This window comes from Nomascus leucogenys, chromosome 16 (genome assembly GCF_006542625.1).
Source record: "Nomascus leucogenys isolate Asia chromosome 16, Asia_NLE_v1, whole genome shotgun sequence".
Classification (NCBI taxonomy): domain Eukaryota; kingdom Metazoa; phylum Chordata; class Mammalia; order Primates; family Hylobatidae; genus Nomascus; species Nomascus leucogenys.
Window position 1 is genome coordinate 10,235 of NC_044396.1, and position 144,179 is coordinate 154,413.

At 38.2% G+C, this 144,179-nt stretch overlaps 1 protein-coding gene across 1 annotated transcript; it reads left to right on the forward strand.

The window, feature by feature from the left end:
• Window positions 1-57,731: 57,731 nt before the first annotated feature.
• Window positions 57,732-113,009, forward strand: TRPA1 (transient receptor potential cation channel subfamily A member 1). Its single transcript, XM_003274774.4, has 27 exons — window positions 57,732-58,017; window positions 61,455-61,611; window positions 64,132-64,307; window positions 68,089-68,196; window positions 70,066-70,174; window positions 70,690-70,835; window positions 71,873-72,009; window positions 74,197-74,245; window positions 76,573-76,672; window positions 77,344-77,444; window positions 78,502-78,671; window positions 78,757-78,921; window positions 80,495-80,609; window positions 81,578-81,744; window positions 83,492-83,585; window positions 87,146-87,205; window positions 87,742-87,837; window positions 94,389-94,459; window positions 95,150-95,312; window positions 96,096-96,185; window positions 97,719-97,888; window positions 99,795-99,924; window positions 100,362-100,544; window positions 104,190-104,258; window positions 108,050-108,163; window positions 110,390-110,487; window positions 111,149-113,009. Exons 1-27 carry the CDS (start codon window positions 57,907-57,909, stop codon window positions 111,357-111,359), a joined length of 3,360 nt encoding a protein of 1,119 aa, XP_003274822.2. The 5' UTR covers window positions 57,732-57,906; the 3' UTR covers window positions 111,360-113,009.
• The last annotated feature ends 31,170 nt before the right edge of the window (window positions 113,010-144,179 follow it).

Genomic DNA, 144,179 nt, shown 5'->3' on the forward strand with positions numbered 1-144,179 from the left:
ACAGCAAGGTCACCAGACTTGCTCAGCAAAACCTGATTACAGCCCCTGGGGCAGCACAGGGGAGGTCATGACAATGTGGATAAACCTAAGTTACACCCTCTTGTAAATTCCTATTTTCACAGGATAATATATTGTAAGCCGGTCACAAGAGGATATGTGGTAAAGTCAACCAACAAACAACCCCAAGGTCTCTCTCCCCCATATCAACTCCTCATTTTATAAGCTCAGGGCTGCCTTCTCTGACTGTGGTGGTGCAGCCCAGCAGGTTAATAAACTTACTTGCCTGACCTTGGGTCTCTCTCTCTCATTCTTTCTCTCGGCCAAACTTACATTTTGGTGCTGAAACCCGGAAGGGGATAGGCTCTGGCTGGGCATCCTTAGAGGACTCACTCTCTCTCAATCTCTTTCTCTCTCTCCTCTATAACCCCTCACCTGGCCAACCTCCCCTTACTGAACCTGCCAAAGACCCAGAGCATATCCCAGACTCTCCCATTGTTTGCGACCTCATCCACCATCAGAACCTCTGCTAGGGGTAAGAGAGACTTTTGCCATTTACATGGAACTCTTGACCTTCTCTTCACTTCTAAAAGACCCAGAGCTGGGCCAAGGGCTTCCTCTGGCCTCCAGGCCTCCGGTTCCTCCATTTCAGGGATGGCTGACATGGCGGCTACCTCCTCAACTCCGGACTAGGCCCGCAGGAAAGGGGACGCCTTCTCCTGCGGTCCTTGTCATTGGTGGTCTCTTCTTCCTCTACCCCACCTCCTCCATTCACTATGGGAGCCTCTCAGTCTACCCCTTCCAAGGCCGACCCCTTGGGTGTCTCCTCCACAATCTCAATGTTCTCCGCCTCTGTTCAGAGGTCCATTCTAAGAGGCTTATCTTTTACTGCAATACTGCATGCCCTCAATACCAGTTGGACAACGGCTCCCAATGGCCTGAAAATGGCACTTCCGATTTCAATTTACTTAGAGACCTAGACAACTTTTGCCATTGCAATGGGAAATGGTCTGAGATTCCTTATGTTCAGACTTTCTTCATTCTTTGTAACCACCCTTCCCTCTGCCAGTCCTGCTCTACTTTCCAAATCCTCCTCGCCCGCTCCAAACCCAAATTGTCTCCTGCCACCCCCCCAAAAGCTCTAGCTGACGACTCCTCTTCCTTTGATCCCACCAATTTTTCCCCTCCTCGACAACAAAATGATCCTCCACTGGAGCATCATGGTCCCCCACTGTACAGCTCCACTCCAGCTCTACCCCCTTCCCCCCACTCTCTCCAACCACCCAACTTCTGACTCTGAGTCTTCCCCATCTCCACCCCTTGCCTGCTTTCGAGCCCAACCTACCCAGCAACCAGCTCCCTTACTCCCCGTCTGGGAAGTAGCCGGGGCCCAAAGGATTGTCTGTGTCCACGTCCCCTTTTCACTCTCTGATCTTTCCCAAATTGAAAAAAGTCTCGGGTCCTTCTCTTCTAATCCTGATACTTATATCAAAGAATTTAAATATCTCACCCAGTCTTATGAACTTACTTGGCATGATCTCTATATTATTCTCTCTCCTACCCTCCTCTTGGAAGAGAAGGAAAGAGTGTGGCTTGCAGCCCAGGCACATGCCTATGACCTTCATCAGCAGGATCCTACTAAGCCCGTAGGAGCCACTGCAAGTTCCCCAGGAAGAGCCTTCCTGGGAATACCAAGCCACAGACTCCGGCCGAGCATCCCGTAACCATATGGTTACTTGCCTCATTGCAGCCTTAACAAAACTGCTCATGAGGCTGTAAACTTTGAAAAACTCAAAGATATCTCCCAGAAAGCAGATGAGAACCCTGCCCAGTTTCTTTCTAGCCTTACAGAGGATCCTCCTCTACCCTGCCTCCTGAGAAGCAGCTATTGTTCTTAACACCCATTTTATTTACCAATCTAACCCCGACATCTGGCACAAACTTAAAAAGGCTGAAGATGCCCCTCAAATCCCACAACAAGACTTCCTTAACCTGGCTTTCAAAGTCTTCAATAACAGGGATGAGCAAAATAAATTAGATAAAACCCAAAGAGATCATGTTAAATACCAGCTTCTAGCAGCAGCTATCCATCAACCTTGCCATAGTACCCAAGGGCACAAAAGACCCAATAGCAGCAACCCTCCTGAGCCTTGTTTTAAGTGCAGCAAAGAAGGCCACTGGGCAGGGGCATGCCCCGACCCATGAGTGCCAAAGGGCCCTTGTCCAGTCTGCCAGCAGACGGGCCACTAGAAGTCTGACTGTCCTCTCAACAGACGGACAGAGAAGCCTGCTCCTCAGGGCCACAACCCCTTCAACAAGACAAAAAGTGAAGAGTCACTTGCACTCCCACAGCTCCTTGGCCTAGCTGCTAAAGACTGACGAGGCCCAGGGCCCCCGGCCCCAATTGCCACCACTGCATCAGAGGCCAGGGTAACTCTACCAGTAGAGGTAAGCCGATCTCTTTTTTAGTCAATAGTGGGGCCACCCACTTGGCTTTGCCCGAGTTCTCAGTACCAACTCATCCCTCTCAAGTCTCAGTTGTGGGGGTTGACGGACTCATCTCGCATCCACGCACCACCAGACCTCTTCCTTGTTCCCTGTTTGATACCTTTTTCTCATGCCCTTTCCTCATCATGCCTCATTGCCCCACCCCCATTCTAGGCCGAGACCTTTTAGCCAAATTCAAAGCTTCTATTATCTTTTCCTGCTCCCCTCAACCAGAGTCCCTCCTGCTCTTCTCTGCTAGTCTGGCCCCTGACGGCTCTCCCCAGCACCTGTTTCCCGCCTCTCTTGTTAACCCAATAGTGTGGGACACTGCCACCCTTTCCATAGCTGCTCACCATGACCCCATCAAAATCCAGTTAAAAGCCCCTCCAAATTTCCCAACATTCTCCAACAGTCCATCTCCCTGACCCACCAAAAGGGCCTCCAGCCCATCATAAACAAGCTCTGCTCATGTGGTCTTCTTAGACCAACATATTCTCCATATAAGACCCCCATCCTCCCTGTTAAAAAATCTGATGGCTCATACCAACTTGTTCAGGACCTCTGAGCCATCAATCAGGCTGTCCTCCCTATTCATCCTGTAATCCCTAACCCCTATACACTTATTTCTCTCATCTCCTCCAACACCACCCACTACACTGCAATTGACTTAAAAGATGCCTTCTTTATCATTCCCATACACCCTGATTCCCAAAACCTCTTTGCTTTCACCTGGACTGACCCTGACACCCTCCAGTCACAATAACTCACATGAACTGTCATCCCTCAGAGCTTCAGGGATAGCCCTCATTTCTTCCGAGACCTCACCTCCTTATTACCTGTCTCCCAGTTGTCTCCTTCAATACGTGGACGACCTTCTTCTTTGCAGCACCTCTCTAAAAGACTCTCAAACTCACACAGCCACTCTCTTAAACTTTTTCACTATCAAAGGATATGGGGTCTCCCTCCAAGGCCCAACTCCCCACCTCCATGGTGTTCTACTTAGGAATTCAACTTTCCCCTGGGGCCCAGGCTATGACCCCAGCCCCAGCAGCATTAATAGATAATCTACCCCTACCCTCCTCCGAAAACAAAATCCTTTCCTTCCTAGGGCTAGCAGGCTTCTTTAGAATATGGATTCCCAACTTTGCCCTCCTAGCTTGCCCCCTCTGTGAAGTGGCCAAAGGCCCCCTCAATGAACCCTAAATCCTTCACATAATATACTCCCCAGCTTCCACAAACTCCAAACTGCTCTTATCACTGTGCCAGCTCTGTCCTTACCTGATATCTCCCAAACTTTCACTCTCTATACTGCTGAAAGCCAAGGAATAGCCCTCAGTGTCTTAGGACAACAGAAAGGAAATCCTTCTTTTGCCCCTGTAGCTTCTCTCTCTAAACAACTAGATAATGCAGTCAAAGGGTGGCCAGCCTGCCTTAAAGCACTAGCAGCAGTGGCCATTTTAGCTCTAGAAAACAGGAAACTAACTTTCAGCCAGAATACCACCGTCCAGTCCTCATAATCTACAAGATCTCCTCTCCTCCTGAGGATGAGCCTAATGAGGAATTGATCTGAGTTGGGATTGGCTTGCAGTTTCAGTTAGTTTCAGTTTGTCACTCATATCAAATGTTGTGAGGGTGGTTTTGGGCTTCTTTGTTAGCAGGACTTTATAAACATTGTGGAAAAAAGAGATCTCTGCTTCCTGTTCAACCTTATGTCCAGGCACCACCTGGAAAGTGATGCAGGGAAAATGCCAAGAGAGAATTGTTCGATGGGAGGGTTAGCTTTGAGTCTGGGGTCCCTTTAGCTTCAATTTCACCACTCAACTCCTGCATGACCATTGAAAATGTGATTTGTTTCCGTTTGCCCTTTCTAAATCCTGTCTGGGACAGGCTTCTCTTTTGGCTGCCCCTCCACCAGCCTTGATAATTTCCCTCAGTGATGGAAGCAGCCACTCTCCTGTGCTGGCCTAGGAATGAGTTACCTCTCTCTGGAATTGTATTACCTCTGAAACTCTTAAATAGTTCAAAAAATAGATTTTTTCAAAAAGCTTGTCTAGTATGTTCTCATTGTTATGATAGGAGCAATAATTTTTTTCGAGCTTCTATATCCTAAATGGAAGAGTAACCAAGAAATTGTTAAGTATATTATTAGAATCAATAAACTTGCTAATAGATAGAAAAATAAAATATTCAACACGATAAGATTTCAGAACTTTTCTGCCTAATATTTAAGGTGAAAGAAGTTATAGTATGGCATTTTCCCCCCAAGCAAAAAGAGAGATGACTTACTGACTTTTACACTATGTTGTTTGGTATATTGTTCTCCAATACCTGAATTAATTTTTTATATTTTTTACTTTGACACATCAAACAGAAATATGAGCTCAAATATAACATTCTTAATATTATCTTAGACTTACTTTGATATGTGAAGAAAAAAATAAAGGAAGAAAGATAAATAGGGAAGGAAAGGGAAAAAAGGAGGAGAAACAAAATAAAATTTATCTGAATACAAAATACTTTTAAATTTCTTCACTTTAGGAACATAATTCTTCTTTAAGTGATGCAAATTGTCAGAATAAATTATCATATGAGATTATAAGAATTTTGGCAGAAATTGTGAAAGAAAATATGGCCAATTCATTGTGAAAATATTAACTAGATACCTGTTGTTGCAACTAATGGATGGCTAGACCTTCAAGTTTCCTTATTAAATATATTTGCAGGGAAAAAAATAGGTCACAGCAAAACAGCAAAGGGTCCTAAGCTGGCTGAAGAAAATTACTGTAAACCTAATCTAGAATGATGTATTAATCATCCCTTTTCCAGCCTGGGCAACATAGGGAGACCCCATCCCTACAAATAATAACAATTAAAAAAAAGATAACTGGGTGTGGTGATGTATATCTGTAGTCACAGCTACTTGGGAGGCTGAGGTGGGGGGATCACTTGAGCGCAGGAGTTTGAGGCTGCAGTGAGCTGTGATTGCTCTACTGCACTCTAGCCTGGACGACAGAGTGAGACTCTGTATCAACAAAAAGAAAGGAGAAGAAAAAGGAAGGAGGGAAGGAAGGAAGGAAGGAGGGAAGGAAGGAAGGAAGGAAGGAAGGAAGGAAGGAAGGAAGGAAGGAAGGAAGGAAGGAAGGAAGGAAGGAAGGAAAGAAAGAAAGAAAGAAAGAAAGAAAGAAAGAAAGAAAGAAAGAAAGAAAGAAAAGAGAAATCAAACCTTTTTATTTTCTCTATTTCTGGTGCTTTGTCACCTGGGGCCTTGCTAAACCTGGAGAGACTGACGCTCTTAGGGCGGCCACTTCCTAGAGATACTAAACTGCTCACCCTTGGAAGTGTGCCTTTCATATGTAAACCAACCAGTCCAGAACCTACACACCCTTTGCCTCCTCTGTGGGGCTCTTACACTCAGGACTAATATTCCCTGCCCCAATCACTGCAGGGCCAGGTACCCTGACAACTCAGGACAGCTCCTACAGCTCACAGCTCACTGAAATTGATCAAACCAAACAATTTCTAAACCTGCTTACCCTACCTCACCCATTCCTTCCCATGGAAACCATGATAGAGGCTGTTGTCCACATTCCCCACCCTCTCTTCCCTCTGTCTCCTCACCAAACCTGGTGCTTTCCTGCATGGCATAGCATGATCTACCTCTTGGGAACTGTGACTAACAAACTACTTTTCAATGACAATCATCTCTGATCTATTGGTCTCACCATATCTGAATAATAATGAAATTTACATTAAACATGGCTTCATTCTTTATTCCTTTTCTTCTCAAGAGACATAAGAAAGCCCAGAGCCATCAACAAATGATTATTACACTAAAAAAATCAGAAAAATGTGACTGCTTTTGGATACCTATCGTGTGTACTGTCTTAGCTGTCTTCTTAACAGATCCTCAAAGAATTTTTAAGACAGCACTCTGATTTAGGTATATTATTATCCCCATTTTACAGACAAGTAAACTGAGGTTCAGGGAGGTTTCTCACATGGTAAGTGGAGCAGTCAGAATTAGCAGGACCATATGACACCAAAGCCATTGTTCTTTAACTGAACCATACAGATCAACCAGAAAACATTGATCTGAAAGATCAGAAGCAGAGAGATTTTACAGAGCTGAACGCTAGGTGTCTGTGATAAATTTTAAAATGAATAATTACAGATATAGATAGAACTACCAAGTATAAAGCCCTGATGAAAGAATTCTAACACCCAAAGTAATGAGTTGACTCACCTGTACTGCTTCAATGAAAAACTAATTTTAAAATAAAATTTATTTTCTCTAGTCCTTTATACAGAGACACACTTTAGGATTATAGACCAATTTCATCCCACTAGCGTAGAAAGGTGCTTTATACTTCTGGAATATGTAAATGTCTTTTTATAAAGACACATAAATTAAGCAAGTGGACAGGGTGAATAATCTGGAATCAAAAAGAATGGATGTTAATGCAGACTTGACTTTAGGAACCACCTTGAAAAGGAATTTCTGGGGGACACAAACATTTGGGGGCACAGGCTCTTCCAAGCACAAACCATTCTGTAAAAAAATAATGTTCTTTGGCTACCAGACTCATTCTTAGAATAAAGCCTGTAAGCTTTAGATACAAAGCTTAGGTAATTGATAAAAGTTAATGACTGTAGAATATCACAAATTTTCAGCACCATTGTATGTTTAATATATATGTTGTGATTTATTTTACATATGCTGTTTTAAAGGATTTGTATTATTTTTGCATGGAGTGCTCCAGACCTTCATTGCCTGGGTTTTCCTCCCCTAGAACCTAGTCCTGCCCTTGGATGCCCAGCAGTGCAGGTAGATGGCAGGACCACAGCCTGGTGGCTCTGTAAGAAGATTACAGAGGCAGCTCAACAGGATGGTCTGAGGCAACAGGACATGCAGCCAACTTATGCTGCTGCCTCTACTGGGACCCTCTACTGAACTTTTGTCCTTTGATCAGCCAGATAAACATGACTGTATCCCGAGAACCTGTAGTTTTTGTGGAAATTCTGCTTCCCCATATCAATTGTGATCCCTTTCTACTCTAGTGGGATGAAATTGGTCTATAATCCTAAAGTGTGTCTCTGTATAAAGGACTAGAGAAAATAAATATGCTTTATTTTAAAATTAGTTTCTCATTGAAGCAGTACAGGTGAGCCAACTCATTACTTTGGGTGTTAGAATCCTTTCATGAGGGCTTTATACTTGGTAGTTTCTTGGGCTTCTTCTATTCTAAAGCCTCCACATTTGCATATTTCAATTCAGGATGCCATAACACTTATCACTGTCCACAGCTCAAGATTTAACCGTTGTTTCTTTTTTTCCTCCTTTCCCTTCCTATGTCTAGACACATCTGCCATGGAATTAAACAATATTAGGAGGGTTAATTGGATTTTCTCAAATTGTCAAGACATAATCTGTGATGTATGTTCTTGGGTGTTTACATTTTCCAGGAAATTTCAATTGGCACCATGTTAATATCATTGTTAATCACAGGTTATTATATTATTTCTATTTTAAATTACCCATGTTTACTATTCCTTGTCTTATGTAAAGAAAATTTGCTTTGAGGAGAGACAGAGGATTTAGAAGTTAGTTTGGTGGCAAACATCCAGTAGCTCCAGAAATTGGTGGAAACATTTGTTTTCCAAAATGAAAAGTAAGAATCAGTTTAATTTCTGTAAGAGAGCTATAATTTTGGTAAAGGTCAATAGTACTATAAATGCTCTAATATTTTAGATAACCATATTCTTATTTTTAACAAAGTTATACATGTACATATTTTAAACAATCCGATAGTTCTATAAGACTTTAAAAAAATATGTCTTGTTGATTAAAAACAATCTCTTAAAATATTTAAAGAGGTTTATTCTGAGCCAATATGAGTGACCACGGCTCTCAAGAGGTCCTGAGAAAGTGTGCCTGAGGCAATTGGGTTAGTTTGGTTTTATACCTCTTAGGGAGACAGGAATGTAGATAAAATCATAAATTAATACATGGAAGGTATGTATATATTGGTTCAGGATTAGAGGTGGGATATCTTCAAGGGGGATGGTTACAGGTTATAGATGGATTCAAAGATTTTCTGATTGGCAATTGGTTGAAAGAGTTAAGATTTGTCTAAAGATTGAAGTCAGTAGAAATGCTCGAGTGAAGATAAAGGAGGCTGTGGAGGCCAAGGTTCTTGTTATGCAGAGAAAGCCTCATTGGTTAACGGTCTTCAGAGAGGATAGATGGTAAATGTCTCTTTTCAGACATTAAAAGTGTCAGCCTCTCATTTAAACTCTCTTAGGTCTCAAGAGACATAAGAAAGCCTAGAGCCATCAACAAATGATTATTACACTAAAACAATAAGAAAAAAGTGACTTAAAAAAGTGCATATGAGAAAGGCCTAGAAATGGAAGGCCTGGTTGCATTAATTGAGATTCTCTACAGACGTAAATTTCCCCCACAAAAGACAGCTTTGCAGGAGTCATTTCAAAATATGTCAAAGAAATATATGTTGGGGTAAAATATTTTTGTCTTTGGGGTCGGTTATTGAAGCAGCCTTGTTGTCGGGAGGAACACCTGAGGTTTGTTGTCGCACGGCCATGGAGAACAAGGACGTGAACACACAAAGGGTGAGGTTGAAAGTTTAATAGGTGAAAGAAAGAGAATAGTTCCCTGCTGCAGAGAGGGGGTCCTGGAAAAATGAATTGCCGAATCTGCGGTGAAATGCAGAGGGTTTTATAGATGAGCTAGTGGTGATGTGGTGTCTGATTTACATAGGGCGTGAAAAACTGGTTAAACCAGGTGTGTCATTTGCATAGGGTACAAATCTCTGGTAGCCCCCACCCTAATCTTTTATTATGGAGGTGAGTTCTTTGCCTGAGCTGCACCATACTGCCTATTTCTTTATTACTGTACATGTGGTAACAAAAAAAAAGGGAAGATGGAGCCTCCATGTTGGACATCCCTGGCCCCCAGGTAGCCTTTTTCTGTTGGTGCAGCTGCTGGCATTTCCCTGTGCAAACTTACAGCTTGCTTATCTAAGTTTGCAGCTCAATTTTTCAGGGTGCTTTTTGTTAGAAAAGAAATGATATTGGGGGCTGCTTTTTGTTAGGAGAGAATTCTGCAGAGGACTCTTTCGCCCTCACTATCTGCCCAAATAATTGTTTTCTACCTCCTGTATCACTATCTTGTCATGTGATGCTATATCAGAGTCAGATTGGAATTTGGTATCTTATTGCCATGGAATCTGTTTAGTCAGTCTTAGGATCTCTGCTTTAATGTTAATGCTGGTCATTTGTGCCTAAACTCAAAAAGAGAGAGGCTGTAGTGAGGCCTATCCAATCTCCCTTCCTGTTTATGGCTGGGAATTCAGTTCTTCAGGTTTCTCTGTGACCCCCTTGGCTAAGAGGGGGGTTTGTTCAGTTGGTTGAGGGGCTTAGGATTTTATTTATGGTTTACAGTCTCTTATACATACTACTGCCCTTTTCCACCCTACAAAAGCCAAACATTTCCATTTTAATCTAATTATGTTATTACTTGTCTCAGTATTTCAAAATAATAGGCTTTTTGATTGTAAACTTCTTGATTTTTCAGTTTTATTACATTCCTCCATTGACTGCTGACAATAGATGAGGCATAAACTCTTTTAAATCTTCTCACTACCACATGCAAGCTCACATATCCTAAAACTTCAGTGTATTATATTTTTACACTAGTAGAAAGTAGAAAGCTCAAGCGTGTATTTCCTTTTAGAAAGACTTTCAACCAATCTTATTTATATGCAGTCTTCAGCCCATCTTTAAGTATATGTGAATGGTGCTACCTGACAACACAAGAAACAGCCTGAACATGAGGTTTATCAGGCGAAATTTTAGGAATACACTTTTACTGTATTAAATGTCTGCTTCACTAATTTTCTAAAATTACATATGCTTTGGGACTTGAACAGTTTTTCTCAACCTATTTTACCTATTTGCATGTATTGCCTATTGTTATGAGCTAAATTGTGTCCCATCCAAAATTCATATGTTGAAGTTCTAACCTCCAGTACCTCAGAATGCAACCCTATTTAGAAATAGTGTCCCTGCAGATGTAACTAGTTAAGTTTAAGCCATACTGAAATAGGGTAGGCCCTAAATTCGACATTACGGGTGCTCTTAGAGAAAGGAGAAACTGGACACAGACACACACACACAGGGAGAATGCCCTGTGAAGATGAAGGCAGAGGTCAGAAAGGCCAAGAAACAACTAGAAGCCCTCAGAAGGAACCAGGAGTAATGATAACCTGATCTTGGACGTCTAACCCCATGTATTTTGTGACAATAAATTTCTATTTTTTTAAGCCATTAATTTGTGATGCTTGGTTATGGCAGCCTTAGCAAACTAATCCACTTACCACTAGAGAAACTTAATTTATGAATCTTGTGCTCCAGCTAAGGGAGTTTTTATTTTTTATTTCAACTTTTATATTAGATTCAGAAGTTACATATGCAGGTGTGTTACATGAGTACATTACATGATGCTGAGGTTTGGGAATGATTGATTTCACCATCCAGGTAGTGTGCATAGTAGCCAGCATTAGCAGTGGAACATATTGAAGTCATGGCACTGAAGTATGTTAATGGTGACAAATCCATATGGGTCTGCAGCAACCTCAATTCTTGCCTGCTTGGAGGAAACGATTTGACCAAGGGGCATAAGGCAGAGTGAGAAACTGAAGCATGTTTTAGAGCAGGAGTGAACATTTATTAAAAAGCCTTAGAGCAGGAATGAAAGGAGGTAAAGTACACTTGAAAGAGGGTCAAGTGGGCAACTTGAGAGATCAAGTGCACAGTTTGACCTGTGGACTTAGGGTTTTATATGTTGGTATGCTTCTGGGGTGTTGCATCCCTTCTTCCCTGATTCTTCCCTTTGAGTGGGCTGCCTTGCATGTGCAGTGGCCTACCAGCACCTGGGAGGAGCCGCATGCGCAGTGTGTTTACTGAACTTGTACACATGCTCACTTGAGGGGTTCTTCCCTTACTAGTTGAATGTTCACAGAGAAGGGTCACATTTCAGACAAACTCCACCATTGTGCCTCTTAGTGCAAATGCATGAGCCCATTTGCCCAACCTGAGATCTCATCGGGAAGCTGCTGATAACCAACTTGAGGTGTTTTCTGTCTATTGGAAGACTGCCTTTCCCTGGTGCCGGCTGTGACCAGTTATTATTTTAGAGAGATAGTTTATAGTTTAATGACCGACTGACCATCACCTACCTGATGGTTGCCTGACATTCCTGGGTGAGTGGGGGAGACCTCCCCTGCCCTGCTCATGCCTGATTAGCTACCTACTGTAACACCAATAGGTAGTTTTTCAACCCTTTTACCCCTCCCTTGTCCATCAAGTAGTCCCCAAGGGGAACCTTAAATAATTGTCAGATGTCTCAAAGCATGTTGACCATCAAGATAAATGACCTACTTTCTTAGTGCTAGGATCTGCTTTTCTAGTTTTAAAAAATTTTAATGAGATACACGTACAATTTTATCAACTATTTTTAAGTGTACAGTAGCGTTAAGTAAATTCACATTTTCATGCAACCAATCTCCAGAACTCTTCATCTTGCAAAACTGAAATTCCATTCCCTTTAAACAGGAATTATCCAACCCCCTTTTCCTTTCTAAACTACCCCACTTTTACCCTCTGTCTCTATGAATTTGACTACTCTTCATACCTTATACAAGTGAAATCATACAGCATTACTTTTCATCATTGATTTATTTCACTTAGCGTAGTGTCTTCAAATTTCACCTGTGTTGTAGCATGTGTCAGAATCCTTTTGCTTTCTAATGTTGAGTAATAGTTCATTGTATGTATATACAGTACATTTTGCTTATGCATTCATCTGTTGATGAAAACTTGAGTTGCTTCCATCTTTTGACTATTTTGAACAATGCTGCTATGAACATGGGTGTATAATATAATTCTTTTAAATTAGTTCTACCTTTGCTCAGACCCTTTCTCAACAGTCTCCAAATTTCTTCCAGTAAGTGTTCTGTTGAAATTTTCTTTCTTCTTCCTTCTCTCTTCCCAGTTTCTTCAGAGCTCTTTGCTGCACTCATAATCTCACGGAGGAAAACCATACCCACGAAGGCTCAGTGGTCATCAGGGTTAGCTAAGCCTTCAAGGCACATATACTCACAGTAAACTAGGGCTCTCAAGATTAATGGATTTGGTGCATTAGGTAAACTACTATTGTTAGTGATGGCAAATTGGTACAGGCCTGCAGCAACCTGAATTCTTGCCTCCTCAGACAGAGGGGCGTAAAAGGCAGAGTGAGAGACTAAGGCAAGTTTTACAGTAGGAGTGAAAGTTTATTAAAAAGCTTTAGAGGAAGAATGAAAGGAAGTAAAGTACACTTGGAAGAGGGCAAAGTGAATGACTTGAGAAATTCAAGTGCATTGTTTGACCTTTGAACTGGGGTTTTAGACATTGTCATGCTTCTAGGGTCTTGCATTCCTTCTCCTCTAATTCTTCCCTTGGGGTGGGCTGGCTGCATGTGCAGTAGACTGTCAGCACTTGGGAGGACCCACATGCACAACTGAGTCCTTTTTCTCTTACCAGTCAAGTGCTTAAACTCCACCATTTTGCCTCTTAGTGTGAATGTTTGAGCCCATTGGCCCGACTCCTGAGATCTTACTGGGAAGCTTATGATCACCAGCTTCAGGTTTTATCTCTCTATTGAAAAACTGGCTTGTCCTGGCACCAGCTGCAACCAGTTATGATTTTAGAGAGACAGCTTAACAGCTGTCTGATCAGGTTACCTGATGGTAACCTGACATTCTTGGTTGGGCAGGGGGTGGCCCTCTCCTGCCCTGCTCATGTCTTACTAGCCACCTGCTGTAACAATATGATTTCAGCTATTTTATGGATGCTATAGTTTTCTGTGATGTAGTCTAGAAACTTAACCACAGTTTGTATCAAATTTTTGTGGAAATATACTGAATAAACTTTAAGGATGTAATGAGTATATTCACCTATATGTTAGGAATGTCACCTCTAGGTAATCTGTAAATCACAGATACTTGAAATAAAACTTCAGAAATACTTTTAGCTATATTGTAAAAAAAATAATATGGGCATAAAGTTGTGTGCTGCCTACAATATTCAAGTCCACAGACATATTTAAGCAACTACAATATTTTAGGTGCTGAATATAAGAGTGGCTGCCTATTAATACAAGCTTTAAATATTCTGCCATCTATCTGTATAATGAAACTGTGAGGTGAACATGATCACCCCAATTCCCCTTATGGGGAAGCTGAGGCTTACAGAGATAACATAACCTACCACATGGTCTGTATGAAAATAACCTATACAGATTGTTCACATGAGAATCAAATTTGTATAATTCTCATGTGGGTACTTTTACTACCATAATATAGAATCAGAATGTACCAGAAAGTCTAGAATATCCTAGCTGAACAGAGGAGAGAAGTCTCGGCATTACAGAATGGAGAGGAAGCCCCTCCATGAAATTTTGCATTTAACTTTTGACTTCATGTAACTAATACTCCAAAAATATGTATTTCAAAAGCAATCTTAAACTGTACATTTACAAATGTACACATGTTAAGGTCACCATCACATATGTAGCATATGTTCATTTTCCAAGGGCAGTAGAACACTTTCCTGGTCTGCTTAATATTATAACACACTGTCCCTCAGTCACTTATTATGACAATATGACCCTCCTACACAATTAATAGCATACTATATGAACATGAAAGACAACTGAACGTCACAACAAAATATTCCATTTAGATTTTGTAAAGATCATTTGTCATAATCTTTTCAAAGTAATTCTGTTTCTTTTATTATAATATTCTTAAACTCCATGTTCTAAAAATACAGTTGTAACTTCTTCAAAAGAAAGAGGAAAGTGCTTTTACTCTCAATGCTTTTGAATATAACCTAATTTATGAGACTGAATGTATAGACGAAGTGTTATCCAGATTTTGATAAAAATTGTATCTGAGAAAAGCTGAAATGGAGATTTCTGTAAATCGCTGGATATAAAATCAAGGTTTACTAAGAGAAGAATCTTTCTTATGAGCTTAATTTCAGGAACTCAGTTTAGAGCTGATTCCCTTGTTTCTGGTGCCACTCCCAGAAGAAAACAGTGTGAAAATGAACTGAATCTAAGGAAGAAAAGGGAATGCTCTTGAAAAGCTAATGGGTTTTAAAAGCCTCATCATATTCATCTAGTGAGAACCCTGACAAACAACATTAAGCATCAGAAAGCTGAAAAGTGCTCTCTGCGAGCTCAATTTTCCTATTATTAAGCTTCTCACAGTAAACTGAGGTTTCTTATTCAGAAAAGTGCTGAGGAAAACCTCAACCCTATTGAGTAGTAATAATGTAGAAATTCGGAGAAAACAACAAAATAGTAGCAACAGTAATTGGAAAAGGGTGCATCAGTGTAATAGAAAAGTGGTCATCCGACAAGAGTGCAACAACAATAATAATGGCTGGAGAAGATATTTTTCTAGTTGGTTGAGACTAGGATGAGCTCCTCCTAAATTATTTAACTAATCCCAATTAACAGTCCCAGTTGTGCAATTATGAGCTGCCACTGGTATAACATTTCATCATTTAAAGCAAATCAATTCTTCCAAGAAACCAGAAGAAAAAGTCCCTTCACCATATGTTAAATTATATTCAGATACTTGAGAAGAAATTTACTTTCATAAAAACCACTCTCAGTAAGTATTCCATCCTGACTTAAGGTAAGGACATTCCTCATCCAGGTAAATTCCAATAACTTGTAGTTTAAGCCAGCCAGAGCACATAAGTCTCTGGATGGAATGGGCAGTCTTAGTACAGACCCAGCTTCCTGCCCTGTGCTCTTTTATACCCATTCCAGGATTTTCTCATGATGACTCCCAGGGTGCCTTCTAGGCCTGGCTCCCCTAATTCGCTTGGGTTGGTGATTCCTTGAAATCACAAACCCAAAGACATCAACTTATTTTTCTTGTTTTCTCAAAGCCTTTTGAGGCAATTTAACTTCAGAGGCCTGGGTTTCTCTTTTATCCATAGACCTTTTACATGTGAGAATGGCTCCGAAGGGAACTCTAAAACTTAGTCTATTTGAAATGACTTACGGTAGGCCCTTTTTAACTGTAGACCTCCTGTTTGATGAGGACACACATAGAATGCTCATCCATATTATCAACTTAGGCCAGCACCAAAAGGCCCTTCAATCATATGGAAATAAAATATAGCTCCCTCCTACAAAGGAAAGAATTAACATCCGCCCCCAAATTCAACCAGGAGACATAATCTTACTGAAAACTTGGAAAGAAGAATCCCCTGATAATCAATTACAACTGACATGGAAGGGCCCATATCAGACATCGTTGCATATTCACACTGCTGTTAAACTTCAAGGGGTAACTAATTCAGTACACCCATCCAGGATAAAACCTGTTTCTTATGAGTTGCAGGAACAAAAAGGAGGGCATCATGACCTACATTGTGAACCTTTGAAGACCTCAGTTACCTGTTTAAAAGAATCAACACTCGGCCAGAAGTGATAACCATGATTCTGTGGGTGGGAATGGGAGCATTAATTTTTCGCTTTTTCCTGATTGTAATACTTTATTTTCTATTGTGTTAGTCAACTGCCTCCTCCAAGGAATCACCTCTTTTGCCTTTGTTGGGTATAGAGGCTACTCTAAGGCCCAACAAGACACCAAGCTGTCACTGTTAATCCTGCTTGCTCTGCCAATTACCCTGATCTAGTATGGATGGGAATGAACCCAATAGTAAATATTTCAAAACTTATAGCATCAGGGAGTCATCTTCGTGGTGTCAGATTTGTCATCAACATCCGTGGGATAGAAGGTTCCATCTTCAGGCCTATCCAGAGAATCTCACAGCCATCTCCCTAGACTTCCTAACTAACCACAATAATACCAAAGTACTCAGACTCCTATTGACTTGGGTCAGTATTGTATAAGGATTAGGAACTACTAGGTAGACTGTGACTACTGTTTCATGAACTGTTCCCAGATCCTTAACAAATCCATATTCTACATTTGGTTTCTTTACAGGTAAAATGGAGGTATTACATGGAGACTGACAGAATTGTGATAATTCATACTTAGGAACTTCATTATCAGCAGCTGGTTGTCCTCTGAGCCTCAGGTCTCAAAGGATACTATATGTTCCATGGGTAATTAACACTGGGTTTTACAATAACCTGGCCTGGGGATACATTAACAGCACTACCAGAGACTTCCATGTCTCAGACAGAGGGGTCCACTTAAGCAATTTTCCATGGAAGGGAGGTCTTCTTGTCTGTGTTAAGGCTAGTACTTACAGGTAGGAGTAGTGTCTAGTCCTGGCCTACTGCCTTTTCATGAGTCAAACCAAATTGAGCTATGGCCTGAAATGGGGAAAGTAAGTATCTCTGCAGTATAGGGACAGGGCACACAGGCATAAGCAAAAACTTGTGGAAAAATGTATGGTATCCCCAAAGGACAACCAAGGGGTTGGGTAAATCTCCTCATTTTTGGCTGGCCATCAATCCCTGGTACCATACAAGAGTGGAAAGACTGCAGGCCTTAGAAATGGGTAAAAACTGAGTAGGCTGCTCTCATGTCCAATAAGAACTCAGTATTTTTGTCTGCCATATAAAAACTTACCTGAGACTCCTCTGTGGAGACGGTAAGGTGTCCAGTAGTATCTGTGGAGGACGTTGGGCTCCATGGATCCTCTGCTTTCTTGGGTATTATGGGTCTGGATGGCTCAGATTTTTTTTTTTTTTTTTTTTTGGTCACCCAGGCTGGATTGTGGTGGTGCAATCTTGGCTCACTGCAACATTCAAATCCTGGGTTCAAGCAATTCTCGTGCCTAAGCCTCCTGCTTAGACTCCCTTTTAAACCTGGGGCAGTCCTTCCTCCAGTGGCCCTCTACCTTATAGAAGTACACTGAGTTTGGCCTAGAAGTCAGCAATTTGAGGGCTCTTGTCTGAGCATCCCAGATGCTGATCTCACCACATTTCCTCAGGGTAGGCAACGCCAAGGCAGCGGGGGGCCTAAAGCAGCCACTAACAATAGTGCTTTTTGGCTAATTCTTTTGGTTTTCACCTTTTCCTCTGCCCTGTCCTCAGGGCACTGTCTGAGATTTGGCTCATGGGGGTTTGGGGTCCCATTGGTACCTTTTGTAGCTTCCTCCAAATGTCACAGGAAGATTGAGTAATAAAATGCACACCCAGGAGAGCTCACCCTTCCAGGAAGTCTTGGTCTGTATTAGTATATTTCTTGAGTGCTTCAATCAAATGGCCCTGAAATAGAGTGGGATGTTTACCTTTCTTCTGAGTTATTTATCTCACATGTCATAATAAATGGACTTAACCGTACACATTTTCATACCTTCTGTTAAATAAGTCAGCATGTGATTTCTGCATTTGAGCTCTTGGGGACCCCTCTGATAATCCCTTTGGGGATCTAGATCTGGAACTGCATCTGCTTCCACACAGTAAATGTCATGGCCTGGGTTACAAGTGGCTACTCCATCTGCAAATTCATCGGTAGTACCTAGAATTATTTGTGTTTCCTCTATGGTACAACAAGCACATAATAATATTTGCAGGTCATGCCAAGTTAAATCAAAAGACATGGTCAACTTAATAATCTCCACAAACTTCCCTGGATCCTCTGAAAACTGACCAAATTTCTCCTTACATAAAGCCAAATTGGACATGGAAAAAGTTGCATATACTTTAATTGTTTCTCCCTCTCTTTCAGCTACCTGCTGCAAAGGACACAGGCTTGACTTTGGGGGTTGATATGGGGCCCCAGTCCTGGTGGTACTAGTTGGGCTTACTTCCTCTAGTAGTGGAAGATATTGGTCAGGGATTATAGGTTAAGGGGGAGGGGAATTTGATGATATTGGAGTATAATCTTGAGCTACAAAACTGATGGTCCCTCTCAGAATTAGGGAGACTGAGGAGGCTCTAAAGGGGGCACTGCAGACCTCCTAGGAAGAAGATCTAGGAGGGAGTAATCTAGGATATTTGGTGTGGCTTCTGAGATACCTGAGAGTATCACAAGCCAGACACATTCTACAGCTAGCCCTTAGGTTAGGTTGCTCATGTAGGGCCATAAAAGACTGCACATAAGGAATTTCTTTTCATTTTTCTTCCTTTGTACAGAACAAATCTAATTGTACCATATCATAATGTGAAGAACTATGCCTAGGCCAGATCTGTTGGTTCACCAACTTGTATTGAACCCATACATTGTTGCAATAAAAAAGATTTTTTTTTCTTATTCAATTTGTCTACTTTGAATTTACTCCAATTGCCTAAAAGGCACTCCAATAATAAGTCTCTCAGGATGCTTCCTGTTATCCCCAGGTCTACTAAGAAACTTTACAGGGGGTTTCACTTAGCCTGAGTTAAGTGAACGCCTAGTTACTTTTCTCTTCTAAATTTCTTTTTTTTCTTTTTTTTTTTAATTATACTTTAGGTTTTAGGGTACATGTGCACAATGTGCAGGCTTGTTACATATGTATACATGTGCCATGTTGATTTCCTGCACCCATTAACTCGTCATTTAGCATTAGGTATATCTCCTAATGCTGTTTCCCTTCTAAATTTCTACTTTCTACAAAGAAGGCGTAAATATGGACAGCAAAAATGTTACAAAAGTGGATCACAAGAAAAAAAAAGGCAGTAGAATGTTGAGCCTAAATTCCAGAGTGAAGAAAGCATCTTAGGTTGGGCAGAAAGGGGTTAAAGAAATGGTGACTGTGGAAAGGAGAAAGCAAAGGGTTGAAGGGCATTTCCCAAGGGGAGATGTCAGAAGCCCCTACTTGCTGGAGGACCTACCCAGCAGCAGAGACACCAAAAACAATGTTCGAGTGGCCACTTGTCTACTGCTGTGGGTGGTCAGCTATCAGTCCAGGGGCCCAGGAACTCTTGGTCCCTTTGACAAAGATGGGCTTGACCAAGGGTGGTTGTAAGAGAATACACAGGAAGGGGTCTGGAACTGGCTATTAGGAAAATAATGACCCCTAACTCCAGGTCAGAAAAGGAAAGGCCAAGAGGGAGGGGCTATAACCCACAATCCCAGAGGGAATGTTCATGCTGAAAATCCCAGAGCATCTAAGGCGTGGCCAATTGTACCAATGCCCAAACACCTGGAGTACCTGAGTGTCAGTCAATGAGGGTCTCCTCACCAAATGCCAGCAATCCTGGGGCACCCATGGGGTGGCCAACAGTGAACCCCAGTTCACGTTGGTGTCACAAAGCAACGTGACTCTGGCATCCCAGAGTCAACACAAGAGGAGACCTCTCACAAGCAAGTATCCTGCCTTAAACAATTTCCCAAATACAGTTAACAGGAAGTCAAAAGAAACAAACAAAAAAAAGACTGCAATTAAAACACATTCTATGACTTAAAATAGAATGACTGATAGAGCAATAAAATGGAATCAGAGAAAACAACAAGAAAAGGGGTGACAAAGACACGCTTTAGGGCACCCAAAGGACAGGAAACTTTTAACTGACTGCTTAGCTAAAGGCTTTTGTTTCCTATCTCACTCAATATTATTTGGGGGGTGGGGGAGATAGAGGGTATACTCACGCATCCACAGGAGCCAAAATGACACCAACTGATCATCCATGTGGGACACTGGTAAAGTTCTCTTCAGGTTCTCCAGTTTGGGTGGGCTCAGCTGTCGTGGTGGGAGAAGCTGGCACCAAACCGGTAACCCATCTGCCTGTGGGTTGCAACAGTGGGTCTCCTACAAGGCAGTGGCACTACGGCCACTTTCTCGTTCACTCAGCTCTGCTGCCTGCTGGGGAAAATGATAGCTCTAAAAAGAGCCTTTGGTTAATGTTACAGCTCTCGCAGTGTTAACAGCTCTTTGATATTACAGCCACAGTGTTATAGCTCTTGCAGCCTCGGTCACCGACTGCTTTACCATCCCTCTCTATCACCATCTTGCTCCATCTCTCTGCTCATCGCTTCTCCAGTCATCCTCTCACCGATCACTGTCTCTTCTCCTCTCTTGCATTTGCCTTTGCCTTGCCGACTACCGACTGCTGACTGCCAATTCTCTCACCATCCGTCACACCGTCGTCTTCTCAGCTCCACATTGGGCACTACCTGATGCAGAGAAGGCTTAGCCCAGGAAGCTTCTTGGCTTTGCTTAGGAAATAATTCAAGAGTGAGCCAGTAATAGAAGAAAACAGCTTTATTGAAGTGGCAGTGTTACAGCTCCATGACTGCTCCTGCAGGGCAGAGCTGCCCCACAGGCAGCATGAAGAGTAGCAGATCAGGAGAAGTCCTGCAGTCATATTTATGCTCAATTTTTATTACATGCAAATTAAGGGACGGGTTATTCAGAAATTTCTACAAAGAGGTTGTAACTTCCAGGTCATTGCCATAGCAAGGGGCAATAACTTCTGGGTGTTGCCATGGCAGTGGTAAACTGACATGGCACTGGTGGGCATGTCTTATGGAGAAGTGCTTTTGGTGCCTCTTCTCTGTTTCAGCCAATCTTCAATATGGTCCAGAAGGGAGTCCTGCCTCCTCTTCAATTTCACTGGTCCACAGATGGAGAGTAATTTAGCCCTGGGATGGACCATACCAAGACTCATGGATAACTTATTTAGATGATGATATTTAAAACTTTTGAATTGATAATATTTAGATAAAATTTTTAATTTAGAATTGATGCTGGGATGGATTTCAACTTTTCGGAATTTTGGAATGAGGTGAATGAATTTCCATATGTGACAGATACAACTTTTGGTTGATTAGAGAGTGAAATGTAGTAGTTTGAATAGTGTTTCTGCTAAATTTATGTCTATTCAAAATTTCAGAATGTGATCTCATTTGGGAATAGGGTCTTTGCAGATGTAATTAGTTAAGAATTTTGAGATGAAATCATGCTGGATTTAGGATAAGCCATGAATACAATGACTAGTGTCTTTAAGAAGAGGAAAGGATGCAGAGAGACACACAGAAGGCGGCAATGTGAAAAATGAGGGCAAGGATTGGAGTGATACATCTACAAGCTAAGGACAAACAAGGATTGCTGGAAACTACCAGAAAGTTGGAGAGAGAATGGGATAGCCTCTCCTTCAGAGCCTCTGCAGGAAACAACCATGTTGACATATTTATTTTGGCTTTATGGCCTACTGATTGGTGAAAGAATAAATTTCTATCGTTTTAAGCCACCGAGTTTGTGGCAATTTGTTACGGCAGCCCTAGGAAACTAATACAGAAAGGAAGAAAAGGAAAAAACAAAGAACAAGTGTCATAAATAGAAAACAGAAGTAGATATAAAACATTTATAGTAGATATCAATCAAAATTGACCAATAATCACTTTAAACATGAATGGTTTAACTATACCAACTAAGACGGTGTTTGTCAAAGTGGGTAAAAAAACAAACTATATGTTTTCTATTAGAAACCTACTTTAAAAGTAGAAAGGCTGAGATTGGTTTAAATAAAGGGATGATAGAGAAAGATATACCATGCTAACACTAAACAGAAGAAAGCAGGAGTAGTTATATTAATTTTAGGTAAAGTGGAATTCAAGACAAGGAAAATTATCAAGAGTAAAGAGGGGCAGGTAACATCACAATGGTGAGAAACTAGATGCTCTCCCATAAGATCAGGAACATGGCAAAGATTTATCTTGCCATCATCACTCCTGTTCAAGATCATACTGGAATCCTAGCTAGTATAATAAGACAGAAAAAGGAGAAAAGTTATATAGATTGGTAGAGAAATAAAATAAAACTGTTCACAGATAACATGACTATCTATATAGAAAATTCTGAGGAGCCAACAAGAACAATAAAATGTCTGGAACTAGTATGCAATTACAACACTTCGCATGATATAGGGTTAATATACTAAAGTCGATAGCTTATCTCAATACCAGCAATGTGTAACTGGAATTTGAAATTAAAAATCATTTATAATAGCACCAAAACTCAAACATTCAGGTATAAATCTAATAAAATATGTATTAGATTATATGTGCAAAAATACAAAACTCTGATAAGAAGAAATAAATAAAGATCGAAATCAATGGAGGTAAATTCCACATTTATGGCTTGGAAGACCCAATATAAGTGTCAATTTTCCCAGTTGAATTATAGATTAAATGCAGTCAAAATCCAGCATGCATGCAACTTTGTGGATACTGACAAACTGATTTTAAAGTTTATATGGAAAGACCAAAGGATTAGAATAGCCAAGACAATACTGAAAAGTAAAAAGAAAAAAACTGAAGGTTTTCTATATCAAAGTATCAAAACTTAAAATAGTGGGATGTCCAGTCATATAACTGGCTATGAATTGTAAATAAAGGGAATAAACACTGTAAATATTTTTGACACTTTTTTCAACAAAGAGAAGAATTATTCAAATGCTTTTTTTTTTTTTTTTTTTGATTTAAGCTTCTCTGACCAGGAAAATCATCTTTTTAACTGAAAAGGGCAAGAGAAAGAAAGGCTGATATTAGGTCAAGAAATTGAAAGCAGGTTTCTGACTATTTTTTAAAAACTGAACTGAACCTGCAAGTAAGCAGGTTTCTAGGTGTTCTAACATGAGTGTATGCCTCCTTTTCCAAAATAATTCTATCCCAGTGAGGGAAATCTTAATAGGAGAGAATGCCATATTACCACGGTAAGCTTAAGAAACTTTGGAAGACTGAAGAAAAACACATACTGAACTAATTTTGTTAAAAGAAACAAAGATGATTTCTACAGCTATTTTAAAACATTCTCAGATGGATAGCCTATGGAGAGAGGCATTTTTTTTGAGACGGAGTCTCACTCTGTCAGGTTGGAGTACAGTGGCACGATCTTGGCTCCCTGCAACCTCCACCTCCAGGGTTCAAGTGATTCTTCTACCTCAGGTGCCTGCCACTGCGCATGGCTAATTTTTGTATTTTTAGTAGAGACGGGGTTTCACCATGTTGACCAGGCTGGTCTCAAACTCCTGACCTCAGGTGATCTGCCTGCCTTGGCCTCCCAAAGTGCTAGGATTACAGGCATGAGCCACCAGCCTGGCATAATTTGTTTTCTTGATGGATCACTCAAATGGAAGGCCAGGAGAATACTGTTGAAAGTATATTTTTGATCCAAAGAAGCAAGCATTTGACCCAGTCTTTTGTAATACTGAAGAAATATGGTCTGGGTGCTAACATATTTTGTAGTACACATTTTTATTTCTTAAGTGCACTAAAAATTGATGTATTACATGTACTCAGTGAAGGCATATAAATTGATTGAGGCCAAACCAAATAGAGATCTTTATCAGAGTTGTACAGAATACTGCCCTTCCAAATTATATCTGTAAGGGTTCTCAGTTGCAGACAACAGAATTCACTCAACCTAAGTTAATCAGAAAGGAATGTATTAAATAGTATTAGATACCTATGTTACCTTTTGAACTGTTGGGCATTGGATGTTATACAGTGTAAAAGAAGCTGGGGATCATATCCCCAGTTAAAGAAGTTTTACTTTTAATCTTGTTCATCTATGTTTATGTTTGTTGAAGATAAAATGCATAAACATATAATTACTCTAAATCTATATGGGAACATAGTAGAATATGACTATAAATACAAAATTAATAATATTATCTGCACTAAAGGTATAGTTTTCAGAATGAGGGCGATAATGATATTACTGACTTCTGCACTGAGACATCCTGTCAAACTTAACCTGTGTTATATCAAAAACCTACACTCCACAAGTGGCTTCTATGAGCACTTCTTCTTCCCAGTATCTTGAATAATATCTTAGGCTTTACTAGTTAGCTTAAGGAAAGTCTGAAAGGAGTTTTTACTGGTGAAATTTGTGACTTGTGTATTATAAATGCCATCTCATTGTTGGAAATAAAGTATTTAAAATATATGAATTGCCTAAAATATTTTAGAAATATTTCCTACCCTTACATTAACAGGAGAAGAAAATCTGGCAAGGTCTTATCCTGCATTCTCAAGCATAACTCTTAAGAATTAATCCTTAAATGGTCTTGTGTCCAACCATTCATTACAAGGACACCTGTTTTCCTAGTACTGACAGAAAATATTCTGAAATGTTGTCATGTCTGCATCAGGAATGCTATTATGGATTGGTGGACAGGGAGGGATTTCATTGGGCTGAAATATAATTATATCTCCTTTTCAGATGAGTTGAATAGAATGAGTAAATTGCTAGAGGTCCACAGCCAGGAAGTGGCAGCTGTGGTTTATACCCAGGCATTCAGACTTGGAGCCCACACGTATAATCTCTAGGCAATCCTAACTCACTGTAATGAGATTCTTTATGCTATTGTGATTAAAAAAAAAGATGAGCCTAAAAACTAATTTTCTCAGAAATTATAAAGAATGAACTGCCTATAATCTCAGCACTTTGGGAGGCTAAGGCAGGTGGATCACTTGAGGTCAGGAGTTTGAAACCGGCCTGGGCAACATGGCAAGACCCCATCTCTATTAAAAAATACAAAGGAAAAGTATCGAGGAGTGTGGGTACATGCCTATAGTCCCAGCTCCTCAGGAGCTTAAGGTGGGAGTATGGCTTGAGGCCGGGAGGTTGAGCCTGCAGTGAGACATGATTGCGTCACTGCACTTCAGCCTGAGCAAAAGGGTGAGATCCCATCTCAAAAAAAAAAAAAAAAAAAGGAAAAGAAAAAGAAAAGAATGTGAACGAATGTCAAGATTTCTCTGCTGCCTCTCTCTCCTGGCTTCTCCTTTTTTAATGATGAAAATAATCACAGCAGGAGCGATGTGTTAATTGAATACCACTGTATACCTAACATTTACAAACGACCTATTGGCTCAAATGGAGCTGGTTGAATAAATAAATAACAATAATATATTAATTATAACAATATCACTTTATCTGTCACCTTCGATTAAATTTTTCATAATTTTTCATGTCATAGAGTGACAGATACAAGGATAAGACACCTTACCGTGGACAAACATTTGAATCGGTGACCAAGAAAATACAGATGAAATCTGTTCCAGTTCTGTAAAATATAGAAAAATCACTCAGATCACTAAAAGAATTCAGATAAATACAAGCAAATTGAAGTTTGTTTTAGAACATGCTTGACCTGGAAGTGAAGTAGGAACTAGGAAGATAGTGGGAGCTGGAGTCTACTGAGAGAACAGTCTCCAGCAATCTCCTGGACCACGCAATAGGTACTCAAACTGTGTCCTGCTTCTCTTGGCAGTACCTCCATTCCCTAGTACTCTCTCAACACTAACTAGTATCACACTTTGCTCTGTGTTTCTTTTCTCCACCTCAGTGTATGAAGTGTGTTCTTTGTAAAGTTGTACCTTTCCATTACAACCCTGGAGGGGCTGATGTGGTACATTGAAAGATGTTTGGAAAAGGGCTTTAGACCCGTGATACTCGCTTCAACCAGAGTAATTTTATGTTTGCCCTTTGTGCATATATACTGAGATTCTGAGTGAACTTTATATGAAAGATGATTGGTACCGCCAGAAAAAAAAAAATGTTTGAAAACCTTTGAGCACTCTCTGCTTTTCAAAGTTTCTGTTTTCTTTTGTTTTTCGATAGCCTGACATGGCTAAATCAAATCCCTCACCCATTGATACGGCCTCTCAGATTTCATTTCAGGATTTGACTCTGAATATATTTTGCTTCCACATCAATTGCTCAATATTTTATGCTCTTGGTAATTTTATAATTTCACATTTTTGTAAGAAGTAATATGATGGACACAGTCAATTTTTTTCACCTTTCAGCATATGATTTCATTGCCCTTAAATTCTTTTCTCCACACTAAAAAGCTGTAATTGCAGAGGTCACATACAGGGCAAACCTTGGCTGTGCTGAAAGTACCCAAGATGTGGCAGATGTTCTGACCTGTGTGTTGAGTGCAATTGTGGTTTCTTTTTTCTTTTCTTTCTTTTTTTTCTGTTGCCCAGACTGGAGTGCAATGGTGCAATCATGGCTCATGGCAACACCCGCCTCCTGGGTATAAGCAATTATCCTGCCTCAGCCTCCCAAGTAGCTGGGATTACAGGCATGTGCCACCATGCCCAGCTAATTTTTTGTATTTTAATAGAGACGGGGTTCCACCACGTTGGCCAGGCTGGTCTCAAACTCCTGACCTCAGGTGATTCACCTGCCTTGTCCTCCCCAAGTGCGCTCAGCTGCAATTTTGCTTTCTAAAGCTGAGTCATAACTTTAATAAATGACTCAATGTATTTGACAACTATTTTGTCCTGCTGTATTACACTATACTTTTGGGGAGAAGGCAAAAATATGTACACCAAAAATTATTTAGCAAAGTTAAAATAGTAGCATTCCAGAAACGTTGGAAGGGGAAAGACTTTTTATTCTAATAACTTACAGATACATTCAAATGTGTATGACTAAAAGCTGTGTTTCATTATTTACTGGAAGTGTACCATGTTTTCTTATTTTTATTTTAAAAATTTTCAAGATGTTTCTCTGGGGCTGTAGAAAGAACAAACCAGTCAAAATTAAGCAGGGATCTTCCCGTCAAATTTTGACTTAATTTTTTATATTGAAAATATAATACCCTATGACCCAATAACTTATTTTTAGGTATATATTCAACAAACAATCATGAGCATATGCTCACCGAAGGATATGAAATAGGATTTTCATAGTGGCACTATTTGTAACAGCAAAAATCCTGAAAATTCTGAATGTCTATCAATAGTTAAATGGATAAGTAAATGGTGGCATATTCACACATTAGCATATATAACACAATGAGAATGTATGATTTACAGCTACATGAAACAATTCCAAAATATCTCATCCTGATATCGAACAAAAAATCAAGCCACAAGAGTGTACAATCTATGATTTCATTTATATAAATTATGTAAATAGGCAAATAGAAAATATCAGAAGTCACGATGGTGACTACACTTGAGAAAGCAGGTGTGTTCTTAAAAGGAGCACAGTAGGGTCTTCTGAAGTCCTGGTAATTTTTTGTTTCTTCATTGGGGTGACAGTTACACAGATACATATGTTCAATTTTTGAAAATTAGTTGAGATTTGGCTGGACGGGTTGGCTCATGCCTGTAATCCCAGCACTTTGGGAGGCTGACACTGGTGGATCACGTGGTCAGGAGATCAAGACCATCCTGGCTAACACGGTGAAACCCTGTCTCTACTACAAATACAAAAAATTAGCCAGGCGTGGTGGCAGGCACCTGTAGTCCCAGCTACTTAGGAGGCTGAGGCAGGAGAATGGCGTGAACCTGCAAGGTGGAGCTTGCAGTGAGCCAAGATCACACCACTGCACTCCAGCCTGGGTGACAAAGCCAGACTGTCTCAAAACAAGAAAATTAACTGAGATTCTCTTATTATATATACATTATTTGAGGTTTTTTTTTTTTTAACAAAACAAAACAAAAACAGAGTCTTGCTCTTTCATCCATGTACAGTGGCATGATCATAGCTCATTGCAGCCTGGAATTCCATATCTCAAGTGATCTTCCTGCCTCAGCCTCTCAAGTAGCTAGGACTACATATGTGTGCCACCATGCCCCACTAATATAGGTTTTTAATATATGTATAGAGTTGCTTATAAAGTAGACAGAATAGCATAACAAACCAGCATGTAACCATGCAATCAGCTGCAATGAAAGATCTATGACTAATCTTGTGTCAAGTATATTTCCAGTTCCCACTTCCCATATTGTTTTGAAGCAAATATCAGACATCATATCATCTCATCTGTAAATAATTAGTCTGTATCTCTAAATTATAAGGTCTCTTTTTCAAATGGAGCCACAAATAACATTATTATTGGTAATAATTCCTTAACAATATTTTAAAAATTCAGCAAGCATTCAAGTTTCCAAACAGAGCATATATGCACATTTTTAATGCTAGAGAAAGAGTTTTTACTTTACTCTCCCTTTCTCCCCTTCTCATTCTGTCTTCCTAAACAGACTTGGAATGGTTCCAGGTTTTTGAAGACATTGGGTCATGACCACCCAGCATCTTAATGTCAGTTAAAATATGCTTTTAAGGCAGGTTCACAGTCCTAGAAATTTTGCAAAGAGGAAGAAGAAAAATGTAGGAAAGCAAATGATTATAGACACCTTAGTAAAAGTTTTAGGTCTAGGAATCAAATCTGTCAAACAAAACTGAAAGTAAGAGTGTGTCTGGCCTGAGAACAAGAGATATTGCATTATGTAAATAGATATGTGTTCTTAAAGAAAAGGAAATGTAGGGACTTGTCTACAGTGATCTAGAAGTTCACTCCACTTGAATGGGATATGATTCTCATATTGTTTTGTTGACTTTAGAAAAAATCTGATAGTTCCACCTTGTGAACTCTACACACATGTACATAAGTATAGTTAATAATCGTTTAATTAAAAAATGACAATGTTCCCTGAATGTTTTATACACACACGCACATGAACACACACATACACACGCACATTTGAATTCTGTGTTTAAAATCCCTCCTCCCAATGGACCTGAATGATAGAGTTTCCCAGTTTGGTTAAATGGTTTTTACTATATATCCTACTTTTGAAATAATAAATATATGAGCAAATATATTTGATAAAATTGCATTTTAAAAATTAATGTTTTAATTTTTACAATTATAGGAAAGTCTGTATGATAATTCAAGTGGCCAGAAAGTGGAAATTTAGCTTTCTATCACAAATTGTACTTTTGTGGATTCAAGTGACATAATAACATGCTAGCCATGTTTATTGCTGTGGTTTGAGTATTTATATAAGGGAATTATGGTGCTTCTTGAGCACAGGATGTTTAAACTGATATGATGGTGGAATTTATGTTACTAGGACCTCTATTTATTCAACAGGTCTTTACGTTAGAAGCCCTGAGTCATCATTGCGGAAGTTGGCCTAAGCTTTTGAAATACAGTGGTGCACTGAGATAACTTTCCAATTAGTAAACCTTTATGGTAACAAAAACAGAGGAGTACACAGGCATAATTATCAGTGCTGATTCCCCTTCCTCATTGTAATTGGCCTCAGCAGCAGATAAGCAACAGAGAAGCAGGACAGAAATAAACTCCTGCTAGTTGACTTTCTTCTTGAAAATATAACTAATGGGTCTTCCCTCCTCCAGTAAAAAATTAAGTCAAAATTTGACGGGAAGATCCCTGCTTAATTTTGACTGGTTTCTTCTTTCTCCAGCCCCAGAGAAACATCTTGAAAATTTTTAATAGAAGAGAATGGGTAAAATAATGAAGGCTTTTTTTTTTTTTTAATTACTATTGTAGTACTTCCTTGGGCCACCACTGGCATTTTAGGGAGAAATTGGGAGAGACTACATATTATAAGGAATGCCTTTCAATGCAGGGAAAATATTTATTGTTTTATTAACAAAAAGTGCAGAGAAAAGCAGTTCCAGGGTTATTTCAGTACCTGGGGTTATTATCAGTGATAGCATCAGATGCAGAATCTGTCCATCCTTCTGACCTATCCTGCTGAGTGCTCCAGCTTTCATTCTCCTCCTGTTTGCTTCATGGCACAGATCCAGGCATTAAACCCTCACATGGCAGTGTCCAAAGCTGAAGAAAGGAGTTAGGCAGGAAGAAATGGGCCTTTCATCATATGATTCTCTCCATTAATCAAGAAGAAAAATTATTTCCGGAAGCCCCAGCCCTTATCCAACCTCTTCATATCTCAAGTTCTAGATGTTCATACTCAGACTAACCACCGGCAAAGTGGAATGGGATTGTCATGATTAGTTTAGGTAATTTATGGGTTATCTCCTGGAATTCAACAAACAAAACTCAGTATTATTAAAGAGCTAATGACATCGGGTAATGAAGGAACAACACCTCACAGGCTGTACCGTGGCTGTCTTTCATTTGCCATTTTTAACAAAAGGTACTTGCATAGGTTTTCCAACATTGCATTCTCCAACATGTGTTATATGCCAGGTGTAGCAACATAAATCAACATGAAGAGCAAGAAAAACAAATAAAAGCCAATTTATTTTTTAATACTTTAGTGCAGAGACATAACAATTAATATATATATATATATATTTTTAAGGGAAGGCTTATAAGTCAGGTCATTTATTGGAATGTAAACTTGCTCTAACTAAATGAGTACATACAGAGGAGGAGAATATTTGAGCTGATGCTTTCAATCCTACAATAACACCACAAAAAGTCTGTAAAAAGAAATGTGAATACATGAATGTAAGTTCATCATCACCATGTAAAAATAATAAGAAGCATATACACTTTTGATGATAGTTCATCTTTACACACCAGATCCCCAAGTTACTTCTGTGAAGTCAGAATGAAATAAGGCTGTTAAATGTATCAAAGAATGCCAAAAGATCGCTCTAAAGTCCACTGAAGGAAAGAAAAATCAACAAATGAAGATGGAGATTATATCATAGTTGCTCTCCTGGAACAAACACATCTGAGTTTATCTTGTTTTCCCAAATATTTATTTCATTTGCTAAGAGATCTTTCCTGATGTTTAAAATTTTTCATATGGTTAGACACCCTTGTGACTAGAAAACAACACTGTAAAATAGTGATGAGGAAACTTTATAATCAGGCAGCATTTGGCAATATAAGCACCTGATCTGTTGATCGTAACAGAAGATTAACCTCTGTGCAGAAAGAAAAATATCTGTTTAGAGAGTGTGTACCAAAGTCGAAGGTGTGCAGTGAATCCTCTGTATTTTTGTACTGCTGTTGGCCAGGTGGTTCAGCATCTTGTGGGAGTGTGGTCTGTAAAGAGGGCAGATTTTTAATGCTTTAAATCTATGAATTGAATTGGATCTAATTATTTCCACTGAATTGGATTCGAACTGAATCAGAATCCTCATTCTAGGAAGCTCACCCAAGAAAAAAGACACAAATCTGGAAATTCTGTGTACAAGTATAAAAAGTGGAAGAAAGATAGCACTTGGAAACAACAGGAAGATGATAAGAAAAGAAAAACAGAGCATTTCAGCTGCTACTTGTGGAGATTCTTGGATGTATTTTTGGGTTTCTTCTTAGCCTGAGCTACTCCTTTATACCACATTCTTACTCCTAACTCAAAATGACACCACTTAAAAAGGCAAAGCACATGGTGGTCCAGGTCATATCTCTGAAGACATCATTCTTGGCTTTCCTCTCTTGCTTTTCCCCAACATTATTGAGGTATGATTGATAATTAAAAATTGTAGGCCAGGTGCAGTGGTTCACATCTCTAATCCCAAAGAAACAAAAATAATAATTAAAAATTGTATATATTTAAGGCATACGACTGCAGGATTCAATATATCTATACATTTGGAAATATTCACTTCAACCAGGTTAATTAACATATTCATCACCTCTCATAGTTACCTTTTTTCCATGATGAGAACATTTAAGATGCACTCCCTCAGCAAATTTCAAGTATACATTATCGTTAACTATAGTCATATTGTTGTATTCCGACATTCAGAACTATTTATCTTGCATAACTGAGGAGTTGTACTTCTTGACCAACACCTCCCCATTTCCCCTACGTAGCCCCTGGTAATCACTATTCTATTCTGTTTCTACAAGTTTGGAATCCGTGCTTTTTATTCTAATTATAACACAGAGTGTGGCAGGCCAGGTCTCACTAACAGCTGAGCAGGCAGGTCTCTATGACAACTGTTTCAGCACTGACTGAGTGATCAAGTTAAATACTAAACGCTGAAAGAGCCAGTGTTCTTATACAAATGCTGGAATATAATAAAAGCCCACCAAAAGTTTTGCCCAGGCCTGTCTTGGGCCTTGAAGCATGACAAGAGAATGAAGGAATTCTTAATAGGACCCATATAGGATTAAACAAGTTTTATTGGGGGTCTGAAGAAACTCCCCAGACCTCCACAAACAAGTTTACTGGGGGACTGAAGGAACTCCCCAAACCTCCATGGTTTAGCAGGATACAAGATAAGAGTAATCACTGCTGGCACCTAGACCCATCTAGATTAAGTAAATTTATTGAGGGTCCAGATAAATGTCTTCAAAACTCAGGCCTTCCTCTGGATTGCATTCGAAGAGGTTAATCACTTATATCTTTAGATACATGCACACCTCCACATAGACATAGCTTAGAAGGTATATCAGCCCTGGAAAACGTTGTAATTTTGAGTTGGTCTGGCTACATTTTCCTGGCCTTCTCCCTGTACCTGGTTACAGAATAAACTCTCTTCTTTACCAGTTCCTCTGCATCTCATTATTGGGCTGCAAGAATAAAGAGCCTGGCCCTTAGTTCGGTCTGGGAACAAACTTGTTGAGCCACCCAGGAGCCGCTGGGATGATGATGTGTTCAGCAGCCAGCAGCTTGTGACGAGACAGTCTTCAGGAGGATCCCTGCAGCTGCTAGGTGAGATTTTGCAGAGGATCCCTCCTGAGCTGTTCCATGCACAAAATCACATATCCCTCCCACTACTGGGGAAGAATGGAGATCAGGAGGGGACTCATTCGAAGAATGAGTTAACTTCACCCTTAATAAGGGACCTATTGTTGTCCTGTCTGGGCTTGTTAAGCCATTTGTCCACCAGGGAAGCAATAGGGTTCATTCATACACCCACTTTGCATTTGGTTAAGATCAGGTTTTGAGTTGGTTTTGACTCTGTTCTGCCTGACTGCACTCCTTCTCATGTTCTTGTGTTTGTCCAATATCTATCTCCACTTGTTTGTGTATCTGTCTTGTCCTTTTTGATAACATATAGGCTCGAAAATGAGAAGTGTTGAGTTCATTACTGCCAGGAGCCCTCTGGGAAGAATTCTGTCAGATTGGTAATAGTTCGGGTATCATCCCATGACTAAAAGGAAATTAGTTTACTATTGTAATAGGATTTGGCGAACGTATGTTTTAGAATCTGAGGGGAGATGGCTGATTTTGGGGACCCTGAGCTATTTAATTATTTATGAGCTAGACTCATTTTTGTAAGTGTTCAGGAAGATGGGAAGAAATAATCTATGTTAAAATATTTGTTATTACATAATAAGGATGTCAAAGAGAAGGGAGATAAGCTAATGGTGCAGCACCCAGTCAAGGTTTGCCCTGACTCTCAGGGAGATAAGATAAGGACTCAGAAAGGAAAAAATTGAAAAGTGTCCTTAACCCCATAAAACAGAATATTCCACCTAGCCTGGTGGGGGCTAATGCCCCCCCTACCAACCTAGGCAGGAAAGGAGAAAATCACCACTGCCAGAGTATAAGGAAGCAGCAAGGCTCATCTTTCCCTTTTGGACCAAACAAGGCACTAGTTTTGGCAGGGGAACCATCCAACCTGGAGCTGGGCAATTTCCACTTTGACAGTACCCTGTAGGGGTTAACCAGCAGGGGGCTCCGGCTGGTTATTATTGGGCCTACAGCCCTTTTCCACATCCAATTTGTTAAACAGAAATAACTCCAACCCAGCTATAGGGAAAACCCCCAGAAAATGACCGAGCTGTTCACTACCTTCTTTGTCACTCACCACTCCACATGGGCAGATGTGCAAGCCCTCCTAAACATGCTCTCTGCAGATGAGAGGAGACTAGCATTGGATAAGGCAAAGGAAGAGGCAGAACACCTTCATAATGAAAACCCAGACAATACCCCCGACCCTGACAGGGCAATACCCCATAGTAATCCTAACTGGGACCCAAGTGAGGCTAATGGAGACAGAATGGCCTGCCTGGAGCATTAAGGAGGTGCATCTTCAAGGGCATTAAGTCAGGGGTACCCAAACTTAAAAGCTTAAACAAAGTGCAAGAGCTCCAACAAAGGCCTACTTAGGATCTATCTGAGTTTATGGAACATATTTGTCAGACCTACAGGAAGCATCTAGATACACACCCACAGGTCCCTGAAAATGTTAGGATGGTGAACCTAACTTTTATAGGGCAAAGTGCCCCTGACATTAGGAAGAAGCTGCAGAAAATAGAAGGGGCTATTGGGATGAATGCCTCTCAACTGATGGATATCACATCCAAAATTTACCACAATAGGGAGGTAAAGGAAACTAAACCATGTGGCAGGCAGCAATACTTAATGGCAGCAGCAGGGAAAACCCCAAGAGGGAAGGGACCTGCAAAGTGGAAAGGGAAAATAAAAAAGGATCAGTGCACATACTGCTGAGAAATGGGGCATTGGAAAAAGGATTAGCCAAATTTAGGCCAAAATGACCCCATGCCAATGATGGCAATTATGCCCAGGAATGAATCCGAGGAAGATTGAGGATGCTGGAAACTCCCAGTAGCTCCAAATCTATCTAACATCAAAATTTCCCCATAGGAGCCTTGGTTAGAGTTAACAGTTGGGAAACAAAAATTGGACTTCTTACTCAACACCAGTGCTAGTTATTTGGTAGTTAATACACCAATCACTGAACTTTCTGACACATCTGTGAATATAGTTGGTGTTAGCAGGAAACCGAGATCTGAGCAGTTCCTGTGTCCTCTCTCATATAAAGTGGGTAATGATCTAATAACTCATCAATTCCTTTATGTGCTGGACTGCCTGATTCCTTTACTTGGCAGAGATCTGCTATGCAAGTTATAAGATCAAATCGTCTTCAACCCTGAGAAATGTCAGATGTGTCTCTAAGTGCCTCCAGAACATGGACTGCAGCTGCAAGCACCTCTGGCAAGTGCTGAGATCCCATGCCCTAAGGTAGAGATGGTCCCTCAGGAAGTCTTTGACAAGGTAAAACTAGAGGTCTGGGCATCAGATCAACCCGGAAGGGCAATTTACAAAAATCAAACTGAAGGAAGGGGCCAAACCTATCTGAAAAAAAACAAAATACCCCTCAAAGAGGGAAGCCTTGGAAGCCATCCAGCTAGTCTGAGTCTGGTTCTTACAGTATGGCCTAATAAGGCCTTGTCAATCATCTTACAATACTCCTATCTTGCCTGAGCAAAGAAGCCTCACTCCTATAAGTACAGATTTGTGCAAAATCTAAGGGCAATTAATGATATTGTAGAAGACATTCACCCCACTGTGGCTAACCAATACACCATATTTATCTCACTGCCTGGGAATCATGAATAGTTTACAGTAGACTTGAAAGATGACCTCTTTTGCATATCAATGGATGTAGAGAGCCAGCAATTGTTTGTATTTGAGTGGACAGACCCTGAGACTGCTGCTCCATTTCAGTATTGCTGGACTGTACTTCCTCAAGTGTTTAAGAACACCCCAAATATATTTGGAGAGGCTTTGGCTTACAATTTAAGAAATCTACAACTGGAAAATGGAGTACTGTTGCAGTATGTAGATGACTTGTCAATTTCTAGCCCCTCTGAGCAAGCCACGATAACCCTATTAAAACTTTAAACCATCTGGCCACTTGCAGATACAAGGTCTCAAGCAAAAAGGCCCAAGCAACCTACAGAATGGGAGAAAATTTTTGCAACTTACTCATCTGACAAAGGGCTAATATCCAGAATCTACAGAGAACTCAAACAAATTTACAAGAAAAAAACAAACAACCCCATCAAAAAGTGGGCAAAGGATATGAACAGACACTTCTCAAAAGAAGACATTTATGCAGCCAAAAAACACATGAAGAAATGCTCATCATCACTGGCCATCAGAGAAATGCAAATCAAAACCACAATGAGATACCATCTCACACCAGTTAGAATGGCCATCATTAAAAAGTCAGGAAACAACAGGTGCTGGAGAGGATGTAGAGAAATAGGAACACTCTTACATTGTTGGTGGGACTGTAAACTAGTTCAACCATTGTGGAAGTCGGTGTGGCGATTCCTCAAGGATCTAAAACTAGAAATACCATTTGACCCAGCCATCCCATTACTGGGTATATACCCAAAGGATTATAAATCATGCTGCTATAAAGACACATGCACACGTATGTTTATTGCGGCACTATTCACAATAGCAAAGACTTGGAACCAACCCAAATGTCCAACAATGATAGACTGGATTAAGAAAATGTGTCACATATACACTATGGAATACTATGCAGCCATAAAAAATGATGAGTTCGTGTCTTTTGTAGGGACATGGATGAAGCTGGAAACCATCATTCTCAGCAAACTGTCACAAGGACAAAAAACCAAACACCACATGTTCTCACTCATAGGTGGGAATTGAACAGTGAGAACACATGGACACAGGAAGGGGAACATCACACACTGGGGACTATTGTGGGGTGGGGAGAGGGGGGAGGGACAGCATTAGGAGATATACCTAATGCTAAATGACGAGTTAATGGGTGCAGCACACCAACATGGCACACGTATACATATGTAACAAACCTGTACGTTGTGCACGTGTACCCTAAAACTTAAAGTATAATAATAATTAAAAAAAGGCCCAAGTATGCAAGCAAACTGTGGAATATTTAGGATTTCTCCTACAGATTAGAACCAGAGCCCTGACCATGGAAAGGCGGAATGCAATTGCTTCTATTGCCAAGCCCACCACCAGAAAGCAGCTGAGGGGCTTCCTAGGTATGGCCAGATTTTGTCAGATTTGGATTCCTAATTATGGACTAATGGTAAAGCCTTTATATGAACTGTTAAAAGGAGCCAACCATGATCCTTCTGGCTGGGAAGCAAGGCACCAATATTTGTCTGAACAACTGAAGTTTAAGTTACCTGCCCCCCTGCCTTAGGGCTTCCAAATCCTCATAAGCCCTTCCAGCTTTATGTGTATGAGAGATTGGGTTTAGTGCCTGGAGTCCCAATGCAAAGGTTAGGTGAAGCATTACAACCCATAGTATACTTTTCAAAGTCCTTTTATCTTAGAGCAGTCACTGCCACTTTCCTGCTACTCAAGGAAGCTGAAAAACTAACCTTGGGGCAGCCTGTCACAATATACGTGCCCTACCAAGTGTTACTGTTACTGGAACAAAAAAGAGGTTACTGGCTGACAGCAGGCTGACTGGGTAGCTATCAAGCCATACTTTTTTAGGTGACCAACAGTAAAGCTGCAAAGCACTGGAACTGTAAACCCTGCTACACTGTTACCTCCCACCAGGGAGCTGGATGAAGTCCTGCATAACTGTCTAGAGGTCGTTTTCCAGCCACCTGGACCTAAAGGATGCAGCCCTCCCGTGCACAGATTGAACTTTGTACAAGAGAGTAGCCTGGTCAATGATGGGAAAAGAAATGCCATCTATGCTCTGGTGAGCAACTGAGGGGTAATAGAGGCAAGAACTTTGTCAGCAGGGACCTCAGCACAGAAGGTGGAGTTAATCACCCTCATGAGAGCCTTGGAACACTTGTTCCAAGGTAAGAATGTAAATATACACACTGACTCCAAGTAGGCATTCATGATAGTTCACGCACACGGAACTATATGGAGGGAAAGAGGGCTGCTAAGGGCGGATAACACTGATGTTAAATATGCTAAGCAAGTATCAGAATTGTTAGAGGCGATAAAGGCCCCACGGGAAATAGCTGTAATGCATTGCCCTGACCATCAACACAGTAATTCCAAAGCGTCAAGGGACAATGCTTTCCCAGACCACACCACCAGGCATTTAGCCAGTGCCAGCATTGAAATCTAATTCCCCAAACAGATTTAATGGCCTTCAAGCCCTGGTACACTTCTGAGGATGAGAAAGCTGGAGAAGATAAGGGATTTAAACTAAACGAGGAAGGGTGGGGAGTAAACAGTGCAGGCCTCGTCTAGGCACTAGTGCATCTCATCTGCCCACTGTTAGAGTATATTCATGGTAGCATGAGTTTGGGGAGAATGCTTCGCTGGCCTTTGTACAAAATTATTTGAAAGGGAAAGGACTAAAGGCCCACTTAAGAGGATATAATTCAGCATTGTCACCTGTGTGCCTGGAATGAGCCTAATAATGATAGCTGAGGGCAGCCTGGGCAACAAGAAAGAGGGAGGCACCCCATACAAACTGCGAGATGAAGATAAAACTTTAACAATCTCACTTCTACTTTGCTATGCAGCCTGTCTCGTGTAGGCTTCATGCACCGAGTACTGAAAAACTATGACTCTTTCAGGGTATCAAATTTTATCCACACAGTTTCTTCTCCCTAAAATGCCTTTGATACCATTTCTTGACTCCTGTAGCATGCCTAAGTGCTTTTCTCTCTAGGAGAAAGTTTTCAGGCCAGAAACCATGTCTAAAAAGACTGAAACCAGTTTTTTGTAGACTTCCATCAACTAGCCCAGAGGGTCTTCAGCAAATCTTAATTGAATAAGAGATTAATGTGTGGCAATATGGTCATTTCAATGTGTACACTGAGACTTATTTTAAATTTATTAGATATAAAAGAAAACAGATACTGCCTTTGATGTTTTCAATAAAAATGAAGAGATTTGTAAGGGAATGGGGCAGCTGTGTTCACACTGGCTCTCAATTTGGCCTTTATTAGAGATTAACTGGTTATTTACCTGGAGTCTGTGCTTGGAATATCTCAATGAGGGCAACAAATAGTTCATTAAATATTAACCCTAATTTGGATATATTTACCTTAATGAACAAGCAAGTGATCATAATTTGTTTCATTTTCTTTAACCACAACACAGGAAATTTATCTGGAAGTATTTCCTTTTGGGCAGGCAATTTTTGTGGACGTATTTATGAAGCACAGTCAGGATGAATCAGACTATGAAGGCTCAATGTTTACAGATGAAAATAATAATTACATGAGTAGTGCAGTGAAAGGAGGAGGGGAGGCAGCTTGTTGATGCCTGGAGATTATTAACGTTAGAATTGGCAACTAAAGACGTTTATGGAATCTCTGTTTCTAAGGATCTTTTGGGCAAGTCAGTTCACCACTTTATGCCTTAGTTTCCTCATCTGTAAAATGGGAAAAATATAGGAGCAGTTTCATAAGTTGCTGTAAGAATTCAATGGGATAACAAATGTTAAGCATCTAAATGAAGTAATACATGTAAAACAGGTTATTGTGGTCATTCAATAAACATGAACAATGCCTGCCAATTCCTGTAAATATCTTGGTAATGTAGAGTTCTGAGAAAGCATAAGCTGCATTAGTTTTCCTGTTATTACAGCAACTCAATTAAAAAGTTACTCTATAGCCATTTCCCCAGAGATTTATCTTATTCCTAAGACCACAATAATAAAGCATGTTTGGCTTTAGAAAAGTCCAAGATATATTGTTTCTCTACCTGAAAGGTTCATAAATGGTCTATCTTGTATTGTGCTCCTAATGCTTTCTTGTATTACTGAAAAAGGATCATCAGCATAATAAATAAGCATTATGTAATGCCACTTGTAAACCCCAGATGATTATGCTATATAGTACTTTATAATATAATAACAATTTTCTCATACATTGTCTACTTTGTTTCTGACATAACCCTAATGAAGGTGATTTTATTATTTCCATTTTGTGCATAAGGGATCTGAAATTCAGAGAAATAGAACGACCAACCTAAGGTTACAAAATTTTCAGGTGGCAGGTTGGGTGCTAAAACTTCGTCTTATTGCAAATGTCACATCATTGCAGGACCCTTGTTCTCCTGGCCCGTAAAAGTCTGATCTAGCAGAGCATTGCTGGAGTCGTCTGTGGATAGCCAGGTAATTTGGGTATGGTTTGCTGATTTCCTATTGGGGAAATAGATCAATTTTTGTAGTGTTCTCTGTATTGGTCTATGTTTTGTCTTATTTTATAACACAGGACATTTATAACATTGTATTTATCTCATCCCTGGTGAGCCAACAGAAAAATAAAACCAAAACAACAAAACAAAAGACAGATTACTACTGTTTTTCGTAATAATCCACCATATTATAATTTTAATAAAGATGTAGGTCATTTTTCCACCTAAGCTTTTGTCTTCTAATAGAAAATAAAAGGCATATTATTTTAGTTTTTAATAGGATCAAAGATTCTATACCTAAATACACAATACATTATTTCTGTATCACTTTTTGTTCCTTGAGATTTGTCACAGACAACTCAGTATTACCTTTTAATTTTTGAGAGATTTTCTTAATACAACCACGATTTTCTATTCTACTAATTCCAGTTTTGCTAATTGTCTATAAGCTGTTCTTTATCAGTCAGAGATATTTTTTTACTGCATATGAAATGCCTGCTATTAAAATGTTTAGCTTTGGCTAATAAATAATAACTCAATTATATTATTATCACATAAACAGGCTTCAAAATACACTTACTGATCCTACATACTTTGAAATGTTGTTGTCATGAGTCCCACAAGTCATTACTCTTGCTTATAGTGTAATTTTCTATCACTTTAATATTGAAATTTTAAAATCATTATTGCAAATTTCAACACTCAATATGACTTCTGAGTAATAATAATCGTATGCATTATCATCATCAAGATTCCCAAAGAATTTACACAGAGATGAAAGCTTTTCACATGAATAAATATCAAAGTTAGAATTCCAATAGTTCTGTATTATTCAAAGCATAATCGTATTCATTTTAAACTTTGCCCAATATCACTGTGATAAATATTAAATATTAATATTTAATATTAAAGCCCTTTTGTATCTATAACTAAATCACTTAAACACTAGGGTAAGCTGTTCTATTACTTATAACAAATTTCTGGCATGACTGTGGTGCTTTATTATTTCCAGTGTTGTTGAAGTGCTTACTGTGAATCAATAAATTTAAATTCTCAAGTTGAACTTAGCAAGTCACCTGTGAGATTCTAATTTCCACACTGAAAAAAGACCTTTTGATCCTCATTTTCTTCACCTTTTTGCAACTTTTGCAGTTATATTTTTCTACCATTTTAAAACTCTCATCTCATGGCTTTCTTGATGACGGAGTCTTTTTCTCCTCCTGCCTCTGAACATACCCCATTTTTTTCTCCCTCTGCTCTTCCCAGGAAGTCAAAAATCTTGAAGTCACATTAGACCCTACTTTCACTCATCTCATCCTCAAATTGTCCTCCAAGTTCAGTACTATCTATGCCCTAGAGGTCTAATAAATCCTTCCCACTCTTAATTTCCACTGCCACAGTTCAAGACTTCAACCTTTCTGAGTTTATGACCATGACGTCATCCTTACTGATTTTACTGACCTTACTCTTGGCCTGCTTACTTCACCACCTACAATGCTAATCGGGTGATCTCAAAAAAAAAAAAAAATTGGAGTCTTAAACCTTACAAGGTGGACATCCCCATTTCAAAAGCATCCATAGTCCTTGCTCTCCTTTCTTTCCATTCCTTCATGAGAACCCATGTTGCAATTTCTTCATTTCACCGTCCTCTTTCCCGTCTGTGATCTGCACATGCTCTTCCATCTGCGATGACCTTGCTCGCATTGGTTTTCCTTTGCTACTCCAATATTCTCCTGGTTAGTTCCCACTCACCAAAATCAATACAATATGGACATCCCTTTCTTCAGAGAGCCTTCCCTGACCATCCCTCACCCATAGCTGCGGTCCCACAGCACCTGGAAGAGGACTATTGACAAATGTGTTTCCTCTTCCTCCTAGGAACTACACTTTCCAACCTCCCATGCAGTTATTGTAGCTACGTGGCCACAACAGACCTGATCCAAAACAATGTCCCCAGAACTACTCTATGGTCTTTCCCTTTCATGGTTCAATACAAATGAACATGACAACATAGAAAACCATGAATTGAAGATGAAAGAGGTACTCTGTGGTAGAATGCTTGGTCTCCGAACCACCAGTTGAAAAAAGTCTCTGGCTGATTAAGAATACTGTTTTGGACTTTGCATAATTGAGATACCAACCCTTATTGCCACAGTTAGTGCACATATTACGCTCTGCACATTCTGCTGCAAATATCTACTTTCCTTTCTTTCTTATTAACCTGGGAGTTTCTTGGGAGATCCTAATATACCACGTCATATATAGTTACTAGTCAATAAATGTTTCTGAATTAATAATTGAGAGTGAATAAATATGCTTAGGGACAGAAAATAGAGAATGCATCAGATGAGGCATTTTCAATCAAGTTGTCATATTTGATGTCTAAAGTTAGCTTGATTTAGTAAAACATTACAGTTTTCACAAGATAATTTGTTAACTACTTTCTTTAGAAGTTTATGCTTCCCTGAGTCATATCTCTGGGAGACACAGATACATGTTGATGGTATGGGAATTTGCCATATTTTATTTTGGTACATTCTCTTGGATAGTTCAGTTTTGTCTTCAATTTACTGATGCATACCAGATTTTAAGGGGTAAATGATAATGCTGCAATTCTTCATTTACGTTTCTTGATAATCTCTCTTTTATTCAGTAGGAGGATGGCAATTAGTTTTCCACAAAGGCTATGTAATTCTCCTATGACTACTACTGTTAACTATAGTAGTCATCCTTTTTCTGAGATTTCACTTTCTGCAGTTTTAATTACTGTGGTCAACTGCAGCCCAAGCATAGGTGAGTACAATGAATAAGATATTTTAAGAAAGAGCACATTCACATAAATTTTCTTATACTGTGTGTTGATAATTGTTCCATTGTATTATTTTTGTTGTTAATTTCTTGCTGTGTCTAATTGATAAATTAAATTTTATCATATGTACATATTTATAAGAAAAAGATAGTATATTTAGGGTTCAGTACCATCTGAGTTTCAGGCATCCACTGGGGGGTCTTGGAAAGTATCTCCCATGGATAAGGGGAAACTACTGGACTTTGGTTTGTGGTTTTGCATCACAAAGGAGCCATGGTAGGTGAAAAAAACTTTAAGCAATAATTAAATTAAGTGATTGGTTTCAAGTAAACAGTAATCAAATTTCAAAGTTCAAATTATGAAAACATAGTGATCACCCACCATGTAGTCTAATAAAAAGGCATAATATTGACTCTTAGAATGAACCACTCCTTATATAATTACATGGGACTATAAAAGTGGGTGCAACCTATTGCCTGTGTGAGGAAAGGAACACTTCTCTGCTTGATTATTTATGCCTGTGTAACATCAGAAACAGAATGTCAATTTCCATGAAGAAAGGTAAGCATATCTTTTCTTCAATGTCTTGTAACTTTCCAATTTTTAATGGATAAGGCATGTATTTCACAAGATGAGCACAGGTTTCTGATCTATAAAATAAGTATAATTATTATACTAACATATACATCTGAATGCCAGTTTGGATTTTAACTGTAAAAACAAAGTTCTCATTTTATACTTAATGTTATTTTGTTTCATTCTGACATAGTTACCACCATGAACTAGATGAGATAAAAACTTTTATACATCTAATTTTGTTTGAATTTTTTGAGCTATGGTTGTCTAGAATTCACTGAGAAGCTTATGTTTTAGAATCCTAAAAAGGTTTCCTCTAGACTGGGATAAATTAATATATTTTTGAAACAGTCAAACAAGAATGTCTTTATAGACTGAAGACAAACTTTGAACTAAAGATACTGTGTTAGCTGCTTAAGATAAATACAATAAAATATTTTTATATAATAAAGTAGCTCAGTATTCTAAAAGTTCCACATACAATAAAATTATTAAAACAAATAGCAAAGATTCTTCATGAGACAAGAGCTGTTTTTTGTGGTCTTACTGGTGTGGGTTGTGGTGTGAAATGATCTGGGTATAAATTAAGTGCATAGCAAGGAAAGTTGCACCATAGAAGATTTTTATAATTAATAAGTACCTTAAATTGTACTTCCAAATCCTATAAAGTATTACTTGTATTTGGCGAAATCTCCTATATCTCTCATTCCCTGGCAGATATCACGGAAACATATTTTAAATTTTGGCAACTGCTTCAGGTTAAATAGTTAGAATTAAAAATCCACAACAGAAAGATTAAGTTCATCAACTGATTAAGTAATAAAATATGTGCACAGTCACAAGAATTTAATAAAAATAAGATACATGTATACATCTTATTTTATCTTAAAATTTGAAATACGATTTGCTGTAAAACAAATGACTCAGCAAGATTTCCTTTGTCTGGAGGCCAACTTAATTAGCTTTTTTTATATCTCACATTTTAAATAATCTTATCAGATTTGGCTTTTTATTAATTGCTTTAATAGTCACTCTAGATCATGGTTGCCAAGAGCCCTGGGAATGGTGCTGCTTTGGATAACCTGTGTATATCAGTTTGTCTTCTGGGGAGTAGAAAGAGCAAGATATGCTTAGGTTTCTCTATAACAAAGTACGTTAAGTTTCTCTGATTACCAGTAGAAACGAGCATTTCATAGATGTCAAAGTGGTGTGTGGGTGTGGGGTGTAATTTATCTCATGACTTATCCATATTAAACAAAATTTTCCATCTGGAACTCAGTTGTCACCAAACTAAAGACACAGCTTGATGAGTAGTAGACTTTCAATGAACATTAGTTCCTTCCTTCCTCCCTGACCCAATACTTTTCTGTCATTCAAATATTTCAAGACAGGCTATAAAGTTATTTTCTCCTTTCCATATGATTTGGAAGAAACAGACTAGAATTTTTTAATTACATAGAAACTAAAAGAAAGCAATTGAATTGAGATTGTTGTCTAAACATGCATATCTACCTTCCTTCCCATCTGAAATCCTATAAAACAGCAAAAAAAAAAAAAAAGTTTTCAAAGAAAAAGTAAATCCAAAACAGGGTGGAAAAAAAGAATGCCACCAACAGACTAGAAATGTTAAAGGATTCTGGAAAGATAGACAGTAGACAGGATTGGATATACAAAGTTGTTAAACTGAAGCAAAACATGAACTAAACATAGGCAAAAGAATGCTGTGATGGGAAGAGTGAAGGAAGAGCCCTGAACACAAAGTCAATTGCCACAAGATACAAAGACAGCTTCAAGCATTCATCAGACAAGTTATTAATTGAGAAATGAAGGTGAGAGCTAGGCTAGCAAGCACCACTCCCCTCTCTGATCTGTACTAAGCAACAGGCAGCAAAAGTGTCTGCCCATAGGCTAAGGCAGAGTGTGGGCAAGTGGGCCCTGAGGCAGAGCAATGCTCCAGGAAGGACAAGGAGCTCCTGTTCCCAGAATGGGAGTTGAAGCACATAGTGTTGCCCTCCCAGCGGCACAGCCAGCCTCTGTCATCAGAGACTGACCTTAGTGACTAGAGGAGGTAAGTGGACAGAGATACTAAAACACAAAACTGAGCAGAGAGATTACTGAACATTAGAAGGAACTAACATTATTATAATGAGAAAATGAGGTTAATAGGACAAGCAAAGCAGGGCTTTAGAATAAAATAAAATTTAAAATGTGAGAATATGTTACATTGACGGAGACTCAATTAGAGACTTTGAAATAAAACTTTCTTCATGAAATTAAAATATATATATATATATATTTGATAGATCCATATAACTGAAAAACAAAACAGTGGGCTGAAAGATCAACTCAAAGAATATTCCCATAATACAATATAAAAGGACAAAGAAAAAAATGTTAATGATAAGCTTAAGATGCAAGGAAAATGGGTTAAGAAATTTTAATATGCACTCAGAAAATTCAAACCGAGAAAATGGAAAGTATAGGAGCATCTATATGTTCAGCTAGAAATAGACACTAAACATTAATTCCTCCTTTTTTTTTTGCCAGTAGCATACTTCAGCTTCTCTTGGGGCAATGGAAACTATTCTTGTCTGATTCTCAGTCCATTTTGAATTCACTCAAATTCAATTTGATTAAAGCTGGCTCCATGCCAGATTTCAACAGAAGGCATGAATCTCAGGTCTGCATAATCAGATTATTGTTTTTCTGGCTATGGTGACTAGCTAAGAAATTGAAATCATAACCCAATTACAGCCAGTAATACACCATGGAATTTTACAGAGCTGGTAGAAAATTCAGTGATCATATCACTGGACATAAACTTGGAAGATTTCAGCCTGAGGCTGCCATAGATAAAGAGGTGAGCCTTCAAAGAAGTAGTAAAATTTCTTCCTATAGAAAAAAATTAAAAGAAAGAGAAAATCAGCTTTAATGAGAGTGAGACTCTGGATAAAGTTGTGTCTCAAATAAGTACCAACATAGGCCATTTTAGTACTGGGATCAATTAGTTTATATTTTTGTTAAGTCATTTTAGTTGTGTTTTTCTACCACTTGCCATGAAAAGATGACTGAGGTATGCAGAAATAAATAATAATACCAATATAATGGAATAAAATTTCCCAAAGCCAAACAAACATAATTACTGGATTGAAATGATATTTCCCGGTAATTGTTTTAGAGTACAGAACAAGGTAAAGAATAGAAAATCTTTACCGAGTTGCATAGTGGTGATATTTCAGAACACCAAGAAGAAATATAAAAATTCCAAAAGATTTTAGAGAGAAAATAAAATAACTTATAAAGAAATGAATTAGAAACAGATTGATATGACACTTTATCTGCAAAATTGATATTAAGAAGTAACATCAAAATCTTCCAATTTCTGGAGAAAACAACTTTGAAAGAATTTTGTATTTATTTAAACAATTATTTAATAGGAAGCCAAAATAAGGACAGTTTCATTACAGTAAAAGTTAAAAGAAATTTTAGTGCCAACATACCACCTCTGGAAGAATTATGTGTGTATAGAATGCGGAAAAACTAATTTGAATACAAGACAAAGAGTGATAAAAAATACAGAATGTATAAATATGGATGGGAGAAGTGATAAAGGAAGACCTAAGCTTATTATATTCTAAATGAGGAAGATATAGATAATCATTAACTCTCGAGTTTGATAAAAATCTTAAGCTTAAGTGTGATTGTTAAAATTAAGGAAAATCATAAGAAAAAGTAGAATGTGCAAGGGCCTGGAGAGGTGGCTCACGCCTGTAATCCCAGCACTTTGGGAGGCTGAGGAGGGCGGATCACGAGATCAGGAGATCGAGACCATCCTGGCTAACACGGTGAAACCCCATCTCTACTAAAAATACAAAAAAATTAGCCGAGCATGGTGGCGGATGCCTGTGATTCCAGCTAGTCGGGCAGCTGAGGAAGGAGAATTGCTTGAACCCAGGAGGCAGAGGTTGCGGTGAGCTGAGATCACGCCATTGCACTCCAGCCTGGGCGACAGAGCAAGACTCTGTCTCAAAAGAAATAAAATAAAAAGTAGAATGTTCATTCCCCAAATCAGTAAAGGTTAAAAGGAAATGCACAAGGTGAACCTAACCAGAAAAAGGAAATAAAACAATAAAAAAGAAAACAGGAAAATATTTAAGTCATATAAAAAGAACAAATGCAAATGAATCCATGATCACAATCAATATAAATAAACTAAACTTCCCAGTTAAAAAGAAGATTGGGTTAAAAACAAAATAAAACCAACTCTAAGCTGCTTGCATGTGACACATCTAAAGGGAAAAAAAGTACAGGCAAACGTTGAAACTAAAAAATAGAAAAATATGTTAGAAAAATCAAAGAGAAAGATGGTAAGTCAGTGTTAATATCTAGTAAAAATGACATTCAAGTATAAAAAAATTAAGGAAGATAAATATATATTTCAATTGATTAGATTATAATTCAAGGCATAAATTTACCACCATTGTTATGAACATTTCTGTACTAAAAACTTAGTTTATAAGTAAATAATAACTGATTATATACATGACTAAACTGTCAATTCCACAACTGCGGTGGAATCCCTTACCATACATGTTTGCATATCAAGTAAATGAAAAATAATGAGGTAGAAGACTTGACGAACAATTGGTAAGATTTAGCTAATGTATTTATATAAAATGTTATATTAAAAATACTACCTTAATGGAACTTCAGCCAAATATTGGGCGATACAATCTCAACAAATGTTTAAAAAGTGTAGGCAATATAAGATAACTGAGCACTATCAATAAAATCACAAACTAACAAGAAAAAGTTAGTTTTAAAAAGTCCCTAGCCATTGAAAATTTAAACCATTATTTTCAATGTTTGCATTGAAAAGGAAATTCGAATTCAAACGTTAGAGTTAGTAAGAAACAACTTTTAAAAGCATGCTTTTTCAACACTGATGAGACAACAAAAGTGATTCTCAAATAAAGTTTTATCACTGGCTGGGCGCTGTGGTCATGCTTGTAATCCCAGCACTTTGGGAGGCTGAGGCGGGCAGATCACGAGGTCGGGAGTTCCAGACCAGCCTGGCCAATACAGTGAAACCCCGTCTGTCCTAAAAATACAAAAATCAGCTGGGTGTGGTGGCAGGTGCCTGTAATTCCAGCTACTCAGAAGACTGAAGCAGGAGAATTGCTTGAACCAGGGAGGCAGAGGTTGCAGTGAGCCAAGATCGTGCCACTGCACTCCAGCCTGGGCGACAGAGCTAGACTCTGTCTCAAAAAAAAAAAAAAATTATCATTTTAAGTGCACGTATAAAATAATTTAAAACCGACAAAATAAATAAACTAAGATAATTTTTAGAAAAACTTCAAAATCAATTCTCAGATAATTTCACATGAAAAAGAAGATAAATAGGAAGGATAAAAGCAGAAAACATTTCATAAGAAACAAAAAAAATAGAAAATATGATTGCTAAAACCAAAAGTTGTTTCTTTAAAAAATCAAATCTCTAAGAAATAAAAAAAATCTTACCAATTACAAATAAACATTAGAAGCAAGAGAGTGGGAACCACAGATATAGGGAAGATTTAGAAATTTATGAGGATACTATGAATAAAAATACATTTTTAAAAATGTTTATGAAATGGATTATTTTCAAGGAAACTAAAAATTGATAAATTTGACTCAAGAAGACAGAAAATCTAAATAGACAATAACTATACAAAAATCAAAACTACAGTCAAATGTTGGGCCCTAAAACACATCATATTTTAATAGTATCATAGGTGAGTGCTTCCAAAACTAAAGTAGATTATAACCTAAACAGTTCTGTAGCCTAATGAAATTCCAGATTGAAATAAAATTTAAAATGACTGAAAGAATAAGAAACAGATACGTTCATCTATAGAAATTTGTCAACTTTCATCTTTGTGACTATGATTATATGTTCAGCTCTTTTAACTAGTACCCAGCTTTCAACTCACTGAACAACAATAAAAAAGTGATTATTTTACTTAAGAAATACACATTCATGTAGATAATGACCCTAAGAATTCAGGATAAAAACTAAAATTTAAATTAAAAATATCTGAATAGAAATAGTAGATACAAACCACATGGGAAACAGATTCTACAGTTTAAGTCTGAGAAAGTTACAGAGGAATGTTTATTTATTTATTTTTTGAGACAGTCTTGCTCTGTCACCCTGGCTGTAGTGCAATGGCACTATCTCGGCTCACTGCAAGCTCCACATCCCAGGTTCATGCCATTCTCCTGCCTCAGCCTCCTGAGTAGCTGGAACTACAGGCGCCTGCCACCAAGCCCAGCTAAATTTTTTTTTTTTTGTATTTTTAGTAGAGATGGGGTTTCACCATGTTAGCCAGGATGGTCTCGATTTCCTGACCTCGTGATCCACCCGCCTCGGCCTCCCAAAGTGCTGGGATTACAGGCGTGAGCCACTGGGCCCAGCCAGAAAAAAATTTAAAAAATTAATCAAAACCTAGAGTTGCTATGATATTCATCTAAAATGTCCACTTATAAACCAAAATGTTACAAGACAAGCAAAGAAACAAGTCAGTGTAGCCCATACTCAGAAAGAAGAAAAAAGCAACAAACAGAAACTAATTCTGTTTGAGCATAGATGTTAGATTTAGCAGTTAAGAATTTCAAATCAGCTAATATAAAGATGTTGAATGTAAAGAAAACATTTTCAAAGAATTAAAGGAAAATATGTTGAGAATGATAAAACAACAAGGGAATTTTAATAAATATAAACTAAAAACAAAAAGAACCAACTGAACATTCTAGAGTTGAAAAGACAATAATATAAATGAAAAATTTATGAGTAGGCTCAATAGCAGATTTGGGAACAATGAAGAAGTAGTAAACTTGAAGACAGATCAATAAAAATTAATCTAAAGCAGAGATAAAAAAGACTAAAAATATTGAACAGAAACATGGACAACATTAAGTTTACCAGCATACACATAATGGAAGTCCCAAAAAGAAAAGAGGAAAAGAAAGGAGAAGAAAAATTATTTGAAGAACTTATGACTGAAAACTGTTCAAATTTGAAAAAAAGTATTAATCTACAAATTCAAGAAGGTCCATGAACACTAAGGAAGTTAAAAACAAAGATGTCAGTACGTGAATACTGTAGAGTCAAGTTGCTGAAAGACAGAAAAAAATTTTGAAATTAGGAAGAGAAAAACTACTTATCTCATTGAAAAAAAAAGATAATTTGTTGACTTCTCATTGAAAACAATGGAGGCCAGAAGGCAGTGTAATAACACTCGAAGTGATGAAAGAAATGTGTATCAAACAAAACTTCTATATCCAGCAAGAAGTATTCCTTATTTTATTTTCCAAGCAGACTTGCCTTATTAGATATTCTAAAAGAAATCCTTCATATTGAAAGAAAATAATAGCAGACAGTAACTCAAATCTATAAGAATAAATGAAGATCACTAGCTATTGTAAATAAATAGGCAAATATAAAAGTCTGTGTGTGTGTATGTGTATCCTATTTTCTTCTTTTAATTTCTTTTAAAAATGTGAAATTGTTTAAAAAGAATTATAACACACTATTTTAGAGTGTATACCATGCATAGATGTATAAATGTATTACATATGACAATAATAATATAAAATGGGAGAGGAAATTGTGATACATTGGAGGAACATTGCCATAGTTTACTGAATTAAACAAGTATTAACCTAAAGTAGACTGTAATAAGTTAAAGATGAACATTGTAATCACCATACTATGAAAATAACCTGAAAACATCTAAACAATCTACCAATGAATTAAAATGGTATGTTAAGACAATTGTTGGATAAAAAAGAAGGCAGTAGAGAAAAAACAGAGTAAAAGAAAAATACGTGATACAAACAAATATTAAAATGGCAGTTTCATATCAATAATCATATTAAATGTTAATGATATGAGTAAATATTGTAATTAAAAGGGAGAGACTGTCAACCTGTATAAAAGAGAAAGATTCAACTATACGCTATTTATAAGAAACAGTTTAAAAACAAATAGATTAAAATTAACAGGATGGAAAAAGATCTGCCATGTGAATGGTAAGCATAAGTGATCTGGCATGACAATATCAGATAAAATAGACTTTAAAATAAGAAATATTACTAAAGACCATAAAGGAAATTTCATAATGATAAAAAGGAAAATATAGTGGGAAGACAATAATTATAAGTATGCATGTATCTAAGAGCAGAGACACTCGCGCAATGGAGTATAAATCCTGACAGAATTGTGAGAAGAAATAGACAATTTAACAATTATAATTTGATATTTTAATATTCTCAGTAACTGATAACATAATAAATAGAAAATCACTAAGAATATAGAAAACTTGAGCAACACTATCACCAAAGTATACCCAATAACATACTCAGAAACTTTACCAAATGATAGCAGAATATACATTATTTTCAAGTGTATGTAGAACAGTCTACAAGATAGACCATATGCTAGGCATAAAATATTTCAACAATTCTACATTTGAATTTACATGGATTGAAACAATATAAAGTATGTTCTCTGACCATAAACAGGGTGAATTGAATATCAACAACAGAAATAAATTTGGGAAAATCCCACATACTTGAAAATTAAGCAACAGAGTTCCAAAAGTAATTTGTGAGCCAAAGAAGAAACCAGAACTGAAAACATGCCAAATCAAAATTTATGAAATGCAGCTACTGTAAAGTTGAGCAAGTATTTTGTATCTTTAAATAATTATATTAGAAGAAAGATCCAAAATCAACAACTGAATGTTCTACCTCTAAAAGGTAAAGGAAGAAGAGCAAATTGGACCCAAATAATTAGAAAGAAAAATTAAAGAGAGAAAAAAATGAAACAAAAGTAGAGAAACAGTAGAGAAAATCAATAAAATCAAAAGTTGGTTCTTTGAAAAACAATAAAAAAACTGATAAACTATTAGCTAGGAAAGAGAGATTACATGAATGACAAAAAACAGAAATGAAAGAAGGGGCATTATTACACACCCTACAAGAAACTGATTGACTAAATTGATTGTATAGGAATTCTATAAACAACTTTGTGCCAACAAACACATAGACAACTTAGATTAAATGGATAAAATTCTCAACAAATTACCAAAATTTACTCAAGCAAAAATATTAAATCAAAATAGCTCTATAAAAGATAAAAATTGAATTAGTAATTAAATATCTTCCCAAAGGCCTACACTGGTGAATTCTATTAAACCTTTAAAAAATAATACCAATATTATACAAACTACTTCAGAAAATAGAAGACAACAGTTTTAAACTTATTCAGGGAGGCCACTACTATAACTGATAGCAAAGCTATACAAACATATCACCAAAAGAGGCAACTACAGATCAATATTCTTCATGAGCCTAAACACAGAAATCTTTGACAAAATATTAGCAACCTGAATCCAGTAACGTATTAAAAGGTTGGTTTGATATTAGAATATCTATTAATATAAAATAATATAAGTGAGAAAAAACACGTGATCATCTCAATAGTTGTAGAGACAGTATCAGACAAAATTCAACACCCACTCTTGATAAAAACAAAGAATAAAAATATTTTCCTCAACCTGATAATAGACATCCATAAAAATCCTACTTTAATGTAATATTTAACGTTGAAAGATATTGCTTTCCCCCTAAGATTGGGAAAAAGGTAAGGATATCCACTCTCTCCTCTTCTATTCAACAATGTCCTAGAGCTTCTAATCAGTGATTGAGGTGGAAAAAAAATTAAAGGCATACAATTGCAAAAGGAAGAAGCAAACTGTCTTTATTAGCATTGTCTTATATGTTTAAGATTCTAAAAAGTCTCTTAAAAATCTACTAGAGTTAATAAGCAAAGTTAGTAATAGTGTAGAAAACAAGATCATTTTGAAAATTCAATTGTATTTCTGTAAACAACAAATCATCTGATGGTAAAATTAAGAAAATCATTTCATTTAAAATAGCTTAAAATTAATAAAATCCTTAGGAACACATTTAACCAAAAATATGCATGAACTGTACATGGAAAACTACAAAGCACTGCTGAGGGAATCAAGACAGGTCTATATAAATTGAAAATATACCATGTTTATGGATCAGAAGACTCAATATTTTAAAAATGGCCCTTCCCACCAAATCAATCTATAGACTAAATGCAACAGGCATACCCAGAAACAACGCTTTATCAGCCATCAAGGCATCCTTCCATCTAGTCAAGTTGACACCCAATATTAACCATCATACTACCCATCTCACAAGAGATTAATAACCTGAATATATAAGTCAAGACCATGTGGTATTGGCTTAAATATAGAGATATTAATCAGTGGAAGAAGATAGGGGTCTAGAAACAAACTCTTACATTTGTAGTCAATTGATTTTTGACAATGGTTTGAAGGCAATTCTATGAGGGATGTATAGTTTTTTAACAACTAGTAACAGTTGTATATCCATATGCAATAAAAATGAACTTAGACCTCTACCCCACAACCTGAACAAAAAATTAACTCAAAATTGATCTAGTTAAGAGCTAACACTTCTAGAAGAAAATACTGAAGAGAAGCTTTTTAATTTTGCATTGGCAAAAGTTTCTATATATGGCACCCAAAACAAAATATAGGAAATTAACAAATTAGACTTTTATCAAAATTAAAAGTTTTGTTTTTCAAAAGGCGCTATTAAGAAAATAAAGAGAAATAACAGCTTCTGAAAAAACTTTGCAAATTATTTATCTGATTAAAGAGTTATATTTAGAATAAAGAACTCTTACAACTTAATAGTAAGAAGACAACGCAATTTAAAAAGAGGCCAAAGAATTTAATAAACATTTCATCAAGAAAATATATGAATGAATAATAAGACATGATAATATGGACAATATCATTAGCCATTAGGGAAATGCTAATTAGAGACTCAATGGTATATACCACTAGAATGACCATAATAAAGATTGACAATACTAAGTTTTGTGAGGCTATGAAGTAAGTAGAATCCTCATACACTGCTGGAGGCCATATAAAATGGTACATCCACTTTGGAAGGCAATTTGGCAGTTTCATACAAAGCTAAACACATACTTATCACATTACTCAGCAAGTCCACTACTAGGTATCTATCTAAACAAGAGAAATAAAAATGTATGTCCACAGATTTGTATGAAAATGTTCACAGCAGCATTATTTATAATAGACCCAAACTGGAAATAATTCAGATGTCTACCAACTGGTAAATGGGTAAAGAAAACATGGTATATCCATACAATGGAATACTACTGATCAATAAAAAGGAAGAAACTACTGATACATAGTACAATGTAGGTCAATCTCAAGTGTATTATACTAAGCAAAAGAAGCCAGATACTAAATATTATATAGTGTATGACTCCATGTATCTGAAATTTCTAGAGAAGGCTAAACTATAGAGATAGAAAGTATGCTCCAAAGACAGATTGAAGGTTGCTTAGGGGTCTGGGTGGGGGAGGGAATTACTGCATCTGAGTCTAAGGAAACTTTTTGGATTGATGGAGATATTCTAAAACTGGATTGTGGAGATAGTTGTATACTTGTATAAATTTACTACAAGTCGTCAAACTGTGCACTTTCCATGGGTGCGTTTTATGTTTTTTTTTCATAAAAGATGCTATTTTCCTTAGCATGTATATTGGGCCCCTTTTCATTAATAATATATCTGGATTAGTGACTTTAAAAATAAATATTTTTATAATTAACTTATAAACGAAACATTTTTAAATTTAAGGAACAAAATAATTAAGGAGAATTTTGGTAATTTAGATTTTTTTCATAAAATGTTATTGAGCAATATATGCGTATAACTATATTTTCCTTGATAATTTAAATAAAATCATTATTATCACTTTTTATTTTCTTGAATAAGGTCCTGTGTAATGTCAAATTGTAATTTGATAATAAAAATTACCTTCAGAAAATTTCTAGGAAGGTTTCTTTTCTCTAATAATTATCATTTTAAAAGTATAATTGATATAAAAAGCTTGCATATTACTGCTCTTCATCATTAAACTTCAAATGAAATAAGATCCTGATTGTAAAAAGCTAGATACTGTCTTGTTCCTGTTTACATTTTGCATTTTAAGACCAAGATTTGCAATTAATCTTGCAATTAGAGGAAGTTGCCCTGCCTGCCTATGAAAAAGATATTTTTGATGGGTAGGAAATAATTTAATAATTAAGAAGAAACAGTCATGGGAATTCCTGAGAGGTCTTAGGAAGACACTGCCTGAAAAATGCCTAAAATGAACAAGACCCCCATAATATTTTTTAAAAATTAAACTATCTTTTAATCGCTTTGCTTTTATAAGCAGAAAGCAGGAAAAAATTCATATCTATAATATTAACCAACTGTATTTTTCAGTGTTAAAGACAGAGAAGACAAATTAAAAAGAATACATGCTTTGGAGAATGTCAGTGGGGTAGAGAAGCAAGAATGCAGACTCCAGGGGATATTACAAAGGAGGGGTGCTGTTGGCCTGGAGCCACCCTTCTCCCAGAATTCCCCTCAACCATCCATTGCTGGAGTTCCCTGCACTGGCCCATGCTGCCCCCGCCCACCCCCGTCACCCCGTCTTTCGGGGCCAACAGGGCCATCTGATGCTTGCTACCATGACATGCCCACTGCCCCAGCTTCCAAAATGACCACGTCGAACATCCTGTTTATTCAGTTTTTGCCTTAGTGACCCTTTCCAGCTAAGTGTTGTGAGAAAAGCAATTGATCAAAATAATCAATGATAAAAAATAAAAAGTCTTAATATTCCTATGAGGCATTTCCATTTTAAAACATTAAACTGGTATATGGAAAATATCAGGTAGGCAGCAATGGCTCAATGAGAGTTATTCTTTTTACCCAACCCTTGGATTCTTTTCTTTATTGGTTTCTCCAAATGCATTACCTCTTTCAACTAAATCATAGCAAGCTGTGCAACTCATTCTTATCTTGCATACCCTGAACACAGATGCTGATGGGAAAAGAGTGCAAAGGTGAAGTTGAACACCTGTATACTCCAGCAAGCCATACTCATGGACTCACGATGTGGTTAAGTTCAATATTATCCTTCCAAGGAATTCCACTCCAAGGGTGGAATTGATGGCAACCTGCCATATCCATTGGAAGATTTAGGGGGACCTTTCATGGTTCCTCAACATCATCATGTCCACTCTGCCTAGCCCTAAGCTTAGCCCACCAGAGCCCCTAGGTCAGACAGTCCACAAACCGTTACTGAGTGCACCTCTATGCCAGGTCCTGGATCCACGGGGGTCTTGTGTTAAGTGCTGGAGATGAGCAGGTGAATATGACAATCCAGGGCCTTCATGAAGCACAGTCTGTCAAAGCAAAAGACTGTCAAAGCTACATTCTGTCCCGTGTAAGGTATAATCAGCCTTAGAAAGAAGGTTTCTTGCTTTCTAGCCTTGTAAACTTGAACTTACCGGCAACAGTTTCGGAGACTCCCTTGTCTGTACGTAAAAGTAGAACCAGCCTCTTCGATTGAGACACTTCGATTGACACTTAAGGAAGAGCAGTCCTATAAATATAAGTCTCTCAAATAAAGCTGGGGGCAAACAAACTTGCACCAGTCAGCAGTGGCTTACGTTTAACCTGACCTTCTTATTAACCACCCTTAAACACCAAAGCGTGAGGGGGATCACTATTATTATCCACAGGAAATGAGACCTGATATTCACAGGGACTTAATCTAGTCCCTCAAACCAGTGCTAGGATGTAGCTATTGTCCCAAATGTTTGGAATGAGAAATTTTGTTAAAAACTTTATTTCCAAATCAAAGAGGCCCCCAGAAGAAGGTGCACGTGGTGGGAAACACAGGTCCGTAGGATTTTAGTCAGAAAAAACTCCTGAAAACTAAAAATCTTTCCAATGTACCCAGTCATTCCCTCTTCCTCTCTCTTTACACTCCCCACCCCCCACCCAACACACACATACACACACACACACATACACACACTCACATACAAGGTTGGGGGCAGGGCAAGGGGGCTCTTAGTTTGTTTATTATAACAAATTCCCTGCATCCACCCCGACCTGACACGCTTGACTCTGTCAGTGAGCTGCTGCAGCTGCAGGACAGCGGGACGGGCGAGTCACTTTGTCCCTGAAGGGGCGAGTCCAAGGCAGACGCGGCGCCGCCGCCCTCTTTGCGAAGGAGGTCTGCGTTTCTACCTCCTCTCCGCGCCCCGCCTGCTTCCGGTACTACAAAAGTAGCGCGGGCCTGAGAACTCCTTCCAGAAGTTCTCCAGGACTCCCGCAGAGCGACTTTCTCGCTGCCTGTGAGCTGCGGCGCGGGAGAGCTCGGGCTCGCGCGGACCCCGGCGCCTGGCGGGCTGACGGCGCTCTCTCGCCCCAGGTGCCTGCGCGCGTGGAGAGCAGCTGCACCAGGTGGCGTCCGGCGTGGGGTCCATGAAGCGCAGCCTGAGGAAGATGTGGCGCCCTGGAGAAAAGAAGGAGCCCCAGGGCGTTGTCTATGAGGATGTTCCGGACGACACGGAGGATTGCAAGGAATCGCTTAAGGTACTCTGGGGGCTGCCGGTCTGGAGGGTTTCCGACGTGCGGGCGGGGGTCGGCTGGAGGTTTCCTTGCGGGCAGCGCTTGGTTTGGAGAAAGCATGGGGGTTGCAAGCTTTGGGGTGTGTGCACAATCCAGTGACCCTACTAATGACGCGCTCACACAGCGCCTGCTTTGTCTATTTTGTTTGCTTGTTTGTCCAACCGAATTCTTGCTCCTGGACGGGCAACTGCAGTCCAGGGAAACCTACTCAAAAAGTACTTGTATCATCTGGCACAAGATCGGGCAGCTGCCTAAAATCAGGACAATTTGGAATGTGTGCCGTTTCACCTGGACCTTTCCGTAGATTTTTGTTTAGAACCAAATAGCCGAATGATTGTATCTGGTAGTCGTTGGATAACTATTTAAGAGTTTTGGGGGGTTGAGAAGCCTTCTGGTCTAACAGAGTGAAATAGATAAACCAATTGTCTGCACATAAAGCGTCGCAGAAAATGTCCCCAATAAAACGGAGGCAGGAGTGGCAAATTCCTTCTCCAGGGGGTAGGGGCTTCAGGAAACGCTGTGGGGGAGGTGACCTTTTGAAGATGGGTGGGTGACCTGAGGCTCTAGGATGGGCACTTCTATTACTTATGCAGTTCTCGGACCTAAAGGCAGCACTAGCTACTACCTGACGGCGTAGTCTAAGGGATAAAGGCTGTTGGGGGCTCAGAACCCACCACGGGATTTCATCAGATTGCCGGCAGGAGAAAGGGGCTCTTTTAAAATGTTGAGACATCATTAAAAAGGTCGCCCCAAACCCTCATCACAAGTCTCTTTCGACGATGGGACCATGTTAACAGTTTCTTAAGTATTTTCCAGGTTAAAAAAAAAATACTTACACAAAAACACACATGCTAATAGATCTTGTTTTATTTGCAAAGTTAAGAACTCACAGATTTCCACTCTGATTTACTCACAAAATGTATTTTTGAATACATTTCAAATTGGCACTTGTAGATTTACCTCACTGTTTTTACCAGCTTCCTAATATTCCACTGTATGACTAGATCATGATTTATTTAACCAGTCTTGCACTCATGGACACTTAAGCTGTTTTGCGTTTGTTTTGTTTTGCTGTCACACACGTGACAGAGTATGTCTGTGAGTGTAGATGTAGCTTCTCTGTCTGTCTGTCCCTTGGTACCTTTATGGATATGTCTGTATGTCAAAGTCCTAGCAGGGTCAAGAGGTATGTACAGCTTTAATTTTGGTAGAAATTGACAAATTGCTCTCTAAGCAGGTTGCAGGAATTGGCACTATTGCCAATTGTGTGTGTGAGTCAGGCATGTGTAGTTAATCACACACACCAATTAGCCAGGCCTCCCAAAGTGAGTCTGTTGACATGTCCAGTTTGGCCACAGACATTTTTTGTCCTTCTTAATGTTAGCATGATAACTGTGGTCTTTTGGCTTACTCCAGAGAACTGAGTCATGAATAGCTTTCAACCACTGGAATAGTATTTTTACAATTAATATGATACAGGAAGAAATTTCAAATTTCTAAAATCACCCATGTGGTTTTATTTTCTAGAGATATTTGCTGAAGGATTTCTTAGCAGCGAGTCTCAAAATTGTTTGTCTTCATGTTTCTAATAGTCTTTATTTAGATTTATCACCTAAGTAGAGCGACTTATGTTTTTTAAGCCTTTTAGAAGCTACATAGAGTTTGTAGATTGAAGGATTATATATTTTATTTCATTAACTGTGGTAGTTCCATATCATTTTGTAAAAATCTCATGTTGGACCCATGACAAAGAAACATATATAACACTGTGAAGGGTTTTTTAACCTCTAGAGGGTTTTTGGTGGTTTCCTAATTTAAAAGAAAAGCTATATAACATATTTTCTCCAGCACATACACAGTATCTCAGGAACACTAACAAAACTGAAGGATCATAGAAAACTTACAAGATGAGAAATGTGGAAAAAGAACCGTTGGACTGATGCTTTTAGCCTTTTCCAATTATTTTCTTTCAAGATAGTGAACAGTTTAGCATTTGACTTTCCATTTGTAATCTCTCACCTTAGTTTCCAACCTTTTGGCCCCATTGCTACTTATATGTATTTCATTAAAGCAACCTAAAACAGATGTATTTGATATCTCTGTTTTAAAGGGTTTAGTTAGAATTAGCTTATCTAAAAGTGATCTAGTCTATTATGTTCTGAATCTAATCATATAGTTCAGATTCCAAAGGAATCTGAAGTGACCCTGTGACAACATGAAACTACATTAAATGAACATATATTTTGTCTAAATGACATCCTTGGCTTACTTTCAGAACTTTAAAAAATATCTTCAAAGCCTGACAACGTCAGGTACTGATTGAGATGATCTAATACATCTGATATGCTCATGTAAAGTATTTAGATGCTGTTTTGTCATTGTGAATTCAATAGTGCCTTGTGAGCATCTGAACCTAGTACTCCCTCTAAAGAGTGTGGAATTGGGTTTGTGTTGACAGCACATCACTGAACAGACATCCTAAACTGCTCTTTCCAGCACTAGGGAGTGGGCAGCATAATCCCTTTATTACGCAAAGAGCATATCAAATTCAACTACCAAAATGCTTCCAAATAGATTTAGGCCAACACTTTCTTTGATAGGATGAGACATGGAAAAAGACCCTATTTCTGCAAGAAGCCCATTTTAAATTTATTACCGACTTTGTGTAAATTTGGAAGTGGTTGGATGCTTATTGTCATATCCTGTAGTCACTAAAGTTATATGTAGCTTATATGGAATTGAATTTTTTTTAGTTAAAAAGTAACACATCTCAACTTAAGAGACTACCATGGAAGAGTGACTCGTTAGGTACTATTCTATAATAACAGAAGCAAAAACTAAAGTTCAAAATTTTAAGAAATTAAGTTTTATTATTCCAACCTGACATTTGCTGAATAAATCCTAATATTCTAAATCCTTTCTTAGTTATATTAAGGATACATTAAATACCTTAATACTTCATTTTCATTGATAGCTTTTCTTTTCAGTAGTGAGAAATGCTCTAGTTATCTTTAAAATAACAAACTGGAGTTTGGACATATATTATCATGTGGCATATGTGACTAGTTATGGTCAATGGTGGAATTAAAGCAAGTATCTGAATCATTTGTTTGGGGAAGATTTCTGCATTTCCTTCTCAATGAGGAAGAATAGCCTTTATTTCTAAGCATATATGAACGAGTTCATGACAAAAAAAATTATTTCATATATTGATCAGTCTTGGGGCATTTTCTCAAACCTCCTTTGTGTCTGTAAACATTTTCTGTATTTCAAGAAAAATATTTACCTCATTATAAGCATGATAGTTTTGGATAATAATAAGTTCTTTCAGGCTATAAAATGATTATAGTCATAAGTTTTGCGTATGCTTGTTTGGTATAACGGTGTTCAAATACCTCTAGGTGGTTTTTGAAGGAAGTGCGTATGGATTACAAAACGTTAATAAGCAAAAGAAATTAAAAAGATGTGACGATATGGACACCTTCTTCTTGCATTATGCTGCAGCAGAAGGCCAAATTGAGCTAATGGAGAAGATCACCAGAGATTCCTCTTTGGAAGGTAACAAAATATTACAATGCATCTTCCAGAAATCATTCATCCCATTCAATTAACTAGAAAGAATGGAATGAAGTGATTTTTAAGGGTAATTAGTGCCAATTATAAAGAGCCTATATATTTCACTTAGAATTGTGGGTTTTCCTAGACACCAGCACTCCTCAACTTCTTCTACTGAAATACTGCAAAGCATATTACAGAGATCTAGGACACCCCACAACAAGCACAGACTTCATTTGAATTTTTAGATAGATTGTAAGAAAGCATGTACATTTTATGTACTCTTTAATACTATTTCCATTGAGGTTATTTTACATTTAAATTATCATCATTAAATAAAATTGACACCTCAAGAAGGTGTACCATACTCCCACAGTGATGTTTTCCAGATGCCAGCCTTGTACACTCTACCTTGTTTAAGAAATTCAACTGCAGACAGTGAAGGAGGTGGATGCCACAGAGATGAAGGCAGTGAAGTGGTGTGATAAGACCTTTGCTATATAAGATAATTCTGTCAATATTGTGGAAGATGGATTAGAAGTGGAAGCCAAGCTAAAGAGCTATTTTGGTAGTAAAGAGAGGATAAGAGTTCACCAGGGTTGTGAGGCTACAAAAAGGAGACAGGGAGAGGTTCAAGAGCTATTGGTGTGTAAAGTCAATAGCGCTCGACAGCAGAATAAATGGGAAGAGAATGGGGCAGGGAGTTAGAACTGACTTTGAAATTCTTGAATTTAGGAGATTAAGCTAATAATGTAATCATCTGCCAAAAGGAGGAATATGAGAAAACAGAAAGGAAGTGAGTGCGAAGGTGTGAGATTTGGTCACAGTGAGTTTGAAAGGCCCAGGGGACATCCACTTGGAAATATCCAGCACACAACAGAAATGTAGAAGGAAAGGGGCTGCCTACAGGAGCATGATTGCATAGGAAGTCACTGAGACAGTGGCAATGTGTGAAAATCCTTTAGGGGATCACAAAATTGCTAGCAAAGGTAGCTAAGAATAGAGTACCAACATCAAGAGACAGATGGCAGAAGAAAAGCCAGAAAAAGATGAAGATAGTGAAAATGCACATGCCATGGGTGAAGTTATGGGGACAGAAGAGTTAGAAGGAGCCCTTGCCACAAAGAGATCAAGTAGGAGGGAGATCATGATAAAGCCCCTACATTAGAAGTGTCCAGTGACCTCTATAAAAATAAAAATGATTTCTGAAAAGTGATGAGGATAAAAGCCAAATTCAAGTTATTTAATTAGTGAATGGGAGTTCCTAAGTATAGATCCCTGTTTAAGTTTGGCACCAAATGGAATGATGAATGGAGTGATTCTTCTTGATCAGACAGAACGGTCAAGAGATGTGCATGTGTGGGTATGTACATGCATGTGTGTGTGTGTTGTTTAGAATGAAACACTTAGACGAATGAAAGGAAATAGTGGAGAGACACATTTGAAAAAGGAGAGAAACAGAAAACATGGCTATATCGTTCCAAGTACCATGTACCATACATGGTCTCCAAATCATATTTATGAGCAAATACTTTTTCTCCTTTCCTGGACATAGAGATATACTGCCACCAATTTACAAGGTTGTTAAAGCAGACAGCCATGTCTATTTTAGAATAGCTATAGGACTTTCCAGGATGAAAAGACATATTACATATATGCTGAGCTCACGGGGTACATAGTACCATACATGCTATTGTAGAAATATGTGGAAACCACTTGTGGCATCAGGGGCTCAAGCTCAAATTCTAGTCTTGTGGTTTGTTAGTGGTGTGTCTTTTTTCTCATTAACACTTTTTGAACCATTGCTACAGGCCAGGCACTCTGCTGTGTGTGATCTTTAGAGACATGATTTAGTATTATTGTCCCAGTAACATTGCAACATCGCAAGGTCTCTCTCTCTCTCTCTCTCTCTCTCGTTCTCTCTCTCTCTCTCCCTGTGTGTGTGTGTAGGTATATGAATATACGTTTTTTTTATTTTTTTTTTTACTAAGTTTGAATACAAGAAAGCTGAGGTTCAGAGAAGTATGGTAACTTTCATACTTCCTTACTAGCTCTGTGATGTTGGCTAGAATTTTAACCTCTCTGGACCTCAACATCTTCCTCTTCTGAAAATTTGTCATGGTGTTACTTTGCAGGCTATTGGAGGCTTGAATGAAATAATGGTCATGTGAACTTAGCAGAGTGCCTGGTACATAGTTCTTGCTTTTATATAATCCCAATATTTTATTACAATCCCAAAACTCGTATAGATAAAAACATATAGCAATAGGAGGATCTATTTCTTATTAATGCTACCTATAGAAATTTAACTCAATTCATAAAGTCAGTCTCATGCTTCTATATATCCCCCCTAGGTGCCCATTAAATGTTTCGTTAGAACTGAAGCTGTGTTTTTAGTTTCCATAAAAAGATGTAGCTGATTTCATTTGCACTTGGCACTGAGTTGTATAGTGGATAGGCACTCAGGATGTGTTGAATACAGTCTAAGCAAAATTTAATCCATATTTTGGTTTATTTTTCTAGTGCTGCATGAAATGGATGATTATGGAAATACCCCTCTGCATTGTGCTGTAGAAAAAAACCAAATTGAAAGCGTTAAGTTTCTTCTCAGCAGAGGAGCAAACCCAAACCTCCGAAACTTCAACATGATGGCGCCTCTCCACATAGCTGTGCAGGGCATGAACAATGAGGTGATGAAGGTAAGGCTACTGGCCAGCTCCAAAGGGCCTGACTAGCGGCGCAGGTGCTGGGACCCAGAACCAGCTCTCTCTGCTTGCACCAGGATGAGCACCTTCTAAGCTTCCATGGCAAACAAAATGCAATTATTACATTTGCTTTACTTCTCACTAACTAATGATGATGATGATGATTAGTTTTGACTTTATTGAATAGTTCTTATTTACCGGGCATTTTTATAAGAGCTTTGTGTGTGTTTGTTTATTAAATTCTCATCTAAGCAAACCCACTATGAAGTAATCCCACTAGTGTTCTTATTGCATAGCTGAGTACACTGAGGTGCCAAAAGAATTTGAATACCTTGCCTAATATCACACCACAAGTGAAGATGCGAGACTAAGGAATTTTGTTTTCATCTTTATGTTTTCAGGTTTAGGCTTTATCACTTTTACCTGACTGATTTAATGACTAAAAGGAGGAAGGTAATGAGAGACTCAGTGAAAACAGAAAACATAATTATGATACGCTATTTTTGTTAGAATGGATGGCCTGTCAGACAGATTAGTTAGCAGAAGACATAAGGATACCACTGGGAAATTATCTTATTGGTTTTCAAGGTGTAAGAGTAAGTTCGGTCAAATAGAGGAAACCCTGGAAAATTGCTAAAGGGTAAGAATTAGGCCATGATTTTTAAACTACTTCTCAGAGTCTTTCAAACACCCGAGAACACAAACATGCTTAAAGGATGAAGAATGCAATTTACAAATGGAGCATGTTCCAGAAGTTCATTTCTAAGGTAGGCTATTTGGCACTTATAGTAAGTTTTCTGGTAGAAACAATATCCAAAGAGTTCCATGAGTTTCAGGCTCCCTTTAGCCCAAAAATCTTTCTCTCAGCCCTCTGAGACTTTGGCTCCTTTAAGTCTGGCATAAAAGGTGAGAGGAGCCACTTTCTGCTTTCCTACTGTACCTTGTATGTGGCTCTATTAAAATTCTTAACACGTGATATCGGAATCAAATGTTCATGTGCTTTTCTTCCCCACTGGCTAATTATCCTTGAGGGAGGAGGTGTGTCTTACTAATTCAAGTATTTCTTACTCCTTGGCATTGTGCTGGTAAATGATGGCTGTTGAATGAATGAATGAATGAATGAATGAATGAGTAAATGGGAGTTCTGGCTGACTGAGAAGGGGAGAGCTGAAGTCTCAGTAACTATGAGATGGGTCACGGTGGCTCCCTGAAGAGGTTACTAGAAAGTCCTCTGACAACAAACTGTTATTTTTTTATTCATTATTCATGAGCCAAGTGCTATTTCTATATCATCTGTATTGGGCCACTAGTGACTGCAGGGACTCCCGCAGAGATATCAAATATTTCCTCATGGAGCTCTGTGCTCCCTCTGAAGGCTCTTTTCAAGAACACATGCCTATTAACTTAATATTGGCCGTGAAAGTGTGGTTTGGGAATTGAAGGCAGGTAACTGTTGAAAGACTATTGTTAATTAGAAAGCAGAAATCTCCAGACCAACAAATACAGAAAGGTGGGTATCACACAGAAATAGAAAATAAAGCTCCTAACTGATTCATAAGCTCAGTGATGGACATGAAACAAATTTTCCTAGTGACACCAGAACAAGCAGAAAAAGAGAGTTATAAGTAAAATTGGCTCTCCTTTACTTGGGCTTACCAGCCACAACTATGTGTAAAAATATTTTCAGACTCCTCTGGTTCACCAGAGATGACCGGAATAGAAGGAAGAGAAGGTGTTTTGGAATGTTTCCCCTCATGCTTGCAAACAGCAATCCTCTCTACCTGCCTCTCCCAGTTACGCCCATGGTCCAGCCTGTACCCACCCAGCCCCTGCCAGTTTAGAAGCTGCTCCATTGACTGCTCCACTGACCTTCCCTCAAATCTTCCTGTGCTGCCTATAATGGTTGTAAAATAAAAAACTGTCATCCACGCATCACTTCAAGTTCTTGCACAATGATGTATAGTATGCATAATATTCCCTGGGACACACTGGCCTGGGGATTAAGGGGTGGTTTTGTTTCTCAGTAGCCTGCAGACCTTAGTCCTTGGGGCTTTAATTCAAAGTATCCAGTTGTTTGACCCTTCCATGAGGCTTCAGATTATCAACCAAGGGACCTGTGGAGGGCTCACCTCCAAACCTTCCAGACTTGCCTTGTCATGACTGAATTTGAAGTAGGTGCACAGTTTAGTTGCTCTCTCTGGGATCCCTGCCACATATAATTTAACACAGCTAAACATTTATGATCTATGATTCTAAGAGGGCAAAGAGAGAAAAGCCTCTTCTTGTAGACTTTGGTAGGCTATTTTCCATGTGAATCTAGAGTTTCTGAAGAACAGAATGTGATGATGCCTAAAGTCCATGGAAGGAATCTTATGTTCTCATTTCCCTTAATCCATCAATCTTTCTCCACCTATTCTTATGTACTAAAATCTGAGTTTAATTTTCTTTTATGAGCAGAGCCAATTAATAAACCTAATTCATTTGCTGACACTCACAAGGGATACGTTCTGTTAACAAGAGGCTCTGGTAGGAGGTTGCATACTTTTTTCAAAGAAGTCAAGGTTTTTAAGAAACAGCTGGTTTAATAAATTCTTTTAACATTATTTAATTTTAAGGACATGTCATCATTTATCGTAGTCTTTCTGCAAGAGGAAAAGCCTCCAGTAGGCCAATTCAAAGATTTGATGAGACATTTATATGAGACAATTTTGTTACATTGAATATAAAAGAAAGACTAGTCAAAGACCTACAGATGCTTGGGCAGTAATCAGATGGCAGTCAACCAGGTGAGGTGGTAACAGGTCTTCAGTGAAATTCCATCAGAAAAATTACTTGATCATTTTATCAGGATGCTAATTTCTTACATTGTAGAGAAGGTTTCTATTCCAGGCCAAGTTTGAATTAATTGGGTTACACCACACAAAACTCTGAAGAGAATAGCATGTCCACTGACATGTCCCCAAATTCTTGCAATCCAGGTAAAAGAAAAATAACTGGAAGAGAAAAAAAATTCCCTCCTGCCTTTCTCCCTCCCTCCTTTTTTTTTTTTTTTTTTTTTTTTTTTTGAGACGGAGTCTTGCTCTGTTCCCCAGGCTGGAGTGCAGTGGTGCAATCTCGGCTCACTGCAAGCTCCGCCTCCCGGGTTCACGCCATTCTCCTGCCTCAGCCTCCCGAGTAGCTGGGACTACAGGCGCCCGCCAACATGTCTGGCTAATTTTTTTTGTATTTTTAGTAGAGACGGGGTTTCACCATGGTCTCGATCTCCTGACCTTGTGATACGCCCGCCTCGGCCTCCCAAAGTGCTGAGATTACAGGCTTGAGCCACCGCGCCCAGCCTCTCCCTCCCTCCTTTCTGTCTCTTTTACTCTCTTCCTTCTTCCCTACCTCTCTTCCCCTTCCACCATGAACACTTTCTAATGGCTCCACAAGTTTATTTTCCCGAAAATATTAGTTAACATAACTTCACTTAATACAAGTTGGAAGTGTTAAGTGAAGCTATGATAACTAGTATCTATAATTCTTATTTTATTTATAATTCCAGAACTCAATATTGCCTTGATTGTTGTGGCGTTGAAATCATGATTATTTCATCTAATGGGGAAATTAATTAGTACCCACAATGTGCAAGATTTTGTGCCAGATTGTGTGAGAGAAGGATGAATAAAAGATAAACAGACATGGCCCCTGGCATTTGAAAACTTAAACTCTAGTGGAAGGCAAGTACCTTATTTGGAAATTTGCAAAAATTTTGACAATTATTCTCCCCTTTTTTTAGGTCTTGCTTGAGCATAGAACTATTGATGTTAATTTGGAAGGAGAAAATGGAAACACAGCTGTGATCGTTGCATGCACCACAAATAATAGCGAAGCATTGCAGATTTTGGTTTGTATATTTGTCATATCTGTCTGCTTTCTTTATCTTTTCATGAATACAACATGGATTATTATTATTTACAAAAGCTCTTAAGTTTTTCTCCTTGGAAAAATATAAAATACAGAAACTAGGTCAGAAAAAAAGTTGTTCTATGTGTTTTTGTGTATGTACTCCCCCCTTAAGAGGATCTGAGATTGCTTATGGAAGACTAATAGTAAAACAGTAAAGAAAATTATGAGAAAATCGAAGTGAAAAGAAAATACAGGCAGGAAAAGTTGAGATGAAGCTGGTGGTCAGGCTAGAATGCAAAATACAAAGTATAATGGCCTGGATGTTATAAAGATGGATCAAATGTATGATTCTGAGCTTCTGAATAGTCAAAGGAAAGATGAATATAGTCAGTTGCAGACTTACTGGGCCCATAAGAGAAAAGTCAAAGGAAACACAGCTCCCAAGACCTGAAGAAATTATTGTCCTTGGGTCTCAAAAACAGAGCCCTGCATGATGTAATGAAAAAGGTTCTTAGCCACACGCCTGAGAGTAGAGCCAGCCTTGTCTCTGGTGAGGCTTCCTGGCATGGTCCAGTGAAGCGATGGAGATGCTTGTCTGCATGACTTCCTCCTGCTTCTGGCAGTGCTCCATCTGAGCGTGCTGTTAGAATGCCAGCAAATAGACTTTTTTTTCAAATATTCCTTAGTTACTTGTATGTTATCTAGGCCAGCATCTGTATTTTTGCCACTTGATTTTGCCTCTTCACCATCTCAGAGAATAAGAAAATGCAATTAAATAATTTAAAAATATTTACCTAATGTTTAAATGTGCCATACAAATATGTTTTAGCACCTTTACAAGATGGACTTAGAGACAGGTACGTACTCTAAGCTGTCATGATTGGACCACAAAGAGAATAAATGATAAAGAGAATAAAAATAAGTTAACTAACACTCAAACCAAGAATTTAGGAAAAGAGCCTTAAATTAACCACAAGAAAATTGGAATAAAGAAAAGTATTGTTGAAAATACTACAGAAAACAATATATTTTTAAAGTCTGGTTTCCTTGCAAGTTTAATTTATGTGTACACTGTATGATAATGTTCAAAAAAGCTTTTACTTAACAATATTCTTTAATAATACGATTTTACAAAGTACATCTTCAATTTCTGGACTCTACATATATATATATTATATAGATAGATAATTTCTGGACTATTATGTATAGAGTAAACTGATACTACCTCTAAAAGCTGAGATTACAGGTGGAATTGGCTTCTTCACACTTTTCTACTTTTTCAAAATAATTTTTTGTAGTAATTAGAGGTACTTAAAACTGAAGGCTAATGATTTACAGAGAATGGTAGTTTAAAATGATTGGACCACATAAAAAGGTAATAGAACATTCGGTCCTTCTAACATCTTTTTAGTTAAGAAACTTCATTAGTGAAAATATTTGATTATCATGGCTTAACAAGAGTAGTGGCACATTCATTTATTAATTTTGCATAAATAAAGAGAAAATAATCTAGGATATATCACTTTATTTGCATAAGAAACTGAAAATGGTTATGGAAGTCATGATAATGTCTTCAAAAATCTCATTAATCCCATTGAAAAATGTGTTGACTTTATTGCTGGGTATCGAGATAGATGTTGTGTCTACGTTGTTACTTCTTTGGAAGATATAAAATATCTCTATTTCAGAATCTTAGTCTACTTCAAAATTACCTTCTTGCCTAGACTTCATAACATATGAAGCTCTCTATGTACTTTTACACAGACATATAATAGTAAAATGATATGGGAGAGGCACGTAAATTCTCATCCACCCTTGTGATCTGGGGTTTAACTGGTGTCATTTTTCATTCTGTCTTTTCTTCCAGCTTAACAAAGGAGCTAAGCCATGTAAATCAAATAAATGGGGATGTTTCCCTATTCACCAAGCTGCATTTTCAGGTTCCAAAGAATGCATGGAAATCATACTAAGGTTTGGTGAGTCGAGGCTTTTCTACGTTATATACTATAAATAAGTCTATTTTGGTGGATGCTATTAATTTGATTTTTTTTCTTTTGAGTTGGAGTCCCACTCTGTCACCCAGGCTGGAGTACAGTGGTGTGATCTCAGCTCACTGCAACTTCAGCCTTCCAGGTTCAAGTGATTCTCTTGCCTCAGCCTCCTGGGTAACGGGACTATAGGTGCATGCCACCATGCCCATATAATTTTTTGTATTTTTAGTAGGGATGGGGTTTCACCATGTTAGCCAGGCTGGTCTCGATCTCCTGACCTCGTGATCCTCCCACCATGGCCTCTCAAAGTGCTGGGATTACAGGTGTGAGCCACCACACCCGGCCTAATTTGAAAAATATTTAACAGAATTAAACACAAGCTTTTATGTGTCTCAGTGCCCTTTCATTGTTTTTTTACCTTTGTTCATATTTTTTAATAAAAAATCTCCCTATTATTTATTTTATATATTTGTTATGTTGAATGTTATTTTTTTCTCAAGGTGAAGAGCATGGCTACAGTAGACAGTTGCACATTAACTTTATGAATAATGGGAAAGCCACCCCTCTCCACCTGGCTGTGCAAAATGGTGACTTGGAAATGATCAAAATGTGCCTGGACAATGGTGCACAAATAGACCCAATGGAGGTAACTCTTCATATTCTATATGACACTTGTATCTTAGAGTTGTCATAAGCATATAAAATGCTTTATAGCTCTTTTACAGTTAATTTAGATTGAAATACATACGAGAAATACGTATTTCCTTCTGCTTCTGCAGAAGCAGAACAAGAGAATACCCCAAGTTTCAATCTATGTAAAGTATTTTCAGAGCTTCCCAAAACAATTGCAGACACAAATATAGATACAACAAAGAATATGTATCTAGTGCAGTTGCCATTAGAGAAGTTAAGGCCTACCCTCAGAAGATGATAATGTTCAGCCAGGAACATTAAAGCCCAATCATGAATGTATTTGGCTGTAGTCCTAGTCAGAAGAGTTATCATTTTTAGATTAAGGACCACTTAACTAATTTCTAAGAATATGTATGTGAAAGTGTTGACTGTGTTTGGGATCTGACCTTATGGCAGGCATCTCTGACCAAAAGTGGAGAGTTCTGGCCCTTTTTCCTTCAATGTCTGAGTTTTGGGTGGCAACAAGCTCCCCTCCAAGATACTACAAAGGCCTGTATTTTCTGTAGGAAGAGAAGATTGGATATTAATCTCATGTGGCTTCTGGAAACTTCATAAAAACTCAGAAAAGCTAACACTGCCTTTTAACTTTTTCTATATTGTCCCTTCAGTATAGAAATGAAGAGCTGCCAATGGTGGTATGGGGTCTGAAGTCACTTCATACACTGAATGCTTACAGCAATGAATGGGACATTGTTCTCATGTTCCCTGGGGAAAAGGATGGCACCCAGACAATAATGGTGGAAGTGTATGCCAAGAGTTGTTATATTAGAAGGACGCACAATTGTCAGCTACAATTTGTTTGTGGATGCTTTTCTTTGCAGGTCCATAAAGTCAAGGAATATCTGTCACATTTCAGATGATTAATGGTGATCAGCCTGATAGATATTCCTTGATTTTATGAACTTGGGAAGAAAAAGCTCACAGCTGAATATAAGTTATATTCTTTCATTGAGATTTAAACATTGATTCTAGCATTAAAACCCTTTACAGAAGGGAAGGTGCACAGCCATTCATTTTGCTGCCACCCAGGGAGCCACTGAGATTGTTAAATTGATGATATCATCCTATTCTGGTAGCGTGGATATTGTTAACACAACCGATGGATGTCATGAGACCATGCTTCACAGGCAAGTTTCCTACCTATCATTCTGTATACAGATTTTTCATCTTCATGAGTGAAATTAGACATTGCAAGGGGCAGTTAGCACTAATGCTAGCAAAGATTTTGTGGTTCAAAGGAAAAGGGCAAAGATAACAAAGACCCTGTGGATCAACTGGAATCGCGTATGTTCCTTGGGAATGGGAGTAGAATGTTAAAGAAATTTCACAAAATAAAATCACCTATGGCATATTCTGATTCAAGTCCAGTGGATATAGGCTCAAGATTAATTTTCTATGTGCTAAAGAAGTCTACATACACAGTCTTCCAAGCTATTTCTAATCTGTTCCAATTTCTCACATTTATTTTATCCCCATTTTTAGTGATAAAAATGGAGCAGATACATATGGATATGTCACCCCCACGCTAATCCCTCCTGCTCACCAATGATTATAGATAAATGGCTTCAAAAGATATAGTTTTAGGAAATTATAACCAAGTTTCCAAAAACAATAACAGATTTATTTGAAGTTTAACAGAAACGCACATCAGGCAAAGTTTATTAAGCCATAGGCTTACTTGTAGACTGGAAATTCAATTCTTTTGGAAAGACAAGTATCAGATGCTACCCATGTGAGTGAAAGAGGTATCTGAGATGAGCCTTCACTCTCTTGGTCTCTTACACACACACGTGCACACACACACACGCACACACAGTCAGAGCTGCCAATTTGTTTTCAATAGGCAACTGGACCTGGAATTCTACAGTATCTCTTAGAAAAAAAAAAGAAACTATAGCTACCAATATAAGATCTGTTTCTCATAAATGTACACAGCAAACCACCAGGCACAATAGGATATGTGTGAATAGAAAGGAACTCCCTCTTAGGATGAATTTGCAACCTAAAATTTTATAGCATAAAACTAATAAAAAACTACAAAGTTGACCAAAGACCAATTTATTTCCAAGAAAATAGAAATAATAGGGCAATCCAAAAAGAATTTTAAAATAAAGATATTTGAGACCTTCAAAAATTTAAAGGAAGGAATAATCAGTTACATAAAACTAAATATATGAAGATAACATAAGATTATGAAAAACAGATTGTCATATATGAATCCAGGATTGGTGATATGAAAATGATTCAGTAAAAAAGAAGTTAAAAAAGCCATTGAAATAAAATGAAAACTCAATAGATAGACTAACTTCTAGACCAGAAATTCTCAAACTGTTGCACATTAGAATCATGTGGGTAGCTCACAAAATCCCAGTGCCAATTTATAACCTAGAACATATCAAAATCTTTAAGATGAATCTCAGTAATTAAAGAAAAAATCTCTTTGATTCCAATGTTTCACCAATTTGCAAACCCAATGATTTGGTTATTGTTAAAATGTATCTTTAGAACACAGCCTTAATATATTAATATGCATAATGAGAAATTATCTTAGGAAAATGGGGCCTTAATGTTAGAATTTATTCCCTTATAATTACTAAATATAATTAATATATTTTAAATATAATGCAACCTCTTGTGAATCAAATTAACAAACTGATTCTGAAATTTATGTATAAAAGGCCAAAAATAGCTGAGAGAACCTTGAAACAAAGAAATGAGATTTGCGATAGCAAACACAAAGCTTTAAATCATTAGTATTAACATTTGTTATGGTGTTGCTTATGACTGCCTGTGAGATGATACCAACATGTTTTCAGTTCTCTCCATAATTATTTTTGGCTTCATAAAACTCAGAAAAGCTAACACTGCCTTTTAACTTTTGCCAAAGAGAAGCCCCCCAAAGAGGGGCTTTTGAACCTGCAAGTGAATTTGAGGGACACCTTACATGTAGCTGTTGCTATTCCCCATGATTATAGCAATACCAGTGATTTCCTTATCTTTTCTATCTTGGGACAGATGTTACTACTCACTTCAAACATCTTTATGGTGACTTTACAAGATAAAATAGGTTTTTTACAGGATGAGGAAGAAAATATTGTGATGTATTTGGTGTTCTCCTATTATTATTACTTTGACAGTGCTACCCTAATCAGAATCAAATTATAAATTTTGAAAGCTTACTAATTCTCTAACATTCCATCATGTTATTTTATGATTAGTTAAATTCACTTTCTGAATATAGTAGCCTTATTAAATACATTTGTATTTACATCAATAGTACTTTAATTATAATGTTTATAATTCTGTTTTTTCAGAGCTTCATTGTTTGATCACCATGAACTAGCAGACTATTTAATTTCAGTGGTAACTATTCCTTTTACTGGTTTATTTTTATTACTATTTATAATTGAAGAAATCATATAATTACATAATATGGATTTTCAAAAATGAATCAAATTTTAATTTCTTGCTTATCAGCAAAAACAGTGTACAGAAGGATGATCGACATACTTGGAAGCAGAGTATATTGCGTATGAATACGTAATGGCCAAACTATTAAAGTTAGAAGTGTCAAAGCGTAATTTGGATATCCATATCAGTGTTTTTAGTGCAGGAAGTTGGCAGGTACATTGCAAGGTATACTGCAAGGAAAGCTGTTCCCATGGCCTGTAAGAGGGACTTCCGGGAGTGTGAGCTTGGGCGGTGACCCTTCTTCAGCCCTGGTGGCTTTAAGGTGAATAGGCAGCAGGGGGGATAGGCAGCAGGATAGGCAGGCAGCAGGATAGGCAGGCAGCAGAATGGGCAGCAGTGGGGATAGGCAGCGGGATAGGCAGCAGTATAGGCAGGCAGCAGGGGGGATGGGCAGCAGGGGGGATGGGCAGCAGGGGGGATGGGCAGCAGGGGGGATGGGCAGCAGGGGGGATGGGCAGCAGGGGGGATGGGCAGCAGGGGGGATGGGCAGCAGGGGGGATGGGCAGCAGGGGGGATGGGCAGCAGGATAGGCAGGCAGCAGGGGGGATGGGCAGCAGGGGGGATGGGCAGCAGGGGGGATGGGCAGCAGGGGGGATGGGCAGCAGGGGGGATGGGCAGCAGGGGGGATGGGCAGCAGGGGGGATGGGCAGCAGGGGGGATGGGCAGCAGGATAGGCAGGCAGCAGGGGGGATGGGCAGCAGGGGGGATGGGCAGCAGGGGGGATGGGCAGCAGGGGGGATGGGCAGCAGGGGGGATGGGCAGCAGGGGGGATGGGCAGCAGGGGGGATGGGCAGCAGGGGGGATGGGCAGCAGGGGGGATGGGCAGCAGGGGGGATAGGCAGCAGGATAGGCAGGCAGCAGGATAGGCAGGCAACAGAATGGGCAGCAGGGGATAGGCAGCAGGATAGGCAGGCAGCAGAATGGGCAGCAGGGGGAATAGGCAGCAGGATAGGCAGCAGGATAGGCAGGCAGCAGGGGGGATGGGCAGCAGGGGGGATAGGCAGCAGGGGGGATAGGCAGCACAGGGGGAAGCTCCTACCCCAGCTGCCTCAATGCCACCTTTAAAAACCGAGGAGTTGAAAAATATTGTCAAAGATTTATTACAAGTGAAAGCACGAAGCATGAGATCTTTTTCGCTCTGGGAAGTGGAATCAGTCAGCTTTTGAGTTGAATTTTAATAAGCCCTTTATACGGATGAATGTATTGTGAATTTATGTAAGCTGCACCATATCAGCAATGACGGATTTCCATTTGTAGTATTGAACATGTGTGTGTTGTCAATCATAACTATTGAAATTATGATAATTACACAGAAGAGTCCTGGGGAGACTCATTATATGCCAGAAACTATGCATTATATGCCATAAACCATAAACCATAGTCATACATGGTTTCCTGCAAAGGCTGCCATCTCTTCACCAGGCAAGAGAACTGTGGCAGAGCCTCACTGACCATGGAGCTTGCCAAGTGGATGCTGCCCCCATTGTTATCTATATTCATTGGGCCCCAAAAGAACAAAGAAATATTCACGTTTGGATTTTAAGCTATTTTTTATTACCCTATATAAAATACAGGATTATTTCCATGAATTTTTAAAAGGCCTTTGATTTCTTGTCATATCAAATATTATAATATGTAATGGTTAACATTGACTTATTCATTTAAAATATATATTTAATGTGATTTTTAAATATAAATTTTCTTAAATAAATGTTTGGCTAAAATTTTACTTTAGAATTTGAGTGAGTTCAATTCAATTATTTCAGTTCATCTATTTCTGATAAAATAGGATTTTTTTAAAAAGTGAATGGTGTTTTGTAAATGTTTCTTAAATCATATATGTAATGAATTTGGGAGACTTTTAAAATTATAGACATTTAAAAATTATTTCTTGCAGTGGAAACTAAACTATTGATCTAAGTAAAAGGATATTATTTTTGTGGTTCAAGTGGTAACAAGAGCTATTGCCAGGTGTCAGTAAAAAGCCTAATATGTGAGAATAATTTCTTGTTGAAATTATAAACGAATTTCTTGATTTCCGATGATACAACATATGAACTATGGGAAACTTTCAAATAATTCTATAACTAGTCATATGGTTCAGTGCTAGCCATAATATAGACACTCTATATCAATGAATTACAATTAGTTAGAGATTACAATACATGATGATTTATCTGTTTCTAAGCTCTTTGTTGAATGGTTTGTTTGATTTTTAGGGAGCAGATATTAATAAGATTGATTCTGAAGGACGCTCTCCACTTATATTAGCAACTGCTTCGGCATCTTGGAATATTGTAAATTTGCTACTCTCTAAAGGTACCAAGAGGGACCAAGCCAAGTCTTTTAAAGTACCAATCAATTTGGTTGGATGAACATTCATTGTGTGCCACCATCTATTGTGTGCCAGGCCTGGGCCAGGTGTTGTGAATTCAAAGATAAACAGAACACTTTTCATGTCTAGAATAATTTTCTGTCCAGTAAGGGAGCACACTTAAAAAGATAATTTCAGAACAATAGTAGAGAACATTTATAAAGCAATTGTTATATCCCAGGCATTTGCTGAACATTTAATTGTCTTTCAATGTATCAGTCCTATGTGGTGTAGGTACTATAACTTTCCCTGTTTTAGATTCTAACCTGGGCCTCTGATAACAAAGAAGTGAGGTGTCCTTCTCTGCTATCTTCTTCTTTCTTGATCTCTCTTGTGTCCATACTTATATTGTATGCTTTAAAAGGTAAGGCTTCATGTATTTATGTAATGCATCACATATTTTCTACCCCACTTACACACACAGACACACACACACACACAGAGTAAGGTAAGCCTGATTTTAAATATGTTTAGTTTTCTCATCTAAACACAATTTCCCATAAACTAAAGGTCAACAATATTTTAAGTCAAATTTTTTTTGCTAAGTTGAAAATTCACATAAACAATGCTTTAAATAAATGAATGGAATTTATATTTACATAGTGTTTTTTTTTAGGTGCCCAAGTAGACATAAAAGATAATTTTGGACGTAATTTTCTGCATTTAACTGTACAGCAACCTTATGGATTAAAAAATCTGCGACCTGAATTTATGCAGGTAATGTATATCTATGGATTTCCATTAACTGAGTTGGGTTCAACAGAAAATAAGCTAATTTTGTTTATTATAAATTTTGTTATTATACAAACTCATTCTGGAATTTTAAAAATGTTTTAAAATAACGATGACATATTTGACTATTTAGTTACAACATGATGATGGTGGTGGTGGTGATGATGATGATGACAATGATAATTAATTGTAGTGAGACTGAGTTTTTTAACTTACAGAGAAACTTCATATGCAATCATCTATGATAAAGATAACATCTTTGATTAGATTTTCTTCATTCTTTGACCATTATGATTTGCGTATCAGTGGAAAAGCCAAGTATAAGAATGAATTATCAATACTCCACCATCAATTAAGAAAAATTACTCAGCATACTTGACTTGCCGAGGAGAGGTTGAAAGCATTATTTTTATATTTATATTCACCAGCTAATACTTACTGAGTGACTAGCACATGTATGTGAAATACATCATATTTTTATCATCAATAGATTTCAATATTGCCACTCTCTTTAATAATCAAAATATATATGTATTTGAACATTTAAAAAATAACAGAATATTCATTGATAGGCTTAAGCTTCTCATTTATCATTCATTTTTAATTTACTATACATATAAAACATAAAGTAAACCTAATGTTAACATCCCATCCATTTTACCTAACAGAACATATTAACATGAAGCTGTTGGGTGTATTTGGGGGTGGGAGGAAATAAGAGGAGGGGCAGAGGGAAGGGCCGTGATCAAATATATTTGAAAGATGCTGAGTTAAAAATGTTAAGTACATTTTCCTATTGGCATAATCTCTCAGATCCCTTAATATGGTAATGTACACTAATATGGCAATGTACATTACATGAAGACAGAGCATTCAACCTCATATTTATTTTACTCTCAAATCCTTTAGGTTATTTATAATTGTGGCCCTAAGGAATACATATTGACCCTTGTTGGAAAATATTTTCCTACAGAATAGTTTGAAAACCATCATTTTAGCATAATAGCAGATTGATTTGTATGATATTAATTTTTTCCTATAGATGCAACAGATCAAACAGCTGGTAATGGATGAAGACAACGATGGTTGTACTCCTCTACATTATGCATGTAGACAGGGGGGCCCTGGTTCTGTAAATAACCTACTTGGCTTTAATGTGTCCATTCATTCCAAAAGCAAAGATAAGAAATCACCTCTGCATTTTGCAGCCAGGTAAGGGTCAGTCTAGCAATGTATGAACATGTCTTCTTTCTGTTTAATATTTGCCTTGAAAATATGAAACCTAATTTTTTTCAAGTTATGGGCGTATCAATACCTGTCAGAGGCTCCTACAAGACATAAGTGATACGAGGCTTCTGAATGAAGGGGACCTTCATGGAATGACTCCTCTCCATCTGGCAGCAAAGAATGGACATGATAAAGTAGTTCAGCTTCTTCTGAAAAAAGGTGCATTGTTTCTCAGGTGAGGATATATGACTGGAGTTTATATAGTTTCTTTAATTAGCCATTTTCAGGCTATCTTTTCATTATATTTTTAATTATGTGGTCTAACTTTATATCTCACTAAGTACTTTTATCCATTTTATTTTATCATCAAAACACATGTAACTTCTAAAAATATGAAAGGAAAGTCAGTATTATTTCCAACTGACGAAGACTTTGAAGTTTATAGCGTTGAAGAACCTTGTTCGAAGTCACAGAATAAGTGGCTTTGTGCAGTCTTTCTCAGAACCTTTCTTTGAAATATAGTCTCTCATATTTTATGTCATCATGCTGCCATATTCCTATATAGATACAAAACCGTGGATGTGTGTGTGTGTGTGCATGTACACCCACACACAAAACATACAAGTTCAAATACTCTACTTTTCATTCAATCTGATGAATGGTAGACATAAAAAGCTCCCTTTAAGTGACGACAGGAGACAGTAAAAATTTCTGAATTTGATTATACTTAAATGAATTCAAGCACAAGAAACAAAACAAAGTTAAAATATGTAAGTATAATAAAATATGTGGCATAATTAAATGATATCATGATAAGAAAAAAAAACCTGGAAACATTTTACAGAGGTTTTTCATTTGATATCTTACCATAGCAGTAGCAAAGAGCTTATTAGGCTAATGTTCAAAAACACATTTCCTTACCATAATATTGATGCCAGCAAATTGGTGCTACAGCTACAAGAATGAATGTTTTGCTCAGTTTCTTCTGGTTTACAAAGAAACACCAAGCAACTGACCTGCAAAGGGGACCCAAGTAGACCCAGGCCAGACAGTTGTTGCTTAATTACATCATAACTGAAATAGCAACATGGCTCTTGCACCCTAAAACATCTGCTCACTAGCACTGAAATTAAATAGTGTCAGGAATTATTTTCTGTCCAGTTTGAAAAAAGGTAATAATATGAGAATAATATGACAAGGCTTCATTGTATTTCCATCTTGAATTTCTGTGGAAACGGATAAACATTTTTCAAAGCAATTGAGTAAGCATCTTTCAGAGCACAAGAGGGAAGTTTTTCAGATTTAAACTCTTAGAATAATAACTGACACTAAGTATCTTATAGCCATGTACTATATTATTAGTATATTATTAGTATATTATTAGTAGTATTACCACAAAGACTAACATTACTTCATAAAAAAATTTTAATATAATGTTCATTGAAAGAAGAAAACAAGATTTAAATCGATGTGTATCAGTTCATTATAGCTTTAAAAAAATTATGTATGACACAGACATGCTAAGCATACTTCTCCTACCCAAAAGTGTTTGGTAATGTGTTTATATACTTTCATATTTTAAACCACTAAATAAAAAACATGTGTGAATCACATTAGAAATAGGTCATTTAAGATCATTGAGCTTGGAATTAATTCATTTATTATAAATGTTTTATAAATATTTAGTTGCCAGATCTCAGTTATGCTTTTTGTTGTCATCAGATTTACCTAGAATAAGCCAAGTGGCATCCCATCCCGCATTTCATCTGTTAAGTGTATGCACACATCTTGTCTTAACCCTTTACCAGTGACCACAATGGCTGGACGGCTTTGCATCATGCGTCCATGGGCGGGTACACTCAGACCATGAAGGTCATTCTTGATACTAATTTGAAGTGCACAGATCGCCTGGATGAAGACGGGGTATGTACTGTGGGCCTCATGCTTACCCAAAATCTCGATATAGCAGAAACTTCCAACATTGCCAGAAAACTCTCCTAGACACCTTTTACCTTCCTTGCCCTATTCCCAGCCTTCTGTTGGGTGTTTAGCAAGTGGATTCTTGAGGCGAAGTATGAATCAAAAGGCAACAGAAATGGGAGAATACCAAGGGGTGGGTGAATGTTGGGGAAACCTCCAGTCTCACAGAGCGGCAAGGTCCACAGGCCATTGAAATTTGATGGTAAAACATTTACTCCCTGGTAGGTCCAGAGAAATGAAGGCAGGGGTGAGTTTTCATTAAGATAAGTGTTATTTTGAAGTGTATTGATTTGAAATACTGCCCTTTATTGTGCTATTATGTCTTTCCTTGTTTTGGGAAGAGTAACTTTTGAAATGTGCATTCGTTCATAAAATGATGGGGATAGAAGATTGTTGTTGCCTTTTTCAAAAAAAAAAAAAAAAAGTCTTTATGTGGGGAAACTAAAAATGGGCAAACTTACAACAGTCACTGATTTTAAAAAACATTTACAAGCTTGTGAAGCCCCAAATCTGTAAGCCACTGTTCCACAAATGATTAATCTCAGGAGGATTTTCTTCTGTGTTCAACCCAACATCTTTACCCTAAAAGCTTGTCCTTTGTCCTTGTGGAATCATCCCATTGCAAAAGCAACACGAAACAAATGACTTGGAATTCACTTTCTCTCTCTGTCTCTCTCTCTCTATCACACACACACACACACACACACAGATCCACTTCCCACACATGCACACACACCATGCTTGAGCTATAAACTCATTATTCTGAAGCTTGATTCTGAACACCAGTTTTAAATGCTATGTATTTGGTATTAAATAGTTAGTGTCACTAATGTCTTTTAAGCAGTTAAGCAGTGAAATAAGACGGATTAGACACTGTCACCACATTTTCTGTGTCTGTTTCTCTTCAAAAGAACACTGCACTTCACTTTGCTGCAAGGGAAGGGCACGCCAAAGCCGTTGCACTTCTTCTGAGCCACAATGCTGACATAGTCCTGAACAAGCAGCAGGCCTCCTTTTTGCACCTTGCACTTCACAACAAGAGGAAGGAGGTGGTTCTTACGATCATCAGGAGCAAAAGGTACACTGTCTTCCTGTCCACTGTCATGTAGTGTTCTCTGGTGTTGGGATGATTTAAAGTCTGAGAGAAAATAAGAGAAAAGAAATGAGTTTCACCCATTAATCAAAATTTAAAATATCAGTTGTTTACATCAATTTTTTAAAAGTTATTTATTTGTTTGTTTGTTTATTTATTTATTTTTAGAAAAGGTCTAGCTCTGTGGTGCAGGCTGGAGTGCAGTGGCGTGATCTCTGCTCACTGCAAACTCCGCCTCCCGGGCTTCAGCAATTCTCATGCCTCAGCCTCCTGAGTAGCTGGGACTATAGGCATGAGCCACCATGCCCAGCTAATTTTTGTATTTTTTATTGAGACGTGGTTTCACCATGTTAGCCAGGCTGGTCTCGAACTCCTGGGCTCGAGTGATTCGCCCATCTCGGCCTCCCAAAGTGCTGGCATTACAGACATGAGCCACTGTGCCTGGCCCTTTTTATTTTTAATTTGTGTGGGTAAATAGTAGGTGTGTTTATGTATCAGATACATGAGATGCTTTGATAAAGCTATGCAATGCATGATAATCACATCATGGGGAATGGTATCTATCTGCTCAAGTATTTATCCTTTGTGTTATAAACAATCCAATTATACTCCTTTAGTTATTTCTAAATGTCTACCTAAATTTATAAATGAATTTTTTTGGATGACAACAGGCACATTGTTTAACCTCTCTGATCTTCAGTTTATATTTCTTAAAAAATAAAATGTGGGCACATAAAACCAAGCTTCACATCACTCTTGTGAGACTCCAGGGGTTCAGGTGTTGGTGGGTTTCTAAACCATACTCCAAGGAATTTTAGTGATGAAGTCCGAGGATAGTTAGTCTCATTTCTCATAATATCTTTATAATATCACTTTCTATAATAATCACAAATAAATATGCACAAGGGCCCAGTGCCACCTAGTAGTGGACACAGAGCGAACAATCTCATATTCAAGGCACATCAAGCCTGTGTTTTTGAGCATGGGCACTCCAAAAAATCTACTAATCATCCCTTTAAAGCACTTTTAATGAAAGTGTTCAATCCAAACTTTTCTTTTGATAATGTAGATATACTAGATGGGTTTTATTGATAGAGTTTAACAGAAAATTGGATAAGATCTTGGAGATAAATGGGCTATTCTTTGCCTCCTGCCATAGATTTAGTTCCTCCTTGGTATGGTAAGCACCATCTTACCCTGTTCAGTTGGATGGTGATGAAGAAAATGGGCAAAATCTGGAATGTTCTGGCAGAGGCTATGCTTATCAATGCACTTTACACGTGTTAATTTGTAGCTTAACTCAATACAGGATGTACACATGTATTAGTTATTAAATATGGGACCAGTACTACACTGATGGTGTAGGTATGTGAATGTGGAATCTCTACCCAACGTGGTCAGCTCTGTAAGTACTGACCATTTCATAACTTCAGGAGAAAAAGAAGATATAGTCCCAGCTTCTTTGAATGGCATTTAGATAAAGAGACAGAACAATGATTATAACAGCCATGCTGAATTTTGCCCACATTCCTAATGTCCATTAATGGACAAGGATCCTATTACTGAGTTGATCTTGCTTTACGTGTTGGTTCCATTGGAACCAAGGGTGAGCATTGCCTTTCATGAATACGCTTAAGTTTAGGTTTCCCCTAAAGTTAATCTTGAGTTTCAGCTGTTGTACACAACAGAAGGATGAAGACCTGTGTTTATCTTACTTATTTATTTTTTACAGATGGGATGAATGTCTTAAGGTTTTTAGTCATAATTCTCCAGGCAATAAATGTCCAATTACAGAAATGATAGAATACCTGCCTGAATGCATGAAGGTAAACTCTCTAAAACAAAATTCTTCCTGGGTTTATGCTTGATATATATGATCTGAGGATTTATCGTTGTAATCACAACCTAATAATAATAATTTCCAGCTTTAAACAAAACTTCTCACTTTCCATAGGCTGTAAGGGAAATGAGACAATAACTATTTAAGGAAGGCCTTCTTGGATTAAAGAATCCTATTAGTTATTACATGTAATAGAGAATAATATGGTAAAATATTTTTATTTAAATAATCTACACCTATAACAGAGACTACAAACTGCTGTTTGTTGGCTGATAAAGCTTTTGTATATGTTTCGCTTGGCATGCATGCTATTGTTGTTTCAAATGTGCATGAATTGCTAATGTTTGAAACCAGGATGCTTTCCTTAAGGTATCTGGTTTCCTCTAGTTATATTTTCCTCTAAATATCTAGCTTCTCATAAGAATGAGATCTTGTACCTGGGCCTGCCTTCTCACAAGGCAGGAATTGCTGGGCTGAGCACCAGCTGCTTCCCGTGGATGGGACAATCACTCTCCTATTTAAAAACATGGATGAAGCTGGAAACCATCATTCTGAGCAAACTGTCACAAGGACAGAAAACCAAACACCGCATGTTCTCACTCATAGGTGGGAATTGAACAATGAGAACACTTGGACACAGGGAGGGGAAAATCACACACCGGGGCCTGTCGTGGGGTGGGGGGAGGGGAGAGTGATAGCATTAGGAGAAATACCTAATGTAAATGACGAGTTAATGGGTGCAGCAAACCAACATGGCTCATGTATACATGTAAAAAACCTGCACGTTATGCACATGTACCCTAGAACTTGAAGTATAATAAAAAAATAAAATAAAATGCCCCACCTCTCCCTTTTGTATATTGGGCTCCAGTGCCTAGTTGTCACATATTGTCATTCTTATGCAATTGCTTTCCTTATAGTAAAGAACTATTGAATTATGACTTTATCCAAACTGTGAAGATAAAAGCTTGCCCAAGGATAGCCAACATCTCAGGAACAATGGATAAAAGCTCTTATGCCTGGCATGATTCTTTCATTTCCATTACTTGCCTGGCCTCTGTGAGTTTTTAAACATGTGACTCCGTCTGCTACATTAAATATACACTAGCATATGACCAGACACCCCAGACAAGACAAACATGCACAAATTGTTGAGCAGATGAGTATTAAAGGATGCAAATAAGCAATCTGGGAAAGTTGGGATTTGAGCGTTGGGACAGACATAGAATAACCAAGAAAGGCAGAATGACTTCAGATGTCATGCAAAGGAAAAATATATCCAAATGCTGGAGGAGGCAGTAAGATATAGTGACACAGGGAATAGAAGGCCAGATTTGGAACCTTCTGGAGGTCCTGGGATTTAATCCTGGGGCTGCCTTTTGCTGTGTTGTTTTAGGCAAGTCATTTCACCTCTCTGAGCATTATTTTCTGTTTTCTCTATTTCTGAAATAAATGATGCTAACACTCATCTTACAAAGTGATTACAAAAGTGGGGGTAAAATATATAAAGTACTAAGGATAATGGTTTGTACATAATATACCTTCTACTATTTTTGTACTGCTTATGCGGTTATTAGTACTACTAGCACTTATAGTTTTTTATTTATTGAACAAGGACTTCCTGTGCACTAAATATTTTGGGCGGTTTTTTATGATGCCTAATGAAAATTGGAGCCAGTCCAGTACAGAAATGGCATACAGATTAACTTTTTAGGTGCCTACATCTCATCAAAGGACGCATAAATACTCAATCTCGAACTTTCTTATTCTGTAGTTACAGTTGTTGAAATCTGTCTTAATGAATCATCAGAGATATAGATTTTTACAGAATGTTTCCTGCAACATTATTTATAATTGTAAAACAGTGTTGAAATATTCACATGTGGAAACATAGTAAGCAGTCGAAATTATACCAAAATGTTAATAAGAATTATCTGTTATAGGATTAGGATTAGTTTTTAATTTCTTCTTTATGCTACTATATTTTCTAGGTAATTTTCTATAATGACTTTATTACTTTTGTATTGTGACTACTTTTCAGCAAAATAAATGAACTTAAATGTCTTAATTTACCCGGACATAATGCATTTGAAATACTTGTACAACGTTTCTGAAAAGTTGCTCTTTAAATCTCCCCAGCCCCCACCCAAGACAGCCCATCCTTTATTTTGCACACATTTATTATTACACAATTTTCAAACGATAACAACCAGACCTGCCTGTTTCTGCCTTGCACAGCACTACTGGCTAGTCTTGTCTTTATTTTTCATGATGGTTGTTGTGACCTCCAGTGCTGCTATCCAGTCACCAACAGAGCCTTCCTTGTAATTTTCTTAGTCCCTTCAGTACCTGAGACCAGCCAGGGCTGTTTCTTCCCTTCTGGATATAGTCTGGCCCTCTACCCTCAAGTTCTACAGGTGCACCAGATGCCCCAGGAGGTCCTAGATGCATTGATGGGGCCATATGGGGTATTGTGTCTAGTCCTGGTTCCAAGAGGGCAGCCTGGCTAGGTGGTATTTCTTTCTCAGGACCATAAATTTGGACCACTAGATTTGGGGTGTCTCAAATTGTTTATGCAGCCCCACAAAAACAATTGTTCCCACACACCGTGGGGGTGGCTCTAATGACCCAATAAGTGTTCCTTCCCTGAGTTAAGTATCTAGAGAGTCTTCATCTATTTCTCCTTATAACATCTATCCCCCACCATCCTTTCCACCCCCTCTAAACACATACTCTGTCCATGTTGCTTGGCACATGAGGTATAGAAGCAAACACATTACTCCAGACTGGGGCAGTTCAGAAGATGGGACCTAAACCATAGAAAGACTCCATTGCTGGGATGAAAAATCTTGATTAGGGACAATAAGGTGTCACAGTAAGGTACTCAGCAAAGGAATCAGATTGACTGTCCTTTATCCCAACTTCCTGGGACCAGAAATGATTTGGATTTCAGAATATTTGCCTATATATAATGAGGAATCATAAAGACAGGATCCAAGTGCAGATACAAAACTTATTTGTGTTTCATACACTCCTTAAAAGCATAGCCTGAAGGTAATTTTATATAATATTTTTAGTAATTTTGTGCATGAAGCAAAGTTTGTATTAAGTGCTCACGTGTGGAATTTTCTACTTATGGGAATATGTGGGTGCTCAAAACATTTTGGAGCATTTAGATTTTCACGTTTTCAGATTAGGGTTGCTCAACCTGTAATCTGTATATCCTCTGAAAGCCCAGAAAGACATCAGATCTTAGGCACAACTAGCGGAATATCTCTTACCCAGGTTTTAGTACATGCACTTTTATTCTCAAGCACATGGTATTTTTCTGAATCACTGGTATTTCTGAGGCATGCAGACGTATTTGTAACATTTTGTATTTTAAACTTTGTTCCTGAATGACATAGATTATAATTTATTCTTGAGATGCAAGAAACCAAGGAAAGGAAATGAAATGTCTTGTGTATTATTTTAGAAATAGGATAAAATCTTTCCTAATATGTAGTGTACTGCCCCAATATCTTAGCTGGTTTTTCTCTTTCAAAGGTACTTTTAGATTTCTGCATGTTGCATTCCACAGAAGACAAGTCCTGCCGAGACTACTATGTAAGTTTATTTTATCATCATTATCTGAAATTTATTTTGTTATAATTCTTTGAAAAATATTAAAAATATTGTTACTATTGATCTGTAATCTACTGTAGATGGTATTGATCTAATTTGTCATATTATTGTATTACCTACTTGTGAGAGACTTTTCCCTTACATTCTCAGTTTTCCCCTAATATTTTAATAGTTTCTAAGAGCATCACTTAGTGTTGTTTCTAGTCTTTATATTTTCGTAAGTAGTTGTGCCTTAATAATGAAGATCTAAAAGATCTAAATGACCTTTTGAGAACTCCTCTCTTTCCATGCCTATGAGGTATAAAGCAATTGAATAACAGCCTTCCAGGATATTTATTTTTAGAATTAATATGCAATAACTTAATCTGTTTTCTCCACTTGAAATAACTCAACTTTGTTCAAATCACTTAATTTTCAGCAGAATTGTAAACTTGTGTATTTTATTTTTTCAAGAATTATTCTGGGGATTCTATACTTGACTAACTGTACTTTTTTAAAAAAAAATCTGTGTTCTACAGATCGAGTATAATTTCAAATATCTTCAATGTCCATTAGAATTCGCCAAAAAATCGCCTACGCAGGATGTTATATATGAACCTCTTACAGCCCTCAATGTAAGTTCAATGTTTTCATTATCTAAATGGTTTCTAGTTGGGTTCTAAAATGTTTTGATACAATAATCTAAAATGTTTTAATACTTGTTGGATGGAGAGAATTCCAGTTTTATAGTTCTATGTCTATGTCTGCCATGTGACTCAAACCTTTATTTTTTAATAAAGCAATCCTTTTTTTCAATTGCTATAAAGTTCTACACTTCATTTCTAATGGTCACATAAGACCTGCTCCAATCCAGAATCAAATAAACCATGGACAACACAGGTAGCACTTGCTTGCCACCTCTATCCACCTACACATTCAAGAGTTTTCTCCAGTGTAAACCGCAGGAAAATGCAAGGGGTGATATTTCACAGCCACAGCTTCTAAGTTCAGCTAGCCACTGGGCTCCAAGGTAAACTCTGACCATTTGGAGGTTATTAGATCTTAGAGTCCAGATGAATGAACCTAGTTGGAAGCAGGCTTTTAAGACACAGCATGGACTTAAATTTCCCAAGAAACTCTTTAAAAAGTAGCTATTATTTAAAAAGATGCTTTTATGTTTCTAGACAATGAAGCAATGAAAATAATGCATTTGATCCCTTTTAGTCTAAATCAAAGGTCTCAAACTGAAATAACTACAGAGAAAACAGTAACAGACAAGTAACTTAGGCTTCTGGTTAAAAGGACAGTGGCTGCTAGTTTCAACAAATCATTGTCATGTGGCAATAGCAGCCCACAATTGTGTCAATATTGGCAACAAATTAAAATTGTGTGCATGTAAAACAAAACATATTTGAGGACTGGAGTTGCAAATTTTGGTCTAGATTTGGGCTATCTAATATGGGAACCACTAGTCACATGAGGCTTCCTAACTTAAAAACTAGTTTAAATTAAATAAAGTTAAAAATTATTTTTCAGTCACACTAGCCACATTTTAAATGCTCAGTAGCCGATTTGGCTTGCAGCTCTCATATTGCACTGCACGGGTAGAAGACATTTTCGTCATTGCAGGAAGTTCTATTAGACAACACTGCTCTAGGCCAATGACGAATTTTTATTCACCTTCAATGAGTTCATTTCCCTGTACTGAAGACTTTGGTACAGACCATGGTAGCAGCCGTCACCCAAAGTTAAACCTACAAGGCTTACTGAGCACTTGGAGTGTGGAGAATGCAGACTCGTGGGGATTTTATGCCCTTAACACTGGTGATGGCAACTGACTCACCATGGCTGTAAGCACTTTAGCTCTCCTTGAGTATGATACGTTTGGCTATTAGTATAGTTCATAATCGATAGCCCAGTGATCTAAAAGTAACTACATTACAGTTTTACTTAGAAAATTTGTTGCATATGTTTTTTTATTATAATTTTAAAAATAGGCAATACTTCTAACAGAAAAGAATGTATCTATTTTTGTCTCCATTATCAGAATAAGAATAGGAAGAAATAAGATCTATGTAGCATCTAAAAAGAAATAGACAATATATAACAATGGGCAAAGTGTAATTTAAACAAATAGGTTCACTTAGATAAATGCAATGTACTAGGTATCAAACGAGCACCCAATTGATTCTACAATATGCCTTAATAGCTTAGGAAAACTTGCTTTAGTTCTAAGTGAGCTGACTGGGGCTCTTTAGGAAGGTAACTGGCCTGATGGGAAATTACTGTGCACAGAAAATTTGAAAGTATAGATGGACCAAATAGAGAACATAAAAATCAGATACTGAGATTAAGACAAACTGGAGCCAGTGAGAGGCTATTTTCATTAATGGTGCATGCAAGAATAGAGCTACTGTGGAAAATCCATTAACATAGCTACAAATGCATTGGATACTTTAAGTCTTATGTACACTTTATTTGAGTGATATTTAAACTTACAATGTACTTGCATGCCTCAAGGGGTAGGTTTGCTGTATTTGTTATTAGTTTAGAAGCAGTTACAAGATTTCAAAAACATAAGAGGATTGTTTTAATGAAAGCACATTGAAAACAAATATCTGTGTGTGTTTCTAGTATGGTGTTTTAAAAATATTAATAGTAACATTTTGAATTACTCTCACAAATATTTTTCCATATTTTTTTATTTTAGCTTGAAGAAACTATTAATTTTAAATGGAAAAAAAGTCAAATCTACGTGGAAGCTTAGATGAGGTCTCAAAAATAATAGTTAGATCCTGCCAGTTTTTTTTTTTTTTTTCCCAAGAATAGCTAGATATATAGCTTTACGGGCTCCACTGGGCATCCAATTGATAATGAATATTTGCAAGGGGTTCTTTTATTCCCCCCAGAATATTGTAGATACATATATCTCAATTACTTTTCAAATGGTTGGGGTAAAAATAAATAGAAAAGAAAAATGGTGAACCTGGAAATATTCCATTGTTGGTGTCACAGTAGTAGTTTTTAAACTGGAATCTCTGGTTGCTTGAATCAGAATTATTGTGGTTCTTGTTAAAATGAAGGTTCCTAAGGCCCATCTTAGACCTACTAACGCAAAATGCTTGTGGGTTGCCTAATAATCAAAATTTTAAATAAGCTTCTGAAAAGATTTTTATGAACACTAAAATTGAAAAAATCTAATATAGTACTGATGAAAATTATAGTATACGGTTTTTCAAAATGTCAGTGGGTGTTTAGTGCAAAAACCTAGAAGTTGTTTGGTAGAATAATTTTGGAAAGTACAATCAAATCAAAGTTAATACAAAGAAGCTAAAAATAGAAATTCTAACTTCTATCTAAAAGTTATTTCAGAAAGATGGACATTTTTAAAAAGAGATAGAAAGATAGGGAGAAAACTGAAAGGATAACGTCTGGGAATTTTCTAGAAGTGAAATCTATAACTCATCAGATTAAAATAAAACCTTCCCCAAGGGCTAAGAAGACCATTCTGGCTGTGTCATTTTTAATTATAAAATGTGAAACAATAATAATATTTATAAATAAGGGAAGGTCTCAATAAACTACTATATCCAAATAATGAAATATTAAGCAATATTTAAAAACAATGTTCTTGATGCATCTTTAGATAACATTGATATGTTTCTAGGCTGTGTTGAATAAATAAGCAAATTGAAGACATAATTTGACTAAAAACATAAATACAAAATAATTATCCTTTTTTTCTATAACTACATGTGAGTTTTCGAATATGGGTGTTTCTGTGTAGAAATACAGAAAAGGATTTGGAAGGATGTACAAGTTAGCAATGATGATACTATTGAGGAAATGGAGTCCTGCCTAGAATTGAGGCTTAGGTGTGGTGAGAACTATGACCTTATCCCAATGTTCCAGTATTTTAAAGGAGAATTTGTCTGGGTATTTCTTTTCTTTTTTACTTGTGGTAAAAAGCATAAAGTTAAATTTACTGTCTTAACTCTTTTTAAGTGCATAGTTCAGTAGTGTTAAGTATTTTCACATTGTTACTCAAGAGATGTCTAAAATTATTTCATGTTGCAAAATTGAAACTCTATACTTATAAAACAGTAACTTCCCTCATCTTTCCCCCTGCCCTTGGCAACCACCCTTCTACTTTTTTTTCTGTGATTTTTCTCCACCTTAGGTACTTCATATAAAGTGGAATCTTACAGTATTTGTACTTTTGTGACTGGCTTATTTCAATTACTATAATCTCCTCAAGGTTCATCCATGTTAGAGCATGTGACAAGACTTCCTTCTTTTGAAGGCTGAATAATATTCCATTGTATGTATATACCATGTTTTCCTTATCTGTTTGTCTGTTGAAGACATTGGGTTGCTTTCCCTTTTTGGCTATTGTGAATAATGCTATAGCAATCATGGGTATACAAATATCTCTTCGAGATCCTGCTTTAAACTCTTCATATACACATTTAGAAGGAGGCTTGCTGGATCCTGTAGTGATTCTATTTTAAATTTCTTGAGGAACCCCAATACTGTTTTCCATAATGACTGTTCCATTTTACATTCCCACCAATAGTGCACAAGGATTCCAGTTTCTCAGCATGCTCACCAATACTTGTTATTTTTTGTTCTTTTGATATTGGCCAAACTAACGGATGTGAAGCGGTATCTCATTGTGGTTTTGAACTGCATTTCCCTAATAATGAATGACGTTGAGCATCTTCTCATTCAATAGGCATAAGCAATAGTGCTTATTGACTATTCATGTATCTTCTTTGGAGAAATGCCTATTCACAGCCTTGGCCCATTTGTCAATTGTCTTGTTGAGTTGTAGGAGTTCCTCAAATATTCTGGATATTAACTCCTTATAAGATATATGATTCACAAATATTTATTCCCATTCCATAGGTTGCCTTTTCACTTTGGTCATTGCTTCCTTTGACTTGAAGAAATTTTGAACTTTATGTAGTCCTGTTTGTCTGTTTTTGCTTTAGTTGCCTGTCCTGTTGGTGTCATAGTCAATAAATCATCTCTCCTTTTTCCTTAGTCTAGTAAAATTTTGTTAATTTTATCTTTTCAAAAAACCAACTTTTGGTTTCATTGATTTTTTCCATTGTTTCTCCATTCTCTATTTCATTTATCTCTCTGCTCTAATCATCATTATTTCCTTCATGTTGCTAATCTTAGCTTTAGTTTGTTATTTCCTTGAGTTTTAAGTTAAATTATGGATTTAAAATCTTTCTTTTCTAACTTAGGTATTTACCATTATAAACTTCCCTCTTAGTATTGCTTTAGTTGTACCCCATGCATTTTGGTATATTATGTTTTCATTTCATTCGTCTCCAGATATACTTTAAATTTCTGTTTTATTTTTTCTTTGACCTATTTGCTGTTTAAGAGTGAGTTGTTAAGCTTCCACAGGTTTTTTGATTTTCCTATTTTCATTCTACTTTTGATTTCTAGTTTTATTCCACTGTAGTGAGGAAGATATTTCATGTGACTTCAATCTTTTGAAATGTTTTAATACTTAGTGGCCTAATATGTGGTCTATCTTAGAGAATGTTCTATGTGTGCTTGAGAAGAATGTCTATTCTTCTGTTGTGTCATAGGGTGAACTGTTCTATGTCTGTTAGGTAAAGTGATCTATGCTGTGGTTCACGTCTTCTGTTTCCTTATTGAACTTCTGTCTTGTTGTTCTATCCATAACTGAAAGTCAGATAGTGAAGTCGCCTACCATTATTGTGTTGCTGTTTATTTCTCCCTTCAGTTCTAAGTTTGCTCCATATTTTTGGGAGCTCTAATGTGAGGTGGGTATATATTTATAATTGTTGTATCTTCCTGGTGAGTTGACCTTGTTATCATTATATATTGTCCTTCTTTGTTTCTTGTCACAGTTTTTGTCTTAAAGTCTATTTTGTCTGATGTAAATATGGCTGTTTCTTTTCACTTCAGGTTCTCATTTGCATGGAATATCTTTTTCCATCCATTCACTTTCAGCCTGTGTTCTTCTATCTAAAGTGAGTCTCTTGTAGAGAGCATATAGTTGAATCCTGTGTTCTATCCATTCAATCAACCTTTGTATTTTAATAGGAGAGTTTAACCAGTTTGCCTTTAAAATAATTATTGACAGGAAAGGACTTACTATTGCCATTTTGTTAATTGTTTTCAGTATGTGGTAGACTTTTTGTCTCTTTTTCCCTGTATCTCTGGTGCTGTAGCAAGTCGTGATACTGGGACACTGCCTAGGATCTGTCTGTTGACACTGTATCTTCTCTGGTGCTAGACTAAGACCCAGTGATTTACTTTGTTATCAGTGATCCCCTCCTGGCACCCATTTGTGTCAGAGCTTAGATTCAGGCAAGATAAAAATCATTCCCTTGGGCAGCCCCTTAGAAGTCAGAAGTCAGTGGATATGTTCCACTCTTTTCTTTCTCTTTCCAGGGAGAAGGCAGGAGTTGGGAGTTTTCTCCCAATGGCACTGTGCTTTGCCAGAGGGAGGAGCCATGGCAAGTAAAGGCCATGCATTTTCCTACTGTCTTTGATATGGTTCTTTTTGGCTACATGCTCGCCTTGGGTACAGAAACACATTAACTAAGTTGTGGATTGCTCACGAAGAAAGTCGTCTATGTATTGTTTTCAATTCCATATCTCTATGGAGGATGGGGGGCCTGGGACTTCCTATTTTGCTACCTTGTTGGCATCAGTCCCTCTATTTATGTATTTCTTGAATAATTAAAAACTGATTTTTTAAATAAATACTAGTAGTCCCAAATAACTCTAATGAAAACTTACGATCTAGATTAATTTAACAACTATGTATTTATATTCTACTGCATAAAATTCCTCTAGAAAGATAAGCCTGGATTTCTTCAAGGACAGAATGAGGGTATAACTCTTGCTAATTTATCTTTAATGTCCTTTCCTGTTGTAATCCTGTATAAGATTAAAAAGCTTATGCTAGGTCAAGTAGTCAGAAATCTAAAGAAACAGACTGAATCAAACCATTTTACCTGTACAAAATGGTTCTCTCTGTGTTTTTTAAAATCTTGATCTAATTTTTATTTTTTCAAATGTTCTAAAATAGATGTTACTTTTACAATGTCAAAGCAGTTATAAAACCAGACAATGAAAAGATTAGTTTATACTCAGTAGTTATGTTTCTATTACACTTTTTTTTATTTCTCAGGCAATGGTACAAAATAACCGCATAGAGCTTCTCAATCATCCTGTGTGTAAAGAATATTTACTCATGAAATGGTAGGTATTGAGTAGTATTTCGTGTTTAATGCTGTGCCTACTGGATCTATTACAAAGTCTTCAAAACAATTATCTTGTAATGGTATTTTAATGTTTTGGCTTTTGTTATTTTAAAGTTTTTACTTTGAAGAAATAAGGCAAATGTCCTAGAACTTAAAGCATAATAATAATAAAATAAAGTGAAAAAGACCAAATAAAAAGAAGTTAAGGTTAAAAAAAATGCTGGCATTATCTTTATCATTAAATAAAATATTTGGAGGGCGGGAGGGAATTATTATATAAGACAGGAAGAAGCTCTTTAGAGCCTAAAATTTATCTTTAACATTAAATGAAATATTTGGGGCATGGAAAGGATCATTATATAGAACATGTAGAAATATCCGGAACCCTGAAATTTAGTTGATAATGAAGAAGGAGGGGTATTCTAGGAAGAGCACTCATATTGCTGACAGATTATATGGGTTAACATCCCGGCTCTTTCATTAATTTGTTAAGTCATAATTTGCTTAGAACTTGAGATTCCTTCTCTGAAAATGAAAAAGGTGAATTCGAAGATTTACTTGATTCTAAGCTTCAGTGAATTTACCAACAAGGTTTCTGAAAGAAATTATAACCACTTTTTCCCCAGGTATCTTAAGTAAATATTTTTGTTTGAAATGACTCAATTCTGGTTTGCTTATACTTTTGTAGGTTGGCTTATGGATTTAGAGCTCATATGATGAATTTAGGATCTTACTGTCTTGGTCTCATACCTATGACCATTCTCGTTGTCAATATAAAACCAGGAATGGCTTTCAACTCAACTGGAATCATCAATGAAACTAGTGATCATTCAGAAATACTAGATACCACGGTAATTTCGAATTTTAACTTTCTAAAATAAAGGAATATAAAAAATGTATTTTTTCTTAAGACTACTAAACCCATAATAAATCTGACATATCAGGACTTTATTATAAATAGCCTGTAAGAATTTGTATATGGTACTAATTTCTCCTAAAATCCTTTGTGGAAGGAGAGGGAATATAAACAAACAGGTCAACTAATGAGTTTGTAAACTAATTTAAAAGGAATTGTCGTGTGTTACATGCTAGATTAAATACTGAAGTGTAAAACTTTAAAATAGGTGTACAAGAAAGCAGATTTGTAGTTGCCAGGGACTGTGGGACATGGAAAATGGGGAGAGATGCTTTATGGACATGTGGGTTCCATCCAAGATGATGAAAAAGTTATGGAACTAGATAATGATGATGGTGGTATAACACTGAATATACTTAATGCCACTGAATTATATATTTTAAAATGTACATTTAAAATGTAGCACTTTTAAAATGGTAAGTTTTGTTATATGTATTTTGCCACAATAAACAATTTTATATTGGCCTACAGATTCATATTCTAATTCAATTAGCAATTTTTGAACTTCACTTAATGAGGACATTCTGAAACGAGGGTGTGTTCATCTCTAGTGAATGATATGAGTATGATGTCAGTTAAATTTTCTGTTTAACTCAAAGTGGACAGTATATAGAAATTAAGCAAAAAAAGAAAAAATAAATTTAATAGTGAAAATTATGGAAATGGTAAAGTGTTTTATATCTCTCATAACTATGTGTCTTATCCTTTTTTGTTTTAGAATTCATATCTAATAAAAACTTGTATGATTTTAGTGTTTTTATCAAGTATATTTGGGTATTGTAAAGAAGCAGGGCAAATTTTCCAACAGGTATGTAATACATTTTGTATCTCTAAAGTTGCACATATTTTAATATGCAGAACATAAGTTAATTGATAAGTTATTACTTGAGATAATATTATATCATAATAAAATTACATAGCTTGACTACCATACAGATTAGAAACACCAAACATAAATGTTTCAAAATGTAGAAAATACATGATTTTAGGTAAGGTCCCTGCCTATTTGATATATCTATGAAAGAGATGTTCCACTTTTACTGGTCCTTAAACATCTCTCTAACTACAAATGGTCATTATGAGTGACTTTTCTGTCTTTCCTCTTACATAGTTTTAAAGATTTTGCTAACATAATGGTTAAATTTTGAACTTGACAATTTTAAATATAAATGTTTATAAAGAAGTTATCTGGCCCAAGACTCCATTTCAAATGGGTCTTTCTTTGAATTCCTTTTCTAATAGAAATACTTTTTTGATTAAATAGAATTCCATCTCTTAATACAATTTTGGAACTTTTTACAGCAAAATTTTTACTTTATATTCTACCTTTTAAATGAGTGAGCCAAGTTCAGATCAGAACCAAGTGTATAAATTATCTGCAGGTCCTACCTTTGGTTGATAAATGGCAAAGGTTGATCCTTCTTTTCTCAGTATGGAGGTTGAAAGTCTTTATAATTTTTTTGCATATTTTCATGAGTATTATTTTTATAAATCATATGTCTTTTATACAACACCTCACTTTCTGTGAAAATTTTCTTTGTTGCGTCATGTAAGCACATAGATACTTGCATTTATAAATTTGATAATAATGGTTTGCATTTTTAAAATATTATACATTGCAAGTACTTTCATATAGATACTTTAAGAAATTTGTCACAATTCTGATAGACTGTAATGTTGCATTGTACCTTAAACGATTTAAGGCACATTACTGAATCTTTCTTGCCATTATTTTCATTTTCCAGAAATGAAAATTGCAGATTATAGTTTAAATTGAACTATAAAGTTATATGAATTCTCTATCAGATTTGATCTCCACATTTTCTTATTGATATTTAAATGATCTACTCTATTGGAAATTTAATGCCCAATAAATAAAAAGTTTGAAAATACCATTATTTGTTTTTATTTCCTAATTAAGTCTCAGTGCATGTCCCAAACCTTTTTAGAAACAACTTTAGTTCATAAAGAGAGCTCCACATTCATGTTCTTATACGGGTAGAAAGGCCCCAGGAATTACTAAACCAACTTGCAGTCCCCAAGAAGTTTTCTTAAGATGGAGTGGACTCCACAGGGAAAGTCCAGCAATTTGTAGGATTTCCTTAGGCGTCAGACTCCCATAACACCAGGTTAACAGAGGACTCTGGGCCATCTCCAACACCGATTCATACCCCGGGGACCCTGAAGTCAATCCAGGATAGCATGAGGTTACTCCTTGGTCCTGACCTTCTCCCCAGCTGGCTGCAAAGCTAGAAAAATTTTATTACTGGGTGCATGTATATAACCATCCATAGATACTAGATCGCTATATGTGGTAATTTTTTATTCTTTTCTATTCCAGAAAAGGAATTATTTTATGGATATGAACAATGTTTTTGAATGGATTATCTATACGACGGGCATCATTTTTGTGCTGCCCTTGTTTGTTGAAATACCAGCTCATCTGCAGTGGCAATGTGGAGCAATTGCTGTTTACTTCTATTGGATGAATTTCTTATTGTATCTTCAAAGGTAAAACAAGCTTGAATGATTTCCACATCCTTTAAGCAGTTTTAATATCAAAAGAAAAACTATTGTACCTGGTGTAAATTTAAAACTGGCTTATTCCTTTTCCAGTTGTTTCAAAATATGAAGAATTTTTGTATACCCTATTAAGGAAAGGCAGGAGCATGGTTCCAGAGTTCAGAATGAAGATCAGGGTTTCTCAAACTTGGCAGTATTGAACTTTGTGGCCAGATAATTCTTTCTTCTTATTATTCTTCTTCTTTTTTTTTTTTTTTTTTGTGGTGGGGGACTGTCTTGTATATTGTAAAATGCTTAGCAGCATTCCTGGCTCCTGGCTTCTACCCACTAGATACCAGTGGCATCCACCCCACACCAGTTACGACAACCAAAAATGAATGCAGACAATGCCAGATGTTCCCTGTGTGCCAAATGAGCCCAGGTCAAGAACACTGGTCTAGACAAATCTAGGTTAAATAGGGGGAGTAAATAGGAACAGTATTGGCTATTCTTGTTTTACCTGATATTATTTTGTAAGCATTTACTTTGAATTAAAACACTCAAAATGAACTGATAGATAGTATGGGGAATCGAAGTGGTATAAAAGAAAAAATAAGCCCAAAGAATCTAATTCTAGAGAGGGAAAAAGCCTGAGTTCCCAGGCCTCTGACAGTTGGTAATGTTGAGTTTCATGTTATTTCACATAATCTTTCCAATAACGAGGCCAATGTTATTATTTGCATTCTCTAAAAGAAGAAGCTGAAGCACTGAGTTCATAACTTGCTGAAGATCTCAGCTAGTCAGTCAAGATACAGATATTTACCCAAAGTCTTTCTGACTCCAGGGAGCATGTTTTTTCCACCATATCCTCTGCATTGCTGTGTCGTGAGCACAGTGATAGAGAGTTGAGTGCCGCCCCTTGGAGAGTACATGGGATGGTGAGAAAGGCAGTGGCCCAGAAATAGGATTTAAGACAGGTTCAGGCACTGTCACACCCTTGGCCCTGTCATTATTAGTGGCCTTGGTGAGTCACTGTATGTCTCTGTGAATTTAGCTGAAGTCCCTTTCAGCTTTAGAATCTTGTAAGTTCCTCATTTAAGAAGTCATCTTTGTCAAAGGCAGAGTACAAGTTAGAGGCCAGATTACACACCCATTATCTATCCAAACATTTCACAATATAGGATGCAGGGGTTAGAAAAGAAAACCAAAGGAGATGGTGAGGATAAAATGCAAATCATGTGGTATGTGCCCTGCATTAGATGCCTTCCGGTTCACAAATTCAATCTCTGCATGATGCAGCACGCAATTTATCTCTCTAATTTCTTTAATAAGCATTTGGCAGCATTTTCTTTGATATTGAGAAGCTATTATTTTTCTCTGCTACTTCAGTTGAAGTAATGTCCAGTCGTCAAGTGGTAAAATGATTTAAGGTAACATTAGGGGCGGGCACAGTGACTCACGCCTATAATCCTAGCACTTTGGGAAGCCGAGGCAGGCTGATGCTTGAGCCCAGCAGTCTGCTACCAGCCTGGGGGTGATACCTGCCTGCGGTCCCAGCTACTTGGGAAGCTGAGGCAGGAGGATCACCTGAGCCTGGGAAGTCAAGGCTGCAGTGAGCAATGATTGCCCCACTGCACTTCAGCTTAGGTGACAAAGCAAGACCCTGTATCCAAAAAATAGATAACATTAATAATGAGAATAAAAGCAAAAGTAATTTGACTAACAGCTTGAAAATTAAGACATGATTATTCAATTAATTCTTATGTTTTCTTTTTCGAAATAACTGGCCTCAGTGATCTCATCTGTGAAATCTAATACCTGATTTAATATATGATAAACATTGTCACTGAGTGAATACATTTTGACTATAAAAGTGAGTAAATGTGTTTTTTTTTTTTTTTTTTTACTTTTCTAGATTTGAAAATTGTGGAATTTTTATTGTTATGTTGGAGGTAATTTTGAAAACTTTGTTGAGGTCTATGGTTGTATTTGTCTTCCTTCTTCTGGCTTTTGGACTCAGCTTTTACATCCTCCTGAATTTACAGGTAAGGCAGTTGCATCAGTAGTTGATTTTGTCGCTGTGAATTATGGACATATAATTTATACTTAAATCTAAATAGTCTAGAAAATTCATAATTACATAACAACAGTATTCAAATACTTTAGTTTTTATCTGCTATAACTTTCAAATGACTTTTATTTGTATAGAAAAAATGTATAGTCGTGTTAAGTCGTGTTAAGCAACTTTGTCCATTGTCAAAAAGTTTATGTACAACACAGATGATTTATTATTTATGCAGATAACATATTTTTGATGACTTTACCACTGTTTACTCATATTTTATCACTGCATTTCAATAGCTATATACCTATGACTTTAAAAAAGTATTCTGAATACAGTTTTTATCATTCTACCTCCAGGAAACACTTTTTCATTGTAGAAACTTTGCATTTCATTTGTACCTCACCGTCTTGTTTTCAGGATCCCTTCAGCTCTCCATTGCTTTCTATAATCCAGACCTTCAGCATGATGCTAGGAGATATCAATTATCGAGAGTCCTTCCTAGAACCATATCTGAGAAATGAATTGGCACATCCAGTTCTGTCCTTTACACAACTTGTTTCCTTCACAATATTTGTCCCAATTGTCCTCATGAATTTACTTGTAAGTAGTTTTTTTATATATTTTCTGTTTGTTGATCATTTGAAACATTTTATAATGATAATTATTTTTAACTTCCTTAATCTCCCTTCACTGGGGAGAAGAGGAAGGATCTACTACAAAATCTATTCATTCAACACTCATTTGGTGCCTGGGGAGCACCAGGCACATCAAGAGGCTCAGGGCGTGCAAAGATGCATGCACTTGGCAAATACCAAGGATCTACCAAATGCCAGTAACTGTTACAAGTTCTAGGAACCAGTGATGAAGAAATCAGACCAATATTCAGTCCCAGGGTGATTACAAACAGTCAGGAATTTAGGTAATAAACAAATAACTGTGTAGCATAATGTCATGGGGGTGATAAATGCTATGAAGAAACAAGAAGCAGGGAAAGGCAACAAAGATGAAGGTGTGTGATGTTTTGGAGTTGGAGAGGGGGTCAGAGGTTAGGCAGAGACCTTTATGGACCATATTATCTCTATGCTCGAACTTACCATTGACCAGAGATTCAAGTGGAGAAGTCTGTCATGCAGAGGGCATGTGCGACATTCAGATGCCACCCTGAACCCAGTCAAAGCCTAGACACTATCAGCAGACACGAGAGTGCCCTTCCACATGGAATTCTCTAGAGAATCTGCTCAAGGCATGAGCACGTTGGCTGATGCAGGCAAAGGTGCATCCCATTCCAGGTCCATGGGGAGCCCTTATTGGCATTTTTGTGCCTATTTTTCCTTTATCCATTTGTGCACACATGCACATATTCCACACACTTTCTCTGAGTCTGACTATGTACCAGAGACTGTACTAGGCAGTGTTTCTGGAAAGGAAAAAAAATATGCAGATGTGTAAGTATTTTGATTCAATTATTTGATACAACTCCAGAGTTTTATTTTGGTGACCTAGAAAAACAAAGGATGGCAATAGGAATAATGGAGAATGACATAAAGCCCACATTATTCTCTGATAATTGTTTGTTTTGGAAGATAATTATCCAGAAGAGAATTGGGCTTAGCAGTAGTACGGGTTGGCCCCATTCTGAAGATCCACATCCAGCACCCATTGTGCATCTCTACCTGGATATCCTGGAGGAAAATCAAAACCAACAGGGCCAAGACTAATGTTATCTTTCCTTCAGAATCTCCACTGCCTCTCAGTAGAATCTCCTAGTCATCCTACTAAGATCATTGGCAGATAGTCTCTGTTTTACTCTCCCACGTTTTTCTTCATTTCTTTCAATAATTCTTTGGCTTTCACATCTGCTTCCAGATGCTTGGACTGTCATAGTTCCTCATCCAAATTGCTGCAGCAGCCTCAAGAGCATCTCTACCTTATCACACTGCTTTGTCTAACTCTTCCTACAAATGGCCACCATAGTGATGCTCTGATAATGAAAAACTAAACCCATCAGTGGCTCTTTTAAAAATTTTCCCATGCCTCTTCAAAAGCTTTAATCCAGTCCAAACCCATCAGCACAGTAGGCAAAGGTCCCTGTGAGCTGGATCTTACCAAGATCTTTCCCAACGCCTCACTGTTCCCAGGATTTAACCAGAAATGCACACTCCCTGAGTGTGCCACCCTTTCCTTCATGCTGCCTAGACTCTGTACAGGCTCTTCCTTTAGCCTGGAAAACATCCCACCATGGGTTAGCTCTAAGATTTCAAAACTCAGCTGAAGTATCATTTCTTCAGGGCAGACTTCCTTAACCACCACCCCTCTCCAATTAACTTGCTCTATTGGATACTCTTTCCTTGTGTTACCATAGTTTTGAGGATACAAACAGATAATAATAATAATAAAACCTACTTCCTAGATTATTACAAGGATTCAATGAGCTAATACAAGGGACTTGAAACAGTACTTGGCACATGATAAGCATTTGATAAATATTAATGACCATTAAAAGTTAATAATTGATCTCTTCTATGGCTTATAAGCTCAAATGTCTTCAGAGCCCAGACGTGTATCTAAAATATGTGAAGCAGCAGGTATGAAATGGTTACTTTTTGGGTTAGTTTTTATTTTTATTTTTATTTTTTTTGAGATAGGATCTCATTCTGTGACCCAGGCTAGAGTGCAGTGGAGTGATCATGGCTCACACAGCCTCCACTTCCCAGTCTCAGCTGATCCTCCCACCTCAGCCTACCTAGAAGCTGTGACTACAGGTGCTCACCACCACACCCAACTAATTTTTGTATTTTTGTAGAGATGAGGTTTCACCATTTTGCCCAGGCTGGTCTGGAACTCCTGGGCTCAAGTGATCCTCCCACCTCGGCCTTCCAAATTTCTGGGATTACAGATGTAAAATGCTGCGCCTGGCAGAGATGGTTGGTTTTGATGGGGGTCAGTGTAAATTGGAGAGAACACCCATCTGAAAACTTGCAAATTAAAAACCAAAACAATATTATCCTGCCCAGTGAAATGTATTTCCTGACTATATCCAGTTCTCAGTGCTAGTTTGCAAGCCCTAGAATATATTCTCCCTCTCTTCATTCATGCTGTGACTGTTTTGTTTACCTATTATGTACCCTGCTCTACACTAAGCACTGGGCATACAGTGGTGACCTTCACAGATCCCTTGTCTCATAGAGTTTACTGGACTTTGAGCTCCTCAAGAGCAGTCACTGACTTTTCTTTCTGGTGCAGCATGCAAGATGCTGGCTCAGCAAACACAGGAACTAAGTACCAGAAAATAAATGAATGAGTGAAATAAGATAATTTCATCAGACTGAGTAGAACTGAGCTAACATCTTCCCCCCGCCCAATTCTGTCTAGCCATAAATTTCTGGTTCCTCACCAGAGCCTCTCCCGCCCCTATAGAATATGTTTTCCTTCTGAACATGTGTAAGATATAAACTATATCATTCTCTCAGTTTAGTATATTTTTCCATGTTGTTAAATCACTCTTGTCTACCTTAGTTACTAAACTCCTGGAGTTTCCCACCATGTTGTGTGGCCACACCCAATTGCGTGTGATATCATCCCTGTCCTTCAAAAAAAAAAAACCATATTTTTATCTTAAATGAAATGAATTTCAGATTAATTTGTGTGTCTTAAGTTTTCATAACATTTAAGAGTACTGAACCTCCGAATGTGGCCATCATCACTGCAGAGGTATGTAGGCCTTGTAGTTTTCTGTAAGGTGTATTACCAAAGTATTCTGCAGCTACTACTAATAGATCATATGCCCACTCTCCCACTTTAGCCACAGAGACCTTGCTATGGTTTCAATTTTTATGTCCCATCCAAAATGTATGCACAGAAACCTAATCACCAAGAAGATGGCATCAGAAGGTGGGGCCTTTGGGAGGTGATTAGGCCGTGAGGGGAGAGCCCTCATGAATGGAATTAGTTCCCTTATAAAAGAGCTATAAGGGAACGTATTAGCTCCTTTGCCCTTCTGCCATATGGGAACACATAGAAGGTGCCACCTATGAGGAATGGGCTCTCACCAGAAACCAGTTCTGCCCAAGTCTCGATTTTGGACTTCCCAGCCTGCAGAACTGTAAGCAATTAACTTATGCTATTTATACATTACCCAGACTGAAATATTTTGTCATAGCAGTCTGAATGGACTAAGACAGACCTTACATGCATTTTTAGGTGGACCGTTAAACTGTAGTGATTTAATTTTGTGTCATACTTCAGATTGGTTTGGCAGTTGGTGACATTGCTGAGGTCCAGAAACATGCATCACTGAAGAGGATAGCTATGCAGGTAAGTGCAGTGCCTCTGCACTTACGATAGTGTTATGTTCTGGTAAACCCACAATAAGTTAAAAATATTACAAGTCAAAAATGGGCATTTTGTAGGAATATCCCGGTTATAAATTTATACCCCTTACACCGTTTACCCTCCTGATCATGTGGCTGACTGGGTTCTGTGGCTCGCTGCCACTGCCCGGCATCCCAGGAGAATACCACATACTGCTAAACCAGAACAGATCAAAGTTTAAAATTTGAAGTACAGATTCTACTGAATATGCATCACTTTTACACCATCATAAAGTCAAAAGTCATGAGTCAAACCATCCTAAGTTAGGTATTGTCTGCATCACATCTATTTAAACTTACTAGAATCAACACCATTATCGTTACTTCCTTTTTTAATAGCACAGTTACTTAGCATGGATAGTTTCTTAATCCTGAGGAGTCACATCCTGTGTCTGTTTGCATGTTACCTGGTATACCTGCTCTAATCAAAGTTGATGAAAAAAAATGTCCGAGAACAATCTTAGCAGAGAAATTGAGAAGTTGCCTGAGCATCTTTTGTTATGTTAAAATGTGGCCACCCAGATAGCTAGCTGCTTGATCAAGAGCATCACTGGCCTCCTAGCCCCACTGTTCAAAGGAGCTCCTTATACTTTGTGCAGGGAATCACAGGGTCCCCACAGCATGATTTATGTTGAAGTTTTAACTGCATCCATGAGGTTTTGTTCTCTTGTGACATCTCTCTCATTTTTATAGACAATTTGATGTGAAATTTGGTGTCAAAGTTTCCTGGCTAGGTATTTGGCTATTGAATCTTGTGAGGTACCTTTCTGTCATACAACACAAAGTTATTTTTATGCTCTTGACTGGATTGTCTTTAAATTTCAAATTCAAATGGGCATTTTTGATGCCTCAAGGATATTTGGTGACCAGTTGACTATACATATTCAGAAACTTTGGCCAGTTTGAGAGAGAAAAACATCATGTTATGATATAACTTTCTATTCACTCTTGTCTCCTCTTCACTTTTATTTGTCCAAATCCTTTCTTCTCTGTTATTCATTCAGCCATACACTAACATTTATTTATTGAAAACAATGTTTCAATACATAGTGTGTACAAAGTCCAGTACAACTTATCAGGAGAGGCTAGAGGAAACAGAGGGATGGGATCCCTGACTATTAAATCAACTATGTCTACTTAGAACAGCAGCTAGGTTTTCATAGAATATCAAAAATCAACTGAGAACCATTCTTAAATTCTATGCTGTATGACATGGCTGTATATTATACAGAGATATAGAATGATTGGAACACTTAGAGAACAAACACAAATGATGATCAGGTACAGGAAAAAATGCAAAAATAATTAAGGGAATGCTACATGGAGGGGGCGAGATGAGTCAATGTTGAAAGACGGTTGGGATTTGACAGGACATCGATACCGTCCTGAAAGGGGGGGCCAGCAAGAGCAAAGGGCCACATCAGAACTGGGGAAAATGGCCAAGGCACTGGCTCAAGGCCCCTTTGCCTGGAAGGATCATTCATGTTAGTGGGTGATTAGATTGCTCCAGATGATAGGTGGGTTTATTCAAAACCAGCAAAGAAAAACCTTAGCACTAAATGAAAGGGCACTAAATGATGAAGTGCTTCAAGTTATTTTGTAAGTTAGTGGAGAGTTATTATCAGCCCTTCCACAGTGAAAATGGTGTTTATAGTGATCTGCTACTATCTTGGTTTAGTGAGGAAAGATTGAAGGCAGGAAAAGCTAATGGCAGGTTATTACTGTCACAAAGATGGTGTTTAGGACTCCAGGTGTATGGATATGGAGAGGAGATGTATAAACCTCTTGGCAGGTATGTCAGCAATACCTCATAACTGCCCTAACAGCTCTTTAAAATACCTTGGGGAATAGATAAAAACAATAATACAAGCAAAGTTGGGGAAGCTCACTCAACTACAGTGTCAGTGGGTTTGAGCTGAAAAGCACAAACCTATATTGTTTATTCTGCTCCCTGAAAGTAAATAGCACAAATCCTAGTACCCCCATATTATCTATGCCTTGTTTTGGATCAAAAACAGCATCGACTGGAAAACCGGGAAGCCATTCTCCTACTTCTCCTGAGTTGTTTCTTAAGCAACTCTCTGCATCCATTCTGAAACCTACGTCTGAGCCCACAGCAGAACCGTGAGCAGAACTGGACAAGTAGCACACATTTCCGACAGGGCCATTTAGTTCTCTCATAGAATCATCTCAAAGGGAAGTGGAGACAGGCCTTGGGACAATGCATGCTGGGAGATGTGTTCTTTATGGGGACTGTCAGTTCCTCAGGGGCAGGTGTTATGAGTATTTTGAGGGGCTTGAAGCTGTTTGGGTGTCTTTAAATGTTGGTATCTCCACTTTCCACCACAGTTTTGGCAGCTGCAGACGGTCCATAAACATTTATATCCCCACTGAAAATTAGAAAGGGAAATCCGCAGAGTGCATCTTACCCTTCAACATGGAAACCCCACCAGTTAGAGGAGGTAAAGATGCCCCGAGCCCAGTGGAGCCAGGCTCAGTGGGTCCCACCCGACCCACACTGGGGGCTTTTCTTGCCAACCTCCCCCAGGACCATCTTTGAGGGTCCTGTGTAGATAATGAACAGTGTAACACACACTATTTTATCTTTTGGCAAACATCGAGCTTGAGTAAATCTTTTCCAACCAAGTGTGAGGAAATAAGATGTGACCTCTAAAACTATATGTATGGGAAGGGGAAAGTGATATCACCCTAAACAGCAAAGGGGAAAAAAAGGAACCCTAGAAATTATTATAGAAAATCAGTGAAAATATTTAACTGGTATTATTAATACAAGAAAACATAGCTTTTCTTGAAGCTGGAACTAATGCACAGTATGTTAAATGGTGGTAAGTGCTATGAAAATAGCAAGGAAGCCACATGGGGGAAAGTCATGTGGCGGACAGTGGGGGGCCACAATTTTAAGCAGTGGTGTCAGGACAGTTCTTACCATTTCACTATTTATGGCTATAAATCACTAATATTGGAAAGTATTTGTTCTTAGAAAGCAAATCTCACTAATAGTTACAGTAAACATACCTATACATCAGATACAAAGGGGTATAAAAAAGCAGAGATAAATTTGGCAAAAATAAATGAAAAAAATTAAATGTAAGGAAATATCTCATTTGCTATCCCTGAAAATAGTAATTATACTTAAAATTCTTCATAGATAAACCATTTTGCACCTGATAGCACAGACATGAAAAATGCATGATATACTCTTAGGCATGGGAGTTCTAATTCTTTTACTGCTTACCTTTGTCTTCCTCCAGTTAAGCACTCCTTCTCTCCTGCCCTAGGTGTGTATACATGTGTACACACACACACATTCACACTGTCCAGTTGTGCACATTATGTAGTATTGCAACACCCCAAGAGTATGAACTACCCTTTTCTTCTTTAAATCTCCAGCATTGAACAATAAAACATCAGGTGACTATCCCTGAACAATAAACAGCAAGTGACTAAAATTGAATTCCTTTTTTAAGCAACATCCCCCTCTTCTTCTTCTCCCACTCCAAGGCAGATTGCTGCCCTGTCAGTGGGTGAGGTGAGAGGAAAGGGCAGGTGACTGTGAGCTAGGGGATAAGAAAGCCTGGCCAGCCCAGCTGTGGCACAGAAGTCAGGACATAGAAATCAGTTTTCATTTTGCTGTATTAATGATTGCCTCTGTGCCATATAAAAATTCCAGATACTAACTAATGGTTCTGTCAATAAATCCAAAATGCACTTTAGGTGGAACTTCATACCAGCTTAGAGAAGAAGCTGCCACTTTGGTTTCTACGCAAAGTAGATCAGAAATCCACCATCGTGTATCCCAACAAACCCAGATCTGGTGGAATGTTATTCGTAAGTAGACGTAACAAATAACAACATCAATAACATGACACTGTTTGACATTCATTCATTGTGTTAACCCTAAGGGGGCCCTTTTATAGACTTTGAGTCTTCTCTTCCTGTGGTCAAAGAAGTTGTGCTTTTAAAAAAAGGATATAATTAACCCAAGACGTGAAAGAGCTGGGTGAGAGGAGGGTGACATTTGCTCTCCCCTTTCAGGCGGCTCATCCATAGCATCTGTGTTAAATGCGTGCTGTCCCTGTGAGAGCAGAAGGGCAGGGGACCAGCCACACCCTTTTAATGTCTTTTTTACAGTACAGGTATACTTTATTTGCTTTTCCTAGTCACATGTCACTTACATTTATGTGTAGATATATATCTGAGTATATACAGCCAAGTGTTTAGAATACACAATAGAGAATACACATTTACACACACACATACTATACACACAATGTATTAATCCATTTTCACACTGCTATAAAGAACTGCCCAAGACTGGGTAGCTTATAAGGGAAAGAGCTTTAATTGGCTCACAGTTCCGCATGGCTGGGGAGGCCTCAGGAAACTTGCAATCATGGTGGAAGGTGAAGGGGAAGCAACGCACCTTCTTCACAGGCAGCAGGAAGGAGAACGAACGCACGAGGAACTACCAAACAATTATAAAACCACCAGATCTCGTAAGAACTCACTCACTATCATGAGAACAGCATGGGGGAAACTGCCCCCATGATACAATTACCTCCACCCTGTCTCTCCTTTGACACGTGGGGATTATGGGGATTATAATGCAAGATGAGATTTGGGTGGGGACACAAAGCCTAAACATATCTCACACACACACACAGAGCATCCACTATAGAAAATGAGGTAATTAAGTGATCAAAGACTAAGCAAGACCATTGCATTATAATGGAAGAAGGGCCATATGAAGAGCCAGAATAACTGGTTGCTAATCCTTAGTGTGCCTGGGCTCCCTTCATCTCTACGGCTGTTCTTCCTGAGTTCTTTTCAGGTTAATTTCCCCTGTGTAGAAGGGGAACATCACACTCCGGGGACTGTTGTGGGGTGGGGGGAGGGGGGAGGGACAGCATTAGGAGATATACCTAATGCTAAATGACGAGTTAATGGGTGCAGCACACCAACATGGCACATGGATACATATGTAACAAACCTGCACATTGTGCACATGTACCCTAAAACTTAAAGTATAATAATAATAAAAAAATTTCCCCTGTATAGTCACAAAATAATACAGTCGCCCTGAGTATCAGTCTAGGCTTTATTCTAACCCCACAGTATCTCTCCAACTGATTTCACACATGTCCATGGTTACAATTACTACCGAAACAGAATGCTCAGCAACTGATTTCTCAATCCTAGAGCTCACTCTTCAGTTCCCGGCCCCTACATCCAGCTGTCTACTTGACATCTCCACTTGCATGTTTTAAAGATGCCTCACATTCAGCAGGTTCAAAACCAAACTTCAATGCTTTCACGTTTCACCCTCTCCTCACATATCCCCTACAGGAAAAGAAGTGAAAAAGTCCTGGTTCCTCCTTGCAACAGTGTCAGCACAATTCATTAGCCTGTGCAAGCCAGCCACCCAGGAGTCATCCTTGATCTGTCCCCTCCCTCTCCTTCTCCCCTCAGTCTGGTCCATTTGACTTCCTGGGTGGCCTGTGCAAGTCACCATTTTCTCTTGCCTGGACTCCTAGAATTACCTCATTCTTGATCATTTCACATCTGCCCTTGACTCTCTCCGGTCAACCTATGGTTTAAAGGATATTAAATTAAAATGAAATGTATTAAAATAACATTTCAGAAATTTCTCCAGGTGAATCTTTGTTGATTGGTTGAGTTGTATTGGATAATGTGCAGTGCAGTTTTAGATAATTAACAATGAATCTCATATAGAATACCACCTTCTGTGATGGGCATTTCTCATGAAAATGTATAGAACAATTCAGCTAAGCCCCATTCTAAACAATTTCCTACCCTAATTTACTCCTCTTCTGTTTTATCTGTACATGTTTTATTTCTCTCTGATTATATGTATGACTTCCTTTCACAGCTCTTTCTTCACATGTCTCTTTCTCCTGGCAGATTGTGGGTTCCTTGAGGGCATAGCTATGCCTTATGCATATTTGTACCAGTGGTGGTTGAATTTTGGCACATGCTTAAGAAAAATTTCCTGAATTGAATCAATTTGAGTAACTACTATTTTTTATCCGACAGCATATATTCTGTTTTTTATTTTGCAATGGAGAAATAAGACAAGAAATACCAAATGCTGATAAATCTTTAGAAATGGAAATATTAAAGCAGAAATACCGGTATGTATTTTTCCTTCTATCTGTACTTGAGAAATTTAAAACTCATAAATAATAATGCACAATGTAAGATTATATTTTATATTGGTGTTTATTTATTTTATATATTGTCATGCTTTGTTGATAGCTATAGCTGGTGTATTGAGAGTCATGAGACATTTTTTAGAACCAACAACATATTTGCCACTATTCACCAATCAGTTTGCCTTCCAATAGTAAGTGAATAAAAATTAAAATGCTGATTTCCTTTCTCTTGGAGGTACTATCATAAACTGTATTCTTCATCTGAATTCATAAAGCAAAGCTCTGAAAGCTTTTGAAGATCCCTGGAGTAACTACGTGGTGGGCAGTGGTTAAGCCTGAGGGTTCTACAGTTAGTTAGTACCTGAGTTCAAACCCCTATTCAACTAGGTACTTAATAACTGTAACCCTGGGCAATCTGCTTAACCTTTCTCTATAATAGTTTCTTACCTATAAACTGGGAACAAAAATAAACTAGCCATGAACTAACAGTGTAACTTTGGGAAAAAGTTGCTTAAACTTCAAAAATATGTGTTTCCTGGAAGGATTGTGACTACTGAGGTTAAAAGCTGTGCCTTCCTACATCCAGAAGGGCTAAAAGAAGAACTGAAAATAAATTCATGAAATGTGTATGTCCTTTTAGGCTGAAGGATCTTACTTTTCTCCTGGAAAAACAGCATGAGCTCATTAAACTGATCATTCAGAAGATGGAGATCATCTCTGAGACCGAGGATGAAGACAGCCATTGTTCTTTTCAAGACAGGTTTAAGAAAGAGCAGATGGAACAAAGGAATAGCAGATGGAATACTGTGTTGAGAGCAGTCAAGGAAAAAACACACCATCTTGAGCCTTAGCTTCTGAGACCTTCAGTGAGGCTTCTAATGGGGCATGTATGACTTGCTGGTTCTAACTTTCAATTTAAAAAGAGTGAGGAAGAAGCAGAAATCTGATTGATTTTACTACATGTGAAATCATGGTTCCTGCATGTTATATGAAAGTAAACCATCTTTTATCCTGTATTCATATTTTCTACCAATCACTATGTATTGGGGATATCTTTGCAGATATGTTCAAATTGGACTTTGATGAGATATAATCTCATTATTTGAATGGGTAGAAAACGAATTTGCTAGAACACACATTTTTAATGAAAAGAAGTAATAAATGTAACTATTAAGCTAAAATGCAAATGTCAGTACTGAATTCCTGCTTGTTAGTTGCATAATATGTGATGCCCTAGAAAATAGTCACAAGTATTAATAATGCCTTAGATGATAGTCTTAAATACTAGGTTGAGGTCTACCTAACCTAAGCTTCTTCTTGGAAAGCTTCTTCATGTTGAAAGAACCTGTGGGTGGCACCATGTGTGCTCTTCTGTTCCTACTGTGATGAATAGCCCCACCCTTCTTGCTGTCCCCAACACACCTGATGTCACTTTGAGCCATATAGTTGAAGTACAAATTAATAGGCCTTATGATATGCACGAATTTTACTATAGATAATATATGTTGTTTCTGTTTTTCTTTGCCAGTGAGCATAATAAATGTAAAACCTATATAGTATCCCTGTGATTATTGTATGAGCCTTTGTTTGAGATTTGAAAAAACATGCCTCCATCACATATTCCCTTTTTTTCTTTTGATATCTACTCCAATCATGAATTAATCACATGCTTCATCATTAATCTTTTCAGGGTCCTTCTCTTGTTTTGTCTGATTTTCTCCATCATCCTGATTAGCATGTTTATTCCCTCACTACCCCCAGGAGACATTCACTGTAATGAATATGTCTTTGGCTACGTATGTGTCCTTGTGTTATGTTGTACAGTGTTGTTTTGAGTCTACTATTTACACAGATGTTATTATGCTATAGCTTTTATTTCTGTTTTTGCTTCTTATTTCTCTTATAGTTCTCACTTATTTCTTTTTTTTTTTTTTTACTCATTTCTGTTTCTTACTCCTTTTCACTGGACATGATGTTTACAAGATACAACTGTATTACTGTATTCCATCTAGTACGGGGTCTTTGATGTGGCTTACTATTTCATTGTGTGCACCCACCACACTGGACTTTTCTAGAGATGGACAGCTTAGTTACCTCCACCTTCCTGCACACATTCTCAAACATACTGATGTTCATACAAACCAGCAAAATGCTGAGGGACAATATGTGCTATTACAAAACAAAGCATTTTTACATTCATGGTCCAACAGAACACATGGCCTAGAGGCAATGTTGTACATGCCTTAATCTTTGATATGAATAGTATCTTTGTTCTTTATATATCTTAAAACAGAAAGGCTGGAAAATCACAATACAGGAGCAATAACCAAAGATCTCCTGATCATAAAGACAAACGGTCTTTTCAGTCATCCCTCTCCTCAAATCTTGTGTAGCACTGCACAATATAGATCTCAATCAGCATTCACTGAGTGCCGAGAATGTGAGAAACGCTGTACCACGCCTGTCGTGGGAAATATTTAAATAAACAGATTGTCTTACAACAATCTCACCAGCCTGTACTCTCAAGAAGCTTACAATTTAATGGTCTTCATTTATTTCTGCAGTTCTTTCTCCTTTAACCCCAAACACAGAACTGCTTTTCCACTGTTTCCACGGATTGCTGCTTCTCTCTTTCCCGACTGGCTTCTCTTTCCTGCCAACTAACTTCATGTGTACATCCCTGATGTCTGTACCTGGCTTTGTTTCCTCTCTTTCCTCACTTCTGCTCCTTCTCCTAAAGTCCAGTCCAACATTTCTACAGTTCTTCAAATTAAATACATAGAAACCTGAATTTGGTGGTAAGAGAAACAAACCAACTCCTCTGGACTTCCTATTTTGCATCACTGGTACCAGGATTCTCTTAAGCTCCTAGACTCCAAAGGACTCAACATACTAAGTTCAGTTAATCTTCCTAAAGTGGAGCTCTAAGCCTTCACATCCATGCTAAAAAGCTTAAATGTTTTCTCTTTCTTCATAAGCAAACTAATCTTCTTTTATTATTATTATTATTATTATTATTATTATTATACTTTAAGTTTTAGGGTACATGTGCACAATGTGCAGGTTTGTTACATATGTATCCATGTGCCATGTTGGTGTGCTGCACCCATTAACTCGTCATTTAGCATATTAGGTATATCTCCTAATGCTGTCCCTCCCCCCACCCCACTACAGTCCCCAGAGTGTGATGTTCCCCTTCCTGTGTCCATGTGTTCTCATTGTTCAATTCCCACCTATGAGTGAGAACATGTGGTGTTTGGTTTTTAGTCCTTGTGATAGTGTACTGAGAATGATGGTTTCCAGTTTCATCCATGTCCCTACAAAGGACATGAACTCATCATTTTTTATGGCTGCATAGTATTCCATGGTGTATATGTGCCACATTTTCTTAATCCAGTCTATCGTTGTTGGACATTTGGGTTGGTTCCAAGTCTTTGCTATTGTGAATAGTGCCACAATAAACATACGTGTGCATGTGTCTTTATAGCAGCATGATTTATAATCCTTTGGGTATATACCCAGTAATGGGATGGCTGGGTCAAATGGTATTTCTAGTTCTAGATCCCTGAGGAATTGCCACACTGACTTCCACAATGGTTGAACTAGTTTACAGTCCCACCAACAGTGTAAAAGTGTTCCTATTTCTCCACATCCTCTCCAGCACCTGTTGTTTCCTGACTTTTTAATGATGGCCATTCTAACTGGTGTGAGATGGTATCTCATTGTGATTTTGATTTGCATTTCTCTGATGGCCAGTGATGATGAGCATTTTTTCATGTGATTTTGGCTGCATAAATGTCTTCTTTTGAGAAGTGTCTGTTCATGTCCTTTGCCCACTTTTTGATGGGGTTGTTTTTTTCTTGTAAATTTGTTTGAGTTCATTGTAGATTCTGGATATTAGCCCTTTGTCAGATGAGTAGGTTGCAAAAATTTTCTCCCATTCTGTAGGTTGCCTGTTCACTCTGATGGTAGTTTCTTTTGCTGTGCAGAAGCTCTTTAGTTTAATTACATCCCATTTGTCAATTTTGGCTTCTGTTGCCATTGCTTTTGATGTTTTAGACATGAAGTCCTTGCCCATGCCTATGTCCTGAATGGTATTGCCTAGGTTTTCTTCTAGGGTTTTTATGGTTTTAGGTCTAACATGTCAGTCTTTAATCCATCTTGAATTAATTTTTGTATAAGCTGTAAGGAAGGGATCCAGTTTCAGCTTTCTACATATGGCTAGCCAGTTTTCCCAGCACCATTTATTAAATAGGGAATCCTTTCCCCATTTCTTGTTTTTGTCAGGTTTGTCAAAGATCAGATAGTTGTAGATATGTGGCATTATTTCTGAGGGCTCTGTTCTGTTCCATTGATCTATGTCTCTGTTGTGGTACCAGTACCATGCTGTTTTGATTACTGTAGCCTTGTAGTATAGTTTGAAGTCAGGTAGGGTGATGCCTCCAGCTTTGTTCTTTTGGCTTAGGATTGACTTGGCGTTGCAGGCTCTTTTTTGGTTCCATATAAACTTTAAAGTAGTTTTTTCCAATTCTATGAGGAAAGTCATTGGGAGCTTGATGGGGATGGCATTGAATCTATAAATTACCTTGGGCAGTATGGCCATTTTCATGATATTGATTCTTCCAACCCATGAGCATGGAATGATATTCCATTTGTTTGTATCCTCTTTTATTTCATTGAGCAGTGGTTTGTAGTTCTCCTTGAAGAGGTCCTTCACATCCCTTGTAAGTTGGATTCCTAAGTATTTTATTCTCTTTGAAGCAATTGTGAATGGGAGTTCACTCATGATTTGGCTCTCTGTTTGTCTGTGATTGGTGTACAAGAATGCTTGTGATTTTTGTACATTGATTTTGTATCCTGAGACTTTGCTGAAGTTGCTTATCAGCTTGAGGAGATTTTTGGCTGAGACGATGAGGTTTTCTAGATATACAATCATGTCATCTGCAAATGGGGCAGTTTGACTTCCTCTTTTCCTAATTGAATGCCCTTTATTTCCTTCTCCTGTCTGATTGCCCTGGCCAGAACTTCCAACACTATGTTGAATAGGAGTGGTGAGAGAGGGCATCCCTGTCTTGTGCCAGTTTTCAAAGGGAATGCTTCCAGTTTTCGCCCATTCAGTATGATATTGGCTGTGGGTTTGTCATAGATAGCTCTTATTATTTTGAGATATGTCCCATCAATACCTAATTTATTGAGAGTTTTTAGCATGAAGCATTGTTGAATTTTGTCAAAGGCCTTTTCTGCATCTATTGAGATAATCATGTGGGTTTTTGTCTTTGGTTCTGTTTATATGCTGGATTACATTTATTGATTTGTGTATGTTGAACCAGCCTTGCATCCCAGGGATGAAGCCCACTTCATCATGGTGTATAAGCTTTTTGATGTGGGGCTGGATTCCGTTTGCCAGTATTTTATTGAGGATTTTTGCATCAATGTTCATGAAGGATATTGGTCTGAAATTCTCTTTTTTGGTTGTGTCTCTGCCAGGCTTTGGTATCAGGATGATGCTGGCCTCATAAAATGTGTTAGGGAGGATTCCCTCTTTTTCTATTGATTGGAATATTTTCAGAAGGAATGGTACCAGTTCCTCCTTGTACCTCTGGTAGAATTTGGCTGTGAATCCATCAGGTCCTGGACTCTTTTTGGTTGGTAAGCTATTGATTATTGCCACAATTTCAGAGCCTGTTATTGGTCTATTCAGAGATTCAACTTCTTCCTGGTTTAGTCTTGGGAGGGTGTATGTGTCGAGGAATTTATCCATTTCTTCTAGATTTTCTAGTTTATTTCCGTAGAGGTGTTTGTAGTATTCTTTGATGGTAGATTGTATTTCTGTGGGATCAGTGGTGATATCCCCTTTATCATTTTTTATGGCATCTATTTGATTCTTCTGTCTTTTCTTCCTTATTAGTCTTGCTAGCGATCTATCAATTTTGTTGATCTTTTCAAAAAACCACCTCCTGGAGTCATTGATTTTTTTGAAGATTTTTTTGTGTCTCTATTTCCTTCAGTTCTGCTCTGATTTTAGTTATTTCTTGCCTTCTGCTAGCTTTTGGATGTGTTTGCTCTTGCTTTTCTAGTTCTTTTAATTGTGATGTTAGGGTGTCAATTTTAGATCTGTCCTGCTTTCTCTTGTGGGCATTTAGTGCTATAAATTTCCCTCTACACACTGCTTTGAATGTGTCCCAGAGATTCTGGTATGTTGTGTCTTTGTTCTCGTTGGTTTCAAAGAACATCTTTATTTCTGCCTTCATTTCATTATGTACCCAGTAGTCATTCAGGAGCAAGTTGTTCAGTTTCCATGTAGTTGAGAGGTTTTGAGTGTGTTTCTTAATCCTGAGTTCTAGTTTGATTGCACTGTGGTCTGAGAGACAGTTTGTTATAATTTCTGTTCTTTTACATTTGCTGAGGAGTGCTTTACTTCCAACTATGTGGTCAATTTTGGAATAGGTGTGGTGTGGTGCTGAAAAGAATGTATATTCTGTTGATTTGGGGTGGAGAGTTCTGTAGATGTCTATTAGGTCTGCTTGGTGCAGAGCTGAGTTCAATTCCTGGGTATCCTTGTTAACTTTCTGTCTCGTTGATCTGTCTAATGTTGACAGTGGGGTGTTAAAATCTCCCATTATTATTGTGTGGGAGTCTAAGCCTCTTTGTTGGTCACTCAGGACTTGCTGTATGAATCTGGGTGCTCCTGTATTGGTTGCATATATATTTAGGATAGTTAGCTCTTCTTGTTGAATTGATCCCTTTACCATAATGTAATGGCCTTCTTTGTCTCTTTTGATCTTTGTTGGTTTAAAGTCTATTTTATCAGAGACTAGGATTGCAACCCCTGCCTTTTTTTGTTTTCCATTTGCTTGGTAGATCTCCCTCCATCTCTTTATTTTGAGTCTATGTGTCTCTGCACATGAGATGGGTTTCCTGAATACAGCACACTGATGGGTCTTGACTCCTTATCCAATTTGCCAGTCTGTGTCTTTTAATTGGAGCATTTAGCCCATTTACATTAAAGTTAATATTGTTATGTGTGAATTTGATCCTGTCATTATGCTGTTAGCTGGTTATTTTGCTTGTTGGTTGATGCAGTTTCTTCCTAGCCTCGATGGTCTTTACAATTTGGCATGTTTTTGCAGTTGCTGGTACTGGTTGTTCCTTTCCATGTTTAGTGCTTCCTTCAGGAGCTCTTTTAGGGCAGGCCTGGTGGTGACAAAATCACTCAGCATTTGCTTGTCTGTAAAGTATTTTATTTCTCCTTCACTTATGAAGCTTAGTTTGGCTGGATATGAAATTCTGGGTTGAAAATTGTTTTCTTTAAGAATGTTGAATATTGGCCCCCATTCTCTTCTGGCTTGTAGAGTTTCTGCCGAGAGATCGGCTGTTAGTCCGATGAGCTTCCCTTTGTGGGTAACCCTACCTTTCTCTCTGGCCGCCCTTAACATTTTTTCCTTCATTTCAACTTTGGTGAATCTGACAATTATGTGTCTTGGAGTTGCTCTTCTCGAGGAGTATCTTTGTGGCATTCTCTGTATTTCCTGAATCTGAATGTTGGCCTGCCTTGCTAGATTGGGGAAGTTCTCCTGGATAATATCCTGCAGAGTGTTTTCCAACTTGGTTCCATTCTCCCTGTCACTTTCAGGTACACCAATCAGACCTAGGTTTGGTCTTTTCTCATCGTCCCATATTTCTTGGAGGCTTTGTTCGTTTCTTTTTATTCTTTTTTCTCTAAACTTCCCTTCTCGCTTGATTTCATTCATTTCATCTTCCATCACTGATACCCTTTCTTCAAGTTGATCGCATTGGCTACTGAGGCTTCTGCAGTCTTCACGTAGTTCTCGAAACTTGGCTTTCAGCTCCATCATCTCCTTTAAGCACATCTCTGCGCTGATTATTTTAGTTAAACATTCGTCTAATTTTTTTTCAACAAGTTTTTAACTTCTTTGCCATTGGTTTGAATTTCCTCCTGTTGCTCAGAGTAGTTTGATCGTCTGAAGCCTTCTTCTCTCAACTCGTCAAAGTCATTCTCCGTCCAGCTTTGTTCCGTTGCTGGTAAGGAACTGCGTTCCTTTGGAGGAGGAGAGGTGCTCTGCTTTTTAGAGTTTCCAGTTTTTCTGCTCTGTTTTCTCCCCATCTTTGTAGTTTTTTCTACTTTTGGTCTTGGATGATGGTGATGTACAGATGGGATTTTGGTGTGGGTGTCCTTTCTGTTTGTTAGTTTTCTTTCTAACAGACAGGACCCTCAGCTGCAGGTCTGTTGGAGTTTGCTAGAGGTCCACTCCAGACCCTGTCTGGCTGGGTGTCAGCAGTGGTGGCTGCAGAACAGCAGATTTTCATGAACTGCAAATTCAGCTGTCTGACAGTTCCTCTGGAAGTTTTGTCTCAGAGGAGTACCCGGCCGAGTGAGGTGTCAGTCTGTCCCTACTGGGAGGTGCCTCCCAGTTAGGCTGCTCGGGGGTCAGGGTCCCACTTTAGGAGGCAGTCTGCCCGTTCTCAGATCTCCAGCTGCATGCTGGGAGAACCACTAAGCAAACTAATCTTCTTAACCTGCCTTCTCAATCTAAATTAGCTTTATCTTCCAGTATTCTTCGTTTCATCCAAATTGGAAGACCATTGTTTCATGAAGACACTATGTTTTCCCATCTCCCTACATTCAACTCTATTCTCTTCCAGCCAGAATGTCCCCTCTTTAACTCTCAAAGCTCAGTTTAAATGGCATCTCCATCCTGAAGTCTTTTCCTAATGCTCCCCACTCATTATGCTTCCTGCTTCCTCTGAGCTGGCACAGACTGCACTTCTCCTCTGCTACTGCAGCCTATTATGGTGACTGTGACTTGCCACGTCCTCCCCCAACTAGAGGGTAGACTCCCCGAGCTTTATGGGTCATTATCACCAGTAGTCTCAAAGGAGGCAAAGAATTACATCCTATTTCATTTTTTTTTCATCTTGTGGAGCTTCTAGCACTGTGCCTTGCACATGACAGATGCTCAAAAAATACAAATATGCAAATAAGAGAAATCAGTGAAAATAATAAATACCATAGACCTGAAAGAGACTGCAAGAAAACTAGCTCAGTATGCCTCAGAAAAGTGGTTTAGTGTCCTTTTTCTGTTGATACTGTGTCCTAGAGAAGTTGAATGACTTGCCTCTAAGTGGTGGAAGAAGCATTAAACACCACTTTCCTGCCTTTTTCTTCCCACTGCTTCAATCCGGGCTGTTGTTTTAATGATTGTTAACTGTGATTAGCATGGGCAATTGAAAGGTTTGTGCTTTGCAAGAAGCAACTTGTGCCTTCATACTGACCCTAATTCCTATTGGTTGAATGACTGTGGGCATACGTCCTCCTCTCTAAAATGGTGGTGATAGAATATATTCTTTATGGTGTTGGTAGAATTGGACAACCACACGCATACAGCGTACCTAACTCAGTAAATGCTATTGCAATGTGTTCAAGAAAACTGATTTACCTGAGATAAAGGGGGTTACAAAGCACACTAGGATTTTCATATCATACCAATTACCCATGGAACTTCTTTGGAAGTTAATTAATTAGCAGCCTGATATAAATTGAAGCTCCCAGGTACTTCTGAATCCCCTTAGCCAAACAAATCCTGGAATGTGTGTAGTAAAATAAAAACCTTACATTTAGAGAAAATTGTGATTAAGATATTTCACCACTTTTGTCATCTTTATTTTTGCTTTAGACTCAATTCATTAAACATTGACAGAGCACCAACTCCTTGCTAGTCAGAGTAAATCATCATCAATGAATATTTTTTAACCATTTTGGACATTTTGATGTGAGCACATTAAATAATAGCAGAAAGAAAAGGCTTATGAAGTTTACTGTGTATCAGGCACTGTTCCAACCACTATGTACTAACTCACTTGATTCTCAAAACCTATGTGGTAGGTGCTATGAAAATTATCATCCTTGTTTTGTAAAACAAATCATGACACTTCTAGACTGAGTAGTTTGTTCGAGGTCACATTGCTGAGATGTAAACACAGGCAATTTGCTTCTAGATTCTGTGTTCTTAATACAAAGCTATACTATCTCTTAAATAAGAATCAGACAAAAGAGCATCCTTTCTTCATTGACTTTATACTTCAGAGGTTACTTAGTGGATACCTGCAATGTAACATTCATAGGTAAGTGCATTTTAAGGTAAGAGACATGGGACACCACAAACATAATAAAAACAAGTGAGCAGACACTGAAGTCAGGAAGCCTGAGTCATAGACTTCAGACTTAGGGCACAATTGTTGAAGGTATAGTTGAGTGAAGTTGTTTAACCCAACATGAAGTTTAACCCATCATGAAGCCACAGAGTGAACTGAACTGGGCCGATTCCTAGAATCTGAAGCAAGTCGTCTTGTCATTTGGCTCTGATTTTGCTTGTTAGTTTTAGTGAAGTGATAGGAGACGACAGAAGACAGGAAGATGTGGGCTACCCCTTGCCATTTCCAGCTCCAGACACCCTACGAAAGGTGTCCAGCTAGGAGGCAAAAGGAGGCATGATCCTGAGCTGCAAACATCAACAAGGAAACCGCTGAGGGAAACAGCGCCCTCTAGGGGGTGTAATTGATATTGAGCGGGAACCAGAAGACGTCATTGAGGCCTCCCTCGTGTGCAGGAGGATCTCTCATCTCAGGAAAACCCACAGCGACATTACCCTGTACCTCTGCTCCTCTTTCTATTGAGATGTAATCTCGCAAGTCCAAAGGCAGATGGTGGCACTTATTTAAAAAGTTTCCATTTCAATTGCTTCAGATAATACAGGCTGCCAATAAATAGATGCACAAAACAGGTGTATAAACTGGTGCGGTGGAGTCCTCCCTTATCCCTAGTTTCTCTTTCTAAAGTTTCAGTTATCAGCGGGCTACCAGGATCAGAACATAGGTGAGTACAGTACGATAAGATATTTTGACAGTAAGAGACTACAGTCACATAAATTTAGTATATTGTTATATAATTGCCCTATTTTATTATTAGTTATTTTTTGTGCCTGATTTGTAAACTAAACTTTATTATAAGTATGTATGTATGTATGTGAGAAAACATAGTGTATATGTATAAATATGTACATGTATATATGTATATACATATATATGTGTATATATACATATTCATATATATACATATTCATATATATGTATATACATATTCATATATACATAGTCATATATATGTATATACATATTCATATATACATATTCATATATATACATATTCATATATATGTATATACATATTCATATATATACATATTCATATATATGTATATACATATTTATATATATATATATATATATATACACACACACACCCGTATATATAGGGTTCGGTGCTATTCATGGTTTTGGACATCCACTGGGGGTCTTGCAACGTATCCCCCCCCAGAGAAGGGAGGAACACTATACTTTTATGTGAATCAGAAATACTTAACAGCTTAAATAAGACATAATCTGCTCTCCAGAACTAAGTCTGAAAAAAATAAGTATTGAGGGAGAAAACTCTCAGAAGAGACAGTTATTAGAGGTAATTTAGGTTGTTTTACAAATTCACGGAGAAGAGGATGAAGAAGATGGAGATTATCGCTTGTGGGCAGCATGTCTGTGCTTGTGTCAGTACCAGCAAAACCTGAAAGGAAAACTTCACCTGCACCTTCTAAACTTGGAACAATCTAATTTGAAGCAATACCAAGGCTCAGGAATCTATTAGAATAACAACCAGCTCTTCTAAAGGAACAGTTACTCCCAAACTCAAATTTCTCAACAAACATTACTGCAGGCATATTCCAGAGGCAAAGCAGGGATCCTCAGTTAAGGTCTTTCACAAAAGGGAAAAATATGAGGAAACATCAAACGGCTCAACAAAGGCAGTTTGTTTTTCTGTCTACAAGTCAACTCAGTAATGACAAACCCCCTGTATATCAGTGGAGATCCACACGCCTTGCAGATGCAGATCTTTAATTCCGAAGGAACCAAAACTGTCTAAGGCCAGGGGAAGTGGCTCATGTCTATGATCCCAACACTTTGGGAGACCATGGTGGGAAGATTGCTTGAGTCCTGGAGTTCAAGACCAGTCCGGGCAATATAGTGAGACCCCATATCTACAAAAATTTAAAACATAGCCTGTCATGGTGACAGGCACCTATAGTCCCAGCTACTCAAGAGGCTGAAATAGGAGGATCAGTTGAACTCATTGGGGTCAAGGTTTCAGTGAGTTGTTACAGCACCACTGCACTCCAGCCTGGACAACAGAGCAAGTCCCTGTCTCGAAAATAAAAAAGAAAAAGAAAAAAAACTGTCTGAAGAATTCATAATCGAAATAATCCAGAAGCTGAGGTTCAAGACGGCAGGTATCTGTACTTTCAGGATACCACAGGCAGACACAAAATCTTTCATAAGCCGATAAACCTCCAAGTATCAAGTTTTCTGTGATGTTGTACGGTGTCCACAGTCCTTGAGATACAGGTTAGGTAGTGTAAATAACTAAAATCAGTAAGCCAGACTGCAGTCTTCAGCAAGGGACTTAAAGTCTCTTCTACCCCAGCAGTCTCTTCTACTCCAGCAGTTGATCAGCAAGCATCTTCATGATCCACATGGTTGCCTTTCAAATTCAGAGTGTGGTAAAAGAAACCAGAAAACTCTTGGAGAGCTGTAATACTGAATTGTAAAAATGTGTGCATTTATCACCACCCTGTATCACTTTGAAAACTTTCCCAATTATAAATATGCTAAAATCACCCAAATTTAAATAAGATGGAAAATTTATTAAATCAAACAGTCTCTTTACTTGTTGCAGGGCAAATGCCGAAAGTGGGGCTCAGCCCAGGAGGCCACATGGGTTTTTGGCTTACTGCAGGAAAAAATTCCAGAGTAAGCCAATAGAGTAAAGTGAAAGAAGTTTATTAAAAAGTAAAGGAATAAAAGAGTGGTTACTCTATAGGCAGTGCAGCCCTACGGGCTGCTGGTTGGCTATTTTTATGGTTACTTCTTGATCAAATGATAAATAAAGGGGGGATTATTCATGAGGTTCCTGAGAAAGGAGCAGGGAATTCCCAGAACTGATGGTTCCTCCCACTGAAAGACCATATAAGTTAACTTCCAGAAGTTGCCATGCCATTTGTAAACTGTTGTGGCACCAGTGGGCTCTTCCTTTAGTATGCTAATGTATTATAATGAGCATATACTGAGCAGTGAGGATGACCAGAAGTCACTTTTGTTGCCATCTTGGTTTTGGCAGATTTTGGCTGCTTCTTTATTGCATCCTGCTGAACTCCTGTCTCATTCCCAAGTATAAAACCAACTTGTGCCCTCTCAAACCTCTATACCATCACAGTCTAGTGGGCAGCTCTGCCATCCCTTCTCAGCTGATCAGATAATGAAATGGCCCTTCGCTCATCCAAATTACTGTAAACTCAACATCCAGTGCGTAGGATCTGACTGTACCTTTTAACATCCTTTGTTTCTATGCTGCCACACCAGTCCTTCAAATGGATAAGACACAAGCCCATAAAGGACACTGTCAGTAAATAACCAGCCAGAGGATCAGAGATTTTGAAAGTTTCCATCAACTAGTGAATGACAACGCACAGAGCTTTGTCAAACCTTTGAAATATGGAACATGTTAATTTCACAATATGAAGTAAATTGCTTATGGGACATGTCTAATTTTTCAAAATTTTATACTTTTAAAGTGGTTTCTATATATATATATATATATTTTTTTTTTTTTTTTTTTTTTTTTTTTTTTTTTTTTTTTTTTTTTTTTTTTTTTTTGAGACGGAGTCTCGCTCTGTCGCCCAGGCTGGAGTGCAGTGGCGCAATCTCGGCTCACTGCAAGCTCCGCCTCCCGGGTTCACGTCATTCTCCTGCCTCAGCCTCTCCGAGTAGCTGGGACTACAGGCGCCCGCCACCGCGCCCGGCTAATTTTTTGTATTTTTTAGTAGAGACGGGGTTTCACCGTGGTCTCGATCTCCTGACCTCGTGATCCGCCCACCTCGGCCTCCCAAAGTGCTGGGATTACAAGCGTGAGCCACCGCGCCCGGCCGGTTTCTATATTTTTTAACTGTAAAGAAAAGTCAACAAGAGATAAAGCTAAATTCTACTAAAACATTTTGAGTTATGTTTTATATTGCCATTGTAAGTCTTAGCACTTAGAAAGAGAATCATCAAAATATGGTGATTCTTTGCTAACAAAGATAATACCACGAGGGCTTCACTGATGTTCTTTGCGAGTGGAGATTCATCAAGTGGAGTATCTCTGAAAAAGCTGGATTGCTGCTTTGAGTTTTCCCCAAGAAAATTCAATTATCATATGTCAGTTTGAAAACAGAATAAAGCCCCAAAGTGCCAAGTGGCTTAAAGTAGTCATTCCATTCTATTTTTTGTTAAATTTTTCTTTAATTGGAAAAGTATTAGGGTCAATAGAGCCAAAAGGTGAGGTTGGCCTTTCAAGTTTGGCACAGTTTTGCTGCTTGGGTACAGTGTTTTTTAAAATTCAGGTTCTTAACTTCTTGGAAAAGATGAATGGGAAAGAAATCAGAATAGGGGTATTTTGATTAAATTATTTAGTATGGCAATTACAAAAAAAAGTATATGTTTTAAATGTTTTCATTTATTGTTATGATTTGCACTTAAATATTTTTGGAAATAATTTTCAAGAAAAAATATATGTATATATATATAAAGTATCAGAAAATAGTAATTAGCTGCAAAATTTAAGCTTACAGGGATGAGTAAATATATTTTTACAGTCTGAAAAAACTTTATAGCAACTATTTACAAGTGAGTGTACTGAGAGTTATTACTAAATATAACTTTGAAATGTAAAATCTGGCTTAAAAAGTGTATTTTAAATGACAGTATAATGTTACACAAATCAGATGGGTAAATAGCAAACTAGGATTATACACTTGAGATATGCTAATATACAGAGTTTCATCTGTTATTAAAATTTTTATTACGACAAGAAGTATTAGATACCTTCTAAACAACAAATGTATCACTGATTTAAAAAAATAACCACTTAGTCACTGAGCAGCTATCACAACCTTCAAAGGAGAAGATTTAAGGCAACACAAACAAAAATACGCTAGCTTAACCTTGCATGTAAATCTCCTGAGAGTCTGCTCTAGACAGAGGTTTCAATTCTGCACTGCCTAATGCGTGTGACCCACAGAATTCCCAGCTGGGTTTAGCTTGTCTGCACTGCACTTTTAAAACAAGCTAGAAAAAGGCAAACTCCCTGTTCTTCTGGTGCCATATGTGTATATTTTGGCTATTTCAGGGTATAGGGTAATGGAAAAAAAGTACCCTTTGTTTCATTTTTCATCATAATGAGGCTCCCCATTTGACATGTATGACAATTCTACCAGATAAGACAAGAGCAATACAACACACGGCAGAAACATGAAGAAAATAATATTTTCTAAGGTCTTCTTGGGCACTACATAGTTGTTTTATGATATTTTAAAGTTTATTTTTAACTGATCATGCCCAAAGCCAAACTTTGTTACAAGAGACACCTATAAATATTTACTAATTAACGAATGTTACAACAGACAAGGAACGCAATAGCATGAATGTATTACGACACAGGGTACATGGGCAGATGTTTATGGGAAAATGACTAACCCATTCATAAATTATCACTGTTTACATTTCAAAGCCCAAGCCAGCTGCTTTGTAACGACAGATTATATCTTCAGTATTGATCACTGACAGCTATAAAAAGTCAGGCTGTTTGGCTTTCACAGGTACGGGTGGTGAACAGAAGATGAAATACCTTATCTCATTCATTTTTCTTAGCAAGGACTCAATTCTATTCAAATTAAAGATACTGCTTCATAACATACTTGTAACTAAAAAATATAGGGTGGATAATTTCTTTTTTTAATTGTTCAGTAATCAAGAATATAATTTAAACAGAATAAGTATGTATTAGTACATAGGAAAAAAGATAAAAAGAAACAAAACAGGCAATATAAGAAAAGCTTAAAAAAGTAAGTAAAAGAAAACATCAAGACCTACAAAAATGCAAAAACATGAACAAGATTACACAAGTAAAATAAAATCTACCAGTTCTGACAACCAATCTAAACTTCAGTAAAAAACACAATACTCCCTTTCTGGGTTAAAAAAATGTAATCGCTAGAGAATAATCTAAACTAGTATTATAGAAAGATGAACAAATAAATATACAAATATAAACAGCAGGAGTGACAAAATGAACTTAACCCAAAGAATGCAAGGGAAAAAATATAAAATTAGGCAAAATTATTGCTTTACGTGGATAAAGATTTGACCTACAAGGAAGTCATGAGTTATTAACCTTTTTGCTTTCAATAAGTTATCAAAATATGTCGAGTTATAATTAGTAGAAGTGAATCATTGATGGATATATTGTTGGAGAGTCTTATCACACCTCCATTAGCCTAATCCCAGCTCCACACTTAGGAACCGTGTGACCCGCAAAGGTTATTAGAACACTGTTGCCAAGGAACTAGGGCAGAAGAGTCTGCTAGGACAAGGCACCAACAGAGAACAGCCACTGCTGGAGAAACACAGGTACCCAAGCTAAGTTTCCAGGTCAGAGCAGGGACCAGATGAAGTCAGGAAGATGAGTCTGTAAGAGATAGGAGCACTTCTGAAGCCTTTGAATAGCTGAATACATTGTATAGCATTACTCCCTCACCTGACCCAGGCTAACCTCTTTTTATGTCAGTCCCCATTTTTCCCATCCAATTTCTAACATTCGTATTCCATTTTGAATAATTAAAAAGTTTTTTAAAAAACTAATAACTCATGGAACTTGAGTTTGTGCATAGAGAAGGAAAACAATAACTAAGTCTGAACCAATAGTGGGCCTCGCCCTCTTCTCCTTGAACCTAGGTTTTAATGACAAAAATGAAGCTACTTTAGTCCACAAAGCAATCAAGGGGCCCTTTAGCCATCTCTGTGTCCCTTCACTAATTAATTCACCACCTAGACTTCAGCTGAAAGGACCTACCCTACTCCAGCTATTTAGTTTAGCTCTATGTTCCTCCATTACTTGCTCATCATATGGGGGCTTGTCCCTTATTTCCTCACCCCTCTAAACAACATGCTTCTTTAACAGCTGGTCCTGAGGGTCGATAGGGTGTTTTAGTGTTCTCATTTGCTCTTTCAATGAGATGCCATTTCTTCTTGACTCTTGTATGTTCTAGTGCCTTGCTATTCAAGGTGTCCTCTCACAGCTCTGGCCTGTGAGCCAGCAGCATGGGCACCCTCTGAGAGCCTGTTAGACATACAAGATCTCTGGCCAGGTATGGTGGTTCACGCCTGTAATCCCAGAGCTTTGGGAGGCCGAAGCAGGTGGATTGCCTTGAGTTGAGGAGTTCAAGATCAGACTGGGCAACAAAGCAAGACCCCCGTCTCCACAAAAAAATACAAAAATTAGCTAGGTGGGGTGGCATGCACCTGTAGTCCCAGCTACCTGGGAGGTTGAGGTGGGATGATTATCTGAGCCAAGGTGTTTGAGGATCCAGTGAGCTGTGATCATGCCACTGAACCTCAGCCTGGGTGACAGAGTGAGACCTTGTTTCAAATAAAAGAAGAAAAAAAAGAAGAAGAAATGTAGGATCTCAGGTCCCTGCCCTAGGCACTCTTCCCTCCTAAATCAGAATTTGCATTTTAATAAGTTCCCTTGGCAATTCATATGCAAGTTAAGGTCTGAAAAGTACTACCTAATGAAGTTTCACACTAACACTGCTGGATGCTTCATTTAAAATCAATCAAGTGGCCGGTGCGGTGGCTCACGCCTATCATCTCAGCACTTTGGGAGGCGGAGGCGGGTGGATCACGAGGTCAGGAGATCGAGACCATCCTGGCTAACATGGTGAAACCTCATCTCTACTAAAAATACAAAAAATTAGCCGGGCATGGTAGCGGGCAACTGTAGTCCCAGCTACTCAGGAGGCCGAGGCAGGAGAATGGAGTGAACCTGGGAGGCGGAGCTTGCAGTCAGCCGAGATCAGGCCACTGCACTCCAGCCTGGGCGACAGAGCAAGATTCTGTCTAAAAAAAAAAAAAAAAAAAAAAAAAAATCAATCAAGCAAACTATAGTCAAATATAGAAAATGCTGCATACTTTGACTATCCCCACTACCTCCTGTGTTCACAATGCACATTGGCTTAATAAGGCTCTGAGAAAACTTGTAGTAAGCAAACCAATTTTTTTTTTTTTTTTTTTTTTACTTCACTATTTTCCAAACTTACATATCCATGGGTCCCCTGGCACATAATAACTATTAACATCCTTCAGGATTTATGATCTATGGAACATATTTTGAGAAACACTGGTGTAATGGAAATATTTGATGAAAGGAAGCAAATCACTAATTAGACACCTCTTTGCATTGCAGTTTCTTCATCGATGCAAAAGAGATAAAATAGGACCTATCCATTTCAAAGTGTAGTTTTGAGAAGAAAACGAAGTGGATGTCAAAACCTTTTGAAAATGCAAGTGTTTGGGATACTTTCATTCATTTATTTTTTCACTTAACAAATATTTATGAGTGCTTACTCTGTCCCAGGCCTGTGCTATGTGTGGGGGCTACAGCAGTGAGAAAAGCTCCTACTTTCATGGAGCCAAAAATCAATCCAAGTGAATTAAAGATTCAGATTTATAGACCACAAATGTAGGCAGTGACTCCCAAGAGGTAAAACATTGCTAAAAGAGTCCCATCAGTGTTATTTTAATTCAAAATGATTTATTTAACTAGAAGAATGCCTTCTCAAAACCATAAGGGAGCAGGAGTACCTACTGAGTAATAATAATGTTAAGATTTATACAGAACTTACGGATGTCATCTAACCAAGGGTGTGCTGGCAAGCTAGCCCCTCTTGTATAGTATTTGCAAATATCTGTAGTGTAAATATTCTCACCATGGCCAATTAATTTCAAACTATCAATATGATCTCACTGGATGTGAGGATGGGAAGATTGGCAGAATCAGAAAAAAGGTGCACTATTGGTCATTGTGAGCCAGTACAAACCAGCTGCAGTACATCGTGGCATGGACCATTCTAAACATATCACATAAAATAAATCATAACTACCCTATAAGAGAGTAACTAGCATCTTCCCTATTTTATAGATGAGGAAATTGAAGCTCAAAAAGATTACATAACTCTTCCAAACTAAGCAACTAGGAAAGGAGGTGATATGGTTTGGCTGTGTCCCCACCCACATCTCATCTTGAATCCTCACATGTTGTGTGTGGAAGGGACCTGGTGGGAGATAGTTGAATCATGGGGAGAGTTTTCCACATACTGTTCTCATGGTAGTGAATAAGTCTCACAAGATCTGATGGTTTCATAAGGGGAAATCCATTTTGCTTGGCTCTCATTCTCTCTGTCTGCTGCCATCCATGTAAGATGTGACTTGCTCCTTCTTGCCTTCCACCATGATTGTGAGGCTTCCCCAGTGATGTGGAACTGTAAGTCCAATTAAAACCCTTTATTCTGTAAATTACCCAGTCTTGGGTATGGCTTCATCAGCAGCATGAAAACAGAAAATACAGGAGGTTAGCATTGGAACTTAGAGACATATGACCCTAGAGACCTATCCTCAAACACTATGGCCCAGGACTTACTAAGCTTGCCACTGGCAAGCTGTGAGGTAATCCCAAAGGTCAGTGTCAGCCAAATCCACCTCATTCACTTATTCATTCAATAAGCAACCGAGAATACTCAAGGATAGTGAATACGCTTTGGATGAGATGCTTACAATTGCTTCACTGGGGTGAAAATATTCTATTTGGAGAGTAAGATAGACTCAATATTAGAATTTGGCTCACACACTCCTCTGTGACAGAGCTTCATTTTCATAGGACAGCCACAGCAAAATTCCCTTATTTTGGCATTCCAGAGAAACTGACATTTGGCCACACTGCTAAATTGATAGACTGATAAATTATGATAGAAGTTCAGATGGGCACATGGATATGTGCATATAGTTTCTGCTGTCTGAATGGTGTGAAAATTGCCCTAGATTAAGCTAAGGTTATTCTAGTCAGCCTTTAATTGGTTAATAAGGTTAATCTAGTCAGCTAAAAGACAGAGATGACTTGGCCCAATCTGGTCTCTGAAAGGCACAACTGTCCACAATGGCTTGCAAGAAGTGAACTCTTAAGTAGAAAGAGCAGTCTTAAGGAAGTAGAGAAGAAACTAGTTAATGACATATTTTAGGCAAGATCTTATTTTTCTTTCTGGAAATCCATGGGGAATGGGATCACATTTGAAAGTTCATAGACAGCAAGCATGTTTTTAAAATAAGCCAAATATTCAGTTTTATGGCACTCTGTATGTTTACTTCTCTTTTTCCTCACTAATTTCCTATAGCTTCTTTTTGAACCTGTTACTCCTTTTCAGCTGTGTGATAGTTATCGAGTCAAAGGATTTTGCTCACGCTTAGTTAAGAATATTTAAATGATGAAACAGAGCCCATCAAGGCCAGCATCATAGGGATAGTGGTAATTATTATACTCTAATTGCAGATTTGATAATGCATGGTCCATTACCCCCTTCTTTCCTCCTAGTAGAACTTCCTGTAGAGTGAACTTTGGAAGTTTGAAGTGTGTGTGGGTGTTTTAGTAAAGAGGGCCACTTTACCTGAGCTAATGGCTTCCACAGTCTATTGCACACACTTTCACTCCCAGAGCTCTCTCTCCATTTCCCCTCTGACCCTCTGCTCAATTCAGTAGCTGCTGGTCCATGGCTACCACCACGTTTAATCAAAAAGGGCTAGTTAGTAGCTTTCTCCCTGCCCTGATAACCTCAGAATTAACTCTTAAAAGAAAAAAGAAAGGAAGACACATGGAAACTTGCACAATTTCCAAAAATGTAACAATCAGCCCTTGGGCTGGTATAGAAAGGCCCAGCATACCAATGATAGCTGAACTAATAGATAACATTACAAAAAGATTTACTCCAGATTCTAGGAGTTGCATCAAAATCCAGTCTGAAGTGGAACTTTCTGCTCAGAAACTGATACATCTAGTCCTATGAAATTCTGCTCTCTGAAGGAAAAGACCATGGACAGAGTGCTGGCACCAATGATGGCAGTCCAGGAAAGATGAGCAAAGAATGAGTTGAGAGCCTGAACCACAGGTTGTGCCTGGCTGGGCAGGAAACACATGAGTTTTCAGAACACAAACATCACATCATAAGACTAGATGTGTAAGAGAAAGAGTTTGTTTGCCTAACTTTAATCTGAGTACATAGAGCTGGACAAGGAATTTACAAAAACAAAATAACATGAAAAAATCCATCCATCAGTTTAACACTAGATGGCACTGAATGATAATAATTTGGAAATAGGCCTTCGGTGTCATTAACAATGGCATTATGGATGTACTTGGGCTGCCCTGAGTCTTGATAGATAAAAAATATCACCATGTCTACCCTTGCCTCTTTTCACTGTTTTAGCTATAATCTAAACAAAATACAAAAGTCATGATACTCAATTTACCTAGTTTTCATGCTGGTACTGCTTTGCGTTGTGGTCTTTCATATGTTTATATATCTATTTGTAGGCTCTTTGAACACAGAGACAGCAGTTAATCCTTTCATTTGTTATTTTATCTACTTATTTCGTTGTTGGTATCCTCAATTCCCAGTCACATGAAGGGCTCTTAATACTGAAACATTTTTTCTTTAAAAAACTTTTTTTAAATTTTAATAGCTTTTGAAGTACAAGTGGTTTTTGGTTCCATGAATAAATTATATAGTAGTGAATTCTGAGATTTTAGCATACCCTTCACCCGACTAGTGTACATTGTACCCAATATGTAGATTTTATTCCACGACCCCTTCTTATCCTCCCCCTTCCAAGTCTCTAAATTTCATTATACCACTCTGCACGTCTTTGCATACTCATAGCTTAACTTCCACTTGTAAGTGAGAACACACAATATTTGCTTTTTCATTGCTGAGTTACTTCACTTAGAACAATGGCCTCCAGCTCCACCCAAGCTGCTGCAGAAGACATTATTCCGTTTTTTTTTTTTATGGCTGAGTAGTATTCCATGGTGTATATATACCACATTTTCTTTATCCACTCATTGGTCGATGGGCACTTAGTTTAGTTTCATATCTTTGCAATTGTGAATTGGGCTGCAATAAACATACGGATGCATGTGTCTTTACCATATAACGATTTATTTTCCTTTGGGTAGATACCCAGTAGTGGGATTGTCAGATTGAATGGGCAGTTCTACTCTTAGTTCTTTAAGGAATCTCCATACCGTTTTCCATAAAGATTGTACTAATCTACATTCCCAACGGCAGTGTAAAAGCATTCTCCTTTCACAACATCCATGCCAACACTTACTGTTTTTTGACTTTTTAATAATGATTATTCTTGGGAGAGTAAGGTGGTATCTCATTGTGGTTTTAACTGGCATTTCCCTGGCGATGAGTGACGTTCAGCATTTTTTCAAATGTTTGCTGGCAATTTGTATATCTTCTGTTGAGAAATGTCTATTTATGTCATTTGCCCACTTTTTGATAGGACTATTATTATTATTATTGCCAATTTGTTTGAGTTCTTTGTAGAATCTGGATATGAGTCCTTTGTTGAAACTTTTAAATCCATATTTTATTAGTTCTTTGCCATAAGTGAAACAAGCATGTTGCATTTGTTTTCTACATGTATGTCTTATTCACTAAAACTGTATATTAAGTCTTATTAACTGTATAGTTAGCCTTATCCACTAAAACTGTATTCCTAGGGGAAAAGAATGTGGTATGTTTTTATATCTTCAGGTAGCAGAGATTTAGAATCCTGGGAGATCAGAGCTGAAAAGGAACTTTATTAGTTACAAGGTCCAACTCCATTCCTTTCCAGATGAAGTAACTGAGGTTCAGGGAGATTTAGCAACTTGCCTGAGGTCACACAGCCCGTAAGTGACAGGGTTGGGAATAGAACCAAGGTATTTTGGCCTGTAGGCCATGTGTCATTATTTCTTAAGCTGCCAGGCCCAAGGTGCAGAATGGAAGAAATAGGTCTCTCCAGGCTGGGATACGGAGCTGGGGGACCGTCCTGCCTCGGGTCATTCCCTCTCTCACGACCGCTTTCGGTAGCTTTGAAGCCCAGTGAGACAGGACAACGGTCTCGCGCAGGCTGTCTGCACACCGCAGTTAGAGGCGGGACAGTCTGACCGGGGACACGAAAGACGTGTTTTCTTTGAGCCACTGAAAAAACTGCCCTCCAAAGGGTTGAGGGAGGGCCCTGCAGATTGCTGCCTGCAGGAAGAAAGGCGTGTCGCCAGTCCTACACTGAAAGGGGGAGGCCAGTTCCAAGCTGCACCTCTGAACTGCGCCCGCGCCCGCTGGTCACTGGTGGCTGGAGAGGTGGATGCGCCACCGACCCAGGAGAGGGCGCCGAGAAACGAGCGTCCCGGCCCGCGCTTCGGTGCTGCGTCACCTGCCAGGGCCCCCACGTGACATGGACACGGCTCTCCTTCCCAGAGCCCAGGGTCACCCCACCTGAGAGTGGCACAGGAACGGGGGCTCCCCCAGTTCTCCGCGGAGCAGGAATCCCCGGAGTCCGGGCTTCCCCGACTCCTGGAGACGACCTTTAAGCCCTGAGAGTTCGCTGGACAAGAAGCGCGAGGGCGGTGACTTGAGGTTCGCTAGTACTGGGGAGTTCGGCGGCTGTGGGGAGCTGAGCACCTGCACCAGGGACCTGCCTGGGTCAGCGCTGCTCTGCTTCCCCTTCCCCAGCTCGGCGCCGGGTCACACAGATACAGACGCTTGCCCTTTGAAACTGTGGAGTCACGCTGGTCTGCTGCTCAAAATAAGAAAAAGAAACCGAAAACCAAGCAAAAATCTTTCCTAAGCTTAAGAAGTCTGGAGAATTTAAGGGTCTTTGTAGGAACTCCTTTTAATCTCACATTATGTGCTTAATAGCCAATCAGTATTTATGGGGTATATGCTGGGTGTCAGGAAGGCACTGGAATTACCATGGTGAAAGGGCAGCATGGTTTCCTCCCTCATGCAGCTTAAAGTTTAGAAGAAAAGATAGACTTGGGGAGTCGGTGGGGCGAGGTGGGGGGGATGTCGGGATGGTTATGTAATCAAATACTGTACTTAGAGTGAAAATGGGGTGGTGTACTGGAGCCCACTGGCACAAGCTCCCCAAAGGCAACTGTGAAATTTTCAGGAATTTTCCCAGCCGGTTGTTGGAAACAAACAACCGTACTTAAAATCAGGTAAGGTGATTATACTTAGATCACTGAAGTCAGCAAATGTCACAAACCTGGTCTTCCCCCAGAGCCCCTGTTGTTAACCCTTTACAGCCTACCATTGGAGATAAGGGTCTGTACCCTGGGGCGCGTTGCTGCCAAACTGGATGCAGTGAGTATACCCAACTACCAGCTGGGTTGGAGGGGAAGGGAAGGGAGCAACGACACTTGGCACTAGTGTAGTACAAGCCACCTAGACTGGAGCTGCTTCCTCCTCTCCACTGGTTATCCGATGCTGGAGAGATTACTTCCCAGGCTACCTATGCCAATCGGGTGACCAGGTAGTGGTGGTGGGCACCCACATGTGGCACAGTGTCTCTCTCGAGCAGAAACATTTAGACTGCAGTGATCTGATCGTTCAAGCAGACTCCCCAATGCACTTTCCCAAACTCTCAACATAACCCTTCTCCGTCAGGATTTTGCCTGATCTGTATACTTCCTACCCCATCACTAACTTCACATTTTCTTTAAATCGACTTGCTTTATCCACACAAATGTTATTTTAAATAATGCTTAAAACCCTAACATTGATAAAGATCAATGTTGTTTGTAAGAAATATAAAGTGATCCTAAAAATAAATACAGTGAAAACAAAACAATGCTATTAATTTCCAGCTCTGAGCTCCAGGTCTGCTCAAAGATTCAACATTAATAGGTGTATAAATATACTGTCGCCACCTGGCAACATTGCTCTTGAGGTCATCAGAATAATTAAAATCAAATTTGAAAGGAAACACAGCCAGGCTCGGTGGCTCACACCTGTAACTCCAGCACTTTGGGAGGCTGAGGTGGGCAGATCATCTGAGGTCAGGAGTTCAAGACCAGCCTGACCAACATGGCCAAACCCCATCTCTACTAAAAATGCAAAAATTAGCCGGGTGTGGCAGCGGGTACTTGTAATTCCATCTACTCGTGAGGCTGAGGCAGGAGAATCGCTTGAACCTGGGAGGCGTAGGTTGCAGTGACCTGAGATTGTGCCACTGCACTCCAGCCTGGGTGACAGAGCTAGAGTCTATCTCAAAAAAAAAAAAAAAAAAAAAAATTAAAAGGAAGCAAATTCATCAATGTGTGACTTGATATTTAATATCTTATCTGATACCACTTACATTATCTTGTTATAATGGGAATGATAATAACAATCATCATCATGATCATCCTGACACTTACTGAACACTTGGTATTCACGTGCCAGGCACTGCTGTAGGTAACTTCCAGTTTTCTGTAGTAATTGGATACTATTGGAGCTCTCCTTTGTTCGGACTCTGCCAGTTCTGTTGCAATTCTGCTTTCACCCTTTTCTACACGTGATGCTTCAACTGATTTTATTTCTATAGAACTTGAGGGCAAACACAATTCATCACTGTGATAGTTATCTTCCAATGAGCATGGGATTAATCCTCCTAATTAACTAATAGACTATTTCAAAGCACATCTTCATCCTATTACTATTATAAGTGCAACAAAAAATTGTATTTTGCCAGAAATAAAAATTTTAAAAAAATTAGCTTTCTTGGCTGACTGATTCATTCATTCAACAAATATTTACTGAGTGTCTATTATCAGGAGCAGGACATGGGCATAGAAGATGAACTTCCCTGATTAATGGCCCAGGCAGAGGCCTTGAAGTCCTCGTCTCATGAGTGCATGGCCATAGTAAATTATCCTATTGATATCATTAGTTATCTGAAAGAGAGTTTGCATAAGAGCAGAAGGGGCACGAGGTGCTGAAGTTCATGATTGAGAGACTAGACTTCCAAAAGGAGAAGATAAATAAAAACAAGTCCATTTTCTTCTTGTTCAGTATCTGATAGCCCAGAGAAAGGCAAAAATATTTGAGTGGCTTATTGGACAGACAGAATGTATTCATCATCTATACACAGTGGCCCTGCTCTGCCTTCCTGTGCAGACTAAGGCTGGCAGTTACCAGTAGGAGCTGCTCTGAGGACATGGCAGGCTTAGCCTCTCTCAGTGGCAGAAAGGAGGAACTGGTAATGAGGGTCATAATCAACAGCGACCCCAAGGCTGCCCCAGACCAGACCCAAGGCCCATTTGGGAGCACAAGTGCTGTCAGTAAATGAATTGACTAAAATAACGACATCTTCATCCACTTTTATTTTTTTCACTTTTCCAATTCAGTTCTTCTAGTCTTTTCCTGACAAATGGCCATCCAGTCACATTTACACGCAAAGTCTTAGATGCTCCAAATTAGTTGCAGTGAGCCGAGACCGCGCCACGCCATTGCACCCCAGCAGCCTGGGCGACAGAGTGAGACTCCGTCTTTAAAAAAAAAAAAAAAAAAAAAAAAAGAAAGATGCTCTATATTTTAACCTTATATCTGCTTCCTATAAATCCTGTTCTAGCTGGCCTCATAGGTTAGTGAAAATTTTTCTTTAGCTTTAGAAATTAAAATTGTATTAGCGTATCCTATTATTTTATTTTCTCTCTTCTCTATATACCTGCTAATTTCCCCAAATATTATTTAATGAAATATTCTATCTAGACCTCTCCGAACCTTTATTGCCTTCTTATAGTTACAATCCCACCTATCAATGTGTCCCTTAAAAGGCTCAGATGCAGTGGTGCAGGAGCTTCATGGCTATTCTCTAATTATACCTAGAGAGGAGAGTGGGCAGTAATGTGCCTCATCATTATGAGTGTCAGAATAAAGACATTCAAAGAAATATAAGTGAGAATATATATCCAGGAAAGCCAACAATTTATTGGAGAGGAACTCAAGATAGGTTGGAGCTGGGAAAATCTTTGTGCCGTCTCTGGACAGAAGCCAACATTTTTCTTCTTTAGGGCATTTTATTTTTCTGTTGAACCTCTGTTCTATTTCATAATGGCAATTTTAATAGGGAGTGTATTGTCATTTTCATTTAGTTAGGAGATGTCAAATTTGATAATATGCCTATAATAGTATTTGAATATGTGGCAAATGATAAACTAAAAGCAATGTTATTTTTTCTTAATTCTAACCCTGAAAACCACTCTGTGGACTTTTTCTATTCTAGCCTTTTTTAGAGAATAAGAAGTTCAGTATGAGAACTAAAGATTCTCACCAACTTTAAAGTTTCCCCTCTCCTAGTCTGGTTTGCCTCCAGCTTAGAAGGCTGCATTGTAGAGGGGATAAGTTATAATTTGCCCCTTTTCTCTTTCCCCACCAATCCCTCCTTCCACACTCAGTGTGCTGCCCCTGGCTCCTCCAGGAGGGGAAAGGAGAAGTCTTACTTGAGCAGGACAGCTCTAATTTAACATGGATACTGCTTGGGTATGAGAGATATTTAAAGCTGGCTCTCTTGGGAGACAGTTTTGTGAGGGCAACTGGAGATTACAGTCCCCTGGTATGGGCTATGTCTCCTCTGCTGGTCCCTTGCAGCTCCCCACCCTTACCTTTTATATCCAATATTATATATATCCAGGCTTTGGGGGTTTAGGCTGCTTCATCCCTAGCTGAAGGTCCTTTGGGAGGGCTCTTTACAAGATAGGGACTGGCTGCTTCCCTCCTGTATGGTCTAAACGTGGCTTATAGAAGTGTATACCCTTGCCCATCACTGGGCGAGAGGCCGCGTGCCTCCTACTCTGCCCTCCATGACTTCAGAAGTATAATTTAAAGTGGTGGTACTCAATCAAAGTCTGTACACTGTACAAGAGTTAAAACTGAACCAGAACAGAAACAGAAACTGTGAAGGGTCATCACTTAACTGTTCTCTAGAATTTTCAGAAGAACTGGCCTATTTATTGCTTGTCACTGTGCATGTGCTTATTCATAGAAGTAGTTATAAGATTATAAGATATACTCTCACAATGTGTGATGTCCCTTCATGCCAGGTCAATTCTCACTAAGGGACCTTTGCTAATTCTTAAAGTACCTCCTTACTTGGCATTTCCGGAAGACCACTCAGCATCACATCTGAAAGTAGCAAGATTAGTCAGCATCATGTATGAACACAGAAGATTAGTCAGAAGCAAAAAAAAAAAAAAAAGCATTTCTCGGGCACTTGTTTCGAAAGCAAAGGGTCTAACCACCAATCACAGTTGCATTCTGAAAGACATTGTAGTAAAAAGTAGGGCACAAAGTCACTTCTAGCTACCCAGTCAGCAATGCAGGGGCCCCTAAGCATGCTAATTATGGTGAGGGTACAAAGGAGCTGCAAGGCTTAGCTCATTAGTCAAGTTGCTCACACTTCAGCTGGGGAGGTGACATTTCTTTCAATTTAACTAAACTTAAGAGGTTCGGTGAAATAAATTGTATTTCATAAACTTTGCGGGGCGCAGAGAATTGTCCTCATTATTTTATAAATCTGTTCATTATGAACTTCACACTTAGTTCAGATATTACTGGGTAATCAACAGACAGTGAATGGTAGAAGAAAATGGATCTGGCAATGTCATATAGTAGTAGTTGCACAATGTGATATATAAGGAAAGGTATTACATTATAGTGGAAAGAAATCGCAATGAATGCCACTGAAATCATAGGATTGATTTCGGGGGCTTTATTTTTTTTTTTTTTTGAGACAGAGTCTTGCTCTGTCTCACAGGCTGGAGTGCAATGGTACAATCAGGGCTCACTGTAGCCTCCACCTCCTGGGATCAAGTTATCCGCCTGCCTCAGCCTCACAAACAGCAGGGACCACAGGTGTGCACCACCATGCCCAGCTAACTGTTTTATTATTTGTAGAAATGGGGTCTCACTATGTTGCTCAGGCTGGTCTTGAAATCCTGGGCTCAAGCCATCCTCCCACCTCAGACTACCAAAGTGCAGGGGTTACAGGCATGCACCATCATGCCCAGCCTGATGGATTTGGGGAGAAATATGTAATGGAGCAAATGAAACATAAACATGATGAAGGAGTTAGGCAGAGCTAAACTCCATAGAAGCTGGGGTAAACACAACTTGTTTCACAAACAGAGATGGTTCTTATAACTTTGGCTCTCGTGGGAGCAGATGGCTTATGTCTGATTCCAGTCCGTGGTGGCAAGACTCTCCTTTACATTGAGCAAATGGGAAATTGCAGCCAAGGCAGGCACTGTTAAGACCCAGCAATCTGCTGTACATCAAACTACATGCTATAGATGGCAATGCTTCCTGAATTTATGGATTAATACTTCAGAGCTTTAAACAGTACATAGCTAGATCTGTTGATCTTAACATGGTGTACTTGGAAATTAAGACAAAATGAAGGAAATAACTTACAGTAAAGGCTCTGAGTATAATGTTTATCATATAACATTCCTTTCCTTAGAAAATGTGGGAAACTATGTTGTGGGAGCTTATAAAATACAGAAAATGTTTGTTCTGTGAGGAAAAGCTAAGTACACTCTTTCCTTTCCACCATGTATCACTTGGTGCACTAATGTGTCAAGTGAGTCAATAACTGAATTGAAAGTAAGAATCTTCCCTAAGGTTTCCCATGCATGTATTTTTTCAGAGATTCATTTTTGTTTGTCCAAAATGAAGAATTTGTCTTTATTCAGAAATGTGATCATCAAACACTTGCCCTGAACCTGTGCTCTGAGTCTTCTTTGGGGGAAGCCATCAAACTCCTGGTTAGAGAATCCTTCAGGAGGCAAAAGATAGAAGTGGTCCCAAAGAGGTCCTGGGATTTGCTCAGGGATGAGCAAATAGGAAGCAACCAGGACAGCACTGGCACCCTGGGCTTCTGAACCTACACTCAGGGTTATGTCTAGTCCAGCCATGCATTGACAGTCCCTGACTTCTGTACAGACCTACTCATAGACCCACATCAATCTCAGATATTCTCTCCTATCCATCTAATAACTGAAACCATTTGCATGTGTAAACAGAGCCTGCAGATATTTAATGTAAAGGAAAAAATGAAAGACCATTCACACGTGTGCATTTTTCTGGAAGCCTCAGTGAGGTGGCCCAAGTTCTCCAAATGCATTCTTTCAATGTAGCCTAATATCAATTTAGTTCTTAGTATTTGAGTGCTTGCACAAAGAAAATATGTTGCTTGTCATTGAAGCACAAACAGCCTAAGATTAACTAAAGTATAACTTTTAAAAACCCTGCAGCTCTACAAAGGACACGAACTCATCATTTTTTATGGCTGCATAGTATTCCATGGTGTATATGTGCCACATTTTCTTAATCCAGTCTATCGTTGTTGGACATTTGGGTTGGTTCCAACTCTTTGCTATTGTGAATAGTGCCGCAATAAACATACGTGTGCATGTGTCTTTATAGCAGCATGATTTATAGTCCTTTGGGTATATACCCAGTAATGGGATGGCTGGGCCAAATGGTATTTCTAGTTCGAGATCCCTGAGGAATCGCCACACTGACTTCCACAATGGTTGAACTAGTTTACAGTCCCACCAACAGTGTAAAAGTGTTCCTATTTCTCCACATCCTCTCCAGCACCTGTTGTTTCCTGATTTTTTAATGATGGCCATTCTGTTGTGGGGTGGGGGGAGGGGGGAGGGACAGCATTAGGAGATACACCTAATGCTAAATGACGAGTTAATGGGTGCAGGAAATCAACATGGCACATGGATACATATGTAACAAACCTGCACATTGTGCACATGTACCCTAAAACCCTAAAGTATAAAAAAAATAAAAAATAAAAAAATAAATTAAAAAAAAAAAAAAAAAAAAAAAAAAAACCCTGCAGCTCCTCCAATAATTGCATTTAGCAGGTCTGCTTACTGTCAGTATAACTTTAGGCTACTTAACCTTCATGACACCGTACTATGGTTTAAATGATAGCGTCCTCTCCAAAATTCATGTTGAAACTTAATGACCAATGCAACAGTGTTAAAAGTTGGGGCCTATGGGAGGTAGTAAAGTCATGAGGACTCCAGGCTTATGAATGGGATTAGCACCCTTATAAAAGTTTGAAGGGAGCATGTTCTTGCTTTTCTGCCTTCCACCATGTAAGAACACAGCAACAGGCACCATGTTGGAAGCAGGCAACAGCCCTCACCGGACACCAATGCTGGCACAGAGATCTTGGACTTTCCACCCTCCAGAACTATAAAAAATAAATTTCTCTTTTATGAATTACTCAGTCTCGGGTGGTTTGCTACAGCAGCACAAATGAGCTAAGAAAATGCAGTCACCTCGTCTGTGACAAGAAGATCAGATCCATTCCTTGCTGGGCATGCAGAATCCTGCATTCCGTCCTTAGAAAATCAACAGTCACACGTGTGGCCAGGAACTTGTATTTTTGGAAAACTTCTCACATGATTTAAATGCACAGACAGACATAAGAACCACTGACTACAATAACTACAAGAAACAAAAACTATTATAAATGGGAAATAAAAGGCATATTTGTATTTGACGTTAGTTAACCCAAACCAGGCATGGACCCGGGAGAATACTATTTTAATTCAATAAAGGTTTAAATTTATTGAGTGTAATTTTATAGACTGAAATGAAGAGGGGAGAAAAAGCAGCAAAAGCTCCTTCGCTGCTGAAGGAATTTTCTCAGCCAATTTTTGTAAAAGGGCTAAAGCAGTATCTGGTACATAGTATTAAGTCAATTAAGTAAATACTTAATAAATATTAGCAATTATTTTTAGTATTGAATAAAAATAGTATTGATTAATTTAGGACAATTGTAAACGATCTTTAAAGTGGGGAGTAAGCAGCTCTTTAAGTGAGCAAAATCCCTTTAGATATTACATGTACGTATTAAAACACATTAAAATATTGATGTATATTGATAACGAAACTTCAGTATGTTAACTTCTTACATTTTCCCACCAAGCAGAGTATTGGATAATCCTCTTCTTACTCTCATTGAATTTTTTTCTTTTCAGAACAAATGCCAAAAATTATCTAGAAAAGGCGTGTATTCTCATTCAAAGACACTTGAGCTGGAAAAACCCTTTAGATAATAGACTTCATTTTTGGGACAAATGGTAGAAGAGGATTTTGAAACATATTCCAATTAAACACATGCATCTATAATAAAATCTTAACTTGTCCTGGCTGGCACATGTTTATGCTACACAATGTATCGGAAACATGCATGGTTTAAAGGTGTAGAACATTTGGTTTTAATTACTTCCTTTCCCTAACTGACCATTTCATTTGCTTTTCAGGGAGTTCTTGGCCTTTCTTCATAAGCATTTGCACCTTGCAGGTGTCAGCACAACTCTTCCTTGCTCTTAGCTGGGACAGTGTGACACTTCTTGGCAGATATAAAATGACTACGTAACCTTGAGTTATGTCAGTCCTGTGCAGGGCCATTAATGCAAACCACTTCATGAACTGCCCAATTCTTTTAACTCTTTCTTTTCCCCAAGGTCGCCCTTAGTCAGTGAGTGCACCAGCCACTATTAAAACATAATTATAAATCATGGTTGTTTGCTCACTGACCCTCTTACAACACTGAAAAAAAAAAGAAAGAAAGAAAGAAAGAAAAGAAAAGAAAAAAAGAAATTGAGCTCAGAGGGCTCAGCCCTAACCCAGACAGCACCTCTGCTGTTGATGAATCTTTATGGAAGCCTTATCTTATATTTTTAACGGCAAATCTCAGGCTCTGTTTTACTGAAGCTGTTTATATAGCTAATCAGAGTAGATCAGGAAATGTGGTTGACAGCACAGGGCTGCCTCAGAAACATAATATTTGCTGGCCGGCATTAAGGGAGCCTTTCAGCCTGGAGGCATGATCAATGAAGTGTGCCTGAGGCTCTGTTTAGATTAAGGGAAATAACACATTGGTGGCCACATTCATCCTGAGCAAATCGTTTTCCCTCACATGAGCTGCAGTGAAAAGCTTTCCAATAAAACCGATGACAGGATTAAACACAACCAACTCTTCACATGCCTTTCACGTGGCTGTTGGCCACAGGCTGGGAGAAGCAGGGACTCCAGCTTGACTAGAAGGAAGATGGCCCAGAAAGAAAGGGCAGCCTGTGCTCTGCCCAGTCGCTCACCAGCTGTGTGGCCTTTGGCAAACGTGTATCTCTCACAGCCTCTGTTTCATCACATTTAAAATGGTGGTGTGTTAGTCAGGGTTCTTCAGGGAAACAGAACCAAGAGGATATATGTATATATGTATACGCATACACGCACACACATACATATAGAGGAGGGAAGGAGAAAGATTTATTTTAAGAAAAATTGGAGCATGCAATTTTGAGGTGTAGCAAGTCTGAAATCTGCAAGGCAGGCCTGCAGCCTGGAGACTCGGGGAAAGGCTGAGGTTGCAAATGCATGCTGGAGAAAGAGTTCCTTCTTCCTCAGGAGGGGACTTCAGTCTTTTTCTCTTAAGGCCTTCAGTTTATTGGACGAGGCTCACCCACGTTATGGAGGGTGACCTGATTTACTCAAAGTCTATTAATTAAAATGTTAATCATATCTAAAACATACCTTCATAACAACGTCCAGACTGGTGTT

Excerpts from the sequence above, each read along its gene's own strand:
- TRPA1 (XM_003274774.4), top strand. The coding sequence starts at position 57,907 with ATGAAGCGCAGCCTGAGGAAGATGTGGCGCCCTGGAGAAAAGAAGGAG. Across the intron at positions 87,206-87,741 it reads AGTCCTGCCGAGACTACTAT|ATCGAGTATAATTTCAAATA; the intron begins GTAAGTTTATTT and ends TGTGTTCTACAG. Across the intron at positions 108,164-110,389 it reads GATCTGGTGGAATGTTATTC|CATATATTCTGTTTTTTATT; the intron begins GTAAGTAGACGT and ends TTTATCCGACAG.